The 134010-nt window shown below is 46.2% G+C and overlaps 1 protein-coding gene across 1 annotated transcript; it reads left to right on the top strand.

Moving 5' to 3' along the window:
- The first annotated feature begins 48322 nt into the window (after positions 1-48322).
- Positions 48323-105170, top strand: LOC143956660 (uncharacterized). Its single transcript, XM_077466847.1, has 6 exons — positions 48323-48568; positions 56406-56457; positions 62939-63004; positions 64321-64614; positions 98353-98448; positions 105106-105170. The coding sequence occupies exons 1-6, from the start codon at positions 48323-48325 to the stop codon at positions 105168-105170; spliced, it is 819 nt and encodes a 272-aa protein (XP_077322973.1).
- Positions 105171-134010: the final 28840 nt, after the last annotated feature.

Below are 134010 nucleotides of genomic sequence, written 5' to 3'. Positions count from 1 at the left end.
AAACAAAGAAAGAAGATAGCGGAGGAGTCCGGCGAGAAGACCCCCAAAGACGGAAGAAGACTCCCAGAGCTGTGCAATAAACTATTTTAACCCTTGTGTGTTGTGTTTTTTTTTTTTTTACTTTTTTTCACAGGTGAATGGGTAGGGGTACATTGTACCCCATACTCATTCACATAGGGTGGGGGGCCGGTATCCGGGGGCCCCCTTATTAAAGGGGGCTCCCGGATTCCGATAAGCCCCCCGCCCGCAGACCCCGACAACCAATGGCCAGGGTTGTCGGGAAGAGGCCCTTGTCCTCATCAACATGGGGACAAGGTGCTTTGGGGTGGGGGGGGGCGCGCGGCCTCCCCTTCCCAAGGCACCCCCCATGTTGAGGGCACGCGGCCTGGTACGGCTCAGGAGGGGGGGTGCTCGCTTGTCCACCACCCCCCTTCCTGGCCGGCCGGGTAGCGTGCTTGAATAAGGGTCTGATATGGACCTGGGAGGGGGACCCCCCGCCGATTTTTCGGCGTAAGGTTTCCCCTTTAAGTCCATACCAGGTGACGGGGCAACGATGCCTCCCTTCGCTGGCCTCGGCTACTTGGAGACGCACTCAAAATGAGCGGACATTTCTACGGGCGGGAAAAGTCCGTTCATTTCAAAAGTACGGCAGACTGGGACACACACGGCCGGATTGTCCACCGAAATGCGAGTCCGGCGGACAGATTGGAGTGCAAAAATACTTTCTTAGTCCGCTGGACTTTTGGGTAAAAAAAGTCCGCCAGAGCCCACACACGGCGGGATTGTCTGGCGGACTTGAGTCTGCCGGACTTTTCCACCGGATTCTTTGATCGTGTGTACGAGGCATTAGTGGGAGATACTTTTACTCTAGTCTGTGCAAGCAAAAATTACCAAATAATTCTTACATTACTGACCAACTTCTACATTTCCAAAAAGCATGAGATACTGTACACTGTGTTTGTGGTATGGTCTACATTTTAAAGGAACAGTACAGAAAATGTAACTGCATACTCATGCCAAAAAGTGTCTGCTTGCTTTTTCTCAGTTCTTCCTTATATAAACCCTTATCACTTCTCAGATGGGATTGCAAGAGTGAAGACGAAAAAGGCACACAGGTGACAGTGCACCATCTTTCTTATTAAGCTATTGGGCTGAGCAGTAGTTTACTTATTTATACAGTATGTATTTTTTTATACAGTGGGGCTGATTGACCATTTTAGGTACGCTTTAAGTAAATCACTTTCAATTTAGCAGAATAATAATATACTTATGAGTGGAAAGATGTTAAGAAATAGCTTATTATTCACTCGGTTATGTAGTATTAATTAATAACTTTAGTAAAAATTATATATGAATTGAATATTCTATAGGTGTGGAATATTATTTTAAGACTGTCTATAAAACAACAACAAATGATTGTTAAAAGAGAAGTTTGGGGAAATGTGTTCTTTTTTTTAGCACTTGACCGCTGGAAGGTTTTACCCCCCTTCCTGACTAGAGCACTTTTTGTAATTTGGCACTGTGCTGCTTTAACTGGTAATTGCATGGTCATGCAACGCTGTATAGAAACAACATTTACGTCCTTTTTTTCCTACAAATAGAGCTTTCTTTTGACGGTATTTGATCACCATTGGAATTTTTATTTTTTGCGATATAAATAAAAAAATTACTGAAACTTTTTGAAAAAAAATATTTTCTACTTTTTTTTATAAAAATATCAAATAATAATCCTTTTTGTCATACATTTAGGTCAAAATGTATTCACTACATGTCTTTGTTAAAAAAAAAAATTCAATAAGGGCATATTTATTGGTTTGCGCAAAAGTTATATAAAGGTGATTGCTGTTCCAAACCCGAATTGTCTGAAGCACACGCCCTGTTAGAACACTCAGGTGCAGGCTCTGCAATGAAGCGGAGAGCAAAAACAAGTCCCGGATGGCCGCACACTAATAAGACACCTTTATTGTAGATAAAGTCCAATACAGTCAGTCCATATTAGCAAAGGCAGGGATGAATTATTGACACGTTTCACACCATGTGTTGGTGCTTAGTCATAGCTCAACACATGGTGTGAAATGCGTCAGTTATTCATCCCTGTTTTTGCTAATATGGACTGACTGTATTGGATTGTAACTACAATAAAGGTGTCTTATCGGTGTGCGGCCATCCAGGACTTGTTTCTGCTCTCTGCGCAAAAGTTATAGTGTCTACAAACTATAGTATATTTTCTGGAATTTATGCAGCTTTTACTTTCTGACTGACTATCTCGTTCCTTGAGGTGCTAAAATGGAAGGGCAGTGCGACCCCCCCCCCCCATTACCCCTTTTTGAAAGTAGACACCCCAAGGAATTTGTTGAGAGGCATTTTGAGCCCATTGAATATTTCTAAAATATTTTTATAAATAATAAACAGTGCCTGCTCCACCTATTAATTATACTAAATACCAGTGTACGGTAATAATGCTTTGTATCTATGGCTACACCTTAAAAGTGTCATAAACCAACTTTTAATTGATAGATCAATTGGTAAATTATTAATACAATAGCATTAACATTAAAAAAAGTGCATACAATAATAACTGTGTGAACCAAAGTCCAATTTGTTTTAAATTCATCAAATAAATCAATAAGAATTTATGGACATGTTAAAGTAACAATTATAGTGCATATAGTGATGGCTGTGCAAAACAAATTATTTTCCTTGCGAAAAAGTGCTGTTGTGCTCCATATCCCATTGGTGTCAATGCATCCCCCTTGTGGGGGGCTATGAATATTCCACACTCACCAGATATGTTGGACTCCCTTACCTTATAGCAAGAGGAGTCTACTGTGCTTGTAGGTCATCAATGGGGACCTATCCTCTGGTTGCTCCCGCTGTTGTGGATTACCTATAATGGTGACTCCGGGGCTCCGGGAGAAAAATATGCAGGTGAGTGGTTTATAAAAAGAGAAACTCCTCAGAGTAAAAAAAGTCAGACTGTTTATTGAAAAACAGCATCATACATAATAAAAATCCATTAAATGGTATTGCTAAAACTGATACTTGTGTTCGCCTTTGCGCATGAGCACGGAGGGATGGGGGTACATTCATTTTTATTTATTTAATTTATTCTTTTATTTTTACACTGTCCCTCTCATTTTTTAAAACATTTTTTATCACTTTTATTGTTATCACATGGAATTTAAATATCCTCTATGATAGCAATGGGTAATTTGAAAAATTTGGGGTCTATTGAACTCTAGATCTCTCCTCTGCCCTTAAAGCATCTTACCACACAAAGATCGGTGTGATAAGATGATTTCCCAATTTAAAAATGGTGCTGTTTATATCTTGCAAAACCAAAGGGATGAAATGCTTATAGCTTCCGGTATTTCAGGATATAGAGATAATTGGAGCCATTCTGGTCTCCGATCAGATCTATGGTCAGCTGGCGGAACCACCGGCTGCATTCTCGGGTTCCCCGATGGGACAGGAGAGCCCAGGAAAGCTGTGGAAGGCAGTGGGAGAGGGAGCATCCCCTCCCACTGCTTGTAAAAGCAGTCTAGCAGCTAATTAGCTTCTAAAATTGCTTTTACATGAGGCTGGGTTCACACTTCTGCGGTGTACAAGATCGGATGTGATTCGCACCGCACTGCAGTGCAAATCACATGCGATCTCTGTGCGATGCGATTTCAGCCATACAGATAGTATGACTGAATTTGCATAGCATCCAGCCCAAACTCGTATAGGACCCTTTTTTTGGTCCGCAGCAGAATCGCATCGCATGGGTGTTCACACCAAGCGATCCGATTCATGTCCGAGTTTTCAGATCGCACTGCGATATGCGAACTGATTTGGAGGTGTCATTAACTTTTCACTGACACTCCCAGCAGTTCGCATAGGGCAGTGTGAACTGCCGCCGGGAGGCATGCGATGCGGGAACCCGCAGTAAATTTTGCAGCGTTCTCACATCGTAGCAGTGTGAACCCAACCTGAAAGCTGACCGCTGGCTGAAAAAAAAAACAATACCAAAATGATGCCTAAACCTGAAGGCATCATCCCGGTATAACCTCTCAAAGTCCAGCGACATACCAGTACTTTGCTGGACCTTGTTGGGCATATATTGTAATGTTCTTTTTTCATGCAGCCTATTCACATTGATTGATGTGGTTGAAGAAATCTCTGCCCGAAAAAGTGTGTGGTATGCCCAGCATTAGAATTTTGCCCTGTATCCACCCACTTCTTCTGATGGACATACATGCAACGTTCTTTTTTTTCAATGTGGATGAAGAAATCTCTGCCAAGGAAAGTGAAAAAAAAAATATGCCAAAGCATAGGGACGATCCACCCCCTATCCATCCCAGCCCCTATGCTTTGGCATATATGCTCCCTGCAATGGTGAAGTCACTGATTTATGTATTGTGAGAACAAACCCTGTTGCTGACAGAATAAATAGATCAGAGCTGCAGCTTAATGTTGTACCTGCAAAGCAAACAACGGTTAACAATAAAACACAGTAACAATAAAACATTACAATATAGCAGTAACTATACAGCAGGGCTCAAAATTTCAAGTCCCGAGCCACTAGCCAGGCCTTAAGATTTACTCGCCAACAGTTGCCCCACCCACCCAACATCTCCCATGCCCCACCCCTTAGTCCACCCTTAAACATGTCCTTGTAAATTATTTCATGAAATTACACTGTTAAATGTTTTATACAGAATAAAGTTCTAAAAATATTAACAACAACTTTAACAATATTAACATAAAGCATATCAGTACCCATCAGTGCAGCTTCATTAGTGCAGCCGACGAATGCCCTTAAAATGCAGCTTTATGGTGCCCATGAATGCAGCCTCACTGTGCCCATGAATGCAGCCTCACTGTGCCCATCAATGCAGCCTCACTGTGTCCATCATTGCAGCCTCACTGCCCATGAATGCAGCCTCACTGTGCCCATAAATGTAGCCTCACTGTTCCCAACAATGCAGCTTTACTGTGCCCATGAATGCAGCCTCACTGCCCATGAATGCAGCATCACTGTGTCCATGAATGCAACCTCCCTGCCCATGAATACAGACTCACTCTGCCCATAAATGCAGCCTCACTGTGCCTGTGAATGCAGCCTCACTGCCCATGAATGAAGCCTTTCCTGCCGATGAATGCAGGTCACTGTGACCATAAATGCAGCCTCACTGTGCCCATAAATGCAGCCTCACTGCCCATCAATGCAGCTCACTGTGTCAATCATCAATACAGACTCAACATGGATGATGGATCCCACACACACACAGTGGACATCTCCGGCTGTGTGTCACGAAGCACTGTGACACACCGGGCATCTCCATGATACACAAGAGGAGGAGGAGAGAGGGAGGGAGGGGTGCACTGCGGCTGCAGCTCAAAGTGGCCCCAGGGCAGTCCGGCCCTGCCGCTCAGTGACAGTTTTCTGGCTAATCACTGCAGGCTTTTTTACAGGACATCAAAGCGGCCCGGGGGGCAGGGAAAATCCTCTCCGGGCTGCTCTGATCTGCCAGAAGCGATCTGCATCAGGAAGGATACTATGGGCCAAAAATTCTTGATGGCTTCCGGGACACTACTTGTGCTGGCCACTGCTCCAGCTTGAACTGCACTTATGGGACTCGCCACGTCATCAAGTGTTACTGTGGTGCTGGTTTGTCTATGACCAGGATGTACTAGGCCGCTGGTGCTCGCTAGTTCAACATAAGGTAGATCGGCACTAGTATTGGCACTCTGCTGCATATAAAAATCATGCGATTGTAGCACCTCAGCAACAGGGGAATGGGTTGAGTACGCCTGACCTTAGCAGGGACCTCTACTCTTCATCATCAGTGCTATCTGTCAGGGTGATGCTGCTCTCTACAGGTTCGAATACTGAGCCTGATTCTGACAGTGAGGACCCCTTCGCTCTCATTTGTCATGCTTAGTATCCTGTAGGCCTCTTCACTAGTGTACCTTTCATTTTACATTTTGGCCAATAAATTTAGTGTGACTCACAGTTAAAAAAGCACCTGGTTGTCAAGAACTGATTAAACCGCTACAACTGCTAGTGCTAGCAGAGATTAGGCCTGACTCTGCTAACGCTGCGGTTTCGTTTACTGTGTATTGAAAGTGACAGTGATCTACTGATAATGCACTTGTTTGGGGAGGGGGGGCGGAGGGGCTAAATACAGGTGCTGGCAGGTGTTGGGGCTGACCCTGCTGATGCTGTGTTTTTGGGAACACTATACTATTGGGGAAGCTAGTATAGTTCAGATCTGATCAATGAAATTGATCCGTTTAGACTATACTAGTAATGGAGGTATATAGTGTGTGTGTGTGTGTGTGTGCGTGTGTGCATGTGTATGATAGTGTTACTGGCAATCAAAGGGTTAAAATGTATTGAGTAGGAAACAGAGGGGTGCCAGACTAAGTGCAGCATTTAAAATCAATGATTTATTAAAAAAGACAAGTAGCAACTCATGAGATAGCTAGATAAATAGCGGATATTCCAACGGAAAAAGTCCAATGGAGCCCACACACAGTCGGATTATCCGACAACGCGGTCCGATCGGACATTTTCCGTTGGAATTTCCGAACATGTGTACAAGGGCTAAGGGAGCTGCCGTCAAGCATTCATTGATTTTTTTTTTTTTTAAGTTTCAAAAAGAATTTATTGAATCTTAATACAAGACATCCATCCGACAATGACAAAGATATCTAAGAGCAAAGTTGGTACAAAACATATGTCAAAGATACTAGGCATTGAGACAGACAAAAAATATAAGGAGAAAGAAGGAAGAAGACAAAAACAATTCCGGATATGAGAGTAGACCTCCGGGTAACTGGTGGTCCTCTGGAAGGAATAAGCAAACTCTGGAAACAGATCTAGGTTGGAGGAAGTGGTCACTTAAACATGTAGGGCCCTGTTTCCGGACCCTCCAGGATTAATCCAAGGTCAGAACCCCGCACCCCATACGGATCTTGCTGTGTGGGGGCCAACCGAGGAGTACCTGAGGACCCTCCGGGGGGAACCAAGGAGAGCTCGCTGTCCTTAAACACAAACCCATAAAAGGTAAGAACCGCCAGGAGAAACTGCAGTTAACTGAGGAGGTTCGGCTTAGGTAAGTAACTATGAACTGGGCAGGAGGAGGACAGACCCCCCTGTCCATTATTGAAAAAGGAAACAAAAAAACCCTAACGGTTGGAATGACCAACCGTCACACAGTTCACTCCGGTTCATGTGGTGGGTCACTGGAAAGCCTTGATATTGAGACCTGGGGGAATTGGGAATTGTGGAAGATGTGTGCTAGGGGGTGCCAGGCTGAAATCAGAGAGTGTTTTTTTGTGTAGCGTGTCACATAGGGCCAAAGTATGAGACAACTTTGGGGAAAGGATCGGGGGTCTTTCTTTTTGTGGTCTCCAAGTGAGGAAGTCAAGGGTGTGATTAGGAGTTGCTTGTCTTTCTAAGTCTACCCAGTCTGGTTTTGGGCCTTTAGAATATATCGCCAAGTATTGACAAAGTTGGGCAGCTTGGAAATACCACCATAAGTTAGGCAGACCCAGGTCCCCTTTTTTCCTAGATCTGTAAAGGACCGTCTTAGAGAGGCGATGGCCTTTCCCCCCCAGATAAATCGTATAATCGCTGACTGAAGTTTATCAAGGAGGCGCTTTGTAATGGGTATGGGAAGGGACCAGAAGAGATATAAGATCCTGGGGAGCAGGGTCATCTTGATTGCATTTACATGTCCCAGCCACGACAGTTTACAGAGCGACCATTGAGCAAGATCTTCTGATAACCTCTTAAATAAGGGGGATAGTTATGACGGTATAAAAGATCAATCTTGGGGGTGAGGTGAATACCTAGGTAAGGGAGAGAGGAGGAACTCCAGGAGAAAGGGCAGCGAGCTTTAATTCTATCCACCAGTTCTTGGGGGGTAGATATGTTAAGGGCGATAGACTTGGACATGTTTACCTGAAGTCCTGATACTGCACCGAATTTTTGGAGGAGGAGGAGAATATTAGGAGTGGAGATGAGTGGGGCGGTAATGAACAGCAACACGTCATCTGCAAAAAGAGCACATTTGTGAGTTTTTTGACCGCATTGTACTGCATAAATATCTGGATGTTGTCTAATAGCTAAGGCCAGTGTTTCTATCGCTATGGCGAAGAGAATGGGGGAGAGGGGGCAACCTTGCCTGGTGCCTTTTAGGATTGGGAATTGGTCGGACAGGTGACCTTGCAATTTAACCTGAGCTTTTGGGGAGGAATAGAGGGATGAGAGGGTTGTAAGGAACTTTGGGCCAAAGCCCCATTTCTGGAGAATGGTTAAGAGGTATGGCCAAGTGACCGTGTCAAAGGCCTTTTGGAGGTCTATGGAGAGAATATATCCAGATTGGGGGGGATTCCCATCCCAGGAAGATTGCATGAGGGAAATTAAGTCAATCGCTCTCCTAATCTTTTCTGGCCCCTGTCTCCCCAGGATAAAGCCCACCTGGTCTTTATTTAAATATTTTCCAATAAACGAGGCCATCCTGTTCGCTAAAATTTTGTCATGATTTTTAGATCATTATTAATTAAAGAAATTGGCCTATAGTTGCCTACTTCACTGGGATCTTTGCCTGGTTTAGGAATGACCGAAATGTATGCAAGGTTAGCTGCTGGCTCCATTGGGGAACCCTCCCAGAGGGTGTTAAAGAGCCAGACTAGACGAGGAGAGAGGACCTCAGAGAAAGCTTTATAGTAACGTGACAAGAACCCATCTGGACCGAGGGCTGAATCTGTCTTGAGGCTCTTGATAAGGTCCTGGACTTCCTCGATCTGGGAGGGGGAGTCCATGACGTCACGATGAGAGTCTGTGAGTTTGAGAACTGCGATATCCTCTCGAAATGCGTTAATGGAGTCAGGATTGTTCGGGGTGGAATTAGAGTACAGGTTCGAATAAAAGGTCTGGAAGGCCTCTAGTATTTTACGGGGGTTCTGAGTAAGATTTCCTGCCTGGGATTTGATCTTAGGTAAAGAGTAAACCCTTATTTTAGGGGAGAGTCTTGCTGCTAGCTGTGGGCCTATTTTGCCGGCCTGTAGATAGAACCGGACGCTTAATCAGCCTAAATGTTTGTTTGCATTGGACGTTAGGGCTAAATTAAGGGCGACACGGGAGGATTCCAGATTGGCTAGTGTTTCGGAGGTGGGGCTGTTTTTGTGTGCTTTACTATGAGACTTGAATTCACATTCAAGATTTTCCACATCTATCTTCCTTTCCCGTTTCAGTTTGGACGCTAGTTGAATTATTTTCCCCCTCAGGACCGCCTTGTGTGCTCCCCATAGAGTGCTTGGGGATATATCCCCAGTGTCATTAAGACTGAATTCCCGAATGTCTTTTTCCAGCATGGTGCAATGGACTGGATTGGAAAGAAGGGTTTTACTAAGGCGCCACTGAGGGGGGATGGGGGGGGGAAAGAGAGCTAGTTATTCTCAGGGTCACCAGAGAGTGGTCAGACCAAGGAACTTTGTGAATATCAGCGTGAGTCGCAGTGTGTATTTCTGAGTTGGGTATGAAGATATGATCAATTCTGGGATACGTTTTGTGCGGCGCAGAATAGTGCTTGTAGTCTTTGGCCGTAGGGTTTAATTCTCTCCAAGAATCAATCAGACCTCTGTCATGGAGAAGTCGTGCAATTCTAAGACTCTGTTTAGGGGGTCTTTTCAGTTTGGTCTTGTCTTGGGTTGTTTTGTCAAGCATGTGATCAAATGTGATGTTGGAGTCGCCCCCTAGGATAATTCTGCCTTCTAAATGTGGGGAGAGGGTGGAAAGCATGGAGGCAAAAAAGGGTGATTGTCCCTGGTTAGGGGCATAATAAAAGATGATGGAACTCCCGCGATCTGACCTTTAATGAGTAAGTATCTGCCTTCGGTGTCTTTGATCGTGTGGGAGTGTAAGAATGGGATTCGTTGCGCTAGCAAGATGGCCACCCCCCTTTTTTTGGAGTCGGCATTTGCCAGGTAAAATGTGGGGAAGCTGCTGTAGAGAAAGGAAGGGGTGTAGCTGGTTGGGAAATGGGTCTCCTGGAGAAGCACAATATCAAGGCTTCTGGCGTGGTAACTTTGAAATGCCTTACGGTGTTTGGAGAGCGATTTAAGCCCTTGCATATTATGCAAGGCAATCTTAAGAGAAAGATTGTGGGGGAGAGAGTCAGCCATGGGAGTCAGGGGTGAGCAGCGAGCTTGTGTGAGGGGAGCTTACCTCTGCCCTTGGAGCACTGGACACGGACTTTGGAGGACTGTCCTCCCGGTGGTCCCCTGGGGATGAGATGGGTGAAGGTCTCCGCGAAGGTTCCTGTGGAGAGAGGGGAGGGTAGGGGAGGAGCCAGAGATAAAGCTTGGGGGAGGTGAGAAAAGAGGAGTAAAAGGATGGAGCGAAAAAGGTGAAAAAGAGCATGTTTAGTACAGGAAAAATATGATACATAACAACAAACAACTCTCTTGTGATAGCAAAAAGGACTGGTGAACCAAGTCCTAGACAACCACAAAGGGTTGTTTTCCTGGTGTCACCCGAGGGAGGTGTATCCCTCTGAGTCACAACAGAAAGGGCGGCATGATGGGCCACTCCGGCCGTGGCCCCCTAGTGGGGAGAAGCAAATTTAAGGGACTAGGGAAGTAACAAGTGCCTTAAAGGCTAACCTTAGCACTATCTAGTATCAATAACAAGAACAAAACAAAAGGACCAAACAGGACAAAAAATTGCATAGCGAGAGCACATATTTGTTCGAGAGAGATGAGCTCTCTGGGAAGGGGGTTAGGGGAGGAAGCCTTAGGCTGGAAATTGGGATAGGGGGAGCAATTGAGAACACAACCAAAGGCAGGGAGGTTCAATGAAAAAAAAAAAAAAACATCACAAAATTGTAGAGCCTGCGCGAGGAGGCACAAAAAAGGCCCTTGTGGGGATAATACAGCCCCTACTGGGGTGGTATTTTTTAAAGGCACGGTCGGGTATCCCAGCTAGCCATGGGGGGGCTATTGGGGCCCGATCACATGAGGCAGAGGAGTCCGAAAGGGTGCATGACGAAAGTCAGAGTCAGGGGGGGGGGGGGTTACCCACTAAGTATTCAAGTGGATCCCACCTTCAGTCCCAGGTTAAGAGAAATCCTGATCCAGAAAAGGATCCTGAGGGGTTCACTCATTTTGGGGGGTGCGAGTCTCAGTGCCTCTTTGGAAGCTGTTTGTTCCATAGTGGGGTCAGAGGGCTCCCTGGAGGCGGTCGCTTGGTGGAGCTTGTCTTGGCTGGCTGAAGTAGAGGAGCGAGTTCCTGTGTTATAAGACCAAGTTGCAGTAACAGACGCTCGCCGTCTTGGAAACAGGAAAAGCCATACTGTTTATCTCTTAGGTGAAACTGGAGACGAAAGGGGAATGACCAGCGGTATTTGATGGAATTCTGAGTCAGGATTTCAAGCAGGGGTTTGAGGGCTCTCCACTTTTGAATGGTTGTGGGGGAAATGTCCGCAAAGATTTGGATTTTGTGACCCTGGAAAGAAAGATTGTCCAGATTACAGGTTTTTCTCATCACTTCTTCTTTGATGCCTTAAAAAATGAGGTTTAACGACTATGTCCCTCGGGAGGCCATCTTAGCGGGGGAGCTGTAGTGCTCTGTGGGCTCTGTCGAGCTCTAGCCCTGGATGTCTGGAATGAGTTCTTTAATAAAGAGTTTGACGGTGCTGGGTACATCTGTAACAGATTCGGGTAATCCCCTTATGTGGAAATTGTATCGTCTGCTTCTGTTCTCAAGGTCGTAAATTTTAGCCTGAGCAGCTTCCAATTGATCTTGGAGCGTTTGGATGCAAGTAGAGTTCTGGACAGTATAGGCCACTGTGTTGTCCACTACTTGTTCTATTGTGTCCAAGCAGGCTCCCAGGCTTTGTAAATCTTCCTTAATGGTGGTTGTGATCTGCTTGGCATTTTGGGCTAATCCTGCAGCTAGCATGTCAGAGAAGCTCTGCATTAGTAGATGTACATCAGGGGACTGGGCTGGCTGCATGGGGGATGAATGCAGGGTGCTTGAAAGGCCTGCCAGGCCTATGGGAGTTTGCAATGTGGGAGTCTGGAGAATGCACCCTAATGTTCTGTCAAGACGGGATTCAGTGAAGGCAGGGGAGAAACCCTGGGGAGAAGCTGTACTCACAGGGGTTGCCAGCAGTGAAGACCGGTGCTGGATTGGGGATGGAGGGTCAGCTATGGAGACCTGTTCCTCCGTGCTGCCTCATGCCTGAGATGCGGCTGCCATCTTAGCTGATCCGGGGGCCTCCTGAGTGAAGTCCAGCTGGCGACTAATGTCTTTCTTTTTAGAGCCGATCGGCATGCAATCAGGTGCCTGAGTGGTCCAGGAGGCTTGGGGGTCCGTTTGGGAAATGTCCTGCGAAAGATAGCTGAAAGGGGAGCTGAACAGGTCCGGAGTGGTGCAGAGCTCTCGGTTAGAACGTCTTCCCAGGAGTCCTGCGCATGAGCACCCTCCCATTCGTTGATTTTTTTTATGGACCTCTCTCATGGACTGATAATTTATACTGTGATGTTTTTATAATTTTGTGATTATGTTAAACAGGGTCAGAAAAACTGGGCCTTAGGCACTGGTGCCACGACACTGCAACCCCTCACAGATACTCTATTTTGAGCGCAGGAATGAGCCCTGTTGCAAAGTATTGCATCGAAAATTGTAATAACACACCCCTGTTAAACAGGGGCTGAAAAATTGGGCCTTAGCCACTGGTGAACCAAAAATGTTCTTCCAAGCTATCAGCAGGATCATTGAGGAGGAAGAGGATAGTCAATCAGCATAACAGGATAGTTATTCAACATCAGCATAGGCAGTCTTGAAGGGATGTGACGTTTCAAAAAAAAGTATTCAGTTACATCAGCTTCAGGTGCTTGGTAGCTGGTGGTGATCCAAGACTGATTCATCTTTATGAAGGTCAGTTGATCAACTGAGTCGGTAGACAGGCACACCCTGTGATCGGTTACAAAGCCTCCAGCAGCACTGAATGTGCATTCCGAGAGAACGCTGGATGCAGGACAGGCCACTAGCTCAGTTGCATACTGTGCAAGCTCTGGCCAATGATCCATCCTCAAGACCCAGTAAGCCAGAGGATTTTCTGTGGGAAAGGTGTCCAAGTCTGATCTTGCCCCTAGGTATTCCTGTACCATGTAAATCAGACGCTGGCGATGGTTGCTGGAACCGATCATACCTTGGGGCTGCGGACTAAAAAATTGTCTGAATGCATTGGTCAGATGGCCACCTTCTCCATCGCTCCTTCTGTGACAGACCGAAGTCTTAGCAACACCTTGTCCAGGACCAGGAATTTGTAACCTCCCAGTCTCTGGGAACGCGTTGCACAGACCTTTCTGCAAGGCCTCCCGGAGATGTCTCATCCTCTTCTCCCTCTGCGACAGCAAGATAAGGTCCGCAACCTTACCCTTGTACCGTGGATCAAGGAGAGTTGCCAGCCAGTAATGATCCCTCTCCTTCATCCGCTAAATACGAGGATCCTTCCTCGGGCTTTGCAGGATCAGGGAGGCCATGCAGCGTAGGTTAGCTTTCCTGGCCTGCCTCAGGACATCCTGTAAGCCCTGCCCAACAACCGCTGCCACACCAGGTTAAGGACATGAGCCACACAGGGCACATGGGTCAGTTGTCCCTGTTGGAGTGCGAAGAGGATGTTGGTGCCATTATCGCAAACCACCATTCCTGGCTTAAGCTGGCGTGGCGTCAACCACCTCTCAGCCTGCCCCTGCAGAGCTGACAGAATATCTTCCCCAGTGTGGCTCCTGTCCTGCAAGCACGCCAGCGCAAGCACGGCATGGCATCTTTTTGGCCCCTTGAATGCCTATGGAGCACCGCTGGCTCAGAGGACAAAGCACAGGAAGAGGCCATGAAGGAAGAAGAAGAGGAAGGGGTGGAGGAGAGAGGTGTGTCACAACCAGTAGTAGCATTTTGGAGGCGTGGTGGTGGAACAACCTCCAACACTACTGCACCTTGTCCTGCATCCTTCCCAGCTGCCAGAAGAGTCACTCAATGCGCTGTGAAATATAGGTAACGTTCCTGTCCATGCCTGCTGGACCATGAGTCAGCGGTAATATGCACCTTACCGCTGACCGCCTTGTCCAGCGAGGCATGGACATTGCCTTCTGTGAAAAAAAAAGTGGCATTTGGGAACCTGCCACTGAGGAACCGCACATTGCACAAACTCACAGAAGGGGGCCGAGTCTACCAACTGAAAAGGCAGCAGTTGAAGTGCTAGCAATTTAGCCAAGCTAGCATTCAACCGCTAGGCATGTGGATGGCTGGGAGTGAACTTCTTTTGGCGGTCCAGCAGCTGGGGCAGGGACATTTGCCTGCTATAATCGGACGTGGGTGTACTGCTAGCAGAGTGCCCGGAAGCACTTGGCTGTGACACACCTAATTCTACACCTTCATTCCTCTCAGAGCAGGTTTTAGAGAGGACTGAAGGTCTAGTGGGGTTGGAGATCCCAGCTGATGAGGAGCAAGGAGAGGTCCGCTTTGTTCTTTGGTGTGGGTCTTTAAGGTACGTTTGCCAACGAACTGCATGGTAGGTCAACATATGTCTGGTCAAGCATGTGGTGCCCAAGCGGCTGATGTTTTGGCCACGCGAGATACGCTTGAGGCATATGTTGCAAATAACAGCGGTGCGATCTGATGCACTCGCCTCAAAAAAGGCCCACACCAAAGAACTTTTGTAATAACGCACAGAGGCAGCACCCTGCACAGGCGGAGCTCTGAGGTGTGATTCAGTTGGTGTGCTGCCCTTAAGCTGGCCCCTGGAGGGCATCCTGCCTCGTTGGAGATGTGCCTCCTCCTCCTCCTCTCTCCTATCAGGCACCCACATGGAGTCAGTGACCTCCCTCCTCATCACTGGAGAAAACCTGGCAGTATGCTGCAGCTGGTGGAACATGACTGCCAGATTGCTGTCCTTCTTGGGCATCCCCTCTCTCACGCTACTGCCTTCCTCTAGCTGGGTATCATCATCAGAGCCTTCAAAACGTGGGGCATCCTCCTGGAGCATGTACCCAATACTGTGCTCAAACAGTTCGGGGGACTCAGAAGGACATGGTGGGTCTAGGGAAGGAGTGACTGATGCCGTTGAGGCGAGGAAGAGGCAGCGGAGGCAGCTGTTTGCCAGTACCCTGAGCCTGGGTGAGAGAAAATGTAGAGGATGAGGAGGGCTTGGTCATCCACTCTACCAAGTCTTCGGCATGTTACGGCTCAACATGTCCAGCTGCCAAAAATAAGTACAAGTGTGTTCCATGGCCACGTGCTGATGACGATGCACCGCGTCCACGACCAGCACTGTTGCCTCTAGACACAGAGCCTGCTTGCCCTCTTTTATTGCCTCGTGACTGTCTGCCTCTCCTTGCTGGCCTTCCAGACATACTAATGGCCTGCAGGGAGATGAGAACACCAGCAATTGGGGTAGCTCTAGGTACACACAGAGCAGATGACACAGTACACCGACTGTAATTACTGTAGCTGCCTGCGGTATAGGAACAGCAGAACACCAGCAATTGGGGTAGCTTTAGGTGCACACTGTGCAGATGACACAGTACACCGACTGTAATTACTACAGCTGCCTGCCTGTCGTATAGGATCTGAAGAACACGAGCAATTGGGGTAGCTTCAGGTGTACACTCTGCAGGGGGCACGATACACTGACTGTAACTGCTGCAGCTGCCTGTGGTATAGGAGCAGAACAACACGAGAAGTTGGGGTAGCTTCAGGTGTACACTGTGCAGGGGGCACAATACACCGACTCTAATTACTGCAGCTGCCTGTGGTATAGGACCAGAACAATACCAGCAATTGGGGTAGCTTCAGGTGTACACTGGGCAGGTGGCAAAATACACCGGCTGTAACTGCTACAGCTGCCTGTGGTATAGAACCAGAACAACACCAGCTATTGGGGTAGCTTCGGGTGTACACTGTGCAGATGGCACAATACACTGACTGTAACTGCTACAGCTGCCTGTGGTATAGAACCAGAAGAACACCAGCAATTGGGGTAGCTTCAGGTGTACACTGTGCAGGGGGTACAATACACTGACTGTAACTGCTGCAGCTGCCTGTGGTATAGGACCAGAACAACACCAGCAATTGGGGTAGCTTCAGGTGTACACTGTGCAGGTGGCACAATACACCGACTGTAACTACTACAGGTGCCTGTGGTATAGGTCCAGAACAACACCAGCAATTGGGGTATCTTCAGGTGTATACTGTGCAGGTGGCACAATACACACACGGTAATTAATGCAGCTGCCTGTGGTATAGGACCAGAACACCAGCAATTGGGGTAGCTTCAGGTGTACATTGTGCAGGTGGCACAATACACCGACTGTAACTGCTGCAGCTGCCTGTGGTATAGGACCAGAACAACACAAGCAATTAGGGTAGTTTCAGGTGTACACTGTGCAGGTGGCACAATACACTGACTGTAACTGCTGCAGCTGCCTGTGGTAAAGGACCAGAACAACACCAGCAATTGGGCTAGCTTCAAGTGAACACTGTGTAGGTGGCACAATACACTGACTGTAACTGCTACAGCTGCCTGTGGTATAAGACCTGCCTGTGGCCAATTATGGCTCTCCTCGCTGATGGCGCTGTGATTGACCAAGCATGCGGGTCATAGTGCATGCGTGGCCAATCATCAGCCAGCAATGCACTGCGATGCCACAGTGCATTATGGGCCGCGAGCACCACTCGAATTTGGCGCGAACAGCCCATAAAGTTCTGGTTTTGCTGAAACGGGCGAACGGGCGGTGTTCGAGTCAAACATGCATTCGCCTCGAACACCCAGCTCATTCCTACTGGCGATCTGTGTGTATGTATATATATATAATGTGTATATTAGGGATGAGCTTTATGTTCGACTCGAACATGAGTTCAACTCCAACATTGCCTGTTCGCCCGTTCACCGAGCAGCAAACAAGTTTGGGTGTTCGTGGCAAATTCGTAATCCGCGGAACACCCTTTAAAAGTCTATGGGAGAAATCAAAAGTGCTAATTTTAAAGGCTTATATGCATGGTCACAAAAAAAGTGTTTGGGGACCTGGGTCCTGCCCCAGGGGACATGTATCAATGCAAAAAAAAGTTTTTAAAGCGGCCATTTTTCCCGGGAGCAGTGATTTTAATAATGCTTAAAGTGAAACAATAAAAGTGTAATATTCCTTTAAATTTCATACCTGGGGGGGGGGTGTCTATAGTATGCCTGTAAATGGGCGCATGTGACAGCAAAATGGCATTTCTAAAGGAAAAAAAGTCATTTAAAACTACTCGTGGCTATAAGGTATTGTCAGTCCGACAATACACATAAAAGTTAATTATACCCTTCAGGTCTGGTATGGATTTTAAGGTGAACCCCGCGCCAACATTTTTTCAAAAAATGGCGTGGGGCCCCTCAAAAATCCATACCAGACCCTTATCCAAGCACGCAACCTAGCAGGCTGTAGAAAAAGAGATCGGCCCCCCTCCCTCCTGAACCGTACCAGGCCACATGCCCTCAACATTGGAAGGGTGCTTTGGGGTAGCGCCCCCCCCAAGCACCTTGTCCCCATGTTGATGGGGAGAAGGGCCTCATCCACACAACCCTTGCCCGGTGGTTGTGGGGGTCTGCGGGCAGGGGGCTTATTGGAATCTGAAAGCCCCCTTTAACAAGGGGACCCTCAGATTCCAGCCCACCCTGTGTGAATTGGTAATGGGGTACCCCTACCATTTCACAAAAAAAAAGTGTCAAAAGTGTTAAAAAACACAAGAGACAGTTTTGGACAAGTCCTTTATTAATTTCTTCTTTCCGCTTTTTCTTCCATCTTCTTTCTTCTGATCTTCCTTCTGTGTTCTTCTTCTTCCTCCATCTTCTTCTTCCTCTGCTCTTCTCGTCCCGCACCTTACGCCGGCTTCTTCTCCACTCCGTCTGCATGATCCGCCTCGGTGGGAGTCTTCCACCGTGTCACGCTTCTTCTGACACTTCTTATATAATGGAGGGCGGAGCCACCTGGGACCCCACCCCCCCTCTGATGCATGGGGACTTCCCTATTGCTTTCCCCATGTTGTCAGAGGGACGGGTCACCCGTTTGCGTAAACAGGGTGACCCGCCCCCCTTTAAAGGAATATTATGCTTTTATTGTTTCACTTTAAGCATTATTCAAATCACTGCTCCCGAAAAAAACTCCAGTTTTTAAAACTTTTTTTTTGCATTGATACATGTTCCCTGGGGCAGGACCCAGGTCCCCGAACACTTTTTCTGACAATACCATGCATATAAGCCTTTAAAATTAACACTTTTGATTATTCATGTTCATGTCCCATAGACTTGAATGGAGAATGAGAATGGTGTTCACGTATTCAAACAAATTTTTTGCCTATTCGCATGTTCTGGTTAAGAACCAAACAGGGGGATGTTCGGTTCATCCCTAGTGTATATGTGCATATATATATATATATATATATATATATATATATATATATATATATATATATATATATATATATATATATATACAGTGGTGTGAAAAAGTGTTTGCCCCCTTCCTCATTTCCTGTTCCTTTGCATGATTGTCACACTTAAGTGTTTCGGAACATCAAACCAATTTAAATAATAGTCAAGGACAACACAAGTAAACACAAAATGCAATTTGTAAATGAAGGTGTTTATTATTAAAGGTGAAAAAAAATCCAAACCATCATGGCCCTGTGTGAAAAAGTGATTGCCCCCCTTGTTAAAACATACTATAACTGTGGTTGTCCACACCTGAGTTCAATTTCTCTAGCCACACCCAGGCCTGATTATTGCCACACCTGTTCACAATCAAGGCATCACTTAAATAGGAGCTGCTTGACACAGTAAGGTCCACCAGAAGATCCTTAAAAGCTACACATCATGCCGAGACCCAAAGAAATTCAGGAACAATTGAGAAAGAAAGTAATTGAGATCTATCAGTCTGGAAAGGGTTATAAAGCCATTTCCAAAGCTTTGGGAATCCAGCGAACCACAGTGAGAGCCATTATCCACAAATGGCGAAGACATGGAACAGTGGTGAACCTTCCCAGGAGTGGCCGGCCGCCCAAAATTACCCCAAGAGCGCAGCGACGACTCATCCAAGAGGTCACAAAAGACCCCACAACAACGTCCAAGGAACTGCAGGCCTCACTTACCTCAGTTAAGGTCAGCGTTCATGCCTCCACCATCAGGAAAAGACTGGGCAAAAATGGCCTTCATGGCAGAGTTCCAAGGAGAAAACCACTGCTGAGCAAAAAGAACATCAAAGCTCGTCTCAATTTCTCCACAACACATCTTGATGATCCCCAAGACTTTTGGGACAACATTCTGTGGACCGATGAGACAAAAGTGGAACTCTTTGTAAGGTGTGTGTCCAAGTATATCTGGCGTAGAAGGAACACTACATTTCATAAAAAGAACATTATACCAACAGTAAAATATGGTGGTGGTAGTGTGATGGTCTGGGGCTGTTTTGCTGCTTCAGGACCTGGAAGACTTGCCGTGATAAAAGGAACTATGAATTCTGCTGTCTACCAAGAGATCCTGAAGGAGAATGTCCGACCATCTGTTCGTGTACTCAAGCTGAAACGAACTTGGGTTCTGCAGCAGGACAATGATCCTAAACACACCAGCAAGTCCACCACCGAATGGCTGAAGAAAAACAAAATGAAGACTTTGGAGTGGCCTAGCCAAAGTCCTGACCTGAATCCTATTGAGATGTTGTGGTATGACCTTAAAAAGGCCGTTCATGCTCGAAAACCCTCTAATGTAACTGAATTAGGACAATTCTGCAAAGATGAGTGGGCCAAAATTCCTCCAGGACGCTGTAAAAGCCTCATTGCACGTTATCGCAAACGCTTGGTTGCAGTTGTTGCTGCTAAGGGTGGCCCAACCAGTTATTACGTTTAGGGGGCAATCACTTTTTCACACAGGGCCATGATGGTTTGGATTTTTTTTCACCTTTAATAATAAACACCTTCATTTACAAATTTCATTTTGTGTTTACTTGTGTTGTCCTTGACTATTGTTTAAATTGGTTTGATGTTCCGAAACACTTAAGTGTGACAAACATGCAAAGGAACAGGAAATGAGGAAGGGGGCAAACACTTTTTCACACCACTGTATATATATATATATATATATATATATATATATGTATATAGTGTAGGAGGACTTGTTATTTTTTTAACATTAGCCACGCCGTCTGTCCGTGTCCTGAGCGGTGATAATTTGTCACCGCTTAGTAAACTGACATCTCTGTGTTTCTGTGAGTTTCTGGTACTTTAATCTCTTAAAGGCCCACGAGATTCCAGTATCAAGGGCCGTTCTCCACTGTTGGAAGCATTTGTAGATCGCTTTACTCCTCTGAAGGTGAAGCGATCTACTCTACTTCATAAACAGGCACACAGAGGAGAAAGATCTCTTCTGTGAATGCCGGAGAATGAAGCAGTGAATAGATTTCACTGCTTCATAAACGGACACCTAAGCAGGAGGAAAGTTCAAAACTAATTATAGGAAGTCTTTTTTCCTGAAAGAGCAGATGATGCTTGGAACAGACACAAGCAGAGGTTTTTTGTTAACAGTAAGTGAATTATTGGGATAAACACAGATCTATACACAGAAAAACAAGAACAAAAAACAAAACATAAAGAAAAGTATTTTTCTGCCATCACTGTTCCATGTTTTTGTTAAAATCAGTACAAGCTTGTGAGGAGGCTAGAAGCAAAATGCAAACATAGCCCCCAAGAATTTGAGCACAGGCCCATAGAGCCCATAGTAGTCCTCCAGAGGTGCATGCAAACCCTAATTGGCTTTCCCAAGATTTAGCAGCACAAGTTATCCTCACATTCAGAGCCCAGCCTGTGTTCAGGTGGAAACAGGTAACTTAACAACCCCCCTGTTTACGTTGATTGCGGACAAAACTAATGTTTATGCTCAACAATACATTGCCTCCAACTCAAATTCATACCTTGCTAGACCATTCAAGAAGAACCCTATCACAGTTTCTAGATGTAGCACCCTGGAGTTTAGTCAGGGAGCTCCTCACACATTTTCTTGCCAAGAGTAGTTAACTTGGTTGATTGATCTATTGATTTCACCCTAACTTGGCCTTGTTGCACTTTTCTCTTCTACCACTAGGTGGCCGGGTACTTGGTGGAGCTAGATACGGGAAGAGCAATCCAAGGTCAGGTTATGGGTATGTCCTGCTGGGAGAACCTATATATTCGGGTGAGGTCATGTGATCTGTGTCTGTGCCACTCGAACTGCCGCCTGGGTGAAAGTGGGACGTGTGTCGTCTCCACTAGGCTGATAGGCCAGAGATTGATCCTATCCTGGTGGCATCTGGCTGCCAGGCTGTGAGAGGGCCTATCCAGAAGTAAGAGGGAAACCAAAAGTGATGGTTCTGCCAGCCAGAGAACCTGTCAATGGTCAGAGGTAGAGGGGAAGCTGACACCACAAAGGGACCAATCGCCTTTCCCAGGGAACACAGTGAGTAACTGAAGCAAGTACCAGAATCATATTCTCACTGAAGGGCACGGTGGAGAATCAGGAAACTTCAGGCAGTGATCAAGTCAAGAACCCAGCCAGTGTAGGAGATACTTGCAGAGCAGCCTTGTGTGTCAAGCCAGGGACTGAGCCAGTTAGCAGGGGTGAAGCTTGATAAGTATCTGGAGTGGCAAGCTAGGGACCCAGCAGAGAAGCGGGGGTGACGCTTGAGGGGATACCTCCGCAAACCTTAGAGGAGCTCAAGGGATTCATAGTTAGTGAATCACGCCATCCGGTGTCATAGAAAAGCCTCTCTGCATCCAAAACTAAAGGCTTTATATGGGAGATGTAGACTTTAATGATCAAATGATGAAGCCCGTATTTAGTGTCTCGCAGAGCTAGACCCTGGTGCAAAAGAAGGGACTATATATTTATTTCAATTGGTGCTGTATAATTCTTTTGTATTTTACAAAGCAACTGGAAGAACAGGATCTTTCCTAAACTCATCATAGCCCTTTTTTATCCAAAAGGCACAGTGGCCCAAAGCCCAAATCCAGATGTCCTCCTTGGTACCCCAACACAAAAGTCACCCCAAAAAAGATGTCATGTCTGTAGTAAACATGCTAAAATGAGATATGCCATCCTTTTTTTGTCCCTCCTGTCCTGGTAAACCTGGTCTCTACATCAAGGACTGCTTCCATCGCTACCCCACCTTAGTGGAGTTTTAGTCTAGGGTCTAGTAGTTGCAACAAGAAGGCTTAATTCTTCCATACAAATGGCAGTATGGTAAAAGCAGTGTGTCTGCTTCCACAAGTAATCTGGTGAGGCCAAGTGAGAGTTGTTCTTATCTACTATATTCAGTATTCTACTATTCCCTTCTCCCATCCAAGTTCCACAATAAGTATAAAAAAAACCAAATACCCTGGACTGTTTATTGAGTAACAAGCAGTAAGGAGATGTATGTGAAAAAACCCCAACAACTGTCTGCAGGTAATCAGAGGGAGGCCTAAGAAGTAAACGCACAGCAAGCCCTACGGAGACAGTGCTACATTTGGGGCCATTGTCCAGGATTTTCCAATGAGTTATGGCAGTGGTTGCTACCGGCGACGGCCGGAAAGATACCCAAGAAATGACATGTTTTCTCATGCAAAGTGCTGGAGTGTCAGTGAAGAAAGGATGTGTTGTACTGTGGAAGAAAGTAATGTCTGCTTCACAGTAATCGGTGCAAGTGTGCTTTCAAGTTATGGTCAAGAAAGCAGTGACCGGGGAAGCAGGCATCGCATTGTCAGGGGTTGCGTCAGGACATGTGCCTGTAGAAAAAAATGCCTGCTGTGCAGTCAGTAACAGCAGAATCGTTTCCAGCAGCATTAAGGGAGTCCAGTTAACAAGTGAGCTGAGAAGTGTAACCGGGACTGGGATCGATCCTAGTCGAAGTCACGTGACAGTGACGTAACGCGTAGGATATCAGACGGACACCGGAAGTGACGTACACACACGATCGGACCGCTCGTTGTTGATTCTATGTGCAATATTCTTGGCAATATGTGAGTAGCCTGTATTTTAATAAAATCGCTTCTTTTATAAAATACTACACCATGACTGGCTCAGTTTTTGTCTTTTGAGTACTCCCTCAAAGCCACCATGGATATCAAGTGCCAGGATAGGAGGAGCTGTGTGGTACTGGACCTCTCTCCCTTCTCTCCTCCCTCCCTTCCCAGGAGTCACTGTTTATTAGGGATGAGCCGAACATCCCTCAGTTTGGTTCGCACCAGAACTTTCGAACGGACCGAAAATTCGTACGAACTTTAGAACCCCATTGAAGTCTATGGGACTCGAACGTTCGAAATAAAAAGTGCTAATTTTAATGGCTAATATGCAAGATACTGTCCTAAAAAGGGTTTGGGGACCTGGCTCCAGCCCCAGGGGACATGGGTCAATGCCTAAAATGTTTTTAAAAATGGCTGTTTTGGCGGGAGCACTGATTTTAATGACGATTAAAGTGAAAAAAAAAGTGAAATATTCCTTTAAATATCATGCCTGGGGGGGTGTCTATAGTATGCCTGTGAAGTGTTACATGTTTCCCGTGTTTAGAACAGTCCCTGCACAAAATGACATTTAACGGAAATAACGTCATTTAAAACTGCTTGCGGTTTTAATGTTATATCTGGTTCCGGCAATATGGATGAAAATCATTGAGAGAAATGGCATGGGTAGCCCCCCCTGCCCATTACCAGCCCCTTTGGGTCTTGTACGGATATTAAGGGGAACCCCGTACCCAGGCCCTATATACTCAGAACAGCAGTATACAGGCAGTGCAAACAAGACAGGGACTGTGTAGGTTTGTTGTGTTAAGTAGAATCTGTTTGTAATTTTCAACTGGTACATTTTTAAAGTGTAGCTCCAGTCAAAAAATCTATTTTTAAGCTTTTTGGAAAACATTGGGAAGGGGTATCACCTCTGTATAATTTGTTTTGCCGTCCGTCTTTTTTCATCTCACTTGCTGTTGTCTCCTTCCGTTTGCAAGTAGGAGACGTTTGTAAGTTGGATGTTTGAAAGTAGGGGCCTGCCCTATATGCTCTGCAGAAATGGCGGAACAAGTAGTTGGTGTTGCCACAACATTGTAAGCCCTCAAAGTGACTCATGGTGGGCGCTGGAGTGCCCTGCTGTGAACGATTATATCATATATATCATTGTAATTACATGCCATTGTTGAACAGTGGTATAAAAATTGATCTTTGGTGGTTGTGGTGCTGGTGCCACAACACTATAAGTCCTCACAGTTACTCTGGGTGGGCACAGGAATGGGCCCTCCTATGAACTATTATATCAAGAATTGTAATTACATGCCCCTGTTAAACAGGGGCTGAAAAATTGGGCCTTAGGCCGCGTACACACGCGGGGACTGTTCGCCCAACTTTGTCCGTCAAACAGTTTCGGCAAACAGTCCGCTCAAAATTAGCATGGACGGACATGGCCACACACGACGAACGAACAGTTTGCTGAAACCGTGCGCGATGACGTGAATGGCACGTACGACGGGACGAAAAATACGACGTCCTATACACTGCATTATAACTTTCGGCGTGTAAATCCTTTCTGAGCATGTGCGGAACTTAGTTTGACGAACAAGCCTACACACGAGGGGACTGTTCGCTGAAACTTTGTTTCAGCGGACAGTTTTTCGGAATTTCCGAAAAACCTTGTTCAGCGGACTGTTCGCTGAAACTGTCCGCTGAAAGCCCACACACGAGCGGACTGTTTGCCGAAACACTGTTCAGCGGACAAAGTTGGGCGAACAGTCCCCGCGTGTGTACGCGGCCTTAGGCACTGGTGCTGGTGCCACAACACTGCAACCTCTCCCATATACTCTAGTTGTGGTGCAGGAATGAGACCTGCTGCAAAGCATTGCATCAAAAATTGTAATTAAACGCCCCTGTTAAACAGGGGCAGAAAAATTGGGCCTTAGGCACTGGTGCTGGTGCCATGACACTGCAACCTCTCCCATATACTCTAGTTGTGGTGCAGGAATGAGCCCTGCTGCAAAGCGTTGCATCAAAAATTTTAATTAAACACCCCTGCTAAACAGGGGCAGAAAAATTGGGCCTTAGGCACTGGTGCTGGTGCCACGACACTGCAACCTCTCCCATATACTCTAGTTGTGGTGCAGCCCTGATGCCCTGCTGCAAAGCATTGCATCAAAAATTGTAATTAAACGCCCCTGTTAAACAGGGGCTGAAAAATTGGGCTGGTGGCATCACCCAGAACCAAAAATGTTATTCCAACATATCAGCGGAGGAGGAAGAGGATAGACAATCAACATAACAGGACAGTCACTCAGCATCAGCATAGGCAGTCTTGAAGGGATGTGATATTTCAAAAAAAATTATTCGGTTACATCAGCTTCAGGTGCTTGGTAGCTGTGGGTGATCCAAGACTGATTCATCTTGATGAAGGTCAGTCGATCAACTGAGTCGGTGGACAGGCGCACCCTGTGATCAGTAACAAAGCCACCAGCAGGTGTGTCCTGAAAGAATGCTGGATGCAGGGCAGGCCAGTAGCTCAATTGCATACTGTGCAAGCTCTGGCCAGTGATCCATCCTCAAGACCCAGTAAGCCAGAGGATTTTCGGTGGGAAAGGTGTCCAAGTCTGACCTTGCCCCTAGGTATTCCTGCACCATGTAAATCAGACGCTGGCGATGGTTGCTGGAACCGATCATACCTTGGGGCTGCGGACTAAAAAATTGTCTGAACGCATCGGTCAGACGGCCACCTTCTCCACCGCTCCTTCTGACCGATGCCTCAGCAACACGTTGTCCAGGACCAGGAGTTTGTAACCTCCCAGTCTCTGGGAACGCGTTGCACAGACCTTTCTGCAAGGCCTCCCAGAGATGTCTCATCCTCTGCTCCCTCTGCGACGGCAAGATAAGGTCGGCAACCTTACCCTTGTACCATGGATCAAGGAGAGTGGCCAGCCAGTAATGGTCCCTCTCCTTGATCCGAAGAATACAAGGATCCTTCCGCAGGCTTTGCAGGATCAGGGAGGCCATGCAGCATAGGTTAGCTGAGGCATTCGGTCCGGAGTCCTCTGGGTCACTAAGGACAACATGATCCTCAGCTACCTCCTCCCAGCCACGTACAAGTCCACGGGTTTCTTGGGACTGTAAATCATCCCTACAAGACTGCTGCTGCTGCTGAGTGCCAACCTCCACGCTGACACAATCATCCTCCTCCTCCTCCTCCTCATCCTCTTCCTGTGTGATGGGTGGCACAGCAGGAACACTGTCTGGATAAAGGGGGCCTTGAGAGGCAAGGAAGTCCTCCTCTTCCTGCCTCTGTTCTGCCTCAAGTGCCCTGTCCATTATTCCACGCAGCTCCAACGGGTGGACAAGAGGTACAGTGTCACTGATGCATGCACTGTCAGTGCTCACCATCCTTGTGGCCTCCTCAAACGGTGACAGGACAGTGCATGCATCCCTGATCATGCCCCACTGGCGTGGTGAGAAAAAACCACGCTCCCCTGACCCTGTCCTGGTGCCGTAGTCGCACAGGTACTGATTGATGGCCCTCTGCTGCGTGTGCAGCCGCTGCAGCATGGCCAACGTTGAGTTCCACCTGGTGGGCATGTCACATATAAGGTGGTTCTTGGGCAGGTTCAACTCCTTTTGGAGCTCAACCAGCCGAGCACAGGCATTAAATGATCGGCGAAAATGCACACAGACTTTCCTGGCCTGCTTCAGGACATTCTGTAAGCCCGGGTACCTGCCCAAGAACCGCTGCACCACCAGGTTAAGGACGTGAGCTACACAGGGCACATGGGTCAGTTGTCCCTGTCGGAGGGCGGAGAGGAGGCTGGTGCCATTGTCGCAAACCACCATTCCTGGCTTAAGCTGGCGTGGTGTCAACCACCTCTCGGCCTGCCCCTGCAGAGCTGACAAAACATCTGCCCCAGTGTGGCTCCTGTCCCCCAAACAAACCAGCGCAAGCACGGCATGGCATCGTTTTGCCTGCGTACTTGCGTAGCCCCTGGAACGCCTATGGAGCACCGCTGGTTCTGAGGACAGAGCACTGGAAGAGGCCAAGGAGGAAGAAGAAGAGGAGGGGGTGGAGGAGAGAGGTGTGTCATAACCAATAGTAGCATTTTGGAGGCGTGGTGGCGGAACAACCTCCAACACTACTGCACCTTGTCCTGCACCCTTCCCAGCTGCCAGAAGAGTGACCCAATGGGCCGTGAAAGACAGGTAAGATCCCTGTCCATGGCTGCTGGACCATGAGTCAGCAGTAATATGCACCTTACCGCTGGCTGCCCTGTCCAGCGAGGCATGGACATTGCCTTCCACATGCCGGTAGAGAGCCGGAATCACCTTCCGTGAGAAAAAGTGTCGTTTGGGGACCTGCCACTGAGGAACCGCACATTGTACAAACACACGGAAGGGGGCCGAGTCTACCAACTGAAAAGGCAGCAGTTGAAGTGCTAGCAATTTAGCCAAGCTAGCATTCAACCGCTGGGCATGTGGATGGCTAGGAGTGAACTTCTTTCGGCGGTCCAGCAGCTGGGGCAGGGCCTGCTATAATCGGACGTGGGTGTACTGCTAGCAGAGTGCCCGGAAGCACTTGGCTGTGACACACCTAATTCTATACCTTCATTCCTCTCAGAGCAGGTTTTAGAGAGGACTGAAGGTCTAGTGGGGTTGGAAATCCCAGCTGATGAGGAGCAAGGAGAGGTCCGCTTTATTCTTTGGTGTGGGTCTTTGAGGTACGCTTGCCAATGAGCTGCATGGCAGGTCAACATATGTCTGGTCAAGCATGTGGTGCCCAAGCAGCTGATGTTTTGGCCACGCGAGATACGCTTGAGACTTATGTTGCAAATAGCAGCGGTGCGATCTGATGCACTCGTCTCAAAAAAGGCCCACACCAAAGAACTTTTTGAATAATGCGCAGAGGCAGCGCCCTGCACAGGCGGAGCTCTGCGGTGTGATTCAGTCGGTGTGCTGCCCCTAAGCTGGCCCCCGGAGGGCATCCTGCCTCGTTGGACATGTGCCTTCTCCTCCTCCTCTCAGGCACCCAGTCAGTGCCCTCATCATCCCCTCCCTCTTCATCGCTGGAGCAAACCTGGCAGTATGCTGCAGCTTGTGGAAGATGACTGCCAGATTGCTGTCCTTCTTGAGCATCCCCTCTTTCTGCGCTCACGCTACTGCCTTCCTCTAGCTGAGTATCATCATCAGAGCCTACAAAACACCGGGCATCCTCCTGGAGCATGTACCCAACACTGTGCTCAAAGAGTTCATGAGACTCCTCAGGAGGACGTGGTGGGTCTAGGGAAGAAGTCACTGATGATGACACTGAGAGGAGGGAAGACGATGCATTGGCAGCTTTGCTAGTACCCTGAGCCTGGGTGAGAGAGGATGAGGAGGATGAAGAGGGCTTGGTCATCCACTCTACCAAGTCTTCGGCATGTTGCGGCTCAACATGTCCAGCTGCCGAAAAGAAGGACAAGCGTGTCCCATGGCCACGTGCTGATGATGACGATGCGCCATGTCCACAACCAGCACTGTTGTCTTTAGACACAGAGCCTGCTTGCCCTCTTTTATCAGCTCGTGCCTGTCTGCCTCTCCTTGCTGGCCTTCCAGACATGGTAATGGCCTGAAGGGAGATGGGAAAATCAGAAATTGGGTAGTGTATATTGTGTTGAAGGCACACACAACACCCACTAACTCCTGCAGATGGCAGATGGCTCAATTAGAGAAGAGCTATGTAGGTGGATATAACGGTGTATACTGTGGTCAGGGCTCGCAGACAGCACGCACAATCTCCTACAACTGACTGCAAGCTCTATTTAAAAAGAGCAAGATAGCTAGCTATATAGGTGGATATAACGGTGTATACTGCGGTCAGGGCACGCTGATAGCACGCACAATCTCCTACAACTGACTGCAAGCTCTTTTAAAAAAAAGCAATATAGCTAGCTATATAGGTGGATATAAAGGTGTATACTGTGGTCAGGGCACGCAGACAGCACGCACAATCTCCTACAACTGACTGCAAGCTCTTTTTAAAAAAAGCAATATAGCTAGCTATATAGGTGGATATAAAGGTGTATACTCTGGTCAGGGCACGCAGACAGCACGCACAATCTCCTACAACTGACTGCAAGCTCTTTTTAAAAAGAGCAATATAGTTAGCTATATAGGTGGATATAACGGTGTATACTGTGGTCAGGGCACGCAGACAGCACGCACAATCTCCTGTAACTGACTGCAAGCTCTATTTAAAAAGAGCAATATAGCTAGCTATATAGGTGGATATAACGGTGTATACTGTGGTCAGGGCATGCAGACAGCACGCACAATCTCCTACAACTGACTGCAAGCTCTTTTTAAAAAGAGCAATATAGCTAGCTATATAGGTGGATATAACGGTGTATACTGTGGTCAGGGCACGCAGACAGCACGCACAATCTCCTACAACTGACTGCAAGCTCTATTTAAAAAGAGCAAGATAGCTAGCTATATAGGTGGATATAACGGTGTATACTGTTTTCAGGGCACGCAGACAGCACACACAATCTCCTACAACTGACTGCAAGCTCTTTTTAAAAAGAGCAATATAGCTAGCTATATAGGTGGATATAACGGTGTATACTGCGGTCAGGGCACGCAGACAACAACCACTACCGAAGAGCAAGAACGCAAAATCGCCCGATAACGAATGGTGTATACTGTGTTGAAGGTAAACAGAACACCCACTAACTCCTACAGACGCCAACACACTACACAAGGCCGCCGTGCTGGCAGCCTTATATAGTGTGGGGCGTGAACTACACAGCCTGAGCTATGATTGGCCACAGGCATCCTGCCTGTGGCCAATCATGGCTCTCCTTGCTGCCGGTGCTGTGATTGGCCAAGCATGCGGGGTCACAGTGCATGCTTGGCCAATCATGAGCCAGCAATGCACTGCGATGGCGCAGTGCATTGTGGGCCGTGAGCGCCACACAAATTTATCGCGAATGGCCCATAACGTTCGGTATTCGCCGAACGGGCCAACAGCCGATGTTCGAGTCGAACGTATGTTCGACTCGAACACGAAGTTCATTCCTAGTGTTTATGCTGTTTGACCTTACGGCTGTAAGGTAATTATTTAGCACACTCACTGGTCGGTGGACACTTGGATGATATGCACTGGACACCTTTTGGCACATACCAGTGATGTCTTTCTAGCATTGTTTGGAAGACTTTTAATCCACTATTTTATGTATTTTCACCTTAGTGACACCATTGCACTGTGTATTGGGATATACACAAAGACATTTATTTTTTAAGTTTAATTGATTATCTTAATTTATTCTATTGTTATTGTGTGATTAATTTTCACTATTCATATTTATTATTTTTTATCACTGTGATATTTATTGTTGTTATCACTAGCTCAACATTTTTTGTATTTTCTTATATTGACGATTGATTATTTAGTTATTCTGATTTTTAGATTTATATCACATGAATTTTGGTAATTTTGAGTACGGTATTTATTTCGTATTTGAGTATTTTCACGGCAGGAGCGCAACACCATTTTATTTATCCTGTTCACTATTCCATGAGATTTGTTTGGCTCATACGGTGTGTGCAGCACTTGTTGGACGTGATCTATTCATCCGTTATCCTTAATAGCGCAGGAGCCATACACTTTTTTCATAATACTGAGGAAAAGACATTTTGTCAATATGCATCAATAAGGACACTTTGCGAAGATTCTTTGGGCCAGCGGGCCAGTGTAATGGTGAAGGAGAATTTGTGTGAGTTGCTGCATTGTGAGAAAAAGGTAGTGGCTCATTGTCTCTGCAGAGGAAGGAGCACCAGAGAGAAAGGGCTCCTTTGAAGAGTTTCTACACTCACAAGTAGGCCTATCGCTAAGGCTCATAAACGTAGATTGCTGTCTCTCAACCACCTCCAATTTTGAAAGATAGCCACTGGAGTAGTGTCAGGGGTCACAATGGTGACCCTGCCCCATGCTCCCGGGGGGCCATCCAGCCTCTCTGTTACATTAAGGTTTTACACCTGAAAAGGAGGGGCTGCAGGGGTGGAATATACAGAAACTGATTCCCTCCATTTTCCTCCTGCAGCTGCTGAAAGCCACCTCTCTTCTTCCCCCTCTTTCTGGTTTTCAGCAGCTGCTGGAGGAAAATGGAGGGGATCAGTTTCTGTATATACCGCCACTGCAGCCCTTCCTGCTGGCTTCCCTCCTCACTTACCGACTGTTTCAGGATGGAGAGCAGAGAATTGCTGTTTTGAGTGAAGTGGGGCATACCTTTTGCACTCGTGTGCAGCACTCTTTTATTGGATTTATTTCCATACTTTGCACATTTTTGATGTTATATAGATTGCTTTATTTATTTATGCACTCTATGTTTATTTATTTATTGATTCGTGCGCTTTTCATGATCATTTATTTATTTTTTTGCACTTGTGCTAACAGGGCAGCATTGTGTTTACTAGCCCGGCTTTTGATAGTATAAGGGTGAGAATACATATTGTTTTATTTGAGTGAGGTATTTCTTTGCACTTGTGCTTGGTTCCTTTCGTGGATTTATTTTTGGATTTTTGAAAATCATCTATGTAATTTATATTTTTTATTGATTTATGCACTGTTATATGTATTTATAGCACGTTGGTTATTCAATGCCTACTGTGCTAGCAGGGCACAGCATTGTGTTTATTTTCCCTGTTTTGTAGTAGGTGGCACTGTGTGTATATGTGTTAGTATGAACAAGTAGAGATCAAATTTTTTGCACATCTTTGAAGTCATATTTATTTTAATGAATCTGGATGTGTTAGCAGGGCAGCACTGTTTTTATTTTTGTTTGTTCTGATTTTTTGCCTGTTTTGATGTGGGAACAGATTCTGGTGCTTCCAGCAGCTCGCTATTTAACCACTTGCTTACTGGGCACCTAGACCCTCTCTTGCCCAGACCAATTTTCAGCTTTTAGCGCTGTCACTCTTTGAACGACAATTGCGTGGTCATACAACACTGTACCCAAATTAAATGTTTATAATTTTTCCCACAAATAGAGCTTTCTTTTAGTGGTATTTGATCATCTCTGGGTTTTTTTATTTTTGTAAAAAGACCAAATAAAAAAAAAATGAAAAAATACGAAACCGTTTTATATTTTGTTAATAAATTTTGCAAACAGGTAGTTTTTCTCCTTTATTGATGTACATTGATGATGCTACACTGATGGGCACTGATAGGCTGCACTGATGGGCACTGATAGGATATGCATTGATGGGCACTAATAAGGCGGCACTGATGGGCACTAATAGGCGGCACTGGTGGGCACTGATAGGTGGCATTGGTGGGCACTGAGAGGTGGCACTGATGGGCAGCACTGAAGGGCATTGATAGGTGGCACTGAAGGACACTAATAGGTTGCACTGATAGCTGCCACTGATGGGCACTGATGGGTGGCAGTGATGGGCACCACTGGTGGGCATTGATAGGTGGCACTTGTGGGCACTGATAGGTGGCACTGCTTGCTGGCACTTACGTACAGTAGGCACTGTGGGCACTGATTGGTGGGCACTGTGGCCACTGATTGTGGCACTGGCAGCTGGTAATGGTGGGCACATATGAGGCTCTTCCTCTTCGGGACCAATGTCCCTTCTAACAGAAGCGGGTGTTTGGCTTTTTTTCTCATCATGCTGTCAGCGGGCTCATCCCCAATCCTCAACTTCCTTTTGCTGTCTCAAAAGAGATATCAGGGGTCTGTTTAGATGCCTGATATTTCACCAAAGCCCCCAACACAGCTGCTAAAAAAAAAATGCAAAAAATAATAAAACATACAATTGTGAAAATACATTTTAATAATGGTCAAAAAAGGATTAAAAAAATAAGAGTACTGACACCATCCACTGCTCTATTGACTGACATGGTCTCCGCTGACAGGTCAAATATTTACATCAGGGCCCATAAGTTTCAAGCTATGCCTCTGTCAGTGTGCCTTGCAAGTTGACAGAAGTGAGAGTGGCCTGTTATTATCCCTCAACGGTTCTGGAGTGTCTGCAACATGATTCATCTTTCAAACCTGAGTGGCGGCTGCACAGGATTTGTACTGGACACATCACAGGACTCTGATGCTGAGCTTCCTTACATATGTACCCTCTGTATCCACACTTGCGAGTACAATACTAATGCCATGTACAAACGACCGGTTTTTCCATCAGAATAAACTCTGAAGGGTTTTATGGCAGAGTTCGGACAGAGTTCCGCTAAAAAACTGTCGTGTGTACACATGATCACACCAGAGTCCGATCGTTAAGAACGCGGTGACGTGCAACACATATGATGGGACTAGAAAAAGGAAGTTCAAGACCCAGTGCGCCACCCTTTGGGCTCCTTCTGCTGATCCCGTGTTAGTAGAAGTTTGGTTAGAGATGATTCGCGCTTTTCAGACTCCAGCTTATTCCGATCGTTTTACTGCTGTTCAGTTTGTGCTTGTGGGTTTGTATCTGGTTTTCACTGCGTGTAGTCAATTCGTATCTGTATTTCAGTGCGTTCTTGTCCGCTCATTACTGATCTCCAGCTCGCTCTTCACAGGCCTTGCTGTTCTTCAGTGCGTTTGTTTAGTTCAGACCAGCCGACTGTTTTGAAACAGTGGTGCGGGTACGTACTCGTTGTAGAGTTCATGCTGTGTGGGGGCTTGGTGTTGGGGTTCATACTTTGACCCGAGCCCAATCCATGAATAGGGCGAGGAGGAGTTCATGGACCAAGAATTGGTTACTCCAGCGTGACCAATTCTTGCACATGCCTTTGCTTTGTGAGATCCAAGAGAATAATCCTAATGATTTCAGGAATTATCTCAGGATGACAGACCCCATTTTTCATCATCTGTTGGCTTTGCTCACCCCTTATATCAGCAGGCCACCTTGCGGTACTTGGCGACTGGGAGAAGCCTGCAAGACCTCAAGTTCTCAACAGGCATCTCCCCCCAGTCTCTGGGGATCATTATTCCAGAGACCTATTCAGCTAACATCCAGGTCCTGCAGAAGGACTATATTAGGGTAAGTTTTATCCCTTAACATCACATTATATGTATTTAATGTTTGCTAATGTATTGTATTTATTTCATCATTCACTAATTACCATGATTGGACTATGCCGTGAACGTACCCTTTATCCTCATGCATGCTGGAAGCTTTTTTAATACTCTTTTTTTGGCCTGCATGCATATTTGCCTTCACTAACCTCCCCAGCATGCTATCCTGGGCCCATATACACCTATAGCCTAGTCCCTTTAACAATGTATATTGTCAGCTCCATTGTACTACTTTCCCCCGAAACACCCCCTAAAATGTGTCCAAATGTAATGTGTGTCCTTAAATTAATTTACAACTCTCCCCCACCCCCCAAAATGTGTCCAAAATGTAATGCGTGTCCTTAAAGTAATTTATAACCCCCCCCCCCCCGCCCCTAAAATGCGTCCAAATGTAATGTGTATCCTTAAATTCAGGCAGAGTGCCTGAGGCTTTTTTTTGGGCTCCCACAGTCACCTCAAACCCCATACAATTTTATCAATGAGCCATCAGAGGGGGTGAGGAATCTAATAAGTGGGCCTTATATTTTTATCTTTTTAAATACTCATTCAAATAAATGTCATACTGATGTTGTGCAAGAATGTTTTTGTGTAATCTGCTTGCAATGTTATGTGCAAAAGTACTTATATATTTTTTCTTGTTTGACTCCACAGTTTCCTTCAACGCCACAGGAATGGCAGACTGTGGCCTCCCATTTTGCTGACCATTGGGACTTTCCCAACTGTGGAGGGGCTATAGATGGGAAGCATGTCCACATTGTGCCACCACCCCATTCGGGGTCTTACTATTATGACTATAAGCAGTTTAATAGTGTAGTGTTAATGGCGGTGGTGTCTGCACACTATGAGTTCCTCTATGTGGACGTGGGGAAGAATGGCCGAATGTCAGATGGAGGAGTCTTTGTCCAGACGGAGTTTTACCAACGTTTCCAGACTGGTGGCCTGGCATTGCCACATGATGCAGACAACGTGGAAGGACTCCTCTTTGTCTTTATTGCAGATGAAGCCTTTGGTCTGGGCAAGCACCTGATGAGGCCATTCCCCAAAAGATATTCACCAGGGAGGGGAGTGTTTTTAACTACTGGCTGGCAAGAGCAAGAAGAGTCATTGAAAATACCTTTGGGATAATGGCCAGCCGGTTCCGTCTGTTTCTGACAGCAATCCGTGTGGCGGACTACAAAATCAACCATATCATCCTGTGCTGCTGCATCCTGCACAATTATTTAAGGAAAATTTCCCAGAATTATCTAGCCTCAGTTGGGCATGAGGCTGGACATATTACAGACAATTCCCTGACGGGCCTGGATACTGGCCTTACTGGCTTGGCCCCCCAAAGCACCCGTAAAGTTTGGGAGAAATATGTTAATTATTTTATGGGTAGGGGGGCCATTTCAATACCAGACAATGTATAAACTTTTTAGTTTAAAAAAAAAAATTCATATAAAATCTAGAATTTTCTTTATTGCTTGCTTTTATTTTTGGGTGTCTCCTAGGTTCTCCTAGTGCACTTGCCTGCACTAGGATTTTCCTTTAGTAAACAAGCCCCATTGTCACTGTAAACACAAAATGACTTACTAAACTGGTATTGAGTATTGAAAGAAGCCACACATTTTCGTATTTCAAAATGTTTACTCTGTGCACATTCACACATGTGTGTTTATAAAATGTGTTTTTTTCACAATATTTTTTTTTGTTTATATTTTTTCCTCAATATAATTTTTTTTCACAATTTTTTTTTCCATCGATATATTATATCATTTTTTATTTTTATTTTTTACAAACAGACATGTTTTAAAACATAACATACACAACTGTGGAACTTACAAAATTCAACGTATAAAAACTGAAGGGGTGAAATAAATATGATGGGGTGATGTCACCCATGGTAAAAGCCAAATTTTGAAGATGCACACAAATTGGGAGTTCAAATGGGTAATGTCAACATGTGCTATCTCCCATCATGGGGATCAATGGATGTGTTTTGGGGGTGCAATCCCTTCCTCTCACCTCCTAGCGTTATGAGGAAAGGGTTTCACCCACAAAACGCATATATTGGGATCCCCTGATGGCAGATAGCACATGTTGACACACCGTGTGCATCTTCAAAATTTGGCTTTAAAAATGTGCAAATAATAAAAAAATGTTGTGGTCATCTAAAAAGAAAACGAAGAACATGATCAATTTGTTTGAGGGAAAAGGGGATTATATTCTCCCCAAAACATTGATCATATTCTTCATTTCCTGCTGCATGATGTCAAAGTGATTGCGCATTGCATCTATCTCCCCATAACATGGCATGATTTTCATAATAAGGGTTTGGGCACTGGCCCTAGTAAAAGGTTCTGCCGCTTCCCCTTCCACAACCAGAACATCACCTAAAATTGATGAAAAAACATGTATTTAGAAATATGCAGGCATACATAGATTACCTGAAGCTGGGATGTCAGACAATCACCTGGTGGGATGCCCATGTCGCCCACTTCCTCCACCTCTCCTTCCTCCACATCCTTGGGGGGCTCGGGCTAACTTCCCAATCAGGCTGGCGAGGTCAGAGTCCCTGGGATCCTGTTGTCTGAGTCTTTTCTCCCCTATGAGAATGAAACAAAAGGTATACTTAGCACACAGATATTTGAGTCCAGAAATAGGAATATGAAACATTGCTTTAAAGTGGTGTAAAATTGTCTGTTTGGGAATAGATCCAAGTTGAAGACATGATTAAAATTCCCTTTTTACCAAGCTGCAATACTTACCTTTTTTGGCTAAGTTTCACAGATGGAGACACCCCAAGTATCCACTGGAGCACCTGTGTGGGTTACCCTAAAAATGTTCTCTGGTGTCCCACATTAGTGCTCATGAGTCCAGATGTGTAAACAGCTGCTGAGTGTCCTCTCCTTACATTCCACTGATTTAAGTTTGCAATTCATTCTAGTTTCAAAGACATCTAGACAACCATGTCCTAAACGTCTTTTAATAGGACAAATTAACATGACCAAAATGTAGGTATAACCCTGACTAATGTATTCCCAATATTCTTTTCCCATATTTTACCCTCTATTAGTTCTAACAACCCTTCCCCCCTTTTATTCCATTACTTTACCTTCATATTAAATAAATAGGCAACACAGGAGTTTTGGAGTGTAACTGGCCATAGCAGCCTTTTATTAACCAAATATATATTAAAACCAAAATAAAATTAACCTCATTAACATATGCACAACCTTTTTCCGACAGTAATTTTCCTCCCAGTCTGTTGGTCTTTGACGGCACCCGAATCTCACCTTTCCACTTAAAACACTTTTTTCACCAGTACACTGCGGAACCAACTTTACCATAACAGGCCTCCGGCCGTTTATCAACCTGGACACAACCCCCTTTCCCGCAGTGCAACCATTCCCATATCCCAGCCTACCCTTCCGCTGGGATACACCAAAAAGGGGGGCACATACCACCTATGAGCCCCCCCACCATTCCATCACATCAGTTTCCTTGCCACCATCAAAGACCAAAGACACCGCCACAGCCCGCAAAGGATGACCCCCTTAGCCTTAAGGGCCCCTACACACCCGCAGGGCACGTTCCACCCAATCCTGAACGCCCAAAGCCCATAAATCTATCCCCACAGCTGAAAGGTGCACTCCAACCCCCCCGCAGGTACATCCCAACATCCTTCTCCAACTCCATGTGTCGAATCACCAAACCCCCGTTCCGCTTAAAAAATCGACCCACCACTTTATTCACCTTTATATGCGCTTTATTAATCCTAAAAACCGGGCCATCCACCACGAGGTACGCGCAACTATGTCAGACCAAACCAACAGTATCCCTGGAAAAAGTCTCTGTAGCAGCAAAAAATCGTCCTTCACATCTGCGATGAGGTCCCTAGTTGATCTAGCCCCCATATCATTCCCTCCCGCGTGAAGGACCAACACATCCGGCGGCCGATCAATGTTGGCATAGCGCTGGACTTTTGGCACCACCCTACTGCAACCCATCCCCGGAATGCCCAACCACCTGATGCACGCCTGTCATGGTTATGCAATAGTTTGTCTGCTTACCTGTCTCCATGTTTTCATCAGCCGACCAGCCGACCCTTACCTGACTGCTTTTGTAATACATCCTCTGGCATGGCTCCACCCTAGCTCCTATCAGAGAACTCTATATTAACCTGTGCACTGCAGGCCAACCCTGCTGATCAACCTTTGTGTGTTTGGCTTCCTGTTACCTGCCGTGTGCTCTTCTGTTGTTCTGTTACCGACTTTGGTGTGTCCTCGACTATCCCCGTTTGCCTGTGATCCTGACCTTTTGCCGTGTCCCTGATTATTCCTGTCTCCTTGTGGCCCCGACTTTGGCTTTATCCCTCACTATCCCTATCCTCCTGTTGCCTACTGTGGGTGTGAGCTGGGGGACCCTGGGGGTCGCGACCTGGAGCCAGTTGCAGCCCAGTCCATCCTCACCACTAGAGGTTCTGGTGAACACCTGCTGGCTCTTAGATTCCGCGCCCCAGGGAATCTTACGCTCTAACCCCAGTGGGCTCCGTATTGGTGTTCTGGCAGCCCTGCCTTCCTTATTACCTTGACTCCCATCTGCAGCAGTCAGCCGTAGGGTCCACAACCTTGCGGTGTACTCCTGATCCCTACGGTGTGCATCTGTCACCTGGCCTCAAGGTGACCTGACAACGCCTCCCTCCGGGAAATCCCCAGCTGTCTGCGTCCGGCCTGACATCCACTCTCCTGGCTCCCCAGAAGACATACTAATGCCCTAAAATCCAGATGAGGCGTATGTGACCTCCATCTGTAATGGCATAACACCAACACATTAAAATATGCACACACTATCTCCCCAACCTTCTATACCTACCACCGGTCGCCCGATCTCATGACCCCCCTTTCAAGTAGATTCCTACAGCAAGTGAGGTCACACATACGACCTAAATCTCTGAGACTCCCACCTCCCGATCCTCTTCACAGCTGCCTCATCCAGCCCACACCTGGCGGCCTCTGTAGCCACCCCGATGTGGAAGGAGTGGGAGGCAAACTCTGAACTCTGCAATCCTGCAGCCCCCAGGCATTTACGGAAGACTGCCACAAACTGGAACCTCGATAAATAGGACCCATCCTGATGTATTAACCAAGGCCCGTCACCTTCCATACGGACCCTATTGAACTCCTTCACTACCCTTACTGGACAAACTGGTGACCCTGGTAATGTAAACAACTGTACGTCCACCCCTTTTCTCTTTTGGTCGGTCTTGGACCTCCACAGCCTAAGCACTAGACTGTCCTCCCCCACGGACACGTCCCGCATCATCATGTCCCTGACTGATCAGTTCCCCCACCCGAAACACCCTGAAAAACACGATTGAAAAACCGTTTTAAACAATACCTCATAAACTGAAACGCACACCTCCTCCAACTTATTGCAAATCAGATTAAGGACAGAAAAAGACACCGCCCTCCACGTATCCTGCTGCCGGTGACATTTCCTGTACCCCTTTATTGCCTGACTTACTGTCACGTACCTTAAGGCAGAGCCCGGAGTGCAGGGAGTGGCTTCTCGTAGACCTCTGACTCGAGAGACCCTGGTAGTGATGACAGGGGCTCAAGAGCACAGAGGGGCACAAGTGCCTGACTGGATAGTAGGTGTAAGAAGCAGCAGACCGTTGATGGTGGAGGTGTATTGTAGTCCAGTATCGGAATGCAGGCAAAGGTGAGGTAGGGTTCAGCAGACAGCAGAAGGATTCCTGTAGTCCAGCAACGGGATGCAAGTGATCGCAGGGAACAGCGAACAACGGAGGGGTACTGTAGTCCGACAGCGGATGCAGGTGCAAACGGAATACTGCGGAAGTGGAAGAGTCCAGTAGTCTGCAGCAAGAGGTAGAAGGCTACGAACACAGAGGGAGTAACAGCCGGGTATGGTGGAAGACTGGGAGGTGTCCTGTAGTACAACAGCGGTGAACAAGCAACTTCCAGTTGACGGATGGTGTAACAGTCCAGGTCAGGCACAGGCGGGCAGATCAGGTACAGAAACGGAATCTAGGAGAGTAGTCGGGTACAAAGCCAAAGTCGGGGGGCAGGCAGCAAGCAGCAGAGTCGGGAACAAGCCGGGTTCAATACGGATCAGGATACGGATGCAGGTTCAGGTTCAGATACAGGTTACCAGGAAGCACGGGAACGCTGTTGATCAGGCAGCAAGGCAGTGAAGCATGGATCCAGTTTAAATAGCGCTATTGGCACCAATTTGCGTCAAACGGCCGCGCGCGCTGATCGCGGTAACGCTCCTGAAACTGCGCAAAAGATCTCCTGCGACTTACGCCGCTCGGACGCCTGTGAGAAGGATCTTCCTCACATTGCCCCCCTCCAATGGGCAGCCTCCGGATGCCCAACTGGGACATCTTACAACGGAGGGGTACTGTAGTCCGACAGCGGATGCCGGTGCAAAAGGAATACTGCGGAAGTGGAAGAGTCCAGTAGTCTGCAGCAAGAGGTAGAAGGCTACGAACGCAGAGGGAGTAACAGCCGGGTATGGTGGAAGACTGGGAGGTGTCTTGTAGTACAACAGCGGTGAACAAGCAACTTACAGTTGACGGATGGTGTAACAGTCCAGGTCAGGCACAGGCGGGCAGAGCAGGTACAGAAACGGAATCTAGGAGAGTAGTCGGGTACAAAGCCAAAGTCGGGGGGCAGGCAGCAAGCAGCAGAGTCGGGAACAAGCCGGGTTCAATACGGATCAGGATACGGATGCAGGTTCAGGTTCAGATACAGGTTACCAGGAAGCACGGGAACGCTGTTGATCAGGCAGCAAGGCAGTGAAGCATGGATCCAGTTTAAATAGCGCTATTGGCACCAATTTGCGTCAAACGGCCGCGCGCGCTGATCGCGGTAACGCTCCTGAAACTGCGCAAAAGATCTCCTGCGACTTACGCCGCTCGGACGCCTGTGAGAAGGATCTTCCTCACATTGCCCCCCTCCAATGGGCAGCCTCCGGATGCCTGGGTGAGATCTTTTGAATGCCAGAACCAACCTCTTGGTGTGGATACCAGTCTCTGGTTCCCAGGAGTTCTCTTCTGGACCATACCCCTTCCACTTCACCAGATACTGGACCTGGTTGCGTCTCTTTCTCCAAAAATCCAAAATTGCTTCTACTTCAAATTCCTCCTCACCATTAATAAGCACAGGTTCAGGAGGACCCACGTTCCCATCAGTGAAGGGATCCTGGATTGAAGGTTTTAAAAGGGACACATGAAACACTGGGTGAATACGCAGCGATTCTGGTAATTTTAGTTCATAAGCCACATTATTAATTTTCCTGGTGATTGGGAAGGGACCCACAAATTTTGGGCCCAGTTTTCTAGATGGACATGTTAATTTCAAATTCAGAGTAGATAGCCAAACTAAATCTCCGGGTTTTAGATCGAGCTCCCCTCTCCTCTTTTTGTCAAAAACCGTTTTGTTGCGTTCTTGGGTCCTTGCCATCGTCTCTTGAAGCAACTTGTTATTGGTGCAGAAAAAGTTCAAAGTTTCTTGAGCTGCTGGAACTGTACATTCTGGGATGTTGGCTGATAAGAACTGAGGGTGAAAACCATAGTTCGCGAAGAAGGGAGACTGATTGGTTGCAGAATGAACAGAGTTATTGTAGGCGAACTCGGCAAGTGGTAAAAGGGATACCCAATCGTCTTGTGAAAAAGAAGAATAACAACGCAAATATTGCTCAAGGGTCTGGTTTGTTCGTTCGGTCTGGCCATTGGTCTGGGGATGGTAGGCAGAAGAGAACGAAAGATCAATTTTCAGGGACTTACACAAAGCTCTCCAAAATTTTGATGTAAATTGTACCCCACGATCGGAAACAATGTTCGCAGGTATACCGTGGAGCCTTACAATCTCCTTAATGAAGATCCTTGCGGTCTCAGGGGCAGAAGGTGTACCCTTCATGGGCAGAAAGTGAGCCATTTTGGAAAATCTGTCAACCACCACAAGGATAGTGGTAAAGCCTTCTGACGGTGGTAATTCTACAATAAAGTCTATGGAAATCATTCTCCAAGGTCTTTCCGGAATGGGGAGTGGCTTCAGCAACCCCCAGGCTTTGGCCTTGCTACCCTTGTTCTGGGTACAGGTGATGCAAGATTCTACATAAAGTTTACAGTCTCTTAGCAGCTGAGGCCACCAGAAGGTGCATTGGAGAAGTTCGGCGGTCTTGTGTACCCCAAAATGACCGGCCAGTTTGTGGTCGTGGCACGATTTGAGAACAGCAACCCGTAGTTGTTGGGGCACGTAGATTTTATTTTCATGCCATAACAAATCATTGCTAGAGAGTAAGGTGGTGTTTGATGGATGCGAAGCTGAAGATGAAGCTTGCTTGAGTTGGGATAAAAGATCTTCCTGGAGCATAAGGAAATTTCCGGGTGCAAGGATGGTAGCTGTGGATTGAAGAACTTCGGGTTCGTTGAACATCCGAGATAGCGCGTCGGGTGTGGTGTTTTTCGATCCGGGCCTATAGGTAATGTGGAAGGAAAATCTTGTAAAGAAAAGTGCCCATCTGGCTTGACGCGGCTTCAGCCTCTTAGCAGTCTTCAAATACTCTAAGTTCTTGTGGTCAGTGTATACCAGAATGGGATGAGCTGCTCCCTCCAGGAGATAGCGCCATTCCTCAAGTGCAGCTTTGATAGCGAGTAGCTCCCTGTCCCCGACATCATAATTCCTCTCCGCTTCAGACAACTTACGTGAGAAGAACGCCACCGGATGCAATAAGGCCTTGGGGCCCTGTCTCTGAGAAAGGACTGCCCCCCACTGCAATTTCGGATGCATCCACCTCGAGGATGTAGGGTAGCGCAGAATTAGGGTGCTTCAGGACAGATGCTGACACAAACTGCTCTTTAAGGGAAGAAAATGCAGCCTGTGCCTCCGGAGTCCACTGGAACTTGATACCTTGTCTAGTTAATCTGGTGATCGGGGCGATGATCGTAGAAAACCCCTTGATGAATTTTCGATAAAAATTCGCAAACCCCACAAAACGTTGAATTCCTCTCTTATCAGTAGGGGCTGGCCAGTCCAGGATGGCCGAAACTTTTTGTGGGTCCATCTTGATTCCATCCACCGAAATAATCAGCCCCAAAAACTGAATGCTGCGACGTTCAAACTCGCACTTCTCAGGTTTCGCGTACAAGCCGTGTTGACGAAGCCGAGTGAGAACTTTTTTAACGTGTTCCCTGTGAGCCGGCAGAGAGGGGGAGAAAATCAAAATGTCGTCCAGGTACACTATGACAAACAGGTCGAGATAATCTCTAAAGATATCATTCACAAAATGCTGGAAAGTCGCAGGAGCGTTGCATAGCCCAAAGGGCATTACGAGATATTCAAAGTGTCCGAAGCGGGTGCGGAAGGCAGTCTTCCATTCGTCCCCGCTTCGGATACGGACCAAATTATAGGCTCCGCGAAGATCCAGTTTTGTGAAGATAACGGCTGATCCAAGGCGCTGGAATAATTTGGGTACCAAAGGCAATGGGTACCGGTTTTTGACTGTAACCTTATTTAAGTCCCGATAGACAACACAAGGGCGGAGAGAATGGTCCTTCTTTTCTACAAAAAAGATTCCTGCCCCTGCTGGGGAAGTAGAAGGACGTATGAACCCCTTTTTCAGATTGTCATCAATGTAAGTCCTGAGAGTCTCCAGTTCCACTTCCGTTAAGGGGAATATCCTCCCGAAAGGGATTTCGGCTCCGGGGAGGACCTCAATTGGGCAATCATAGGGTCTATGAGGGGGAAGTGTTTCTGCCCCCTTCTTGCTGAACAAGTCCAAGAAGCCATGGTAGACCTCAGGAACGTACTGGCGAGTCTCAACATCGGTCTCCATACACATTAAATGGGGTGAGACCTTAATTGATTCTTGGAGGCAGTGCTGACGACAATAGGGAGAGAAAAAGCAAATGTTTCCGGTGGACCAGTCAATTTGCGGGTTGTGTGCCCGAAGCCAGGGCATACCCAGTATGATAGGAAAAAGGGGAGATTCAATAATGTCCAGGCAAAGTTGTTCCTGATGGTTACCGGAAATAGTGGCAGTCAAAGGAAGTGTCTCTTGTGTCACCGGCCCTGATTTGATAGCTGACCCATCGGCAAGGTGTACAGACAATCCCTTCGCCCTGGGCCGTAAGGGCACTTGGAACTTTCTGGCAAACGATAAGTCCATAAATCCACTGCATGCTCCAGAATCAACTATCGTGGCGACTTGAATGTTCCCTCCGGGGAGCTGAAGAGAAACGGGAACAGCCAGGTGAGTAGCATTCCTAGGCACAGCAGGTAAAACAGGAGAAGATACAGAAGAATGCTTACAGAATTTGGCAGGACAGGATCTCACGTAGTGTCCGGGTTTCCCACAGTAAAGACACAGATTGTTGAGCTGCCGGCGTTGTCGTTCCTCGGTGGTGAGAGTTGGTCTAAGTAAGCCCAGTTGCATGGGTTCAGGAGTGTCAGCAGCAGGATGTGCAGGGGGGTTTGGGACACGGGGTAACATCCAGACTGGTCGGGACGGCCCGGCAGTGCGTTCTGCTCTCCGTTCTCTCAGGCGTCTGTCTATCTGGATGGAGAGATTGATAAGGGCTTCAAGAGTTGCTGGGACACCAACCCGGGCCAGTTCATCCTTTAAAGGTTCAGAGAGTCCCATGCGAAACTGGTATCGCAGAGCGGCATCGTTCCAGGTAGTATCGGAACTCCAGCGCCGGAATTCGGACGCATAGTCCTCTGCCGCTCTACGGCCTTGCTGAAGAGAATATAAGGCTGCTTCCGCAGTGGCCGCTTGTTGAGGATCCTCATAGAGCAAACTCATTGCTTGGAAAAAGGTATTCAGGTTGTTAAGGCATGTATCCTTTTGCTCCAGAAGACGGTGGGCCCATGCCTGGGGCTCACCCAGTAGGAGGGAGATAACAAAACCCACCTTAGTGGATTCAAGAGAGAAAGTTCTGGGTTGAAGTGCAAAAAATAGTTCACAGGCATTGCGAAAAGCTCTATACTTGCTGCGATTTCCCGAAAACCTCTCCAGAGTTGGAACCTTGGGTTCAGGGGGCATCATAACCACTGAGGGCGCAGAAGAAGTTCCCGGACACGCTCTTCCAAACGAGAATAGCCTTCTTGTAGCGATTTAACAGCCTGGGTAAGTCCAGCAAGATGACGGCATAAATCATCCATGGACGAATCTCCCTGCGTGGGCTCAGACATGGCTGCCTGATACTGTCACGTACCTTAAGGCAGAGCCCCGGAGTGCAGGGAGTGGCTTCTCGTAGACCTCTGACTCGAGAGACCCTGGTAGTGATGACAGGGGCTCAGGAGCACAGAGGGGCACAAGTGCCTGACTGGATAGTAGGTGTAAGAAGCAGCAGACCGTTGATGGTGGAGGTGTATTGTAGTCCAGTATCGGAATGCAGGCAAAGGTGAGGTAGGGTTCAGCAGACAGCAGAAGGATTCCTGTAGTCCAGCAACGGGATGCAAGTGATCGCAGGGAACAGCGAACAACGGAGGGGTACTGTAGTCCGACAGCGGATGCAGGTGCAAACGGAATACTGCGGAAGTGGAAGAGTCCAGTAGTCTGCAGCAAGAGGTAGAAGGCTACGAACACAGAGGGAGTAACAGCCGGGTATGGTGGAAGACTGGGAGGTGTCCTGTAGTACAACAGCGGTGAACAAGCAACTTCCATTTGACGGATGGTGTAACAGTCCAGGTCAGGCACAGGCGGGCAGATCAGGTACAGAAACGGAATCTAGGAGAGTAGTCGGGTACAAAGCCAAAGTCGGGGGGCAGGCAGCAAACAGCAGAGTCGGGAACAAGCCGGGTTCAATACGGATCAGGATACGGATGCAGGTTCAGGTTCAGATACAGGTTACCAGGAAGCACGGGAACGCTGTTGATCAGGCAGCAAGGCAGTGAAGCATGGATCCAGTTTAAATAGCGCTATTGGCACCAATTTGCGTCAAACGGCCGCGCGCGCTGATCGCGGTAACGCTCCTGAAACTGCGCAAAAGATCTCCTGCGACTTACGCCGCTCGGACGCCTGTGAGAAGGATCTTCCTCACATTGCCCCCCTCCAATGGGCAGCCTCCGGATGCCCAACTGGGACATCTTACAACGGAGGGGTACTGTAGTCCGACAGCGGATGCCGGTGCAAAAGGAATACTGCGGAAGTGGAAGAGTCCAGTAGTCTGCAGCAAGAGGTAGAAGGCTACGAACGCAGAGGGAGTAACAGCCGGGTATGGTGGAAGACTGGGAGGTGTCTTGTAGTACAACAGCGGTGAACAAGCAACTTACAGTTGACGGATGGTGTAACAGTCCAGGTCAGGCACAGGCGGGCAGAGCAGGTACAGAAACGGAATCCAGAAGAGTAGTCGGGTACAAAGCCAAAGTCGGGGGGCAGGCAGCAAACAGCAGAGTCGGGAACAAGCCGGGTTCAATACGGATCAGGATACGGATGCAGGTTCAGGTTCAGATACAGGTTACCAGGAAGCACGGGAACTCTGTTGATCAGGCAGCAAGGCAGTGAAGCATGGATCCAGTTTAAATAGCGCTATTGGCGCCAATTTGCGTCAAACGGCCGCGCGCGCACCCGCGTGCGCACACCGCTGATCGCGGTAATGCTCCTGAAACTGTGCAAAAGATCTCCTGCGACTTACGCCGCTCGGACGCCTGTGAGAAGGATCTTCCTGACACTTACCCAGAAATTCTTCGTGAAATCCCCCACACCCTGCAGCTTAAACCAGAACGCCAGGGCCGCTCTTGATGGCGGAAACATGGCAGAAACCGACCCCTTCCTTTCCATCTGCCTGGTGACAAAATACAGCACCAGCAAGCCACAATGAGCCCCCTGCCGCTCGGCTTGCACCAGCCGTGTAAGGACCAACCATTCTCTCCAAACCTTGGCATACGCCGCCCACGTGGCTCTGCTCCCCGACCTCCTGATCCATCCTGCGATGCTCCAAAGCAATCTCCCAAAGCCAAACTGGGCAGGGAATCCCTTCCTCCTCCTCGGCCGGAGCCAGCTCCCTGAATCTCTGCCCCTGAAACCGAGACAAGGCATCCGCTAAATTATGTTCAACACCCGGGATATGTACCGCATACCAGAAAATGTTGTGCTGTAAACATCTTAAAACCAGGTGACGCAGCATCAGAATCACTGGCCGAGATGATGTGGAAATCCGATTAATCGCCTGAACCACCCCCATGTTGTCACAATTCAACTGGATCCGCAAATTTTGACAACCTGTACCCCATAGTTCCATTGCCAATACAACCGGAAATAGTTCCAGGAGTACCAAATTTCGTGTGAAACCTGCACCCACCCAGGATTTCGGCCATGCTTCCACACTCCATCGCCCTTGGAAAAACGCCTCGTAACCAGTCAACCCTGCAGCATCCGTGAATAACTCCAAGTCAAAATTACTCATCGGCTCCTCCACCCAAACCGATCATCCATTGTAAGTTTCCAAAAACGTGGACCATACTCTCAAATCCTCCTTCAATTCTCTGGCGAGTCGCACAAAATGAGTCGGCACTTGTACTCCTGCTGTGGCTGTGAACAGCCATCGGCAAAAAATCCTGCTCATCGGGATAATGCGGCACGCAAAGTTCAACTTACCTAGGACAGATTGCAATTTCCTCAGTTGCACCTTCCGCTGCCCTATCAATTCCCTCACCTCTGCCTTCAGCCCTTCAACCTTGTCCCTCGGCAACCTGCACTCCATGGCGATGGTATCAATCTCGATGCCCAGGAAACTGAGCTTCGTCATTGGGCCCTCCGTCTTCTCTGCCACCAGCGGGACCCCAAACCTATCCGCAATGCGCTGCAACGTGGCCAAGAGGATCGCACACACCTTAGCGGAAGGGGGGCCCACCAACAAGAAGTCGTCCAGATAGTGAATCACCAACTCCAAGCCTGAAACATCCCGAACCACCCATTCCAAGAACAAACTAAATAACTCGAACAAGGCACATGAAATAGAACAGCCCATTGGCAAATATTGATCGACATAAAATTGCTCCTGCCAACAGCAACCCAAGAGGTGAAAGCTCTCCGGGTGCACCGGTAACAAGCGAAATGCCGACTCAATATCAGATTTTGCCATGAGATCCCCATGTCCGTACCGCCTAACCCACCCGACCGCCGCGCCGAAAGAAGTATAAGAAACCGCACAAGCCTTGCGGTCTATGACATCATTCACCAAACCACCCTTCCGAAACGAAAGGTGATGAATCAGCCAGAACTTGTTCGGTTCCTTCTTGGGAACAACCCCCAAAGGAGACACTACCAGATTCGTAGAGGTTTTTCGGAAAAGGGGCCTCCCAATGCGACCCAAAGCCTTACCTCCTTAGCCAATTTCTCCAAAACCACCCCCGGATTCTGTAGTGCCGACTTCAAGTTCCGTGCCATCTGCGGGACTACCATCAAGGAGCATGGAATCTTGAAACTACCAAAACCCTCCCCTAACACCCGGGTTGCCTCCCTGTCCGGATAGCTACAGTACTTAGGAAAGGGTGCATCCTTACCTCCATCACCAGCGTAGTCCCTTTTTGGAGCAGCCTCGCTGGCACGCTTTCCCTTCTTGAAACACCGGGACAGGGGGCGATTCCCTCCACAGCCTGGACATTCATGCTTAAAGCAGCAAGCTCCTCCGAACTTACAGGCCTCCTCATTGAACTGCCAACACCCCCCCCCACTTTTTTCCGGCCGACAGCCCAGAGGAGGGTGTGCCCCCGGCCCCACTCTGAAAAAACTGATTCGGGGCTCTGGCAGGCGACATCAACCGCATACACAGACTGATGTCTTTGTGGTCCCGCCAGAGAGCCAGCCTCACCGCCCTGCACTGCCTAAACTGCTCATCATAGCGCAGCCAAGCGGTCCCACCGTAGACCCAATGTGCCTCCCCTATAGCGTCGGGGTAGAACAATGCTCCGGAGTTTTTTCCCCTATCACGCTGACCATGATCGCGAATGCCTGCAACCAGTTGGTGAATGTCTGCGGTATCAGCCAATACCTCCTCTTCTCCTCATCCTCCTTTTTGGAATTGTCCGGCTTGACCTTGTCCATGTTAAACTTTTCCAGCGGGAGCAAAGAAAAAATTTCCACATACTCACCTTTCACTATCTTGTCCCTGACCTCCTGTTTCAGATGCGCACCCAGTGGTCCCTCGTAGCACACGTATACCTCGCATTTTATCGTGTTCGCCAACCGGACCACATCCGCTTTTGCCATAGATGCCGGTTTCGGCACCATCTCCACCCCCGCCGTTTTTGCAGGTACGTCCCCCGCAGTTGACACCAGGGGATTCACTTACATCCCCGGATGCTCCACACTCCCCTCCTTCCCCAGCTGCCCCCCAACCCACGGGGCCACCTGGGGGATTCCCCCTTGCGTCTTTGAAAAACGTCTGACTAGGTCCTGCAACCCCCCAACAGTTCCTTAAAGGTTCCCGAATGCTGGCGGCACCGGGCGCCCCACACGACCCCTGCGGGGCAACAGACCCTCCAAATTTTCCTGCCCCCCCAGTCATTGACCCGGAGTCACCCCTACTCCCCACATCCAATAAATCATGCAAAGCAGAGTGTAAATCAGTGGAAAATAAGTTAAGAGTCTTACCTGGCTGCCTGGGCATGGTCCCTTCAGCCGCTGCACCGGTCTCTCCCGCCGTCGCCAGCATCTGCTGGTCCTCCTCCTCCAATCCCGTCAACTCCTCATCCGACAGCACATCTAGTCACACATCTGCGGTGGGCCGCATAGGTGTGACCAGCCTGCTAGGCGACTGTGTACGTGTGGGCGCGTCCTCCCTCCAGCTTGCCCCGTGGTGGCTCTGCAATGGCTGACCTGAGCGCATCCCGGTCTGCGACACCGCTTGGACTGTACTCCTGATGGGTCGGACGGGCCCTCTTCTGACTTGCCTGATGATGTTGGACCCACTCTGCTCATCATCCCTGCCAGCAGTGTCTGAAAGCTGCCCTGCAGGTGTCATCCTCCTCCTCCCCTGCGGGATCTCCCCCCTGGCTGCTTCAGTGGCGGAGGGGGGATCGATCTCACACTCCTACTTGGCCACGAGGAAGGGGAGCGGGCACCATGCTGTCTGGAGGCCTTACCCCCCAAGCTCCACCGCTGACTAGGATTCCGACCGGTCCCCCGGCTTTTAGATGCAGCTGGGGGCACCTAGGGGGCACTGAGCTCTTCCACTGTTGTCTGGGGAAAAGCGCTCCGGAGGCCTGGACCTCCAAGCGCGTGGGGTCTGTTCCTCCCCCCCCCGCTGCATCTGCGGCGATCGAAGCTACCTGTGCTTGAAGCCATTCGGGTCCCTTCCTGGCCGCTGCTGTCCGCAATCTGGCCAGTATTAAATCAATGTCCGCCATGGTGACTATGACCAATAAAAGCAACTGAACTGGCCGCCGTCTGGAAAGCTACTCTCCCCTGTAAACTCGCCTCTGTCCCCATTATCTTTCCTCTGCTTCCCCGCCAGAGCCCCGCCTCCCTTATATACTTCTCCTCCCCTCTACACACCGCCCTTGCCAGCCCCTCCTCCACACTTCTTTCTCCTGACCTTAACCCCTTATCCGTCCCCGGAAACTTTCATCATGCTCGGCCCTCCATCATTCTTTTCTGTCCCTATTCCGGGCCTCCCTTGTACCAGCTAAATATATCGTATTTATTGGCAAACGAACAATGTTTCCTACGATTGATGTTTTCTATGAACAATGTTTTCTATGAACGTTACTGTGCCCACGAACATGAAAGTAGCCATTTCAAACTGTACAACGGTAAAGAAAAGCACATGGAGCAGCATATTAATTATCATAATAGGAACACATGACAAGTACTTACTTTTTTGAAGCTCCTTCTTTATTTTGCGATACTGATCAGGCTCCCTCAGTTTTATGTCGGACCATCGTTTCCTTAACTGCTCTTTTGACCGCATACCCCAAACTTCTGCTCCAGGGTGTTGACAACAGTCGTCATGATGTCGTCCTTTCTTAGATTCAGATGGCTCTATGGACCATGTTTCCCATCCAGGGGCGTAACTATAGGGGGTGCAGCAGTCGCGACCGCAACTGGGCCCTGTGATGCAGGGGGCCCATGCAGCCCCCTCTACATATGGCCGGCAGCAGCATAGGCAGCTAGGGGTACCAGTGCACCATGCACACGGGTGGCTGGAGGTGGAGGGTGACTAGCAGAGCTCCATGCTCAGCGATCGCACTGGCTGCTATTTAGTTGTGCATTCCTTGCATGACCTGTGTCCTCGGCCGACTCCTCAGAGTACCCCTCTCCTGCTCCATACATTGCCGCTCAGTCCGATGTCTGTTCTCCCCAGCCAGAGTCCCCCCCCTAAGTCCGGCCCACACTGCACTGCATACTTCTCCCGGGTAAACAAACTTTAAGCACACAGATGCAGTGCAGCCCTATGAGAGCCAGCTCCCCGGAGGACACTGCAGGCTTGTCTGCCAGCCCCCCTCCTCCCCTGTCATACACAGATGATGAAAGGTCTTTCTGGGAGATATGCTGATCGCCCGTCCATCACACTGGATGGAGCCCAGGCCAACATGGATGAGTGCGTGGCCTACAGCTTGGTCATGGTGAGTGAGAGGACCCCATCCCCCACACACCATTACATACCCCCTCCATCTCCCCCTGGGGACAGGGACCCCTTCTCACATGGGGACAGGGACCCAGACCCCCCCTGGGGACAGTAACCCCTTCTCACCTGGGGGCAGTAACTTCATCTGCCCTGGAGAAAGGGACCGCATCTCTTCTGGGGACAAGGACCTCATCCTGCCTAGGGACAGTCCCCCAATGGGGCACCTAAAAATAATAAAAAGAAACTACTGATACCAGTGGTGGAACTACAGGGCTTACAAAGGTCATACCTGTGACCACGCCCTGGAGTTCCACCGCCGGACTCGGAGGGAAGGGCCCTGGCTGGGGTTCAGGGGGGCCCTTCATGGTTTCTTGCATCGGGGCCCTGAAGGTTCTAGTTACGCCACTGTTCCCATCATAATCCTCCCTCCTTAAAATCCCTACTATCTCGACCATTTCATCAAAAGCCATGTTGGTGGCCTTCAATCTCCTCCTCCTGGATCCAGCTGTTGGTGTCTCCGGGCTTTCCTCTTCGCTAGTTAGACAGTGTGTCTCCGCCATTTTTCTCCTACTACTCCTACTGCGCACAGAAGAGAGAAGGGGCGGGGAATAATTATGAAAAAGAACATCCTGGGCGGGTCATGCGGGCGGAGTTTGACACATGCGCAGTGTATATGGGACGAACGAACGGAATTGGCGAGTAAAGGTAAACAGAGGTAAAATTTGAACTTGGCCCATCACAGTGGCCTATACTGCTTCAAGATTGAGGCCTATATTGGGATAATATAATGAGAGTTTAGACTGACATTGGTGTTTTTATCTTATCATGCTAACACGCGTCTTACGTCTGATCTGTGTGGGGGGGGGGGGAGGACGAACATTAGTGGCGAACGTCCTAAAGGAAGGTAAAAATTTGAACTTGGCCCATCACAGTGGCCTATATTACGTCAAGTTGGAGGCCTATATTTGGATAAGATTATGAGAGTTTAGACTGACATTAGTGTTTTTGTCTTGTGTATTGTCTTACAGAAAATATTAATCAGTTTAAGGACCCAGAATTTCTGTCCAGTTTTATTGAAAAGTACAGGGACATGAGGAATCTGTGGGAGGTCAAACACAGTTTATATTACAATAAACAGGTAAGGAAGGCAACGCTGGAGAGACTTCTGGTATTTGTCAAGACTCGGGTCCTCGAAGCAAACATGACGTTTTTGGAAAATAAAATTGGGATATTGAGGAACATGCATAAGAAGGCGCACAATAAGATTCAGGCTTCACTCAGATCAGGAGCATCAGCAGAGAATGTCCCAAGGCTGTGGTACTTCAACAACCTGAGATTTCTGGACAACCAGACTAAAGCCAGGGAATCTCTTTTGACCCTTCCCTGCAGCCTTCCCTCCACCCCAGCAAAGGCTTCCCAGGAACAACCTGGGCCTTCCATCCTGGAAGAAGTGGATGCGCCCAGCTGGAGCCAGGTATATTAGTTTTTAAACATATTTATTGTTCTAATATTAACAATGTTAACTAGATGTTATAATTACTTACAAATCAATGATTTTATACCAAAAATGTTGTATATATATATCATTAGACAGTAGGGGCCAAAAATGTTGGTGACCAGCTTGAAAAATGCTGGGATCAGAATGATAGCTTTTTCTATTTATTAACATTCAATTTGCAAGTCATGAGCTGAAAATTGTGTGTGATTGATGAAGCAAAAACTACAACTATGTCCCTTTTTTATACACAGGATGAGCCTAGCCAGGAGGAGAGTCTGGAAAGTGTCAGCCAGAAGGAGGCCATGCCAAGCGTCAGCCAGGAGGAGGGTATGGAAAGTGTCAGCCAGGAGGAGGCCGTGCCAAGCGTCAGCCAGCAGGAGGCTGTGTCCAGTACCAGCCAGGAGGAGGCCATGCCCAGTGTCAGCCAGGAGGTGGCTGGGCCCAGTAGGAGCCTCATCCAATCCCAGGTGCCTCCCCTCTGCCTAACCACCAAAAGGCCCAGGAAGGGGACAATGACGGAGGACGCAGCACTGGGCCTCATTAAGGAAGCCAGCCATTTCCTCAGGAGCCCCCCCAACGTTAAAGAGGCCTATGGCTGCTATCTAGCCACCAGGTTGCTGGAATTGGAGAAGGACCAACGCCTCCTCTGTGAGGCATTTTTTTATGATTCCCTTCAGAAGGGGTAGAAGGGCCAGCTGACTGAGAACAGCCACATATGTGAACGTGCCCATCCTCCTCCTCCTCCTACCACAAGTCCACCACCAGAGCCACAGCCTCCAAGGAAGGCTGCGGGGAAGGCTGCAGGAAAGTCTGCAGGGAAGAGAAGAAAGTGATGGCCTGGGTTCAGGCTGATCTGAAAGAAGACGCAGGCTGTTGTAGTACCACAAACTAGGGACAGATATGTCATCTGCTGCTGGTCCTGATCTCTGGGATTCCTGGACCAGATTTTGCTCCCTATTATATGGACTCCTCAAGCTACCAATTTTCTTTTCCACAGACTTGTTGATGTTTACCATGGGGGCCAAAAGGTTTCGCAAATTATAAAAGTTTGTCCAGCGTTGACTTCCTCTTTATTTTGTAACCCAGAATAAATGGATATTTTATTTGCACAAAATACTTCCCTATGTGTTTTTCTTCAAAAAGGACAGTTTGTTTGTGAGTAGGCAGGTACATTTCAAAAAGACAATGCCAAATTAACAAAGGACACCAACCTCATTGAGGGTAATAAAGAAATATAAGATAATAATGTTATTGTGGTAACTTGAAACTCAAAAAAACAAATTATATGGAGATCATTAGAAAATAATTTTTAAGTAATCGTAAAATAAATCTTAATGCAATCAAAAATTATAAAAGATGAGTATAAAAAATAATTGTAAATATTATTATGGAGATCAGGCTTTTAAAAAATAGAATATTGGTCATGAGATGAGGATAAATAATGAAGAAAGAAGTTTGTGAGAACTCTGTGTGAATATGAGCAGCAAAACAACTTCATTCTTCTAGCATTCTAAAGAAGAAAAGAATGTGCTGCATTAAAAGATCACAGAATTAGCAGCGTGAGGAATGTGTTAGATCCTATACGAACGGTAGTTTTACCACACCAAGCGCTTCCGTCTCATACTTGCTTCAGAGCATGCGTCGTTTTTGGTCCGTCGGAACAACATACAGACGAGCATTTTTCCCAATAGGATTTGATTCCATCAGAAAGATTTAAAACATGTTCTAATTCTATGTCCGTCAGAATTTTCTAAAGAAAAAGTCTGATGAAGCCCACACATGATTGGAATAGCCGATTAAATGATTCCATTTGCTGATCTTTTCTGCTGGAAATTACTGTCTGTTTTTATGTGTAATAATAAAGCTATCACTGCCCTATGTATAGTGCCTTGAAAAAGTATACATACCCCTTGAAATTTCCAAATTTTTTCATGCTACAACCAAAAACATGAATGTATTTTATTGGGATTTTATGTGATAGACCAACACAAAGTGGCACATAATTGTAAAGTGGAAGGAAATGAATGATAAATGGTTTTCACAATTTTTTACAAATTAATATGGGAAAAGTGTGCCGTGCATTTATATTCAACCCCCTTTACTCTGATAAACCTAACTAAAATCTAGTAAGATCAATTGCTTTCAGAGGTCGCCTAATTAGTAAATAGAGTCCACCTGTGTGTAATTTAATCTTAGTATAAATACAGCTGTTCTGTGAAGCCCTCAGACGTTTGTTAGAGAACCTTAGTGAACAAAACAGCATCATGAAGGCCAAGGAACACATCTGACAGGTCAGGGATAAAATTGTAGAGAACTTTTAAGCAGGTTATGCCGCGTACACACGATCAAACTATCCGGCGGAAAAGTCCGGCGGACTTTCCGCCGGACAATCCGCTCATGTGTGGGCTCCGGTGGACTTTTTTCACCCAAAAGTCCAGCGGACTTAGAAAGTCACAAACTGATAATACGCCTGTGTGTGTGCTAGTCCGCTGTACTTTTGAAATGAATGGACTTTCTCGCACGGAGGAAAGTCCGTTCATTTTGAACATGGCTCCAGGTCGCAAGATAGACAGAGCCCCCGGGAAGGGCCGCAGAGCCCCCCTTCCCCAAAGCACCCCCCCATGTTGAGGGCATGCAGCCTAGTAAGGCTCAGGAGGAGGGCGCTTGCTCGTTCCCACCCCTTTCCTGACCGGCCAGGCTACGTGCTCAAATAAGGGTCTGATATGTACTTTGGAGGGACCCCTGCGCCGTTTTTTTCGGCGTAGGGTTTCCCCTTTAAGTCCATGCCAGGTGACGGGGCTAGTGACGTGTCAATCTCGCCGATGGAAGCGGCGACACTGACTTCCTTCGCTAGTCCTGTCTACCTGGAGCCGCGTTCAAAATGAACAGACTTTTCTCCGTGTATTGTTTCAAAAGTCCCATGACTACCGGACAATTTTGAGTCAAAACTTCTTTCTAAGTCCGCCAGACTTTTGGGGAAAAAAAGTCCGCCAGAGGCCACACACAGGCGGATTGTCCGGTGGATAGTCTGATTGTGTGTACGGGGCATAACCCAAACAAATAACACATATCACATACTGGCACCATGGTGACTAGATAATATGCTGAGCATACCTGTGCCAATATGCCAAGAGTGCCAGTAAGGTACCCAAAGTTTATTTTATAGCACACAATATGTTTCAGTACTGCTTACTAACTACCTTACCATGTCATTTTTTTCAGCAGGAAATGTTCAAAATGTCCAGCCTGCTGTTACATTTCCTATTATGTATTGGTGAGTAGCATTGTGTATGAAAAAATAACATGTTTTTTCACATTTTGCACTGAATAATTTAACTTTTAAGCTTACATTACACATTATTTCAAGGAAATATTTTATGGTTAGAGTAGGCAGCCCAATGATCACAATGTACAGTAATTTGTCATGGACAGCCTAAAAGCTCTTCAGGGCACAACCTTATAAATGGCAGAACAGAGCTGGGAACCAAGAAAAACAAATAAAGAAAAATCTATGATGACCAGCTGCTGAAAAGTCATGGTACTTGTAACGGATCCCCGTCGCACTCTGCTTGAGTGCTTCTGTAGGTATACAGCCTTCTCCAGTCTGCATGTCAGATATCAGATATAACAGCCATATATATTGTAACTTAATACCAGACGAGACTAGCTCAGTTACAAAGCTAGAACATGGAACTGTTTATTAGAGCAAGAATACAGTCTTATATACACAATTCAGAAGGAGGTTGCCCTACTCTCTACCAATACAACTGTTACCAGAAACATAAATTAACATGAGCTAATTAACTAGTCATTTACCCAGCCTAGGTGACTCAGATGTATGACCTTTCAGGTCAGACTTTGCCTGTCTTTTAGCTCAGAAGACACAATACACATTATCATAAATATAAACACAGGACACCTTCACACAATAGCAGGGGCTTCCAGTAGTAGATGGACCGTCTCTTACATTGTACAAAGGCCAATGTGATCAGCTCTTTCAATTAACATTTCAAGTTCAGATTTAAACAAACCAGGAATAGTCTTTATATATATCCTGGGAGATATTGTGGATAAATATTACTGTTCCATTTTAAGTTATCCAAGCCACATTTTCTCAGTCACCCTGTGCTCCTAATGGATATAGGGTAACTTAGACATAGGGGGTGCATGGGGAGCTGAAACAAGGGTTTCCCAACCACTCCAAGGGATTCTGGGTTCCACGTGGCCTCCTGTCACAGTACGATAGTCTTAATTTATTAAAAAGTAATTAGAATTCCCAGAGCAAATGCAGTGAGGAATGCAGAAAATGTCATCATATGCTGCCCTGCCATGTCCCCTTACCACAGATGGCCTTTGGTCTGTTTATTGGGAGAAAACATCTGCATTAACATATTCTTGAACATCTGTCCACCTGCCATTGACCCAGAGGGCATAGCCAGTGCAAGGATGGAGCAGTCGCAAGTTAGCTGAGCTCATCCTAAGATCTGGGGAAAACTTTCCTCTTCTCCCAACTAGCTCTACCTTCCCCAATCTACATGGGTCATAAAAGCTGCAGCCCACCTGCCACTGCTTTCACATCTTCCCTCCATGGCATTCAGCAGTTTTTCACCCCAGGAGATCAGACCCACTCAACTCGCTCTTCCACCAAGATGGTGACCAGATCCTTTGCTTCTGGTGGCGCTGCTTCATGTTGCGTCCATTTTCCTTCTCTGATTCTGAACCCGACTCTGCCAGTGTTGAGTACAGCTTGGGGACTGCCCTCTCTGTCACCACATACATTTCTTTCCATGGGCAAGAAGACTGGGACATGTGGGAATACCAAACAGCACTAACTACCAGAACAGAGATGGAAGGCTTATTAAGTTGCCTGGAGCAGGAGTACCATTCTGAGCTCCATTTCCTGTTTTTCTCTGACAGTGTTACATCACAGAAGCAGTGCCTGGATTCCCACGAGGCCCACATGCATACCCTCTTTTTGCCCCATTATAATTTTTAATAACTGCCGTTGGCAGAATAATATCACGTGTAGGGGCTTGCTTGCCTGAGGTGACTGGGTCTGAGGACTTGACACCAACAGTGATGGGCATATTCGCTAAATTGCTGGGAACATTTAAATCTGTAGACCTGGAAATCAATAGAGTCCATAAAGCCATCAATTTTGAAGCCCTGATCCTGCCAGATCACTGGGACATTATTCCCCAGACAATTATTCCAGACCAAGAAGGACATGTTGAAGGAAAGAGAGGTGGTTCCCTTGGATTTTGATGGGGCTTCTATTACCATCGGATCTATCCTGACAAATACTGGAGAAGCAGAGAGCCCTGATGCAATTACACACCCTGCTGAGAGATCAGGACATTTCTTACCAATGGGGTTTCCAAGTCCAATTGATAATCAAGAAGGGCGGTAAACTTCTCATTGCTCGCTGACCATTGGATATTCCACCTCTTCTGTCTGCTCTTAACCTCCCTGATTTGCCTCCAATAGACTGGCCCTTGACATGCTCCACACCAATTGATTCTGGGTGCCAACTCCTTGGTCTGCCTCTCCCATCTCAAAATGCTAGACCCTGATCTGCTCCTGCTGAGTGTTCTTTTTTCAGTTTACTCTGCTGTACTCTCTCATGGGGGTTTGGGAATATTTGTCCATGTCACTCTTTATGTATTCTGTTAATATGTTTTCTTTATATGTTATCTGACAGTGCATCTCTGCATCTCTCTTGTTATGGACCTTAGTAGTTGTTTTGTACAGTAAATATACATGCAATGGCATGTTTTTAAATTATTGCCTGCACCATAACTGTGTAAAATATTACTGTTATTATATCATATGTTTCCAGGCAGGATGGGTAGTGGGGCTTCTAATAATCTATAGCCTATTAGCCTTGTTGGCTCTGGGCTAGACTTCAAATTGCTCTATATTGCATTTCTGACAATTCTTGTCAGTATTTTTGATGTATTATGGAGAGTCTCGAAATATGCTGTACATACCTTTTATATCTCAAGCCCCTGTTTGTGACTTCATAGTCTTTCGGATACACCATTAATCTGCATATAACCAGGGCTGTATAACTGTAGCTACCTGTTCTACCTACTGTATTTCACTTTATTGATACTGATGGGAGTGTGTTGTAGAGCAACATTTCCTATCCTATGGTTGTTGGTAGAGATGATGGGTTCCTCCTTCTGCTTATGGTGACAATATAGCAGGAAGGGTCCCTAGCAAAAATTTGGATTATTAAGGTGTTCTCCACTGCACGGCCTTTTCTTATTACCAGATGTTTTTGGTGTTTTCTTAATGCTCCTAATTTATAATGATAATTCATAACCTGCATTGCTATGTCACTGCATTTTATTCAGTGCCTTCTTGCCCCCTTCGTTCCCCTGTGGGACTTCCTTAGTACATGTCCAATTACCCCTGATAAGGTTTTCAGCCCTCTGGCAGAGTTTGGTAAATTGTTGATAGTTTTCTTCTTTTCCAATTTTTACCCGCCTCCTTTTTTTAGGACCTAGAACGGCTCTTGATAATCTCTTGTCTCTCCCCCTCTCTTTTCTTTTTTTAATATTCCCAGCCTCCCCTCTCTTCTTTTCTAACCCCTTTCCGCTTCTTATCATCTGGGGATGGCATCCAGGAGGTCTTTGCCACCATCCTTTAGGATCTGCTAATACAATGTAAATGGGCTCAATACCAATCAAAACAGGGACAGATCTTCATAAATCCAAGGTTGACATACTTTTCCAAGAGACCCACTTTCGTACTGATTGCACCCCCCTGTGTTCATATGACTACTATGCAGATACATGAGGATACATCCATATCTCAGAATCATGAAAATGTCATCCAAATTTTGATTCGTAATGAAAGGAATTTCATTCTCATTTTCGGTTTGGAATAAACTCTGGCATCTTCGGTTACTGCAGATTCTACATAGAAGGTCCCTTTCTTCAATTGTGACTACTGGTCATTTGACCAACAGTTGTTCTCCTTTTTACAATCACTCCTGAACAAGGATATTTTGAATAGGGACCTTTAGCCTATAGAAGCTCTGTTCCTGTACGATTCCCAAACCTGAACATGCCCTCTCTGCTGTGTATAGTGTTCTCTTATCTTGCACTCTTCCTGACCTTTCCTGATGATACTACTTAATGGGCATCTGACCACATTGTGCTTATTTCTCAGGAGGATTGGGATAAATATTTTACACTCACCCATCATTGTTTAGTTTAAAGCCTGGTACACACCATTTTTTGGGGGTTGAACGAAACAAAACTGGCAGCTCTGGTCGGAGTCACTGTCCGATGTTATTAATTTTTATTGAACCGACCAATGTCATCCGACATTTGGCTTGTGTCTACTAGGCTTAAAACTATTGAGACTTCAGCTGTTTTATACTTTTCCTTTTATGTTTATAGCATAAGGCTTGTGTGGAATTCCTGTAATTTTAAAATCTTAATTTAAAGCCCCACCACAGATCTATGCATATCAGTAAAATTGCAAACTTGAAATAAAAACCTATGTTAGCTCAACCAACCGTATGGTAGCACATATCTGTAGAACTTCACTCATAAAAACGTGATTAGCAAAAAAGATTTATTGATATCAAAGGTAAGAAAAATACATTAAAAAACATCATACATACATTAGCATCAAAGCTATAAAAACAAAAGGAACATCTCGGGACAGGCGGTGCAAATCCACCCAAGTTGTAGAAGCACTGAGGATGCTATAATACAGCTGGGATAAACGACCTATAAAAAGTGACCCAAATGTTGAATCAAGGTAAAACTGTTATACCAAAAAGGGAGGATAGATGTAATCATACCATGAAGTAAAAGATATGAGATGATATCAATAGTTCTCCTGAACTGCACTGAAGAACTGTGGACAAGTGGATGATTGCATTACTGTAGAAGGTGGCTGTAATTAAGTGAGGGAGCGTTTCTGGGTAACAGTGGTCCAGAGGAGGTATGCAAATTGAATAATGATAACTTTGGGTGACCGATATGGTACTGTGTGGTTTGCTGGAACCAAAGAAGCATAGTCCTCCTTGGCCTCCCTCTCGATGTACCAAAGTCCCTATACAGACTCGCTCTCAAACCCCAAATGGCACTGCAATATGAAGAGGTAATCCTTCCCAAAGAGTAGTAAATATATTGATACTTATCAGCTTGTGATTCAATCCACAGTCCAAAAGTCCAGGGTTCGGGGTAGATTTCTCCCTTGTCTTTGAAAGCAGCAACTTTGCAAGGTATGTAGAACCATGTATGGGTCAAAAACAAGTAGTCCAGAGATGGGCCGTACTGGTTTACAGATCCCTGTCGGCTGCGTCAAAGGCTGGTTGCTAATGCAGTCCCTATCAGTAGGGCCCCTTTCACACTGGGGAGTTATTTTTAGCGCCGCTTTACCGTCGTTTTAGCAGCACTATTCGGCCACTAGCAGGGCAGTTTTAACCCCCGCTAGTGGCCGAAAAAGGGTTAAAACCGACCAAAAAGCGCTACTGCAGTGGCTCTTTGCCAGCGGTATAGCCGCGCTGCCCCATTGATATCAATGGGCAGGAGCCGTGAAGGAGCGGTGTATATGCCGCTCCTTCACCACTCCAAAGATGCTGCTTGTAGGAGTTTTTATAACGTCCTGCAAGCGCATCACTCCAGTGTAAAAGCAGCTGTTTGTTTTCCTGTTGTATATTTACATATTTTCTTTCACGTCCTGTATGTAGAGATGCATGTCACCATGACAGTAAGTTAGGAAAAATCTTTCTATGGACTTGTATCAATGGACTTTGGGCTTGTATTGATGGCATCAGTATGAGACCATTTAGAGATCACTGTCCATTAACAAGTGCATTTGACCTTTGACCAATTATTTTTTTGGCACCAGGGGAGGAGGTTATTGGAGGTCTGAGCTACCAGGATGGGTCCCTATTTGACTGTTAATTAATTTCTGTCTTAATTAGATATTTAATGAAATAAATGCAAAATCTAATGGCATCCCTACTTATAGCATTGAAAAAAAACACCAGTCTATTAACTGTTGACAGTTTGGTATTTTTTATATCCTTTATATTATGTGATTTTGATATGAATTCATAGTTGATCATTTTTAGGCGCTAGCGTTTCTATTGGCTATCATGAAAGCTATGCTAGGTGTCCTAGATGTTCCTAGATACCCACCCTGGTAGCTCTTGGGGTCCCCCTTTCACTGTACTTACTTGTTGGTAGTGCAGATACCAGGCTTCAACACACATCATAAATTAACACTCTTAAAATTCTTCCCAAAGAATTGGAATTGTCCATAAAATGCTTTGAGGGATCATGAGTCAAATACATTCTGATATACATTTACTTCAAAACGCATAATAATGTCCTTTTTACTATAGCAGATTTACCTATATTGGGTTCTTGACGTATGTTTTACATATATAATTTTTAGGTGTTTTTTACCTTTTTAAAGAATTCTTTTGTACTGAATAAAATGAATTGTTAACATTTGCCCAATGATGTAGACTACTTGCTTACCTTAAAAGTATCATTTATTCTCAACAGTTGTTGGTTTTAAGTGCATTTGACCTGAATCTGACTTCCTTCTGACCTGCATTTGAACTGCTTCAAGCAGGGTTTACATCCCCATAGACTTATATGGTAATGCAAACCCCCTTGAAATGACCAGAAACTCATGGACACAGGCCTTAAGGGAGCCTAGTGGAACCAGGTAATCATAACATCTTGCATATGAATATATTTTATTCTTATTTCCAGCCAGCAAGTGGTGCTTCAGGCCCCTTAATGGACTTACAAGTTCCTCCTTATCTCCTGTTATGACAAGTAAGTTGTTTACAGTTCTCAGTAGCTCAAGCTAAAATGTACACACACAAGACTCCTTTCCCTCCCTCTTTATTGTCCCATCCAAGGATTTACTGACATGTTGCTGGTGTGCTCTCTCTCTCTCTCTCTCTCTCTGGAAGATTCCTTATTTTTGGGTATTCACACAACTTGTAAAACCATGCTGGCTCCAATACATGGGTTAACTGTATTTAACTGTATGTTATAGGCAGTGTATGTTATGCCCATTGCAACTCATTTTAAAAATACACATACTACAGGTTTGGTTGCATTGAGCTGCAGCTTTCTCTGAACAGAAACTTTCGACAATGCATCAAAACACATATCAAATGCATTTCAGTAAGTTTTACAGTGAGCATGATAATGCTTGCATTTGGAATTGCAACTTGTGTAAACAATGCCTGGTGGATATGGTCAACAAGCAATTTTTTAGCAGAGATCAGTAGCAGATCACCTAAGGCTGGCTACTGTGTTGTTGTGGTAGCTAACTACAATAGAGATGATACAAACTGCTTGTGTGCCGTAATCGCTATCAGCTGCACTATTGAAGCTACCGAATAGATACTGAAGCTGGTGTTTTTTGTGTTTAGCTCAGTCATTCAACAAATGAGCTACAATTTGCTGGAGTCAGAGACCTTTCATTGATTGCAATTACATTTTTTAATGCCTCTCCCACCGCTTCCTCTACAGTATATAGCAAAATTATTTTCAGTAATATTTATTAAACAAAATAAACAAAAATAAGTGTAAAAAAACTGCAGATGTTAAAATCTTGGTGTCCTGTTATATTGGTTCTGATTTACAGTTCATGTTTTTTTGTGGACTATGGAGCATTAAACAAGACAATGGTTTAAATACTGTGTTACACTCCTTTTAGTATGCTAGTATTTTTCTATTAGATTTTTCAAAGCTAAAACTTGGGCTAGTATAAAAATTACCCATGCAGTGCAACAGTTAGATGATTATTTTGCCTAGGGAGATAAGAATATGCACAATATATAGCTTTTTTTCCTCAAGCAGCCCATGTTTTTCTACCCTCTCCAGTGCTCCTGGGATGTGAGCGTTCACACATACAGTGCGGGATCATTGGTCCTGTATTGTACGGGATGACGTCAGAAAGCTTGTGAGAGCGGGCAGTTATAGATAATATGCCACAATGGTAGGTCAATCCAAAACAAATAACATTTCTACTTTTTTTTTTTACTTTACAACTGCTTTGATCATGATGTTTGTTACATCCTATTATGCTTCCCTTTTCTCTTTGATAAAATCTATAACACTGTCCATCTATATTTTAGATTATCCTCCATCTCCCTCATTCTCTGTGAGCCCATCGAGGCCCCTATATGAGACAGGTGATACGATTACTATGACATGTTCTCCACCAAATAAGAATAGAGTAAATTATATACGATATTTCAAGGATAACATTGAAATACACAAAGAAGAAACTTCCACAGGAAAAGAACAGCATACAGTTGTGCTTAAAACCAAGACGGATGAGGGCAGTTATTCCTGTGGATATGTGAAAATTATAGATAAAAGTGAAGTTCTATCATATGGAAGTGAGCTGATTGATATCAGGATATCAGGTAATTTTATATGAACGTATATTACTATGTAAACTTTATTTTTTTGTTCTTTTAATTATTTATTTTCATTATGTTAAAATTCAAACTTTTTCAAAAGTCAAAAAATAATAACATTCATAAATAGATTTAATTTCCTCCTTCTCCACCCTCTCCCCCCTGCCTTCAATCTATCCTAACTCCATTCCCACCCTCTCTCTTTATTCTTTTTAGTTACCTATCATCTCCCGTTTCTCCCTATTTCTCCTCTCCTACTACTTACATAAAGTGTATGGCAGAATTTCCAGCCCATCCATTGACACCTATATTTTATAGATCTGGGATATACTATTTCTTGTGTTCTTGTGTTCATTGCTATACACAAGTGCTACAAAAGCAATAAATCCTCTCCTGATCTTATTGGTTGTGGTAATGTTGTAACGAAAAGCTTCAACTGGAAATAACGCCATTCAATCACCATCAAATCTGTTTTGTGCCTTAATTCCCTTTTTCATTATATCCTTTAATTGTGCATTTTCATCTTTTATCCAATCCCTGAATAATTTCCCTTTTCCCAGTGTGAAATAATTCGTTTCCTTAAGTGGAATTAATGGTGAGTTGTATTTCCATTTCCTTGTTTGTGTATTAAATCCCAAATTTGACGTTCTGAATTGTGGTGGTATCCATATAATCTTCCCCAACCGTGCATTGCTCATTGTGTTAGTTTCTTGTTAATAATCTTCACAGACATTATTGTAGCAAGGAGATCCAAAAACATATCTATGTGAATGTATTGACATATGAAGTTCCTCTGCTACAGTATATTTAACACCAGTGTCAGAGAGGTCCAGAATTAAAAGGTCGCTGGAAGCAAAGAAGGTACTTCTAGGTATGGAGGCGCATATTGCTCCTCAGCCATATTTAAGCTTCCACTCAGGTGACTCAGGACTTGCACAGAGCTGTTTTTCTTTACTCCCAGTGGCAAAATAGAGTGGCAGGCAAGTGAAAAAAATGTGCAGCACAGATTCACTTTAAGAGCGCTAGATATACTCACAGACCTCACCAAAGCAAAAGAGGGAGAAGATTGTTGCATAGATTTAAACACTTCAATAGTGGGCGCTTTCACCCCCTTCCTTCCCAGGCCAATTTTCAGCTTTCAGCGCTCTCGCACTTTTTAATAAGAATTGCACGGTCAAATAGCTCATACTCACGGATCACCGGCTGGCTGCAGTGATCCCCTCTCCTCCTCACTGACAACTTCCGTGTGAGGAGAGGAGAGCCAATAGCCTAGCAACCTACTTTCTGTTTACATCGCATGACGGCTGTGATTGGACACAGTCGTCATGTGATCAGGAGGGCCAATCACAGAGTCCTCTTGCCGATCGGAGATGCGCGGGTGACACGAGTGCATCAGGATTGCACCTATGCGAGGGCACACGCAATCCCCCTCCTTCTGAGGGATGTTCTTGAATGTCCACTCAGAAGGAGGAAGCTCCCACCCAGCCATATATGTGCAGTGGCCGGGTGGAAGGTGGTTAAAAATTTGTTCTAACCAAGCTTGCAGTTAAATTTTACAGAAAGGTTCGATGGTATTGGGTACCTGCCCGCACAGCTCGGGCATTCCCTGGGAGTACTGACAGATGCTTCCGCAACTGTGGACAGCGAGGTGATGTTATGCACACATGGTGGGCTTGCCCACGGTTGGTGGGGTTCTGGTCTAGGGTTTTTGGCTTGCTGCAGACACTCTTTCACCTAACGATCCGCAGGGATGCTAAGCTAGCTCTCCTACATTGCCCGGTTCCTGGCTTGCGAGGCCCTTAACAGAAGCTGGCTACCTATCTATTTATAGCGGCCAAGCGGACCATTGCCCAAGCCTGGAAGTCACAACAGGTAGATTTTCAAGGGGTTAAGACCCGTATGACTGCTATGTTACTTCAGGAACGTATGTCCAGTATTGTCCATGATTCTCATGCTAAATTTCTAAAAATCTAGGAGCCGTGGATCTCCTATGAGTTCCCCGCGCTCCAAGCGGCATGCCTGGGCTTGGTCTAATTTCTCCTGGCGGGGCGTCCACGCCCGAGCTTCCCCCCCTCCTTTCCCCCCCCTCTCTTCTCTTTACCCTTCCTTCTTCTGTTCCCTATCTCTCTTTACTCTCCTTTGTAATCTCTCCCATTGTTAATAAATACTGCTACCACCCGTGAACGGGGGTAGTAGGAAAATGGCTCACCTTCCGGAAACAACAAGGGAACAAGTTGTTTGGTACTGGAACTGGATATCGTCTCCTACTCATTTCCCTTCGTTATCTTATGTTTATTAGAAGTATAATGTGATGGTTTGCCCTTTGGTTTTGTATTCATGTTTTGTGACCCCTGTGAGGGCACTCAAGGAGCAGATTGTAATCTCTTGTTTATTTCTACTTATTCAAATTTTCAATAAACATATTGAAACAGAAAATCTACAGAAAGGAGAAAAGATGAGAGCCACACTAACAATAATCATTCCCAAATACTGGTTGTATTCCTATACTCTTTGCTGTCAGGTGACAGCACAGCAAAATATTCATTACTAGAGATTCTGTATATAGCCTGTAACAGAACCATCCAGCACCCAACTCGGGTGCTTCTGTCAGTATACAGCTTCCTTCAGTCTGGACAAAGGAACCAGACATTCAACATAAACATAATGCTAATCCACCTCTGACAACTAATAGCTGGCAGTGATTGAATTAACCTGTAAGCTAATCAACATAAACATAAAACATCTCACAAAAATTAAATAACACGGTTAAGTGGACACAATACTAGCAGACAGACAGAAACATAGGAGAATAGGAGAACCAATTAACAATAGGAGAGACACAAACTTAGCAGAATCATGTTACTTTAAGCGGATGATATTAACATCTGCTCTGAGTATCACAATCTAAAGCAGTAAATGCTGGTTATGGGCATAGGGACCCTAAATATGGACCCCAGGCCTAGATTCCCAGAGTCTGTGTGTTTCAGTGAGACTATCCCAAATTCAAACTAAGACCACTCCAAGGGTCCCCCAGACACACACCTCCCAAAGAGTAGTGCTCCCTTAACCAGTTCCCGGCCAGCGCACGACGATGTACGTCGGCAGAATGGCATGGGCAGGCAAACTGACGTACAGGTACGTCCAGTTGAAATTACCACCCTGCCATCACGTGCGTGCGCGTGCCGTGAGTCTGGTCATGGGTCCCGCGGACTCGATCGCCGTGGGGATACCCACGATCGTCTCATGGGGAGGCTGAAAGGGGAGATGCCGATGTAAACAGAATCTCCCCATTCTGCCTAGCAACAAGTGACAATTATCTTTGCTCCCAGTGATTGGAGCAGAGATCAGTGTTCACTAACACACAGCCCAGCCCCCCACAGTTAGTAACACGCCCCTAGGACACACTTAACCCCTACACTGCCACCCCCTGGTTAACCCCTTCACTGCCAGTGTTATTTACACAGGAATCAGTGCATTTGTATAGCACTGATTGCTGTATAAATGACAATGGTCTCAAAAATGTGTCAGAAATGTCCGATGTGTCCACCATAATGTCGCAGTCACAATAAAAAATGCTGATCGCCGCCATTACTAGTAAAAAATGTTTTAAATAAAAATGCCATAAAACTATCCCCTATTTTGTAAATGCTATAAATGTGGCGCAAACCAATCAATCACTTATTGGGATTTTTTTTTAGCAAAAATATGTACAAGAATACATATCAGCCTAAACTGAGGAAAAAAATTTTTTTTAGATATTTTTGGGGGATATTTATTATAGCAAAAAGTAAAAAATAATGCTTTTTTTTCAAAATTGGCGCTCTTTTTTTGTTTATAGCGCAAAAAATAAAAACCACAGGGATGATCAAATACCACCAAAAGAAAGCTCTATTTGTGGGAAAAAAAGGACGTCAATTTTATTTGGGAGCCACGTGCAATTGTCAGTTAAAGTGACGCAGTTTTGAATTGCCGAATTGAAAAAATTGGTCTGGTCTTAAGCCAGCAAAATGGTCCGGTCTGAAAGTGGTTAAAAGCCAGGGCCCATAGTCAGTATGCAAGAGTCCACTGCAGTCCCCTCCAAAAGCCCCCTTTCTGCCTGGGTTTGTCACAGAGCCCTACAAAACAAACAGCACACAGTCCACATGTGTTATTCTGCTGATTCTTTGCTAACAGGAAACTGTATTCAGAGAAAAGACAGAGTTTACAATAGGGCAAATACACACTTATGAACACTGCCATCTACTGGTTGAAGAATATATCTCTCCTAAATATTGATATAGTTGTGGCATAAAATACATGAATACTGTATTCCAACACCCCCACCCAAATACACAAATACACACTTATGAACACTGCCATCTACTGGTTGAAGAATATATCTCTGCTAAATATTGATATAGTTGTGGCATAAAATACATGAATACTGTATTCCAACACCCCCACCCAACAACAACTCCTTATATTAGTCCCATGTCAGGTCTCAGGTCTATAAATCTGTTTCTTGTAAGCTGTTTTGTCAAAGAAACTGCAGTCTTCATCAGCAGCTCTGATCCACTTTCTTCTCATGGGTTGGAAGTCTATGCACCTCATCCCATGGATCTGGCTCTGGTTTTAATGTTATACAGGCAACATAGGACAGACATTTGGTTGGGATGCCTTTATTTCTTCTGATGGATTTCCCGATTGAAGCCTCTTCGGATTGTCTGCATTAATTACTCTTTCTGTGTATTTTTGTGACTTCATATGACACTAATGTTGAATTTTCCTCAGTTTGAAGTGTTTGTGTTAGTTCATGAAGTTTTGAACACACTGAAATTTCATCGACAATTACACTTCTACTGATGGTTACCTTGTTTGTGTCTTGGTGTAGTGTATTCTTTTTGAGATTCACAGTACCCAACAAGTACACCTCCTTTTGCACAAGCATCCCATTTTGTACGTTTTACTCAGAGGATGTGCACATAAGCTTTGCTTCCAAAAATGTTTAGATGGTTAAAATTTGGGGCTGTTCCATTCCACAGTTCATATGGAGTTTTCTCAGTTGATTTTTCCTGGTAGTCGATTTTAGAGATAGCATGCGGTCATAATTGCCTCCCTCCAGTATGTGGTTGGTATATCTGCATCAAACAGCATGGTTCTCTTATAGTATGGTTCATTCTTTCTGCAAGCACATTTTGTTTTGGGTTGTATGGTACAGTAGTTTGAAATTCTGTATGCCGTGCTTTCTGAAAATCGCCTGTGTGTTATCACCTGTACTATCAGTTCCATTGTTATATAGTTACATATAGTTACATAGTTAGTCAGGTTGAAAAAAAAGACACCATCCATCTAGTTAAACCAAAAAAATAATAATAATAATAATAATACAATAATAATAATACAATCCCATATACACAATCCTTAACCTGTTGCTACAGCGGGGAAAAAATTCCTTCCAGATCCCCCTAAGAGGCAATTTTTTTCCCTGGATCAACTGTACTTATATATGTACCTAGTCATATTCTGTACATTTAGGAAATAATACAGGCCTTTTTTTAAAGCAACCTACTGAACTTGCCAGAACCACCTCTGGGGGGAGTCTATTCCACATTTTCACAGCTCTTACTGTGAAGAAACCTTTCAGTATTTGGACATTAAACCATTTTTCCTCTAGAAGTAAAGAGTGTCCCCTTGTCCTCTATGATGACCTTAAAGTGAATAACTCAACATCAAGTTCACTATATGGATCACTTATGTATCTGTACATGTTGATCACATCCCCCCTTGATCTCCTCTTCTCAAGAGAGAATAGATTAAGTTGCTCTAAACTTTCCTCATAACTGAGCTCCTCCATGCCTTTTGTCTGTGCGCAATATACTCAACATTTTGCCAAATTTGTTGCCTTCTTGAGCCAAATATTTTTCATGTTTCTCTGGTACTTCACTTTGGTTGTGTAACAGATACAGTGTAGTATACCTTGTGTAATCATCTATAAAAAATAGAAAATACTTCTTCTTTCTTGGAGTCAATGTTTCCATTGGACCACAAAAATCTGAATGAATTGAGTGCAGAGGTTTTTTAGCTCTGCTGTTACTCTGTCTTGGAAAGGCTTTTTTTTTTTTAAATGTTTGCTTTATACAGCTGGTGCATTTCATTGTTTGATCTCATGGACTATTCCACTTGCATAGTCTTTCTCAGTTAATTTCTGTGTCAGGACTACTAAGTCCAAATCATCTGTGCCATATGTGAATGCAGTTTTGAATGTTTTTCCTCCTTGACAGTATTAAAAACCTCATTAAAATTCAGCTGATACAGTTTATCTCTAATTTTAGCCTTTGCAAGTATGATATCCCTTTTTGTGATGGCACAACTGTCATCTTGGAAGATCACTACATTGGCTTTTTTCATGAGCTTCTTCATTAGCAAAAGATTAGATTCAAGAGAAGGGACCTACAAGACATTTTTCACAGGTATCTTTTTGATGAAACTCTGGGAAATAAGATAGTAAACAAAAACGGTTTCCTATTCTTTCTGATTCCATAGTTTGCCCATTAGCTGTGGTGTTTTTTTTTCTGTTCTACTTTGGACAAGGTGAATAAAGATATTTCTGTCATCTGTCATGAGACGCATAGCTCCTGAATGAACACACCATGCCTGCAAAGATAAGGTGCAAATTTTGGATTGAAAAACATATTCATTATCTGAATAAAAAAATGTTTTTTCCTTCACACTTTTGGCCTTTTGTGGTTTAGTTTGTTTTTGCATTCTAGCTTTCCAGATTCTGCAATCTGCTTTTAAATCACCTTGTTTCTTGCACACTAAACATTCACATGTTTCTTGTTGCATGTTACTGTTTTTATCTGGACATGCGTCAAGTGTTGTGACAAGTGTTTTATAGCTTTCTGATAAACCACTATGTAATAGTGCTGTGACATTTAAATCTTTTATTTATTTTCCTATACCGCTGAGGCGTTAAACAATTCCAAGGTGTGCCTAATGTCATCCTGCAAATCCTGGCCTTTCATCAGCTTGGTTAGGTATAGCTTTCTAATTAAATACAGTTTATTGCGGGGTGGTGGGGCGTGGTCAGGAGATGAACGAGGAGTGAGGACACGTGATATCAGAGCTCCTTATGCCCTCCAGCAAACTAGCAAACTAGCCGGTAAAATAAAAGCCCTCCCTGTATGAGTACCGCAAGAAGGGGGAAGCAAAAACAAAAGCGTACAGCAGCAGCGACACTTCAGCCAGAGATACAGAGCTACTTCTCAGGGACAAGATCCGCCAGCCTACAGAACCACACGACAGGGGCTCAGTCTGCCTCCTATTCAGAAGCTGTAATGGCTGCTCTACTAGCGTCAATTCCTGTAGTGGCTACAGAAACTATCTGTGCTTCTATCATAGAGCAGACTACACAGGAGCAAAGACAGCAAGTTGATGTACTGTTACCTACCATGGAGGGAGAAATCAAGGCCCTTAAAGCTCTCCTTCAGGCATTACCTACCTGTGCTGATATGGAGATGCTGATCCTGTACGTGGATGAGAAGCATTATAAAGATTTTCAAGCTATCCAGGCAGAAGTACAATCATTGTCAGAAAGGGTCTCTACTGGAGAAACAGCAGTGGCTCAGCTGGAGCAGACAGAGGATCAGCAAGCTGCACAGGTTCTGGCATTACAGCTGCACCTGGAACAGCTTGAGGACTGGAGCCATCGTAACAATCTACAGCTGAGGGGGGTCCCAGAAGATACAGGGAGGAGACCTTACAATCCATAGTATTGAACATATGCCAGCAAATGGTGCTATCGGTGGCCCCCCAAGATCTCAAGTTTGAGAGGGTTCATAGAGCGCTGGGTCCCCGCTCCACAGATTTAAAAAGACCTAGAGACATTGTATGCTTCACTATACACACGGAGAGATTATTCTTTGTAAGGGGTGGGAGATGGGAGAGATTATTTTCAATGGATCTCCTCTAAAAATATTAGCAGATATATTGAGGAATACATTGCAAAGGAGAGCGTTGTTACGTCCACTACTAGACAAGATTAGGCAACTGGGGGGGACATATCGGTGGGGGTACCCCATCTCGTTAGCCATAAGGAAAGGCCCCTCATCTTTTTTATTGTCTAGCCCAACAGACTTACTTGGATTTTTATCCTTTTTGGAGACAGAGGCAATTCCCATTCCCAATTGTCCAAAAGCAATCCCGGGACAAATACGGGTGAAGGCATCTCAAGGATTAAAAGAGCAAAGAAATTAACAAGAGACTCTGGCAGAAAGTTAAAAATGGAAGAGGAATATGGAAGGACTGTGATGAAACCATAGAAATGGAGGAGTAGATTATTAGGAAATATGGATAAAAGTGGTTCCTATTTTTCTTTTTCACTATGGTTGACCAAGGACCAAGGAAACAATGCAGCAGATGAAAGACACATCATGCTTACTTCCCTTTCAACATCAAAAGATGTCCAGCAGTGCCATCAGCACAGAACTGGTGGAAACCAATGGGACCCAGGTACACCAATCTACTGTCTGGAGAAGTCCGGCCAGAAGAATTGTGGTCAAAACGCTATACCTCCAACATAGAAAGAAGGCCAAGACTCAAATATGCAGGAAAATATAAGAACTGGGGTGTACAAAAATGGCAGCAGGTGCTTTGGACCGATGAGTCAAATTTTTAAATATTTGGCTGTAGCAGGAGGCAGTTTGTTCTCGAAGTGCTGGAGAGCAGTACAATAGTGAGTATCTGCAGGCAATAATGAATCATGGTGGAGGTTCCTTTCAAGTTGGGGGCTGCATTTCTGCAAACAGAGTTGGAGATTTGCTCAGGTTCAATGCTGAGAAATACAGACAGATACTTATCCATTATGCCATACCATCAGGGACGTGTGTGATTGGCCAAAAATATATTCTGCAGCAGAACAATGACCACAAACATACAGTCAAAGTCATTAAGAACAATCTTCAGCATAAATAAGAGCAAGGAGTCCTGGCTGTAATGATTTGGCCCCCACAGAGCCCTGGTCTCAAAATCATCCAGTCTGTCTGGGACTATTTGAAGAGACAGAAGGATTTGAGGAAGCCTACATCCACAGAAGATCTGTGGTCAGTTCTCCAAAATGTTTGGAATAACCTACCTGCTGAGTTCATTTAAAAACTGTGTGAAAGCGTACCTAGAAGAATTGAATTGTTTTGACTGCAAAGAGTGGCCACAAAAATATTAATTTGATTTGATTTGATTCGATTTGGATTTCTCTTCTGTTCATTTTCTTAGCATTTTGTTCATTTATAAAAAATAACTATTAACACTTCTATTTCTGAACGCATTCATAATTTACAGCATTTTTCACACTTGGCTAAAACTTTTGCACATTAGTGTACATGACTGGTTTGGCATTGTACGTGATGATGTCAGACAGCTGGCGAGAGAGAGCAGGGGAGGAACAGATTGGACAAGTCACAGCCTTATGCCCCGTACACACGATCGGACTATCCGGTTTACTTAGTCCGACAGACAATCCACCGGACTTTGCAGTGGAGGTCCGCCGGACTTTCCGAAGGAGCGGACTTGCACACACACGACCACACATAAACTGACTTTTCCGGCAGACTAGGTCCGGCAGACATTCCGTCGGACTTTTGGCGGAGGTCAGCCAGACTTTCCAAATGAACGTACTTACTCACACACGGACTAAAGTCTGTTAATTTTGAACGTGACTTCAGGTAAGATGGGACTAGAGAAGGAAGTCAATCTCAATCGGTGAGATAGACACATTGCAAGCCCTGTCGCCTGGTATGGGTTTTAAGGTAACCCATACATCGAAAAACGGAACCCCCCCCCCCCAAAGTCCATACAAGACCCATATCCGAGCACGCAGCCTGGCCGGTCAGGAAAGGGGGCGGGGGACGAGCGAGCACCCCCCCCCTCCTTAACCGTACCTGGACGCATGCCCTCAACATGGGGGGTGGGTGCTTTGGAGAAGGTTGGTATCCCCAGCATTACAGTGGGAGAGAGCGTTGTGTCAACATCAGAAGAAGGAAGAAGAAGAAGACTGAGCCAACCAGTAAAATAGCTGGAAGAAGATAGCGAAGGAGCCCGGCAGAAGAACTGTAGAGCGGGAGAAGATCCCGAAGTTTGGAAGAAGACCCCCGAAAATGGAAGGAGACACGCGGACGGTGACGATGACGAAGGAGAAAGCCAAGTTCCTCTGCAAAAGAGCAGCAAAAGAGCAGAAGATAGCGGAGGAGCCCGGCGAGAAGACCGTGGAAGTCGGAAGAAGACCCCTGGAGCTGCCTAATAAACTACTTTAAAAACCTGTTTTGTGTTTTTTTTATTGACACTTTTTCCCCCAGGTGAAGGGGTAGGGGTACGATGTACTGCATACTTATTCGCATAGGGTGGGCCCCCTTATTAAAGGGGGCTTCTGGATTCCGATAAGCCCCCCGCCCGCAGACCCTGACAACCAACAGCCAGGGTTGTCGGGAAGAGGCCCTTGTCCTTATCAACATGGGGACAAGGTGCTTTGGGGTGGGGGGACCTCAGGGCCCCCCTTCCCCAAAGCACCCACCCCCCCCATGTTGAGGGCACACGGCCTGGTATGGTTCAGGAGGGGGGCACTCGCTCATCCCTACCCCCCTTCCTGACCGGCTGGGCTGTGTGCTCAGATAAGGGTCTGGTATGGACTTTGGGGGGACCACCACGCTGTTTTGCAGTGTAGGGGTTACCCTTAAAACCCATACCAGGCGACGGGGCTCACAAGGTGTCAATGAAAATGGCGACATTACTTCCTTCTCTAGTCCCGTCGTAACTGAAGTCACATTCAAAATGAACGGACTTTATTCTGTGTGTGGGCTAGTCCGTTCATTTGGAAAGTCCAGCAGACAAGCACACAGACGAGCGGATTGTCACCGGAAAGTCGAGTCCCGCGGACAATTTTGAGTCCAGTCTTCTTTCAAAGTCCGCCGGATTTTTGGGAAGAAAAAGTCCGCTGGAGCCCACACATGGTCGAATTGGACGAATTGTCCAGCGGACTCTGGTCTAGTTCAGTGGTAGAACAGTCCAATGTGAATGGATTATTAACATAGCATAATGAGAAAACAAACTATGCTTCTCTTTAAACATAACTTTACAACTGATTTCATCATGATGTTGGCATTAGCACTATGCCACAAGCTGTACAAACAGTAGCAGTATCCTATAGATACACTATATTTTCAAAAGTATTGGAATGCCAATTTTAATGTCCATAGGGTTCAATATTGAGTAGACTCACCCTTTGCAGCTATGATAGCTTCAACTCTTCTGGGAAAGCTGTCCACAAGGTTTAGGATTGTGTCTATGGGAATGTTTGACCATTCTTCCAGAAGCGTATTTGTGAGGTTAGGCACTGATGTTAGACAAGAAGACCTTGTCTAACATCAGCTAGGGTCTTATCATTAGCTGGCTCTTCCAGAACATCTTCCAGGGCCTGTCCACACAAAGTGACCCCCTCCCGATCTCCAGCCAGGCCACAGGCTTCCCCAGCATTACCTCGGGGAGTTGGCTCTGAAAGTTGTGAGATGGACGATGCAGGAGACATCTCTCTCACTGCAGGGGTGGGCAACACATGACCCTATTCCTTCCTGGTCACCTGTGTCTGAGGAGTGCATAGTCCAGTAGATAGTTGGAGGTTTTAGTACTGTGCCTCTCTGTGTACTGATCAGGGGACTCACTAGGCCGCACTAGGCCCAGGCATGAATCCACAGTGGGTCGGCGACATTCTGGAAATAGCATGCACATTTTCTCCACCCCAGCAATCACTCCCAGCGCCAGTCCTCTGGTTACCTCCAAACGGATGCACCAACACCCAGTCCTGCAATTCAGTGGTCTGCTGCATGGCTGATGCACTCTGAATACAGTCAGCCATCTTCATCCGCCTCGTGGTTGGGCGTTGCACGTTGAAAGTAACTTTTCCTTCTCTGGAGCGTAACTCCACCCCCTTCACTCGTTGACCCAGTGTGCGAGAAACTGCAATGCTACATTTTCTCCATGCACCCCAGCGACACCTGGCGGTAGACACTAAGGCATCCCAGGCTAGTTAGCAGCCGTCACTGAACACACAGCAAAATATCCCTCTTATGATGTCCCAACTGGGACCAAATTCTCCGTAGTCCCCGGCCACGCCACCCCCTGTGCCCCTGTTTCCAAGGGCAACAGCGTCATCCACAAGCCCCATCCACATTCTTACTGTGATAGCAGGACAAGTTATTGCAAACAGTGAGTGGTAGTCAGCGTTGTACCCACGCCGGACACCTGTAATTGAATGGCACGATGCCGCTGTGATTGCCACATATGACAACACATGTTACAGTCACTGAATGCTGGACTTTCTTTATATTAAATCCAGTAGATGGTTGCTATGGGCTGCGGCTAGCGGACTGACAGTAAAGGCAAATCTCGGTGGGACCTCCATGTAGTGCACTACCTCCTTCTTGGCTGCTGATTTTGCTCCTTTACCTTTTGCCAGCCTGCTCCGATTCCAATCGTCCCATGCGATTCCATACAAGCAGCACTTCACACTCTGAACTTTTCAAGTTGCTTTATTTGGGAATAAATCAATAGGGTGGTATAATGAAGCATATGAGATGCCCCATTAAATCTCAAATTTGGAATAAAAGGCAATATTAAATCATAGCCGTAACTTGGTGGATTCGATTTCCCTGTCAGCGATCCCTCTCTGGTTTCTCTCTTTCTTTAACGCATTCTCACTATAGGCAGATGAGCATCACTCTGAATAATGCTGTGGATGTTGAAACTCAAAGTCCTAGGCTTCACCACATATTTCCGTGACTTGCAGTGTCCAACCTCCTTCACTAGCCCCGAGAAGCATGAAGCATATACACAGCATAGTTTCTGAATAGATCCACTGGGTTTGCACTCCCTTTGCACTCTCCTAAGAACAGTCCATGTTCTACTCACAGAAGGTTGTTTTCCAGTCTTCTTCATCCTCTTAGTTCCTACTTCCTCCTCCCGCTCAGTCTGATACATCCCCACCTGGGACGCCACGGTGTTCCTCCAGCACTACATGATGACTCCTGCTCCAGGGACCCAACTTCGGCCTCCCTGGAGTCACCTCCGGCTATGTGGCTCCGGGCCTCAGCCTGAACCCGAACTCCAACCTTGAATCTCATTTTTTTTGTTTCCCCCAAGGACATGTGACCCCCCCCCCCCCCCTTTTATGAGAGACATCCTTCTGTGACCACTCAAATTAACCATTGGTCAGTTCTCTAATATGGGGTTTCCTGCCACTCAGGTCCCAGCCCATCTTCTCTGTCCAGCACACCCACCGTCCAGCAGAGGAGGCATCCCTGAGCCCAAGTGTAGGCGGCCACACCCCCTCTATGTCCTGACACTCCCAACCTTGAATCCACAACCAGGCCCAGCAAAAAGACATGGGCCTGGCCAAATGTACCTGTCTCTACACCCTATGCTATCAAAAACACCACTAAGCACCTATCAAAAAGGTAGGGGGAGCTACATCTACATATACAGTGCCTTGCAAAAGTATTCACCCCCTTGGCATTTTCGTGTTTTGTTGCCCCACAACCTGCAATTAACATGGATTGTTTGAGGATTTGCATCATTTAATTTATAGAACATGCCCCCGCAACTTTGAAGATTTTTTTTTTCATTGTGAAGCAGACAAAAAATAGGACAAAACAGAAAAAGTCAATGTGCAGAACTATTCACCCCCCTAAAGTCAATACTTTGTAGAGCCACCTTTTGCGGCTATCACAGCTTCAAGTCGCATTGGATAAGTCTCTATGAGCTTGCCACTGGGATTTTTGGGACATTCTTCCTTGCAAAACTGCCCCAGCTCCTTCAAGTTGGATGGTTTGCACTTGTGAACAGCAATCTTTAAGACTGTCCACAGATTTTCTTATTGGATTGAGGCCTGGGCTTTGACTAGGCCATTCCAACACATTTAAACCACTCAAGTGTTGCTTTAGCAGTGTGTTTGGAGTCAAACATCCCCACAGCATGATGCTGCCACCATGTTTCACTGTGGGGATGGGTGTTCTTTGGGTGATGTGATGTGTTGGGTTTGCGCCAGACATAGCGTTTTTTTTGATGGCCAAAAAGGTTGATTTTAGTCAATCAGGCCAGAGCACCTTCCCCCATACATTTTGGGAGTCTCCCACATGCCTTTTCGCAAACTCAAAACGTGCCATTTTGTTTTATGCTGAAAGTAATGGCTTTCTTCTGGCCACTCTGCCGTAAAGCCCAACTCTATGGAGCGTACGGCTTATTGTCGTCCTATGTACAGATACTCCACTCTCTGCTGTGGAAATCTGCAGCTCCTCCAGGATTAGCTTAGGTCACTGTGCTGCCTCTCTGATTAATTCCCTCCTGGTCCGTGAGTTTTGGTGTGCGTCTTTCTCTTGGTGGGTTTGCTGTTGTGCTATGTTCTTTCCATTTGGTTATGATAGATTTGATGGTGCTCCTAGGGATCATCAAAGAATTTGATATTTTTTGTTATAACCTAACCCTGACTTGTACTTCTCAACAACATTGGTCCTTACTTGTTTGGAGAGCTCCTTGGTCTTCATGGCAGTGTTTGGTTAGTGGTGCCTCCAGGGGCGGACTGACAACTATGTGGCTCCGGGCCTCAGCCTGAACCCGAACTCCAACCTTGAATCTCATTTTTTTTGTTTCCCCCAAGGACATGTGACCCCCCCCCCCTTTTATGAGAGACATCCTTCTGTGACCACTCAAATTAACCATTGGTCAGTTCTCTAATATGGGGTTTCCTGCCACTCAGGTCTCAGCCCATCTTCTCTGTCCAGCACACCCACCGTCCAGCAGAGGAGGCATCCCTGAGCCCAAGTGTAGGCGGCCACACCCCCTCTATGTCCTGACACTCCCAACCTTGAATCCACAACCAGGCCCAGCAAAAAGACATGGGCCTGGCCAAATGTACCTGTCTCTACACCCTATGCTATCAAAAACACCACTAAGCACCTATCAAAAAGGTAGGGGGAGCTACATCTACATATACAGTGCCTTGCAAAAGTACTGGGGGGGGCAATAGGAGATTATGGGGCCGCAGGCAATCAGAGATTATGGGGCCACACAGTATACACACACAGAATACAATCACACAGTATACACATAGATGTACACACAGTGTACACAGTGTACACACAGTATACACAGACATGTTTCTAGTGGCTGAAAAGGTACTGGAGAGGTGGGGCAGCTATAATCTCAGGATTTTTAGACCAAAAGGATGTCGGTAAGGGACATTTCAGAGACAGATGTAAAAAAAAAAAAAAAAAACACTGATTTTTACATATTGTCCCTGGTTTTACTGAGGCTGGCAACCCTGATGGGGTCCCCTAGTGGCCCAGGGCCCTCGGGTAGTGCCCGAGTGGCCAAATGGCCAGTCCGCCCCTGGGTGCCTCTTGCTTAGGTGTTGCAGCCTCTGGGGCCTTTCAAAAAGGTGTGTATATGTAATGACAGCTCATGTGACACTTAGATTGCACACAGGTGGACATCATTTTACGAATTATGTGACTTCTGACGGTAATTGGTTGCACCAGAGCTTTTTATGGATTTTATAACAAAGGGGGTAAATACATGCACACATGCTAAATATCTGCCTCTGGCCCCTCCCCAGACCTCGCCTTGAAACAAAGGGGCAATAAATGTACATACCTAACCCAGAAAGGCTGGATGACGTACACATATGTGATCCAGCCTGCACGTGTCACCCTACCACAGTAAATGTACTGAAAGTGGGTGGCAAGCAGTTAAAGGGAAACGGTTGGGTATAGGTTCACACAACAGGTCTGATCAGGTCCACCTGTCCATTTTTCAGGTGGACCTGATCTGACCCTCCATTCACTACTATAGAGCAATTGATCCAAACAGACTTGTGTCCATTTACACTAAATTCAATCCGATCCGCTAAACAAAATGGAAAGGGATCCATTTCCCTCCATCTAGTAGATCGGATTGGGGGGCAGTTAGCTGTAAATGGACAATCGTTTATTTTTTTTTACACCAGCCACCCTTAGAGCAGAGTGGGCTGTGTCCATGTTCACTCTGCATAAGCTGAGTGGACACGGATCTGTCGTCTGGCCACTCCGCTCAGCGGGAGATTAGCAGACAGATCCCCTGCTGAACAAATGGATTTTGCCCCATGTGAAAGAAGCCTTGATAACAAGCAGCAACACAGGCAGGCCCCTTGCCCTCTGGAAGATTTACCCTCTTCAGGACCAGCCCATTTTTTGTAATATGGTACTGCGTTAATTTAACGGACAATTGCGCAGTCATGCAATGTTGTACCAAAATAAAATGGACGTCCTTTTTTCCCCACAAATAGAGCTTTCTTTTCGTGCTATTTGGTTACCGCTGCGTTTTTTACTTTTTTAGTTATAAACAAAAAATGACCGACAATTTTGAAAAAAGTTATAAAATGTTTTACTTTATGCTATACAACATATCCAAGAAAAAATAAATAAATAAAATGTCTTCATCAATTTAGGCCAATATGTATTCTGCTACGTTTTCGGTAAAAAAAATCCCTATAAGTGTATAATGATTGGTTTGCACAAAAGTTAAAGCGTCTTGGACTATGGGATATATTTATTGAATGTTTATTCATTTATTTACTAGTAATGGTGGTGATCAGTGACTTATAGCAGAACTATGACATTGCGGTGGACAAATCGGACACTAATGACACTTTTTGGGGACCAGTGACACTAATACAGTGGTGAGTGCTAAAAATATGCACTGTCACTGTACTATTGACACTGGCTGGGAAGGAGTTAAATATGTGCCTAACAAGTGTTTTCTTACTGTGGGGGAGGTTCTTTTACTAATGGAAGACAGATTCTTGCCCCTGCTTAGCAGGAATACAGAATGGATGTCTTCTATACTGACAGAACGTTAATCTGCCTTGTTTATATAAGCAGACTGCTAATAAGCAGACTTCTAAAAAGTTAACAAAATCAGCACCCAGCAGCCATGTTATGTGACACACTGTGACAGAGCACTGAAGAAATAAAAGTGCAGCGCTTGGCCTCTAAATATGAATGTGACTTAATAGAAAAAACATGTGAAATCAAAATATAAATGTTGTGAAAAACCTAAATAATGTGAAAATCATTAATAAAAAATGCTTTCAAAGCTCAAATGTCCAATAAAGTCAAAAGACGTTTTTCTGAAACTTAAGTGTCCAATAGAGTGAAAAACAAACTATAAATCCAAATAATCATAGAAAAATTGATGCAGCACAATATAAATAATGTCCCATGTGAATATGAAACAAAAAGTGGCTAATCTTGTTTGTTCAAACAACGATAATAATACTTGACCACGTGGACCCTTCACCTCTGTAAACCAATAATGAATGGAGGCTTACCAGATCCCCAGTGACCCCCTGTTATGGGAGGTCAATCTGCGCAGATACGATCACATAGACGTTTCGATACAGGAAGCCGGAAAACGTCCCAATCATTCGGATATCACGTAATCTTCAAATCCGCTCGGATCCTCTCATAGGCCTCAAAGCGACATATCACCAAAAAAAAAACAAAAATGCGCCAAATCGTGTAATATGGTTTGAACAGGTTTTAATTCAACCGAATAATTTGAGCGCTAAAAAAATGACTCCACCGAGTCACACGAAGATACAAATAACGTTTAAAAATGAACAGATTGCTAGCAAAATAAAAAACTCATCAACATGAGTAAAGTGCGAACGCTGATGCACAATGGGTGTGAGCATGGCTACCCGACGATCGTTTCGTCAAAGGTCTGACGTCATCAGGGGTACGCCCACACCATTGTGCCAAACCCTTTTATAGCCTACTGGTAAGGAAAGGAGCCATGCCATAGCTTAAAACGAACGCCCTATCACGGGCTTAGTAAGCTAACCACCAGAAGTCTTAAACATTCGAACGGGGTCAAAATCCCAAATTACTCCCGTTAACAAAACGGTCGTATAACAATACAGGCCGATCGGGATATTTGAGTAACAATGTCTCCAATAGTAGAGAAACTTTATTGAAAAATTTAATAAAAAAATTAATAATAAAAAATATATATAAAAATACAAACAAATATAAGTACCGCCATCTAATGTTTAAAAAAAATATATGAATACTGCCATCTAGTGTTTGAAAAAAATGATTACATGCCAGCATCAGCTGCCAAACATTACCAATAGTCTATTTACAAAATAGCCTTGTAATAAAATGGAAAATAAAAAATAAAAAGAAAACTTGAGTTTTTTTCAATAATGAGATACAAATGACATTCCAAAAGGTATAGTGCCAGATTCCATATAGCTTAACCATCAAAGTACAGGCATTCTATGTATCCAATCAGCACTTGATAAATATGACCACTGGGACGGGCCAAGGAGAGGGACATCAACCATTATTGATAAAACAGTTGATGTCACACTCAACATTAAGTCCCCCAGGAATATGCGTACCCAATTTGTATATCCAATTAGTTTCAGCTCTTGAGATGGTACGCTTAGCATTACTGCCACGCCAATGAGGCACATATTTCTCAATTGCTAAAAAAGTGGTGCCCCTTGGGTCACGATTATGTTTCAAATCATAATGTTTACTCACATTGTGCTTATCAAAACTCTTGCAAATATTGGTTATGTGCTCACCCAGACGTATATGTAGTAGACATGTGCAGAGTAAAATATTTCGTTTCGGAATTTCGTTTTCGTCCGAAAACTTAATTTATTTAGTTACTCCCGAAATTCGTTTTCATTTATTTCGTTTTTCGTTCAAAAATTGCATTCGTCCGAAAATCCACATGAATTACGGTCGAATCTGTCTTTGAAGGCTTATGGTGTCTGTCGAATGTATAAAGAAGATTCGACGGAGCTAGTATATAGCATACTTTAGAACCCTATTAAAGTCTATGGGACTCCAACGTTCAAAATCTAAAGTGCTAATTTTAAAGGCTAATTTGCAAGTTACTGTCCTAAAAAGTGTTTGGGGACCCGGGTCCTGCCCCAGGGGACATGTATCAATGCAAAAAAAAGTTTTAAAAACGGCCGTTTTTTCGGGAGCAGTTATTTTAATAATGATTAAAGTGAAACAATAAAAGCGTAATATTCCTTAAAATTTTGTAGGGGGGGGTTGTCTATAGTATGCCTGTGAAGGGGCGCATGTTTCCCGTGCTTAGAACTGTCCCTGCACAAAGTGTAATTTATGCAGGAAAAAAAGTCCTTTAAAATCACTCGCAGCTATTATGAATTGTCGGCTCCCGTAATACAGAGAACACTCATCCGTATCTTATATACGGAGGGCGGGGCCACCCGTCGCCTGACCCCGCCCCCCTCTGACGCAAGGGGAAACCCGGGGTTCCCGTGACGTATGGGTGACCCCGCCCCCCTCTGATGTAATGGAAACCTGCCTGTGTTACATCAGAGGGGTGCGGGGTCACCCATACGTCACAGGGAACCCCGGGTTTCCCCTTGCGTCAGAGGGGGGCGGGGTCAGGTGACGGGTGGCCCCGCCCTCCGTACATAAGAAACGTCAGCCGCCGGAATGCCTGCAGTGTCTCCTTCACGGAGACAGAAGAAGGATGGAGGATTCGCTGCGCTGGATGAGATGAGACATCGCTGGAGAGATGACCGTCCGTCGCTGGATAGCAAGAGTGGATTACCGCCGCTGGAATCTTTTTTTTATTTTTTTATTTTTAATAAAGGAATTTTTCAAAAGTGTGTTTGTTTTATTTAACCATTTTTACACTTTCTTTGTGAAATGGTAGGGGTACTTTTGTACCCCCTTACCATTTCAAACAGGGGGGGGGGGGCGGGATCTGGGGGTCCCCTTGTTAAAGGGGGCTTCCAGATTCTGATAAGCCCCCCGCCCGCAGACCTCCACAACCACCGGCCAGGGTTGTGGGGATGAGGCCCTTGTCCTCATCAACATGGGGACAAGGTGCTTTGAGGGGTCACAGACCCCCAAAGCATCCTCCCAATGTTGAGGGCATGTGGCCTGGTACGGTTCAGGAGGGAGGGGGGGGCGCTCTCTCGTCCCCCCCTCTTTTCCTGCGGCCTGCCAGGTTGCGCGCTCGGATAAATGGTCTGGTATGGATTTTTAGGGGGAACCCCACGTCAATTTTTTTTTTAATTTGACGCGGGGTTCCCCTTAATATCCATACCAGACCTGAAGGGTCTGGTTATGGATATTTAGGGGGAACCCCACGTCAAATTTTTTCTTAAATTTGAGGCAGGGTTCCCCTTAATATCCATACCAGACCTGAAGGGCCTGGTAATTGAATTTGGGGGACCCCCACGCTTTTTTATTTATTTATTTTTTTATTTTTTTATCAATGACTTTCAATGAGTGTTCTCTGTATTATGGAGCCGACAATTCATAATAGCTGCGAGTGATTTTAAAGGACTTTTTTTCCTGCATAAATGACACTTTGTGCAGGGACAGTTCTAAGCACGGGAAACATGCGCCCCTTCACAGGCATACTATAGACAACCCCCCCCCCCCCCTACGAAATTTAAAGGAATATTACACTTTTATTGTTTTACTTCAATCATTATTAAAATAACTGCTCCCGAAAAAACGGCCGTTTTTAAAACTTTTTTTTGCATTGATACATGTCCCCTGGGGCAGGACCCGGGTCCCCAAACACTTTTTAGGACAGTAACTTGCAGAATCTTTTCTCTCTGTCAAATCTTTTTTCTCTGTCGGATATTTTCTCTATATAATCTTGGACTAATAGAGGTAAGGTTAGGCACATTCGACCACAGGTTCTATAGACAGATTGTTATTGTCAGAGTCATGTCGAATCTCCTATTCTATATCGAACTGTTGTAACAATGAAAACGAAAATAAAGCATTTATTTATGTCGGATCTTTCGTTTTTCGGATTTTGTGCTTTCGTTATCGTTTGCCAAAACGAAAACGAAAATAGCTGAAATTCGGACGAAAATGCATTCGGACGAAAACGAATGCACATGTCTAATATGTAGCATACGAACTGTGCGTCCCACATATTCTAAGCCGCATGGACACCTAAGAAGGTACACAACACACTTGGTGGAGCATGTAATAAAAGTTTGAATGGGATATGTAAGCCCCGTAACATGCGAGGTGAATTCCGTGAATCTTCTCCCCCGTAATATGTTCAACTTACAGGCTCTGCACTTTCCACACGGAAAAAAACCTTTTAAATCGCCAAAAAAGGTAGGTCTCTTAGGGGGGTCTGGGACATTAGGAGCAATCATGTTCCTCAGACTGGTGGCACCCCTGAATATAACATTTGGTCTATCTGATAACAAGGGGCCTAGGACACGATCATTCTTTATGACTGGCCAATGTTTCTTTATAATCCTTTTAATGGCCCAGTGCTGACTGTAAAAAGTTGTAAAAAAAGCTAGGCCATAATTGTCTACACCTTCAGTCTTAGGTTGCTTATCAGCTAATAAAGATTGACGATCCCTATTCCCGACCTCCACAATAATAGAATCAAGAGAATCGCTATCATAACCCTTGGCCACAAATCTCTTTTTAAGGATTAATGCCTCCCTAAAGAAATCATCAGGAATGGTGCAATTGCGCTTTAGGCGCAAAAATTGTCCCTTCGGAACGGCTGACAACCATGATTTATGATGGCAAGAATCTAAAGGAATGTAGCTATTCCTGTCGGTCTTTTTGAAAAACGTGGTGGTGATTATTTTATTTTCCAGAATAGAAATGTTTAAATCCAAAAATTGGATATTATTAGGACTCAATACATGACTGAGGACTATGCCTCGATCATTAATGTTCAGATGGGATAGAAAAAGTTCCGCAGATGCACTGTCACCATCCCAAATAAACAGGATATCATCAATGAATCTTTTCCAGGCCAGCAGCTCTGGAGGCCTATTCCCTAAAACAGTATCCTCCTCCCATTTTACCATAAAGAGGTTGGCCATGCTGGGAGAAAATTTGGCTCCCATGGCCACCCCCCTTACCTGCAAAAAATGGGCTCCCTCATGCCAGAAATGATTATGTGTCATGGCAAAGAGAAGCAATTCTAAAATAAAATTACGCTGGGTAACTGAGATGGTATTATCCTGAACTAAAAAATGTTGTACTGCATCGTAGCCCAGTTGATGGGAAATAGCCATATACAACGAGGCTACATCAGCAGTAACCAACAGGTAAGTGGATTTCCATTCCACAGATTGTAAAATATTAATGACATGTTTTGTATCCCTCAAAAAAGACGGGGTGCCCATCACCAGTGGTTGTAGATAACCATCTATATATTTCCCTATATGGGAGGTTACAGAATCAATACCACTGATGATGGGCCGCCCTGGTGGATTGTTCAAAGACTTATGAATCTTTGGCAATGAATAGATGACTGGCAAACGTGGCGCCAGGGGAACCAAAAAATCTCTCCTTTTTATTTAGGATGCCCATATAAAATCCTTTATTTATGAGCTCTTTTAATTCACGATTAAACTTTATGGTGGGGTCCATAGATAATGGGGAATAAGTATCAGGGTCAGATAAAATCCTAGTCATCTCATTGATATACATTTATTTGTCGAGGATTACTATTCGGCGACCCCTTTGTCCGCCGAACGAACCACTATATCCTTTCTCATAATGAGTCCAATCCTGCCTTAAAATCCTGTGCAGGTTGGACTGGTTTCAGCTTCAAATCATTTAAGTCTTTCACTACCAAATCACGAAAGACATATTATTTTTCTTGTGACAGAGCACTGCCAGCCAGAGCCATGATTGAGTGCCTGCTGCCTGTGTGTTATGATACGATTACCATCCATGCCATAATGTGCTGCCTGCAGACAATGCACTGTAGTGTATATCCACCCTAAACACACCCGCCTCACAGCCTCTCTAGTCTGCTCTCCTCTCGGACGCCACTACGGAATGGGGAGTGGAGGAAGCTAGATCACTCCGCCAGGGAAGGCAAGCCCGGGCCACCATGCGGATCGGCCGCAGAATGCGCCCGACACTGAAAAAATAGTCCCTCCACTCCCAGTCTCCCACCAGCACACATCATAGAGGAGGGTCACAGAAAATTTAAAAATACACCCCCTAAGGTAATAGGAGCAGCGGAGCAGCGGGGTGGTGTGTAATTCAGAAAGGATTTTTTTTTCTTTTTTATGCTGCACTCTTTGAGATTGCCTGGGCCCCTCCTGCTAAGCTGAGGATGCCAGGCATGGTACATCAGGGCCGGTTGTACTGGCCTATCAGCGGCCCTGGGCGTGGGCTACTCTTTCATTATTTATTCATCAATTAAGCAGGTAAAAGATCTGGAGTTGATTCTAAGTGTGGTATTTACATTTGGAATCTATTGCTGCAAATCTACATCATGCTTTTAAAGGAGCTGTCCATGCAAGTGAAACAGACCATTATAAGGCTTCAAAAACAAAACAAATTCATCAGAAAGATAGCAGCAGAGATAGGCCCCTTTCACACATGCGGACAGCATGTCCGTATTTCATCCATCCGTTTTAGCCTGATCAGGCTAAATTAATGGGCACTGGTGTGACTGCGCTGATGGGCACTAATCAAGCTGCATTAATAGGCACTGCTGTAGCTGCATTAATGGGCACTGGTGTGGCTGCACTGATGGGCACAGGTGTGGCTGCGCTGATGGGCACTGATGTGGCTGCATTAATGGGCACTGATGTGGCTGCATTAATGGGCACTGGTGAGGCTGAATTAATAGGCACTGGTGAGGCTATGCCCTCTCCTATACACAATAGTGGAATGTTTTTACAATTTTTTTTGTGCAATTGCATATAGCTTATATACAGTTTTTGTGCATTTTTGCTGAATTAAAGTGGGCCAGTCTGGATGAAGTGCAGGACCAAATTTATGTCCCAGTCTAGCCCTGGTCATTAGTGTGTATGGATGATGTGACAGAAGACAGAAGCAGCCATATGAATTCTGCAATGTTTAGAAATATATCATCAGCCCAGATTCAGACAAATGCAGCAAAGTTGATTGGACGGCGCTTCACCGTACAGATGGACAATGATCCAAAACACATTCCAAAAGCAACCCAGGAGCTTTTGAAGGAAAAGAAGTGGAATATTCTGCAATGGCCTAGTCAATCACCTCATCTCAACCCATTTGAACATGCATTTTACTTGCTGAAGGCAAAACTAAAGGCAGAAAGACCCACAAAGAACAAGTAAAGACAGCTATAGTTAGGGCCTGGAAAGGAGGAAAGACAGATTTTGGTAATGTTCAAGGGTTCCATACTTCAGCCAGTCATTGCCAGTAAAGGATTCTCAACAAATTATTAAAAATTAACATTTTATTTATGATTATATTCATTTGTCCAATTACATTTGAGCCCCTGAAAATAGGGGGGCTGTGTATAAAAATGGTTGAAGTTCCTAAACTTTGTACTTGGTATTTATGTTTAATCCCTTGAATTAAAGCTGAAAATCTGCACTTCAAATTAATTTGGATTGTTTCGTTTTAATTTTATTCTGGTGGCATACAGACCAAAAAGTATGAAAATGATGCCTGTGTACAAATATATATGGACCTAACTGTATGTCCATAGGATGATGTGCTGCTTGTTCTTCCTGTGGGGTGGCACTAATGCCCCCTAGTTGTTCCAGTTGTCTGCTTGGGAGGAGGAGTGGCACAACTCATGGGGTACCTTAGGGAACTCTTGGGAGATATGTGAAGTGGACGAAAAAGGGGGAGTGCAACCTTTCTTTTTTTTGTGCACTTCACGTGTTTCTGCAGCAGTGGCAGGGCGTGTACCCCATCTGACCAGTTGATTCACGTTTTGTAGCCTGTTTGGATCACCTGGAGCAACTATAGTTTGGTTACTCCATTCAGATACTTAATAATTGTGATAAGAAGTTATCAACGTTAGCACATATTGATTGCTGTGTATCAAAACTTAGATCTATGTTGGTTGTAGACCTCCTTGTACAGCCATGGGCGTCCGCAGCAGGGGGCAAGGGGGGTCAAGTGCCCCCCCTGGAATCCCCAAGGTGTTGCCACTGCCGCCGCCGCTGCCATGCTGCATTATTTTTTTTTCTGAGTCCGCTCTCTCCTGTGTATCACAGCGCTGGATGGCTGGGTTCGGCGGCCGCTCTGTAACACAGTCCCGCCCCCCCAGACCATCTCGTGTGATAGTAGAGAGAATCAACGCTCCGCCTATCACATGAGCCGGTCTGGGGAGGGCGGGACTGTGTTACATCCAGCGCTGTGATACACGGGAGTAGATGCCCATGATCCGTGCTACAGTGCCTGGATAGGAGGATCGAGGGGGGGGGGGGGCTGCAGTGCTCTCCTCCACCACCGCACTCTCCTGCCCCCCCCCCCTGCTCCTCTCTTCCACCACCGCACTCTCCTGCCCCCCCCCCGCTCTTCTCTTCCACCACCGCACTCTCCTGCCCCCCGTGCTCTCCTCCACCACCACACTCTCCTGACCCCCCAGTCCTCCTCTCATCCACCACCGCACTCTCCTGCCCCCCCAGTGCTCCTCTCCTCCACCACCGCACTCTCCTGCCCCCCGTGCTCTCCTCCACCACCACACTCTCCTGACCCCCCCCCCCAGTGCTCTCTTCCACCACTGCACTCTCCTGCCCCCCCCCAGTGCTCCTCTCCTCCACCACCGCACTCTCCTGCCCCCCGTGCTCTCCTCCACCACCACACTCTCCTGCCCCCCCCCTGCTCTCTTCCACCACCGCACTCTCCTGCCCCCCCCCGCACTTCTCTTCCACCACCGCACTCTCCTGACCCCCCCAGTGCTCCTCTCCTCCACTACCGCACTCTCCTGCCCCCCCAGTCCTCCTCTCCTCCACCACCACACTCTCCTGACCCCCCCCCCCAGTGCTCTCCTCTACCATCGCACTCTCCTGCCCCCCCCTGCTCTTCTCTTCCACCACCGCACTCTCCTGACCCCCGTGCTCTCCTCCACCACCACACTCTCCTGACCCCCCCCCCCCAGTGCTCTCTTCCACCACTGCACTCTCCTGCCCCCCCTCAGTGCGCTCCTCCACCACCGCACTCTCCTGCCCCCCCCCCAGTGCTCCTCTCCTCCACCACCGCACTCTCCTGCCCCCGTGCTCTCCTCCACCACCGCACTCTCCTGCCCCCCGTGCTCTCCTCCACCACCACACTCTCCTGCCCCCCCGTGCTCTCTTCCACCACCGCACTCTCCTGCCCCCCCCCGCTCTTCTCTTCCACCACCGCACTCTCCTGACCCCCTCAGTGCTCCTCTCTTCCACCACCGCACTCTCCTGCCCCCCCAGTCCTCCTCTCATCCACCACCGCACTCTCCTGCCCCCCCAGTGCTCCTCTCCTCCACCACCGCACTCTCCTGCCCCCCGTGCTCTCCTCCACCACCACACTCTCCTGCCCCCCCCGCGCTCTCTCCTGTGTATCACAGCGCTGGATGGCTGGGTTCGGCGGCCGCTCTGTAACACAGTCCCGCCCCCCCAGACCATCTCGTGTGATAATAGAGAGAATCAACGCTCCGCCTATCACATGAGCCGGTCTGGGGAGGGCGGGACTGTGTTACAGAGCGGCCGCCGAACACAGCCATCCAGCGCTGTGATACACAGGAGTAGATGGCCATGATCCGTGCTACAGTGCCTGGATAGGAGGATCGAGGGGGGGGGGGGGGGGGGCTGCAGTGCTCTCCTCCACCACCGCACTCTCCTGCCCCCCCCTGCTCCTCTCTTCCACCACCGCACTCTCCTGCCCCCCCCCTGCTCTTCTCTTCCACCACCGCACTCTCCTGCCCCCCGTGCTCTCCTCCACCACCACACTCTCCTGACCCCCCAGTCCTCCTCTCATCCACCACCGCACTCTCCTGCCCCCCCAGTGCTCCTCTCCTCCACCACCGCACTCTCCTGCCCCCCGTGCTCTCCTCCACCACCACACTCTCCTGACCCCCCCCAGTGCTCTCTTCCACCACTGCACTCTCCTGCCCCCCCCCCAGTGCTCCTCTCCTCCACCACCGCACTCTCCTGCCCCCCGTGCTCTCCTCCACCACCACACTCTCCTGCCCCCCCCCTGCTCTCTTCCACCACCGCACTCTCCTGCCCCCCCCCCCGCTCTTCTCTTCCACCACCGCACTCTCCTGACCCCCCCAGTGCTCCTCTCCTCCACTACCGCACTCTCCTGCCCCCCCAGTCCTCCTCTCCTCCACCACCACACTCTCCTGACCCCCCCCAGTGCTCTCCTCCACCACAGCACTCTCCTGCCCCCCCCCTGCTCTTCTCTTCCACCACCGCACTCTCCTGACCCCCGTGCTCTCCTCCACCACCACACTCTCCTGACCCCCCCCCCAGTGCTCTCTTCCACCACTGCACTCTCCTGCCCCCCCCCCCAGTGCGCTCCTCCACCATCGCACTCTCCTGCCCCCCCCCCCCCCCCAGTGCTCCTCTCCTCCACCACCGCACTCTCCTGCCCCCCGTGCTCTCCTCCACCACCGCACTCTCCTGCCCCCCGTGCTCTCCTCCACCACCACACTCTCCTGCCCCCCCGTGCTCTCTTCCACCACCGCACTCTCCTGCCCCCCCCGCTCTTCTCTTCCACCACCGCACTCTCCTGACCCCCTCAGTGCTCCTCTCTTCCACCTCCGCACTCTCCTGCCCCCCCAGTCCTCCTCTCATCCACCACCGCACTCTCCTGCCCCCCCAGTGCTCCTCTCCTCCACCACCGCACTCTCCTGCCCCCCGTGCTCTCCTCCACCACCACACTCTCCTGCTCCCCCGTGCTCTCTTCCACCACCGCACTCTCCTGCCCCCCCCAGTGCTCTTCTCTTCCACCACCGCACTCTCCTGCCCCCCCAGTGCTCTCCTCCACCACCGCACTCTCCTGCCCCCCCAGTGCTCTCCTCCACCACTGCACTCTCCTGCCCCCCCCCCCCAGTGCTCTCCTCCACCACCGCACTCTCCTGCCCCCCCCAGTGCTCTTCTCTTCCACCACTGCACTCTCCTGCCCCCCCGGTGCTCTCCTCCACCACCGCACTCTCCTGACCCCCCCAGTGCTCTCCTCCACCACTGCACTCTCCTGCCCCCCGTGCTCTCCTCCACCACCACACTCTCCTGCCCCCCCAGTGCTCTCCTCCACCACCGCACTCTCCTGCCCCCCGTGCTCTCCTCCACCACCACACTCTCCTGCCCCTCCAGTGCTCTCTTCCACCACCGCACTCTCCTGCCCCCCCAGTGCTTTCCTCCACCACCGCACTCTCCTGCCCCCCCCAGTGCTCTTCTCTTCCACCACCGCACTCTCCTGCCCCCCCAGTGCTCTCCTCCACCACTGCACTCTCCTGCCCCCCCATGCTCTCCTCCACTACCGCACTCTCCTGCCCCCCCCAGTGCTCTTCTCTTCCACCACCGCACTCTCCTGCCCCCCCAGTGCTCTCCTCCACCACCACACTCTCCTGCCCCCCATGCTCTCTTCCACCACTGTGCTCTCTTCCACCACGCACTCTCCTGCCCCTGCCCCCAGTGCTCTCCTCCACCACCGCACTCTCCTTCCCCCCCCAGTGGTCTCCTCTACCACCACACTCTCCTGCCACCCCCTCCAGTGCTCTCCTCCACCACCACACTCTCCTGCCACCCCCTCCAGTGCTCTCCTCCACCACCACACTCTCCTGCCTCCCCCCAGTGCTCTTCTCCACCGCCACGCTCTCCTGCCCCCCCCAGTGGTCTCCATCACCACCACACTCTCCTGCCACCCCCTCCAGTGCTCTCCTCCACCACCACACTTTCCTGCCCCCCCCCCCCCGCAGTGCTCTCCTCCACCACCACCACACTCTCCTGCCCCCCCCAGTTTTCTCCTCCCCTGTTCTTGCTGCTCTCCAGCTCTCCCCATCCTTCTCTAGCCACCATCCCCAGTGCTCTCCGCCCCTGTTCCCCCCAGTGCTCTCCCCCCCCGTGCCCTCCACTCCCCCCAGTGCTCTCCCCCAGTGCTCTCCTCTCTCCCCCTGTTCTTTCCCCTCCAGTGCTCTCCCCTCAGTGCTCTCCCCTCCCCCCAATGCTCCCCCCCTGTTCTTCCCCCCCCCCCAGTGCTCTTCAGCTCTCTCCATCACTCTCTAGCCCCCACCCCAGTGCTCTCCAGCCCTCCTTACTCCCCACCCCTGTTCTATCTGCCCCCTGGTGCTCTCCAGCCCCCCCCCCCCAGTGCTCTCTACCCTCCGTGCTCTCCAGTCCCCTGTCCTTTTTGGCTCCCCCTTAGCCCCCTTCACTCCCCACCCCTGTACTCTCCTCTCCCCCTGCATTTTGCGCACACCCATGTGCTCTCCACCCCCCATAGTGCTCTCCAGTCCCCCATGCTTTCCACCCCTGTTCTTTCTGGCCCCCACTGGTGCTCTCAAGCTCCCCCCCATTGCTCTCCACTCACCCCTGCTCTTTGTTCACCCCCCCCAGTGCTCTTCACCACCCCACACTCTTAGCCCCCCCAGTGCTCTCAGCCTACCGTGCTCTCTACCCCTGTTCTTGTTGGCCCCCCCAGTGCTCTCAAGTTCCCCCCCAAGCGCTCTCCGCTCCCCACCCCTGTGATCTCCACTCCCCCTCACTCTTTGCCCCCACCCATGTGTTCTCCAACCCCGCCAGTACTCTTTGCTCCCCCTTCTCTCCAACTCTTTGCTCCCCCTTCTCTCCAACTCCCACTCAGTGCTCTCCACTTCACTCCACTTCCCCAGGACCAGAGGGCAGGCAGACTGGGGCCAGAAAATGAGGACGGCTGAAGGTGCAGGTGGCCAGGGACCACTCCATCTCACAGCAGACAGATCCTCTGGAAGGAGCACCGTCCCCATCCAAAACGAGAACAGACCCTGCCTGCTGCTGGCCGTCATGGATATCCTGCTGGCATGCAAGGTACTGTACCGAGCATAAACAACACACCTTCCCACAGACAGGGACTGCAGACTGGGACATGGGGCACAGGAGGGGCTGCAATGATGTGCACAGTGAGACTGCATTCACGGCACAGTAAAGCTGCATTTTATAGACACGGTGAGGCTGCATTTGATGGACACAGTGAGGCTGCATTTGGTGGGCACAGTGAGGCTGCATTTGATGGGCACAGTGAGGCTGCATTTGATGGGCACAGTGAGACTGCATTTGGTGGGCACAGTGAGGCTGCATTTGGTGGGCACAGTGAGGCTGAATTTGATGGGCACTGGTGAGGCTGCATTGAGCTCTTGCATCAAGTCTGCAGTCTCTGTCCATCTCCTGTAGCATGTCTGAAGTCTCTGAGGGAGTCTGGAGAGGAGTCAAAAGTGGGAGCACCGCCGGGATGGGGGTCATGGGAGAAGTCAGATTTGTGTGGACTGTGGATAGGAGACTATAGGATAAGACCTCCAAGCTGGAGCCGACTGACTGAGCCCTGCACATTGCACCTGAGAGGAGGTCAGTGAAAGCACCGCCAGGCCAGTCGGGGGTCACTGATGTAAGGGGGGAGTGAATACGATAATGTAAGGGGCACTGATATAAAGGGTTTCCTCCTTATATTAGTAACCCACCCCCCTTACCTTAGAGTATTCTTTCTGCAGAAGGTGGTTCCCCCCCCCCCCCACGTTCAGAGTTTCTGGGGTCCCCCTTGATGATTGATCACTTACCACTATTAACTGGAATTTGAATATATATATATATATATATATATATATATATATATATATATATATATATATATATATATATATATATATAAAGCCCTATGTGATTTCATATCTATATCTAATACTCTCTTCATCAAATGTGCTTTAAAATGCATGGTTTTTCCCTTTCATGAACCAGAAAATAATGACGTTATGCTGTTGGGCTGGTATAATAATGCTGTTGGGCTGGTATAATAATGCTGTGAGGCTGGTATGAAATTTTTTCCAGGGCTGGTTTTTGAAAGCATGGGTGTCCGCAAGGTTACTCAGGTGGCTGTGTACCATGCCCATATAGCCTAGAGAATGTACATCTTTTTACATTGCAATACATCTGTTGTGGCCATATTTTTATCTTGATGAAAACAGCCTATACAGTGACAGTATGAGATCAAAATATGGCCACAACAGATGTATTGCAATGTAAAAAGATGTACATTCTCTAGGCTATATGGGCATGGAACACAGCTGCCAGAGTCACTTCCAATACAAAGTGAAGATGAATTATCTGTTATATAACACATATGTATTACCAGTGTAAAGATTTTCATGAGATTGTCGAAAAGGGGCGGAGCATGAGTGGCCTTGAAATGATGCCCCCCCTTGGAAAAAGTTCTGCGGACGCCCATGTGTACAGCACTCTTGATGAAGAGGCACTGTTTTCTGGAAAACATGTTGATTCAACATTGTTTCTAGCCACTGTAGATCCAGCATCTGAGGATTTTTGCCTCATGCATTTACACTTGCTAGTACTGACTTTTGTAATATTGGTTAGACATTGACACTGGCCTGAGGCAGTAAGAAGTATTGTTAAACTTTGAAATAGTTTGTTATGAGACTTGTTCTTTTATGGTTTTTAATGTGTGTAGTGCCCCCTTGACCCCCGGCATTAGGAAGGGCTGACATTTCACCTCAGGGTGCTGGATCTTCAGCATGGTGGGTGTGAACAGTTGCAGAAAACATGGGCGCTAGTCACTTTTAGGATGAACAAAAGTGAGTTCATTGCTCACAACAGTAAAAATTTAAGGGAAGAGGGTTCAGCTACAGGACACCCTAGTACAGTAGGCAGACAGATTAGCAGACTCCAAAAACAAAACATCCAGGTAGACAGCAATGCAGGACAAGGGCCTTGGGCTTGCACTCAATGTGTTGTGCTTACTTAGCAACAGCTATCTCCTATAGCAACCAAAAACTCACAACACAGTGCAGGGTTTCCATGGATAAGTCCCTCTTGACACTTTCCCAGCCTCTCTAAAGTCCCCCGCTCATGGAAGAGTAACCTTTGGTACTTCATCTCAGAACTTCATCCTTTTCCTCATGCCTCCAGGCAACAGCAGGCTCACTCTCTCTGGCAGAGCCTCCCCCATGCCTCCAGGCAGCAAACAGGTTCTCCTACATCCTAGGTAGGAGGACCCTGATCACTTGACCTCCCCAAATATCTATACCATTTCCCAGCATGCTCAGCAGCCTGAGAAACTCTTATGGATTGGCTGAGAGAAATATCCATATTCATAACCTAGCTCCACTGTAGCTCATCATACTAATGTTAAAGGTAACAGTTCCACCTACTGACAGAAGGGAGGAACCACAGCTACACCATACTTTGGAGAAAACCTAAGGCTCGGGTCACACAGTAGGCGGCACGACTTGCAGCGCCGCGACCTGCCGCGACCTCAGCGGCGACTTGCAAAACGACTTCTGTATAGAAGTCAATGCAAGTCGCCCGAAGTCGCCGCAAAAGTAGTACAGGAACCTTTTTTCTAAGTCGGAGCGACTTGAGTCGCTCCTATTAGAACGGTTCCGTAGTACAGAACGGGGCGCGACTTGTCAGGCAGCGAAGTCGTCTGGACAAGTCGCCCCTGTGTGAACCGAGCCTTAATGCACACAAAAACTACAACTCAGCCAGGTTAGTTATGACCTAGCACAGCTAAATTTACTAGTAGTCCCTGTTTAAGACAAGGGTGCTACATGTGTATTCATTATTTTGATAATGATTCAAAGACACTATCGTGAATGACAAGTTCTAAAGAGATTTTGTGCTGCCTTAAAAATTCCACGATTGACTTTCTTTGTGTTGGTTAAAAATGTACCAAATATTCTTGCTAATTAAATAATCTTAGCGCTTGTGTAGCCCCCTGGTCCTAAACTGGGGCTACACAATGTAAATTTAGTTTTTGGCTGGGTGTAGGCAGCTCAGACTGATTGTACAGTTTATCTTTCCCTAATCTCAATTGGGTTGTGCATTCCTCACTGTCCACAGTAGGTGTCACTGGTACCACAGGCCATGAGAAAGTACAACTAGACTGAGTTATGAATATTTATTCTGCTTCCAGCCAGCCCTGTAGGAGGTTCTTGGCTGCTGGTGCAAGGAAAGGATTATATATTTGGGTGGGGCCATGTGTTCAGTCTCTCTTACCCAAGGCCCTCCTGGCCTGAGGACATGCTGCTAAAATGATCTCTGCAAGTAGGCCCAGAAGTCTATCCAGGGCCTACAAAATTCTGAGGGGGTCCTTAGGTTGTCTTGCCCACTGTGGAAGAAGCCAAGCCAAGGTGAGAAGACCCAGGGGAGGACCCATGCTAGAGAAAGCCAGGATGAAGGCTGGTCTCTCAGGAGGGCCTGGGGACTCGTTTGGAGGAAGCACCTACATCTAAAATGTGCTTACAGTGTTGCCGGGTCGACTTAAAGGTCCTGACACTGTAAAGCTGGATCTTGTTCTACATCTGAAAATGTGTTTGCAGTATCGCCGGGTCAGCTTAAAGGTTCTGATACTGTGAAACTATACTTTTCTGGATCCAGGGAGTCTGTAAGTGATCTGCTACTGGTATCTGAGACCCCTAACCCTCTCTCCTACTACCTCTTTTCAAGTTCTGCATCAAGGCTTTGAAAAGATCAAAAGTGACTGAGGCCCAATTTCTGTTCCAAACTCCCCATGATAGCCATGGACTTAGCCCTGGGGTAAATGCTAGCTGCCTTCAGTAAACCCAGGGGGGCGCTACATTTGCCACAGATTTCATAGGCCATTTAAATGTGTTTCATAGCACATGCCTTGATTGTTGATGTTATAAACCCGTGCAAGTAAAAAAAATGTTCAGTGTATGTTTTTATGTACTTTTGTTTAGATTCCACAATATCCTGGATATATTATCTAACAGGAGGCAGCATCATCCTCATAACTTTTATGATAGCATTTCTGTTGTTCAAACACAAAAGGAAAAGTAAGTATGATTTGTGATTAGTTACACCTCACGACAAAAAGCACTCTTTAACCACTTCCCGACCAGCGCACGACGATGTACGTCGACAGAATGGCACGGGCAGGCATATTGGCGTACAGGTACGTCCAATATTCAATGCCGCCCTGCCATCGGGAGCGTGCCACCAGCGGCGCGCTCCTGCGCTGGTCGGGACCCCTGTGAGTCCGGTCGCGGGACCCACGGACTCGATCGCCGCGGGCATCCCCGCAATCGTCTCACGGAGCGGCCGAATGGAGGAAATGCTGTGTAAACAGCATTTTTCCATTCTGCCTAGCAACTAGTGAAGCTGATCTCTGCTCCATGTGATTGAAGCAGAGATCAGTGTTCACTAAATGAAAGCCCAACCCCCCCCCCCCACAGTTAGTAACACACCCCTAGGAACACTTAACCCCTACACTGCCACCCACTGGTTAACCCCTTCACTGCCAGTGTCATTTACACAGGAATCACTGCATTTATATAGCAGTGATTATTGTAAAAATGACAATGGTCCCAAAAATGTGTCAAAAATGTCCGATGTGTCCGCTACAATGTCACAGTCACAATAAAAATTGCTGATCGCCGCCATTACTAGTAAAAAAAAAAAATAATAAAAAATTCTTAATAAAAATGCTATAAAACTATCCCTATTTTGTAAACGCTATAACTTTTGCGCAAACCAATCAATAATCGCTTATTGTGATTTTTTTTTACCAAAAATATGTAGAAGAATACGTATCGGCCTAAACTGAGGGAAAAAAATGTTTTTTTATATATTTTTGGGGGATATTTATTATAACAAAAAGTAAAAAAATAATGCGTTTTTTTTGTTTATAGCGCAAAAAAAAAAACGCAGGGGTAATCAAATACCACTAAAAGAAAGCTCTATTTGTGGGAAAAAAAGGACGTCAATTTTGTTTGGGAGCCACGTCGCACGACCGCGCAATTGTCAGTTAAAGCGATGCAGTGCCGAATCGCAAAAAGTGGTCTGGTCTTTGACCAGCAAAATGGTCCGGTCTGCAAGTGGTTAAGGATATCTAAATCCAAGAACAAAAATGTTATATTATGCAACATACTAGTCCTTTGATGTGGTGGTTGCATTAGTTTACATTTTTCAGATTAAGAACACTTACAGCAAGTACAGAAATCCAGCAGCCTTGTAACTTCCTTAAAGCGGTTCTTCACCCTAAAGGGGAAGTTCCGCTAGTATTATCCCTCCCCCCCTCCGGTGCCACAATCGGCACCTTTCGGGGGGGGAGGGGGGTGCAGTTACCTGGATAATCCAGGTAACTGCACCCACTTCCGGCCAGACCGCCGCATGGCTCCGCCCACCGCCGCATGGCTCCGCCCCCCCCCCCCGTTGTGTTCTGGGAAACACACAGTTCCCAGAGACACAGCGGGGAACCAGCGCAGCGCGACTCGCGCATGCGCAGTAGGGAACCGGGCAGTGAAGCCCTCTTGCTTCACTTCCCGATTCCCTGACAGAGGATGGCGGCGGTGGCTGCAGCGAGACGAGCGATCGCTCGTCATCTGCCGCCGACATCGCTGGAACCTGGGACAGGTAAGTGTGATATTATTAAAAGTCAGCAGCTGCAATATTAGTAGCTGCTGGCTTTTAATATTTTTTTTTTTTGTGCAGCTCCTCTTTAACTTATATACAAAACAATGTTATCTTACCTCTGTAAACTACTAGTCCCAGTCCAGACTGGGTGACAATAATGGTTCACTTTGTAAATACAATGGAGTGAAGCCACCATAGGACAGGAAGTATGTTATTCACAATAATACAAGGTGAAAATAAAGAAAAAAAATCAGGATAATTAAAATTAATGCAGCTATCTCATCTAAAGATCTGCATTTTTTGTTTATAATGCGCAAATAATGCGTTTTTTTTGTTTATAGCGCAAAAAAAAAACGCAGGGGTAATCAAATACCACTAAAAGAAAGCTCTATTTGTGGGAAAAAAAGGACGTCAATTTTGTTTGGGAGCCACGTCGCACGACCGCGCAATTGTCAGTTAAAGCGATGCAGTGCCGAATCGCAAAAAGTGGTCTGGTCTTTGACCAGCAAAATGGTCCGGTCTGCAAGTGGTTAAGGATATCTAAATCCAAGAACAAAAATGTTATATTATGCAACATACTAGTCCTTTGATGTGGTGGTTGCATTAGTTTACATTTTTCAGATTAAGAACACTTACAGCAAGTACAGAAATCCAGCAGCCTTGTAACTTCCTTAAAGCGGTTCTTCACCCTAAAGGGGAAGTTCCGCTAGTATTATCCCTCCCCCCCTCCGGTGCCACAATCGGCACCTTTCGGGGGGGGAGGGGGGTGCAGTTACCTGGATAATCCAGGTAACTGCACCCACTTCCGGCCAGACCGCCGCATGGCTCCGCCCACCGCCGCATGGCTCCGCCCCCCCCCCCCCCCGTTGTGTTCTGGGAAACACACAGTTCCCAGAGACACAGCGGGGAACCAGCGCAGCGCGACTCGCGCATGCGCAGTAGGGAACCGGGCAGTGAAGCCCTCTTGCTTCACTTCCCGATTCCCTGACAGAGGATGGCGGCGGTGGCTGCAGCGAGACGAGCGATCGCTCGTCATCTGCCGCCGACATCGCTGGAACCTGGGACAGGTAAGTGTGATATTATTAAAAGTCAGCAGCTGCAATATTAGTAGCTGCTGGCTTTTAATATTTTTTTTTTTTGTGCAGCTCCTCTTTAACTTATATACAAAACAATGTTATCTTACCTCTGTAAACTACTAGTCTCAGTCCAGACTGGGTGACAATAATGGTTCACTTTGTAAATACAATGGAGTGAAGCCACCATAGGACAGGAAGTATGTTATTCACAATAATACAAGGTGAAAATAAAGAAAAAAAATCAGGATAATTAAAATTAATGCAGCTATCTCATCTAAAGATCTGCATTTTTTGTTTTTAGGTTTATATACGTGTTAATATAAAGTATAATTAAACTGCAAACTTTTTTTTTAATCTTGGATAGATGGGAGAGGGATTATAACCCCATTTTTATGCCATCCATTGGTCAAGGCTTTGAGAAAAGCCTAAGCTTTGGCCAGTGATAAACAGAGAAATAAAATTTCTACTGAAGTTTGAACAATAACACACGTAGCACCGTGGAGTTTAGCTCCTCACACATTTACTTGCCAGGAGTAGTTATCCTGGTCAATTGTTAGAGATCTATTGATTTTTTCCCTAAGCTTGGCCCTGTTGCACTTTTCTCTTCTACCACTAGGTGGCCGGGTACTTGGTGGTACTAGATATGAGAAGGGCAACTCAAGGTCAGGTTATGGGTATATGGGGTATCCCAGCCTATGGGCTGGGGTTTTCTTAAATCCTTTGGCCTTCTGGGAGAACCTATATATTTGGGTGGAGTCAGGTGAGTTCTGTGCCACCTGGACGGTCGTCTGGGTTGACGTGTGCCGTGTTGCCCCGGGCTGCTAGGCCGGAGATTGGGCCTTCTCTCTGGGGGCATCTGGCTGCTAGGCTGTCTGAGGGCCTATCCAGAAGCAAGAGAGCAGCACAGGGTTGGGATTGCGGCTTTCAGTCCAACCTGAAGTGATGGTTCTTCCGGCCGGAGAACCTGTCATGTTCGAAGGGAGAGGGGAAGCTGTCGCCACAAAGAGACCATCCGTCTTATTACCAGGGACCACAGGGAGTAACTGAAGCAACAGTATTCTCACTGAATGGGCACGGTGGAGAATCAAGTCCAGGACTCAGCCAGCAGAGGTGGCTCTTGCAGAGCAGCCTTTGTGTAAAGCCATAGACCGAGCAGACCAGCAAGCGTGAAGCTTGATAAATATTAGGAATGCCAAGCTAGGGACCCAGCATAGAGGCACGGGGTGCCGCTTGCGTAAGATACCACGGTGAAGATTGGAGGAGCTCAAGGGATTCAGAGTCAGTGAATCAGTGGGTCTAGTGAGAGACCGGGAGCTCAGTGGGCTGAAGCACTACAAGGAGAAGTTGTAATGAAGCTGAAAGAACTGTTATGTTTGTGTTAGGAACTGTTAAAGACTGGTACAATAGGAGGCAGAATTCCTGCACATGCAGATGTGGCTTCTTGCTGGAGGCCTTTCCTTGCATGGCTGTTCTCCTATTGAAGACTTGGAGTCTGCTAATTGAACTTGCAACTACTCAAGGGAGTCCTGGCATTAGCCCTCTTTCCCCCATTATAGTTTGTAAGAGAAATAAACATCTCTTTTGCATTCAAGAAGTGTCTGGCACCCACTAACTTCCACTTTGAACCCACTATGCCTCACAACCCACTACATACAGAAGGATGTCAGCTATCTTTGGCCATGGAGGTTCTCATTAGACTGAAGGAGGCCAGAGACCTTGCGACACACATAAATCAGCACATTGGTCCTTGTGCATTAAACATTTTTCTAATGTGTCAAATAATAGACCTATTTAGAATTCAGATAGTTAAGGCATGTTACTTTGAAAGTTTACATATCTCACAAAAGTGAGTATACCCCTAACATTTTTGTAAATATTTCATTATACCTTTTTATGTGACAACACTGAAGACATTACACTTTACTACAATGTAAAGTAGCGAGTGTACAGCTTGTATAATAGTGTAAATTTGCTGTCCCCTCAAAATAACTCAACACAGCCATTAATGTCTAAACCACTGGCAACAAAAGTGAGTACACCCCTAAGTCAAAATTTCCAAATTGGGCCCAAGGTATCAATATTTTGTGTGGCCACCATTATTTTCCAGCACTGCCTTAACTCTCTTGGGTATGGAGTTCACCAGAGCTTCACAGGTTGCCACTGGAATCCTCTACCACTCCTCTATGACGACATCATGGAGCTGGTAGATGTTAGAGACCTTGTGCTCCTCCATCTTCCTTTGAGGATGCCCCACAGATGCTCAATAATGTTTAGCTCTGGAGATATGCTTGGGCAGTCCATCACCTTTACCCTTAGCTTCTTTAGCAAGGCAGTGGTCATCTTGGAGGTGTGTTTGGTGGTCATGTTGGAATACTGTAAAAAAATAGATAATTGCTGTGCTTATATCAATAACTATAATGATGTACAGTTTAACTGAATAAAAAGCAGCTAGCACAGTATTGGTGAACAGGAATACTGCCCTGCAGCCCAGTCTCGGAAGGGAGGGGATCATGCTCTGCTTCAGTATGTCACAGTACATGTTGGCATTCATGGTTTCCTCAGTGAACTGTAGCTCCCCAGTGCTGACAGCACTCATGCAGCCCCAGACCATGACACTCCCACCACCATACTTGAGTAGGCTGTAGGCTAGACACACTTGTCTTTATACTTTTCACCTGGTTGCCGCCACACACGCTTGACAGTAATCCATGTCGTTAGTCTGCTTGTCTTCATCTTCAGCAAACTGTTTGCGGGCTTTCTTGTGCATGATCTTTAGAAAAGGCTTTCTTCTGAGACAATAGCCATGCAGACCAATTTGATGCAGTGTGCGACTTATGGTCTGAGCAATGACAAGTTGACTTCCCACCCCTTCAACCTCTGCAGCAATGCTGGCAGCACTCATACGTCTATTTCCCAAAGACAACCTCTGGATATAATGCTGACCACATGCACTCAACTTCTTTGGTCGCCCATGGCAAGGCCTGTTCTGAGTGGAACCTGTCCTGTTAAACCGCTGTATGGTCTTGGCCACCATGCTGCAGATCAGTTTCAGGGCCTTGGCAATATTGTTATAGCCTTGGCCATCTTGAGAGAGTGAGAGCGATAACACCAAATTTAACACAACTACACCCTATTCACACATGAGACCTTTGTAACACTAACAATTCACATGTCATCGGGGAGGGAAAATGGCTAAATTGGGCAACATTTAAATATTTTCACTTAGGGGTGTACTCACTTTTGTTGCCAGCTGTTTAGACATTAATGGCTGTGGGTTAAGCTATTTTGAGGGGATATCCAATTAATTTTTTTTTTATACAAACTGTTCATTCACTACTTTACATTGTAGCAGAGTGTAATTTAATTTCTTCAGTTTTGTCATATGAAAAGATATAATAAAATACTTGCAAAAATGTGAGGGGTGTACTCACTTTTGTGAGATACTGTATGTGTTATTATATTTTGCTACTGTAATAGATACTGTATATACAAACACATCTGATGCATAGTTGTAATTGCCAATCAATCTGAAATAACTTTTCTTGCACTGTTATATGCCACTGTACCTGCCCCTCCACTTTTATGTGAAAGCGACACTGTCAGGGGGGCAACAAAATTGCAACAGCAATTACCTGTGAATAAAACAATTTTATACATACCTGTTCATTATCCATTTTAATAAAAATTCACTCTGTGGTACTGATTCGACTCATCAGGTTTGTCCCTCCTTTAGCCACTTTGATCCAACACGATTACGATTATCACTGCAGGAAACAGTAGTGATTAACCACAACAGCCATTTACTGATTTTGTAATTTAATTTCAGTTTCTAGTACTTAATCCACCTTATACAAATCATAATTACAAATATACTCAGTTCAAGTTTGGAAGATGGAATTGTTACACGTCTTTAATAGGAAAATTACGGTACTTTAAATGTGTCTAATGCAACACAATAGTTTATTTAATGCAACGGAATACTTAATTCAGTTTTTTCTTTAGGAAACAACTTAAAAGAAGCCCCAGAATCCCGTGGACATGTAAGTCAGCAGTCCAGCTGTGCATAGCTCTTTTTACTCTAAGGCAGGCCATAGACAAGTCGAAATTCCCAAAAGTTCTGTCAAGCAAAAAACAAAAATAGCTCATACGATTGTGCTATCTATTGTTTTGTTTTTCTAATAAAAATCCATTATGTTGGATCAGGCGCTTTCCATTGTGCCACGAAAATCGTGCGTCACAGCCCACGCACTAATGATATGAAAAACAAATGTTTTAAAATGTTTTTGTGGGCTCCTTGAGGGTAGGGACTGATGTAAGTGTGCAATGTACAGGGATAAGGACAATTGTAGACACTCACTCAGGTTGAACTAGATGGACTGGTGTCTTTATTCAACCTTACTAACTATGAAACTATGAAACTATAAAATGTTCAGGTTTTGCATTGTCTATGGCCTTCTTACCTCTGGTTCCATTAATATAACTGTATGCAGGGCTTTTTTTCAGCAGTAACGCGGAGGAATGCAGTTCTGGCACCTCCAGCTCTGAATGTATGTAATGGCAAGGGGCACTGGGGTTTACTGGAGGGTCTATTGATGCTGGCTGCTGGGGGATCTATTGTTGCTGGAGGGGATCTATTTTTACAGGGGGAGAGTATATTTTTGCTGGGGGGGTCAGTTGTCCCTGGTGGTGGATCTATTGTGGCTGGGGGGCTCTTATGCTACTGGAAGACATCTACTGTTGATGAAGAGGTCTATTGTTGCTAGCTGTTCAGAGTCTATTGTTGCTGCGGGTGAATCATTGTTGCTGGCTGCAGGGGGTCTATTTTACTTCCTATCATTAACAAATTACATACAAATTACTTAGCACCACAAATTGATACTTGGTTCTGTATCCATTACTGAGAGATGGGTAGGGGGTGGAACCAAGGAACGGTGCTCAGAGGTGGGTAGAGAGTGGCAACAAGGAATGGTTCTAGGAGGTGGGTAGAGAGTAGAACCAAGGAATGGTGCTTGGAGGTGGGTAGGGGTGGAACCAAGGAACGGTTCTCAGAGGTTTGTAGGGGGTGGAACCAAGGAATGACTCTCGGAGGTGGGTAGGGAGTGGAACCAAGGAATGGTGCTCGGAGGTAGGTAGGGGGTGGAACCAAAGAATGGTGCTCAGAGGTGGGTAGGGGGTGGAACCAAGGAATGGTGCTCAGAGGTGGGTAGGGGGTGGAACCAAGAAATGGTGCTTGGAGGTGGGTAGGGGGTGGAACCAAGGAACGGTGCTCGGAGGTAGGTAGGGGGTGGAACCAAAGAATGGTGCTCGGAGGATGGTAGGGGGTGGAACCAAGGAATGGTGCTCAGAGGTGGAACCAAGGAATGGTGCTCGGAGGTGAGTAGGGAGTGGAACCAAGGAATGATGCTCGGAGGTGAGTAGGGAGTGGAACCAAGGAATGGTGCTCAGAGGTGGGTAGGGAGTGGAACCAAGGAATGGTGCTTGGAGGTGGGTAGGGGGTGGAACCAAGGAATGGTGCTCGGAGGTGGGTAGGAGGTGGAACCAAGGAACGGTGCTCGAAGGTGGGTAGGGAGTGGAACCAAGGAATGGTGCTCGGAGGTGGGTAGGGAGTGGAACCAAGAAATGGTGCGTGGAGGTGGGTAGGGGGTGGAACCAAGAAACGGTGCTTGGAGGTAGGTAGGAGGTGGAACCAAATAATGGTGCTCGGAGGTGGGTAGGGGTGGAACCAAGGAATGGTGCTCAGAGGTGGGTAGGGGGTGGAACCAAGGAATAGTGCTCGGAGGTGGAACCAAGGAATGGTGCTCGGAGGTGGGTAGGGAGTGGAACCAAGGAATGGTGCTCGGAGATGGGTAGGGAGTGGAACCAAAGAATGGGGCTCGGAGGTGGGTAGGGAGTGGAACCAAAGAATGGTGCTCAGAGGTGGGTAGGGGGTGGAACCAAGGAATGGTGCTCGGAGGTGGAACCAAGGAATGGCGCTCGGAGGTGGGTAGGAACCAAGGAATGGTGCTCGGAGCTGGGTAGAGAGTGGAACCAAGAAATGGTGCTTGGAGGTGGGTAGGGGGTGGAACCAAAGAATGGTGCTCGGAGGTGGGTAGGGGGTGGAACCAAGGAATGGTGCTCAGAGGTGGGTAGGGGGTGGAACCAAGGAATAGTGCACGGGGGTGGAACCAGGGAATGGTGCTCGGAGGTGGGTAGGGAGTGGAACCAAGGAATGGTGCTCGGAGATGGGTAGGGAGTGGAACCAAAGAATGGTGCTCAGAGGTGGGTAGGGAGTGGAACCAAGGAATGGTGCTCGGCGGTGGGTAGGGAGTGGGACCAAGGAATGGTGCTTGGAGGTGGGTAGGGGGTGGAACCAAGGAATGGTGCTCGGCGGTGGGTAGGGAGTGGGACCAAGGAATGGTGCTTGGAGGTGGGTAGGGGGTGGAACCAAGGAATGGTGCTCGGAGGTGGACACAAGAGGTGACTCAAAAGGAGGGAGTTCCTGCACCTATTCTCTGAGAAAAAAAGCCCTAACTGTATGACTATTCAGAATTATAACTCTTTATCATGAGGATATTTTATTTACTAGGGGATAAGATATAAACCTGGAAGCCATATCTCTGAAGATGCAACAACAGCTTTTCCTTTATCAAGCATGTTTATCCAACAGGAACATCGATCGTATTCAGAAATGTATTCTCCTTCAGTGGCTCGCAAAGACATTGAAGAACAGCACCTGTACTCTGAAATAACTATTTGTCCTCGCCAAGAAGATGAACAACATCCACCACTTCAGCACTCTGCCAATCACTTTGTTAATGGACACAGTTCAGTGTACTGCACTGCCAAGGCAATTGATTCGTTACCGGTCGTTTATTATACTTTTCTCACACAAACTACAGAAGGAAACTAAAAGTTACTTTATGAACTTCAGCTACTGCCTTATGAACTGAGCCCTTGACATATGGCAAATTATTATAATTCTCGATTTAAAAAAAAGGCCTCACATTCCTGTAGCCACATGGCACCCAGTCCTCTTCAGTCTCTTACATGTGACACCTAGACCTCATCTATTTTACACATCATCTGGGAAAACTTAAAGTGTAAGTTCACCTGTAGCAACATTTTACAAAACCCCCCTATGCAATTCCAGATCAACTGAATAGTACATACCAATGCTCCTCATTTTCAAATGCTGCTCCTGCTTGCCATTATATATATATATATATATATATATATATATATATATATATATATATAGCCATATGGAGTCTTTCTACAGAAACTCTTGGCCCGTGGATCTTCCTCTGTCTTGCAAGACAGGCTGGATGCTGCACATGTGCCCCACTTAGTGCATTTTCTGGACTGTTCAAACTGCACGTATGTTCAGTGCGCTCTCCCCTTCACTAGATTAGCAAACTGTGGGACGGAAAGAGGGATTGAGAACCAGGTTTCTAAGGAGAGGCCTCCCTCCATGATTGCAAATATAGGTGAATTTATACTTTAAATATGTGGCACTAGATGATTCTATGATTACACCCCCGGATTCTGCAGTGCGGACTGCAAATTCCACGCCATAGGCGGTAGTTGAGCAAAGATAAATAATTAAAGATAAAGATGAGTAATTAAACATACACTGAATTAAAAAATAGGAAAAAAATATGTTAAAAGGAAAAGCCCTTTAGTGAGGAAAGACAGAAAGGACAAAAGTAATGAAGGGGTGGCCGTGACGAGGTGGAGAAGAGAGACAACTAAAGGGGTTAACAATGGGAAGGTCTAAAGTGGAGGAGGCAGGATGAAATGAACTGGAGGGGAGGAGCAATATATATGAGGAACGCGGGGACTTCCAATAGAAGTGTGGGAGAAAGCAGAGGAGAGGTTTTTTATGCGCTTCTCCTTCAACGGCTGACATTGACATTATCCTGGCCTGCTTGCGGGCAATGGCGACGATGAGGGGGCCCGAATGGCTGCAATCACAGGTGGCTGCTCTCATGCAGGATAAGGTGGTGGGTCATTCACCAGAGGTGAGGAGACACTACGCGCCTGGAGGTCCACTGAGAGGGGGCAAGTTGCAGTGCGGCCAGAACCGGTGGCCTCCAGGCCGTCTTCACCTGGGGGGCTCCTAACGCCTATGATTCCAGCCATTGAAGTGCGGTTAGAGGGGGAAATCTTGGGCTCGGAAGAGGAGGATCATCAGGAGCTTGTGCCACCAGGAGACACAGGAACAGCGGCTGTGGGGAACATGCCCAGTCAGCCTGGTAAGTCTACTACTATATCTCCGGTTGATGTGGCATTGTGCAGGTTGTTAGGCGTGGGGGGCCTACAAGCATAGGCGGGATTACGACGGATGCCACTGTGGTTGTGGAGTCTGGCCCGCGGGCATCAAGCAGTTCGCCTGTCACCCCTGGGACAGGGGGGGGGGCAACGCAGGAGTTATTGGGGGGCTGAAGGAAATGATTCAGTACATCACGATCAGACAAGGAAGGGGTGCCACCACAGGTAGCACCATGGGAGTGGGGGGGACCATCACGGCCCTTGCGGAGCCCTCTGCCACGCCAGTGGGAGGAGGGTCATGAGTACAGCGGTCAGGGAAAAAGATGGGGAACTGGCAGCTACGGCCAGGGTGGATGTAGTTAGGACAGCTGATACGGCAAAATGTTAAGCTTATCTTTGCTATGAGGGGCCGTTGGAAGCTCACCTGAAACAAGAGGTCAGGGACAAGATTGGCAAGGGTGAGTACGTGGAAATCTTCCCATTGTTGCCCCTTGAAAAGTTAAATTTGGATAGGGTCAAACCAGATGATTCCAAAAAATAGGATGAGGAGAAGAGGAGGTAACATTTGATCCCCAGGACATTCGTGAATTCGCTGCAGGTATTCGCTATCATGGCCAGTGTAATAGGTGAGAAAAACACAGAACATTGCTCTGCGTTGTTCTGCTATATGGACTCCATAGGTGAGGCTTATAGAGTGTACGGGGGGGAACGCGTGGCTGCATTATGACTAGCAGTTTAGGCAGTGTAGGGCAGTTCCTAAAGATATAAAGATATCAGCCTCTGGATGCGCTTGATGTCTTCGGCCCATGCCCCGAATCAGTTTCTGGACTACCGGCCAGAAAAAAATGGAGGGTATGCTGGCAATTTAACAAGGGCTCCTGTAAGTTCAGAGGTTCCTGTTGTTTTAAGCAAGTGCTCCGGATGCGGGGGGGAATCACCCCTTCTCCCGTTGCTTCAAAAAAGGTAAGTGTGTCGGGGACTTTGCTCACAAGAGGGATGACTCCGGTGAAGGAGGAAAGGATGCGGCCTTTCCTAAATAGGTACTCGGATAGGGAGGCAGCCAGGCTGTTGACTGAGGGGTTTTCTGAGGGTTTTAATATACCGTGCTCCCTTGAGGTAGTACCGCCTACTTGCCCGGATTGGCTTTGGAAGGTTGCCTTGGAGTCCCTGCGGGATGGATCAGGAGGTCAGTAAGTGGGTCGACATGAGCGCCCTACACCAAGGTATGAAAGGAGTGGTTGGCTTTTGTACGGCTGGCGGGAGCTGACTTCGGGGGGTTCGAGATGAGGTTACTAGTGGTGTATTTTGTTTCCAGGCATATGGAAAGGGGGGTCAGTTTCTGCCATCCATAAGGGGTGCCAAACTGGCGGCCCTCCAGCTGTTGCAGAACTACAAGTCCCATCATGCCTCTGCCCGTGGGAGTCAGGGCCGGTGTAACCACTAGGCGGATTAGGCGGCCGCCTAGGGCGCACTGCCACCTAGGGGCGCTGCTGACCCTTGCCTCATCTCTTCCTCCTTGTCGCTCCCCAGGCTCCCAGCAGGGCTGTTGATAGAGGGGCCCCGGACATCAAGGCGCTCAGTGCGGCGGGCGGGTGTTATTAATCGCAGAGCGGTGTTCAGCTTCCCCCTCTCCATCCCACAGCTTTTACATGATGGAGGGAGAGGGACAGATCAGTGTGTCAGGCAGCCAATAGCGCTGCTCTTCTGAGTGGGAGGGCATGGCTTCTACATTGCTCCGCCTCCTACCACCCCCTTAGCCAATCAGATTGCCCAGCCCGCCCGGGATGCAGAGGATCCGACATACCTGAGAAAGAAGAAGGTGTGATCATGTCACACACTCACTTTTAATGCAGAAGTCTAATAATTGATGTGTTCTCCTGTCCTGTGTGTAGATTAGACAATGATGGGGATGACTTCACCTCCATCTTCTCACACTGCTTTTTATCTGTGTTTGTATTTGCACAGCACAGTGACTGATGATTAGACTTCTGCAAGACCTTCAAACTTAAGCTGTTTCTATAGTTATTTGTGCCTGAGTTGGTGTCAGCCATCCCTGATTTATCTAACTTTCCTTGCTATCTTTGAAGGAATTAGCTGGTCAAGCTGGGAGCTTCACAGACATGTTAACTATTTACTGTCCTCCTGTGCTTGAGAAATGACTGTTAAAAATATGTTTTTTTTTGCCACTTATAGTTATATCTTGTAAACCCCTGTTTGCAGTGATCAATGTTTTTCCACACTGGTCACTGCTAGGACTCAATTGTACTATGTCTGCAGTCTTTAACCCTCTCCTGTACTATGTCTGCAGTCTCTGATCATCTCCTGTACCCTGTCTGCAGTCTGTGACCATCTTCTGTACTATGTCTGCAGTCTTTGATCATCTCCTGTACCATGTCTGCAGTCTCTGACCATGTCCTGTACCATGTCTGCAGTCTCTGACCATCTCCTGTACCATGTCTGCAGTCTCTGACCATCTCCTGTACCATGTCTGCAGTCTCTGATCATCTCCCGTATTATGTCTGCAGTCTCTGACCATCTCCTGTAGTATGTCTGCAGTCTCTGACCATCTCCTGTACCATGTCTGCAGTCTCTGACCATCTCCTGTACTATGTCTGCAGTCTCTGATCATCTCCCGTATTATGTCTGCAGTCTCTGATCATCTCTTGTACTATGTCTGCAGTCTCTGACCCTCTCCTGTAGTATGTTTTGCAGTCTCTGACCATCTCCTGTAGTATTTCTGCAATAAAGGGGGCTACAGGCACAGTAGGTGGTGAGGGAAGGTGTACCTAGGCATGGTGGATAGTGAGGGATGGGGGGCCCAGGCATGTTGGGTGGTTAGGGAAGAGGGCTGTAGGTGCAGTGGGTGGTCAGGCAAGGGAGGCTACAGGCATAGTAGATAATGAGGTAAGGGATCCCAGGTGCAGTGGGTGGTAATGGAAAGAATGCCTAGGCACAAGTGGTGGATAAGGCAGAGCTGTAGAGAAAATTTGAATGTAGCATACAGGGCAAGGGGCTTCATAATCCAGGGCCCACCAAAATCCTCAGCACCAGGCCTATGATGTTCCTAATCCAGGCCGAACGATCAGGCCACCGCAGGTCACCCTTGCAATCGGGCCCTGGGGTTCCGCCGCTAATAAATTTTTTATAATGGCACACAGTGAAGTAATTAAAAAGTGCCATTATAAAAAAAACATTGTGACAGATTTCACACAATACACACTGGGATCTGTGATAAAAGAGTGTATTGTGCTATTATTTAATGACACTGCACAAAGCCATTCCATTTTTCTTTTTGCATTTTTTTTTTGAGGGGGGGGGGCAAGTAGCTGGTCTTGCCTAGGGTGCAAAATAGTCTAGCACCGGCCCTGGTGGGAGTCATGCTTTGAACTGTGAGCCTTGCAATGCCTCATGGGACTTGTGGTTCTGCAAAAGCTGAGCGGAAGCTGGCGGGTTTGGCCTTTTTGTTTAAGCTTCAGGGCCTGATGGATTTCACAAAAGATTTCTGGGTGAGACAAGTGATAAAAGGGTATCGTAAGAGTCACTCTCAGAAAGATGCTAGGAGGCCGGTCTCTTTCAGTTTTATAGGTCATTTGCGAGAAATTGGGTGGTGTGTATTCCTCAGGTTATCAGGTAATTTTGTTTAGCACATCGTTTTCTATCGCGTTTTTTTGAGCATTTTGAGTAGGAGAACCGGTGAGCGCGGCGAAACGGATAGAAGAGGGTCTAATGATGCAGGATGTGGGTGTCAGGGAAGACAGGGTGCTGTTAAAGTTGTGCAGGTCAAAAACGGATCAGAGGGGTGAATGTGAATGTGCTGTACACTACCTGGTACCAGGATTTGCCCAGTGAGAGTGGTAAGTGAATTCCTAGGGGTTCGTTCTGTAGGGAGTGGGCAATTCTTATTGCATGAGGATGGGTCCTTTTCATCTAGGTTTCAGTTTGTTGCAGTTTTTCAAAAATCCCTTCGATCGGCGGGGCTGGACTGCACCCAATTCGCCTCAGTGGCGGTAAAAAGGATTGGGAGGTGGGAATCCAGGAGGTTTCGTTCTTACGTGCGCCCTCAATTGTTAGTTGATGGGGTTTAAAAAAGAGGGGTGAGGGTTAAGGGGTGTGTTTTTTACTTGTCAGTTTTCATGCTCTGTGGGAAGTTTCATGTGGTCGTGTTTATGCTACCTCTCGTTGCTGTTATGTCATTTCAGATGGAGGTCACATATGCCTCATCTGGATCCTAGGGCATTCATATGACTTTTGGGGGGTCAGAAGAGCAGACGTTAGGTCAGACGGCAGGCAGGTGGGGATCTCGCAAAGGGAAGCGTGCATTCGGTGGTTAGGAATTCTTGACATGGGATGGAGCAGGGTTGTGCCGAAAGTGCAACGGTACGCTTGGCTAGATGGGCCACCGGATGTGTTGGTCTTATATGTAGGAGGGTATGATTTGGGGTCAGATCCACTAGGGAACTGATCTCAGCCGTAAAGTTGGATTTTTTGACACTTGGCTTTCCCAGGGATGGTGTTGGTGTGGTCCGACATAATTGCGTGGACCACATGGCGCACGGCAAGATCGGTGGCCAGGATTAAAAAGGCACGAATCAAAGTGAAACATGTGGTAGGGAGATTTGTTTCCCATAACGGGGGACTGGTAATAAGGCACATGGAGTTGGAGATTAATGTGGGCATGTACCTGCGAGGAGACGGAGTGCACCTTTCAGCTGTTTGCATTGATCTGTGGGCGCTGGGTCTTCAAGGCGGGATTCGGCGGGCCCTGCTGGTGTGGAGGGGCCCTTAAGAGTAAGGGGTCATCCTTGCAGGCTGTGGCGGTGTCTTTGGTCTTTGATGGTGGCAAAAAACAGATGTGATGGAACTGGTGGGGGGCTCATCGGTGGTATGTGCCCCTCTGGTGTATTCCAGTGGAACGGTATGCTGCAATACGGTAATGGTTGCACTGCGAGAAGGGGGTTGTCTCCGAGCTGTTGATAAGGCTGCAGGCCTGGTATGGTGAAATAAGGTCCCGCAGTGTAGTGGTGGAAAATGTTAAGTTTGGGGTGCCATCAAAGACCAACAGACTGAGAGTTAAAATTGTCGTTACAAAATGTATATACGTATGTTAATTGGAAAGTTATATAATATTGGATTTAATATTTGTTTAATAAAAGGCTGCTATGGCCAGTTATACTCCAAACTCCTATGTGGTCTATTATTGTTAAAAGGGGGTAAGAAAAAGGGATATGTGGAAGGGGGTTTTAAAGGGTATGGGGTGGTCTGAAAGAGTTGGGGATAGCTTGAATACACTGGTCAAGGTCTCACTATTCTGAAACAACAGTATTCAGTTGTGCTCAAATGTCTGTATAACTGGGCAGAAACTGTGACATTTTGGCATTGATATTGAAAATATGACTGATCATGACAAAAAATTTATTTTATTTAAGGATAGTGATCATATGAAGCCATTTATTATCACATAATGATAACAGAAATGCCCCAAATGGTCCTGATTAAAAGTTTACATACCCTGGAATATCTGGCCTTGGTACAGACACACAAGGTGAAACACAAATATTACAATGGCAATTAAAGGTTAATTTCCCACATCCGTGGCTTTGTAAATTGCTGTTATTGCCTGTCTATAAATACTCAATGAGTTTCTTAGCTCACACATGGATACACTGAGCCGGCTAGATACTGAGCCATGGGAGGCAGAAAATAACTGTCAAAAGACCTGCAGGACAGGGTAATGTAACTTTATAAGGATGGAAAAGGATATAAAAAGATATCCAAAGCCTTAAATATGCCAGTCAGTACTGTTCAATCACTTATTAAGAAGTGGAAACTTTGGGAATTTCTCAACATGCCAAGGCCAGGTAGACCAAGAGAGATTGCAGAAAAATTGTTCAGCATTCAAAGACAAACACACAGGTAACCTCAGGAGAAATACAGGCTGCTCTGGAAAAAGACCTGTGGTAGTTTCAAGGAGCACAATATGACAATACCTGAACAAAAATTAGATTCACGGTCGAGTTGCCAGAAAGTAGCCTTTACTGTACCAATGCCACAAAAAAGCCTGGTTATTATATGCCCAACAACACCTTGACACACTTCACTGATGTGGCTGTACTAAGGCCAAACATTCCATGATTTTAAAAGGTGCCATACAACAATGTGATAATAAATGGCTTCATATGGTCACTATCCTTAATCACTTCAATACAGGGCACTTTTACCCCCTTCCTGTCCCAGCCAATTTTCAGCTTTCACACTGTCACACTTTAAATTGCACAGTCATGCAACACCGTGCCCAAATTACATTTTTATTATTCTGTTAACACAAATAGAGCTTTACAAATTAAAAAAGACCAAAAATGCTGAAAAAAATGAAATGTTTTTCTTATTTCAGTTATAAAATGTAAATAAGTACGTTTTCTCCTTTGATGGGCACTGATAGACGGCACTGAGTGGTACTGATGTTGCGGCATTGATTGGCAGCACTGATGGGCACTGATAGATGGCAGTGATAGGCAGCACTGATGAGGAGGCACTGACAGGTATTACTGATGGGAACTGATTGACATCCCGGTGGGCATAGGTGGACACTGATTGCCATCACAGGTGGGCACTGCTGAGCATCACTGGTGGGGCACTGCTGGGCATCACTGGTGGGCATCCCTTAAGGGCCTGCACTGATAATCAACAGCGATCTCTGTGCTGTGTGCCCCGGGGGTGCACGAGTGGCTTACCCTGCTGGACATCATATGACGCCTATAGCCCGAGCGGGAAGGAATTAAATAAAAGACAGTTTTTTGGTATGGTATTTTCAATATCATTGCCAAAATTTCAAGATTTCTGCCAGAGCATGCAAACTTGAGTGCAACTGTAACTTTCTTTAGTTTGTTCAGTTTTTTCACTTGATCTAAATATTTATCAATATGTGGGAAACCTTGTCTCTCTGTATAGTTTGTAGTTTCATACAGTATATAGATTGGGCAGACATATGTAGCACTGACCCCCGTAAGGAGCTGCTGAATTTGGTTGGGCCTGTACTCTACTACTGAACCCCCACTGACTTGGCTCAGTCCCCTTGACACAGCTGTGGTGCAGTGTTGGTGTGGAGCTAATGGTGAAGGACAACCCCACAATATAATAACAGTATACCTCTGTTTTTACCTGGGTATCCAATGGCTCCACCTGCTGGAGAAAAATGAACAACACTCCACACCAAAGTACTTAACCAGAAACGTATATTTACTGGAACTTGTATTGAGTAAAGTAAAATGGTAAGTACAATATTTGCACTGTCACATAAACATAATGTAACAGCACAGTAGGTATACACAACAGATTATACCTGTACAGTTGTTTTGAATAACCCCTTAGAATGCGGCTCCAATTGGGACTAGTGCTCAGAGGGACTACACCTTACTCTGGGCACCTTCCCACTTCCAGCACACCCTAGTAGCTATAGAAATGCAGGATCAATAATGAATTACAACACAATGCCTAGGGAGCACCCCCTGCTTTAATAAGATGCAAGGCCTTGCAATAAAAGATGCAGTCTTTGATCTTCTTTTCTTTTGCTAGCTATAGTTGTTGTAACAATTCTAATCCAACAGTAATCTGGAAGTGGAACAACAAGGGTTAATGTGAGATGAATATCAGAACTGTTCTTGTAGCATGATACACTTGTAATTGCCTCTGGTGGAGCACAGTGCTAATAATATTGTGATGAATAGGCTTGAGGCCTGCTTAAACTCAGTCTGTCTATTAGATTCTCCTCTGTGGGACTACAAGTCCCAGCAGCACTGTGTTAAAGTCTAGGTGTATGCAAGTGCATAAGAAACTGTGGGCAACAGCCCTCTCACCAAACTGGGTCTGAAGAATAAGTCAACTCCACTCTGCTGGTCTCAGTCCATTTGCTGCGGCCACACCGTCACACTGTTCAGCTTCACAAGGTCACCAGGAGCTCTCAGTTACCTCTGTCAGGGTGCCTCTGGATCCTTCCCGATCCGACCACACTGCTGTCCCAGCACGCTGTGGTGTAAAGTCCTCCTCGGGCTTTAGATTGCTGCCCCGTAGGCTGCAGTTCTCTGGAGACCTCCTCACAGGTCCTCACAGGCAGGCCATGTGTCCAGAAGAGAAAGAAAATGGCCACGTGGGCCCTTTTATAGCCTACCCAGCATGCAGTTCTCTAGAGGGTGATCATGGGTAGGTCACCTGGTATTCTGGGTAGATAAGGTCAAATAACAAATGTAAACACAGTCACTTCATGTTATCTTTCCAACACCATGAAAAGCAAAATAACTAATGTCCATTTCCAATTTTGGTCACTAGATGGTGCCAAATACTAACAAATAACATTGTCCATAGGTTTACATTGTATTCACATTAACATTGCATTCAATGGCAAAAATGTCAGTGCTACATACTCCCCTACTTTGACTGTTTGGTCCCCAAAGATATTCAAAATCTTAGCTCTATTCTGTATTTTTGCCTCTGTGTGGTTGCATAACACAGACAGAGGAGCTTTCCACCAGTTGTCATGTGATGGGGAGCTGTCCTGTGCATTCACAGCTGGCACTACAGTGTCTGGTACAGATGTGTCAAGGGGTGAGATGGGGTTATCTTTCTCCAAATCTGTGGTGAGAAGGTCAGGCTCTCTTGACAACCCTTGAGGGGTGAGAATAACTTATTTGGAACTCTCATCCAGCACATCACAAGTTGGTCTCTTGAATCTGAAAAGGACTCTTCGTTTCCTCTGATTCACTGACTTGAACACGGTAGGCTCAACAGCCTTCTCTTTCTGTGCAACTACTTCTACCTCTTGTGGGTCGGTTTCTTCCACTTCTGTTTTGGATACTTCTCCATTCAATGTGGGAAAAAGAGGTACTTCCGACCCTTCTTCTGGCAGTAAGGGTAGAGAGTCACATCTGGGGACAACAGGGGCTAACAGCCACTTCATCAGATCTGTGTTGGTCCCAATGATCAACAAACTTCTTGAGGACCCTGGCAGCCAGGGGCAAACAATGGCCAGGGTTTCAAAGTTTTGGGGCTCCCCAGTCCTCAACGGATCACACGACAACTTGACCCGTAGATATCCATCACAAGGGTAGTTCTCTGCTGGATCTCTATGTGTTCCAGTTGCTTCAAGGGCAAGTATGACAGGTACCTCTGGTAAAAGTCTCTTCTCAGCAGGGTAACTTGAGCACCTGAGTCAAGGATGGCTCTGGTGTAGATCCCTTCAACCAGAACAGGCACAATAGGGATGGGATCTACCAATTGGGTGAGAAGTCTGTTAAGCCCCGTACACACTATCAGATTGTCTGCTGAGTTTTTCCTTCAGATTTACCAAAACCATGTAGTAGAAGGGCCTGCCTGATTGCATACACATTGAAACTCCTAAGGTTTGACCTCATATTATATGGTTTTGGTAAATCTGAAGGAAAAACTCAGCAGACAATCTGATATTGTGTACGGGGCTTTAGAAACATCTATAACAGCAGATCGATATATTTGGATTCGTGCTCTGTTCAGCTTCTGACGCCAGGCACACCACTTCCGTCATCGGCTTAGAGACTGATAGGCATTTCCCGCTGAAACAGTATAAACAGCAGGTGTTCTCCATGATTCCCGTTTGGACTCAGGGAAAGTTTCCCTTGAAGGCCCGGATCTTCTCCTCATCCTTGGGTCACTTCTTTGAAGTCTCCGCCAATCTTCTGTTTTTATTCGTGGACTAGGACATACTTGCTGGCGGAGACCTATACCTCCACAGTTTAAGCAGATGCCTTGAATCATCTCCTTCATCTGAGACACTTGCAACTTCAATGCATCTATCTCAGACCTGAGATTCAGTGATCTGGTCAACGTCTCCATCATCTTGGACATCTCTTTTTGTAGCTGGAGCGCCAGCTCTTCCACCTCAGGATTGCTGCTCCTGCTTTGTTGGATGGGTGGGAACCAAGATATTGTGTCAGTGGTCTCTCTCATGATCCTGGACTGACACTCCTCCTGCCGAGCCTCTTCAGGGAGCTCAGCGGTCATACTCGCTTTCCTGCGGGCAATTTCTTCATCCCACCACTGAAGTATGGCGGCACGGTCCATACTGGCATCAAGGGGTGGGGCTTGCTTGCAGAGTCAGGATCCTGGACGAGCCTCCATGTGTAGCACTGACCCCCGAAGGAGCTGCTGAATTTGTTTGGGCCTGTACTCTGCTAGTGAACCCCCACTGACTTGGCTCAGTCCCCTTGACACAGCTGTGGTGCAATGTTGGTGTGGAGCTAATGGTGAAAGACAACCCAACAATATACAATATAGTAACAGTATACCTCTGTTTTCACCTGGGTATCCAATGGCTCCACCTGCTGGAGAAAAAGGAACAACACTCCATACCAAAGTACTTAACCAAAAACGTATATTTACTGGAACTTGTATTGAGTAAAGTAAAATGGTAAGTACAATATTTGCACTGTCACATAAACATAATGTAACAACACAGTAGGTATACACAGCAGATTACACCTGTACAGTTGTCTTGAATGACCCCTTAGAATGCGGCTCCAATTGGTACTAGTGCTCAGAGGGAATATACCTTACTCTGGGCACCTTCCCACTTCCAGCACACCCTAGTAGCTATAGAAATGTAGGATCAATAATGAATTACAACATAATCCCTAGGGAGCTCCCTCTGCTTTAATAAAATGCAAGGCCTTGCAATAAAGGATGCAGTCTTTAATCTTCTTTTCTTCTGCTAGCTATAGTTGTTGTAACAACCGTAATCCAACAGTAATCCGGCAGTGGAACAACAAGGTTTAATGTGAGATGAATGTAGAACTGTTCCTGTAGCGTGATACACTTGTAATTGCCTCTGGTGTAACACAGTGGTAATAATATTGAGATGAATAGGCTTGAGGCCTGCTTGAACTCAGTCTGTCTATTAGATTTGCTTCCGTGAGACTACAAGTCCCAGCAAAACTGTGTTAAAGTCTAGGTGTATGCAAGTGTGTAAGAAACTGTGGGCAACAGCCCTCTCACCAAACTGGGTCTGAAGAATAAGTCAGCTCCACTCCACTGGTCTTAGTCCATTTGCTGCGGCCACACTGTCACGCTGTTCAGCTTGACAAGGTCACCAGGAGCTCTCAGTTACCTCTGTCAGGGTGCCTCTGGATCCTTCCCGATCCGACCACACTGCTGTCTCAGCACGCTGTGGTGTGAAGTCGTCCTCTGGCTTCAGATTGCTGCCCCGTAGGCTGCAGTTCTCTGGAGATCTCCTCACAGGTAGGCCATGTGTCCAGAAGAGAAAGAAAATGGCCACGCGGTCCCTTTTATAGCCTACCCAGCATGCAGTTCTCTAGAGGGTGATAATGGGTAGGTCACCTGGCATTCTGGGTAGATAAGGTCAAATAACAAAAGTAAACACAGAGGCGATTCAGTTCGCATTGTGCGCTATACAAGTATTTCATTCATTCATTCACAGTCACTTTCTGTTATCTTTCCAACACCATGAAAAGGAAAATAACTAAAGTCCATTTCCAGTTTTGGTCACTAGATGGCGCCAAATACTAACGAATAACATTGTCCATAGGTTTACATTGTATTCACATTAACATTGATGGCAAAATGTCAGTGCTACATATATGCGCTCATTACATGTGCAGACAACAAGTTAGCCAGGTCATTGAAAACAATGCAGTCGGGGGGAGGAGGCAGAGTCACCGGCGGCAGACATGTCCAGCTGAAGCTCCATATCTCTCGGGCTCCTCGGCTGTTAAAGACACCTGCAAGGCATGGTAAAGTGAAAATAATCTTACCATAAGCCTCCTCAGTGACCCTGGGATATATAAAATTGTCTTTGGTGGTGCCCGACATAAAAATAACCTAAAGAGTGCCAAGGATACACAGTCAAGAGGCTCCTGTAAAATGGCACAGCCTCCTTCCACACACACAGGCACATCTCATGTTGCTAAGTAACTACAGTTACCTCAGGATGCCTATAATGACTCTGACTGTGAATACAGCGCCACCTCACAAGAAAAACAGATTCCTTACATCCAAATATTTTGAGGCAAATAGAAAAAATGTTACAGAAAGCCTTAAAGCAGACCTCAGACTGTATAACTGAAAATCTTACACAAAAAAATCCCTGAGTTAGGACAACGAACTTCTGACCTAGAAATCAGAGGGAATGACATGGAAACGAATGTACTGTCCCATGATAATGAATTAGAGACTCTTCTGCCCGTCGATCAAATCTTCATATATGAGGAATACCTGAGACTATTGTTGACCTTCATTCTACTATGACCTCACTTTTCCAAGAACTACTATCGTCAATTCCAGTAGATCGTTTGGAGATGGATAGGATATTATTGCGAAATTCCCCTTCTATCGCACAAAAGAACAACTCATGGCTGCAGCAAGAGGAAAAGATTCTGTCATCTTTAAAAATCATCCTTATCAGCTTTTTGCTGACTTTTCCCCAATTACTGTAGCTAAACAACATGCATTGACTTCATAATCTACAGCAACGCCAGATCCCTTATCAATGGGGATTCCCATTTTCTATCTGCTTTACCTATCAAGGTGTCAAACATTCCTGTAGATCCTCAGATGAACTACAAAACACTCTACAAGAACTACATATTATCGAAAGATCTTCAACTAGTCCTGGTCACCCCACAACATCCAAGTCCCCTCAAGAATCCTCCAAATCTGAAAAAGATAGAGGCCGACAAAATTCCTCTAAGCCCTTGTACACACGGTCGGAGATTCCGACAACCAAATCCGTCAGAGTAATTCCGACGGATTAATTCCGGAAGAGGTCTGGAAGTGATGTTGCATACACACGGTCGGACTAAGTTGTCGGAAAATCCGATTGTACATAACGTGATGAGATTATTTCGTTACGACGGGACTATGTTCAGGCTAGTAGCCAATAGCTTTGGTCTAGGAATTTGATCTGAGCATGCGTGGCACTTTGTCCGTCGGAGTAGACTACACATGATCAGAGTATGTCCGATAGGAGCATTTTGTCGGAAAATTTTACCGGCAAGTTGGAAAACTTGGTCCGTCGGATATTCCGACGGAAACAGTTCGATGCAGACCACACATAGTCGGAATATCCGACAAAACAGTCCGATAGGAAACATTCCATCGGAATCTCCGACCGTGTGTACAAGGGCTAAGAGAAGTCGATTTAATTCTCCTGATATAGACCCTGTAGACACAATGGACTAAATCACTCCTCATCTTGAAGCATATTCAATCTTAAGACTTTGCCTTTCTTTGGTCACTTATGCCGCGTACACATGACCGGATTTTCCGGCAGACTAGGTCCTACGGAATCAGTCCGTTGAACATTCCGATTGTGTGTGGGATAATCCGATCTTCTTTCTAAAAAAAAAAAATCCGACCTAGAAATAAAACATGTTTCAAATCTGTCCGATGGTCTCAATTCCTTTCGGGAACACCATTCATCTGTATGCTGGTCCGACGGAACAAATATGACGCAAGGGAAGCTATTGAAGGACTGGGAGGGCAGTCAAATTTCGAGGGGGCGTGGTTTGAATATGGCGGTGCGAGGATCCGCTCTCCCTGAATGCTGATCTCCCTCCGTTGTATGCAGGGACTCTGTGACCTACAGGCATAGCCAGAGACTGGCATGAACCCAGCCAAGCAGAAGAAAGCCCAGGCACTCACGACAAATCCAGTGACTCAAGGGCGGGCAGACATTAGAGATTACATTCCGGGAGTTCAGTCCAGTAGCTCCCAGATGGCTAAAGCCAACTCACATGGGGCGGAGACCACACCATCGGTGGAAACGATGGAACACACGGGTCTGCCTGACTCGAGTGAATCAAGCCCCTTACATCCGGATATCCGTGACCCTAAACTGGACACACAATCGGGGCGACTGGCCTCTAAGAGGGAGGATGCTGAGATCGGAGAGATAAGGGAGATAAGGGAGCTGCTGCGGGCATTACCCACAAGGGCGGACATAGAGGCTATGATCCTTTGGATGTCCGAGAAACATGAGCAGGACCTACAGGAGGTCCGTACTTAGGTACAGCAGTTGGCGGTGCGGACCACAGGAGGGGACGCTGAAAAGGCGTTCGACCAAGTTAATTGGTCCTTTATGTTTGCTGTCCTATGTTATGTGGGTGTGGGGGAGAGGATGGTTCAAGACCTGAAGCACAAATTAAAGTAAACACATTTTTGACTGAACATTTCTCTATCTCTAATGGCACCCTTTATCACCTCTTCTTTTTTCTCTCTCATTGGAGCCACTTCTTAGTAAGGTCAGGCAAAATCCAGATTGCAGTTGGAGACCAAAACTATAAGGTATCGGCATATGCCGATGACCTTTTATTTTCTATCACAAAGCCAGCTGTATCTATGCCGAATCTGGTAAGAGAATTGGACCAATATTGGGCACTATTAGTAATAATAGATTATCCTCGCGCTACAATGGTAAATTCAAGAAGACTGGTATGGTTGCAGCAAAAACACCGGCAGAGGTACAAACCCTCCACTCAAGTGATAGTAAGTAAATAGTAGATGGTGTTGCGCTCCACACAAAATTAATTAAATCTAATAATTGATAAATAATCGCATAAAATCTTAAAGACGCACTCATGCGATTAAAATTACTTTAAATTATAACTACAAACTTTTATGCTAAAATTTATACCAAGTGATTGATAGAGCGTTCAGAATATAACTTATTCCTAGTGATGTTCATAAAACAGAGATCTAAATGATCTATACAATCATAATAAAGTGCAAGTGAAATAATATAGATAAAAACGCAAATCCTGATAATAACACTTCAAAAGAATCGTGACATCAAACAAAAGTGTGACAGTCCATGAAAGTGCATCCAAGTGCCAACGTGCGTACAGAGAACTTGTGTAGGAGAAGAATGAATACACAATCACAGAGTATATATAAAAAAAATGTATATATATATATAAAAAATATATATCAAAAAGTAAAAAGACAATAAATCCAAAAAAGAAAAAAAGAAAAAAGGAGGGGTTCCTAAAAGTGTCTCTTAAATTCGCATAAAAGACTAATAATTCAGTTCATGCAAAAAAGTAAAGTGAATCCACGCTGTGCTATGTGAAGGGTTAATCCTGTGAACAACCCCGGGATAGTTCCACCGGTGATCTTGCAGCTCCTCAAACGTGGGTGCTCACATACTGAGTGCAGTGGGTACCTTACCTCACTGCTGTCAGTTAGACAGCAATATGATCCAATATAGCAGGTGTATCCTCAATTAAGATGTATGTCCTCAGTAGGTGTAGGAACACTCCAATGATTTGCGGTGTCCAGCTGGCTGTATGAAAAAACTTCTTCATTACTTCCTGAAAGGACCTTCCCTCATGTCTTCAGACTAAGAAAAGTTTTCTTAGTCTGAAGACATGAGGGAAGGTCCTTCCAGGAAGCAATGAAGAAGTTTTTTCATACAGCCAGCTGGACACCAAGGAGGAAAAGTTTTGGAGGCGCCCACATTGTATTTGGGATATACACCGCAAATCATTGGAGTGTTCCTACACCTACTGAGGACATACATCTTAATTGAGGAGACACCTGCTATATTGGAGCATATTGCTGTCTAACTGACAGCAGTGAGGTAAGGTACCCACTGCACTCAGTGTGTGAGCATCCACGTTTGAAGAGCTGCAAGATCACTGGTGGAACTATCCCAGGGTTGTTCACAGGATTAACCCTTCACATAGCACAGCGTGGATTCACTTTACTCTTTTGCATGAACTGAATTATTAGTCTTTTATGCGAATTTAAGAGACACTTTTTAGGAACCCCTCCTTTTTTTTTTTTTTTGGATTTATTGTCTTTTTACTTTTTAATATATATTTTTTATATATATACATTTTTTTTATATATACTCTGTGATTGTGTATTCATTCTTCTCCTACACAAGTTCTCTGTACGCACGTTGGCACTTGGATGCACTTTCATGGACTGTCACACTTTTGTTTGATGTCACGATTCTTTTGAAGTGTTATTATCAGGATTTGCGTTTTTATCTATATTATTTCACTTGCACTTTATTATGATTGTATAGATCATTTAGATCTCTGTTTTATGAACATCACTAGGAATAAGTTATATTCTGAACACTCTATCAATCACTTGGTATAAATTTTAGCATAAAAGTTTGTAGTTATAATTTAAAGTAATTTTAATCGCATGAGTGCGTCTTTAAGATTTTATGCGATTATTTATCAATTATTAGATTTAATTAATTTTGTGTGGAGCGCAACACCATCTACTATTTACAATATTGGGCACTGTCCAATCATGAACATGCATAACAGTATGGTGGGGTTGCGGCACCAGATATCCAGAAATATTATGAGGCAGCGCATATGGGGAGATTAATAAATTGGTGTAGGCACTCAGGCTTCAAAATATGGCCAAATATTGAGCAATCACAATGTGAGGTCCCATTGCGGCGAGCAGTTTGGTGCTTTGGTGCTTTGGGGATCTCAGTTTGGATCTCAAAAGTCACCCAACCTTGGGCCCCACGATGCGTATGCTCCACTACATTATTATCATCAGCTAACTCCCCTCTGTATCTATTTTGGGGAACCCACGTTTCCCGCCGGGATTACAGAAGGGACCATTTAAAAAACTGTTAGACTCACAGTGTTATCAGGCCTCATGCTTTTTACAAACAACGACTGGAACGTGGCCCTCACTGACTGAATTGACTTCAGTGAATGATCGGTTTCGACTTGACTTTTGGAGTGGAGCTCACTTGAGACAGTTGGTCCTTGCTCCCAGACGCTTTCTCAAATGTACGCATTACTGGTCACCCCTCTCCATGACTATGTCCCTCCCTACATAAGAAAGTGGGAAATTACATTACATTAAATAGGACGTTCTCTCAGGCACAACATACTCAGATTATAAATTTAGTGCTAAAATCCTCAATATCCACTAGGGCCCAAGAAACTAATTTTAAAATCATGATAAGCTGGTATTGTACACCTTCCATACGTAAAGCGGTTGTATACTATTTATATTTATATTATATATTACTATTTTATTTATATTTATATTTGCCTCCTATCATCCCCAATCAATTGCCATTAACAATTTTTTTCCTACCTGCTTCCTTCCAGGACAGTCGCTATATTTGTGAGTAGTGACGTGAACGTGCATGCGCCGTAATATTTCTGAAATCCGTCAGCCCGAGCCCCGGCCGGAAAGTTTCTTGTGTATGTCGGGGCTGCGCCATTTCCTGTTGTAGACGTCAGCCCCGACATCCCGCGATCGTTCCTCATCTTTTCCTTCCCCCAGAGGATCATGATTACCATGTGACTCCCACGTCACAGGTAGAAGGAGACGGACAGCGCAAATTTTAAAGCAGAAGAGAGAGCAGCCTGCCAAGACATATATATTTATATATATATATATATATATATATATATATATATATATTTGTGTGTGTATATATGTGTGTATTTATGTATGTGTGTGTTTCTTTTTTTTTTTCTTTCCTTTTTTCTTTCCTTTTTCCTTTTTCCTCTTTTTTTTATGTTTTTTTTTTTATATATATTCTTTATTTTTCGTTTTTTTTAAAAAGCATGTATTAAATACAGATATCTTTTATATCAATAAGTCATTATCACACTTTACAATTGTATTTCACACCCCTCTACTTAACCTTACCCCCCCCCCCCATAGAAAGAAAAAAAAAAGGAAACCCCCCCCCTTGCCTCTCCCTTCTATTCCTCTCCCTCTCCCTCCCCATTCTCCTCACGCCTTTTAAGGCAATCCTCGTTCAAAAAAGTTCTCCATTGTTGCCATTTCCCTTGGTATTTTTGCCCTGTTTCCTCCAGTTTCTGTATAGACTCCTCTATTACCCTTTTGTATTCTACTTTCCGCACCCATTCTGATATTGTCGGGACCTGTACGGTTTTCCAGTGAGTTGGAATCAAGGATTTTGCTGCGTTCAACAGATCTGGAATCAATGTGTTTCTATATTGTATGATCCCTTTCTCTGTATCGTGGAACAAACATTTCCATGGGGATTTTCCAATTCTTTCCCCTGTGACTACAAATATCATTTCTATTATCTTCTCCCAGAAAGGGACTATTTTGGGGCAGTCCCACCATATGTGCTTAAAAGTCCCTGGTGCATTGCATTCCCTCCAACAAAAAACCCGGATGTCTTCTCCAAACCTCTGTACTCTTTGGGGGGTCAAATATCACCTCGCTAATAATTTGAAGGACATTTCAGCCGTTTGAACGTCTCTTGGAAGTGAGTGGGTCATTTTAATTATTTTTCCCCTGTGCTCGTCATTTCTTAATGGACCAATCTCCTCCTCCCATTTCCCTAAATAAGCTGGGAACTCGGAGTCTGCCTCTTGCCTTAATATTTTGTAGACTTTAGAAACCCTTTTCTCTAAACATTGTGCTTCTTTAACCTCCTCGCGCCCGCCCTATGGCCGAATGACGGCCGTAGAGCAGGCGCCTTCGTCCGGGCGGTCGTCCCTGGACGGCTTGATGTTTACTTCCGCAATGCGCGCCGCCGCTGGCGCGCATCGCGGAAGTTCTGTGTTCGCCGTGTCCCCCGGGGACAGGCAAACACAGATCGCTGTAAACGGCCAATCACAGCGCCCGTTTACAGCGTGATCGGCGTGTCCAATGGGAGATGATCTCATATGTAAACATATGAGATCATCTCTCAGCGCCGCTCTCCCTCCTCGCACAGACAGTGTGAGAGGGGAGAGATGAACGGCTGCCTGTAGAAGAAAAAAAAAAAAAAAAAGTTAAAAAATAAAATAAAAGGTGCCATCCTCCCCCAGCAGTGCCATCCGCCCCCAGCAGTGCCATCTGCCCCAGTGCCATCTGCCCCAGTGCCATCCGCCCCAGTGCCATCCACCCCAGTGCCATCCACCCCAGTGCTACCTGCCCCCAGTGCCATCCACCCCAGTGCTACCTGCCCCAGTGCCATCCACCCCAGTGCTACCTGCCCCCAGTGCCACCTGCCTCCAGTGCCACCTGTCGTCAGTTCCACCTGTCGCCAGTGCCACCTGTCGCCAGTGCCACCTGTCATCAGTGCCACATAGTGCCATCTGTCATCAGTGCCACGTATCAGTGCCATTTGTCATCAGTGCCACCTGTCAGTGTCACGTGCCATCTGTTGTCAGTGTCACGTGTCATCAATGCCACTTATCAGTGCCATCTGTCATCAGTGTCACGCGTCATCGGTGCCATGTATTAGTGCCATCTGTCATCGGTGGCACGTATTAGTGCCACGTATTAGTGCCATCTGTCATCAGTGCCACGTTTCAGTGCCACGTGTCTTCAGTGCCACGTATTAGTGCCACGTGTCATCAGTGCCACGTATAAGTGCCACGTGTCATCAGTGCCACGTATAAGTGCCACGTGTCATCAGTGCCACATATTAGTGCCATCTGTCATCAGTGCCACATATTAGTGCCATCTGTCATCAGTGCCACCTGTCATCAGTGCCACGTATAAGTGTCATCATTGCCACGTATCAGTGCCATCTGTCATCAGTGTCACGTGTCATTGTCCTGGTGCTTCAAAAGTGTAATAAATAGTCAATAAGTTAGATGTGTAATTTATGTTCCTAGAACACACGATGGCGCTACCTGCATGTTGGGCCTCTCTATGTGGCCAGGCTGTGAAAAAGTCCCACACATGTGGTATTGTAATACTCAGGAGGAGTAGCAGAATTTTTTGGGGGGTGTCATTTGTGGTATACACATGCCACGTTTTGCAAAGAATTGTGGGAAAAAAATGACAACATCAAAAAGCTCACTATGCCTCTTACTAAATACCTTGGAATGTCTACTTTCCAAAAAGGGGTCATTTGGGGGGTATTTGTACTTTCCTGGCTTGTTCGGGTCACAAGAAGCGAGATAGGCCACCAGTACATCAGATGTGATCAATTTTGTGCGATTCGCACCACAGCTTGTAGACTCTCTAACTTTCACAAAGACCAAATAATATCCACTAATTTGGGTTATTTTTACCAAAGATATGTAGCAGTATAAATTGTGGCTAAAATTTATGAAGAAAAATTAATAATTTGCATAATTCTGTCACAGAAACAAAGAAATATGCGTTTTTTTTTTTAATTTTCGGTCTTTTTTTCATTTATAGCGCAAAAAATAAAAACCCCAGAGGTGATCAAATACCACCAAAAGAAAGCTCTATTTGTGGGAAAAAAAGGACAAAAAATTCATTTGGGTACAGTGTTGCATGACTGAGTAATTGTCATTCAAAGTGTGAGAGCACCGAAAGCTGAAAATTGGTCTGGGCAGGAAGGGTGTTTAAGTGCCCAGTAAGCAAGTGGTTAAATAATTTTTCTAATGGTCTAAGTAGTGTATTTCCTCTCAACGGCTGTGGAAGCCCTTGAATAAAATGTGCGATTTGCGTGTATCTCCATCTATCTAATGGCTTCTGTCCCCATTCTTGTATAATTTCCCTAAAAGTGCTTATCCTGTTTCCTTTCATTACTTCCGCTATTGTTATTTCCTCTCTCTTTGCCCACCTACTAAAATATAAACGCTCCTCTTTCCCTGGAAGAAAATAATTTGTGTCTAAAAGTGACATTAAAGGGGAATTATAGTGCCAATTGTGCCTCTTATTAATTTTATCCCAAATTTTTAAAGTGTGTCTTGTTAAAGTGCTCGTGCTAACCCCTAAATCCCTATGTTGGGGAGGTATCCATATCATCTTTACCAACTCCGTGCTGCTTAGTGTACCTTCCAACTCTACCCAACTCTTCTCTTGCTTATTATGGTTCCAATCAGCTATCCTTGAAATGACTATGGCTTCGTAATATTTTTTGAAGTCTGGCAGTGCTACACCTCCTTTATCTTTCTCCTTCACTAGGACGTTATAGGCTATTCGCGGGTTTTTACGTGCCCATATGAAGGCTGTTATCATAGATTTTAACTTTCTGAGGTAACTTGGGGGTAGGGGGACTGGGATCATTTGAAACGTATAAATTACTAATGGCAATATGAATATTTTAATTGCGTTTATCCTCCCCATCCAAGTAAGTCTTTTATATCTCATTTTATTTAAATTGCCTTTAATTTTATTCAGCAGGGGTAGGTAGTTAGCAGCATATAGATTGGATACTTGTGCCGTCAATTTTATGCCTAAGTAAGTCAGTTCTCCTTTGCACCACTTAAATGGAAGGTGGGTGGCTAGTGCTGTCTGATTTTCCTCTGTTAAATTCAGGTTTAAAATCTCCGACTTGGTCATATTTATTTTGAAGTTAGACAATAGCCCGTACTGCTTAAACTCTTTTAGGAGGGTTGGAATTGTTATTCTTGGGTTGACTATATATAGCAAAACGTCATCTGCAAATGCAGAGACTTTGTATTCCTTCTTGCCCACCCGGATACCCCTGACATCCTGGTTCCTCCGGATTGCCACCAGGAGAGGTTCCAAGGCAATCACAAATAGAATCGGCGAGAGGGGGCATCCCTGCCTCGTCCCATTAAACAACTCCAGGGGGCGAGACAGGGACCCATTCACTCGGACTCTAGCTGTCGGGTGTGAATATAGCGATTTGAGCCATCTCATCATCTTCTCTCCTAGTCCCATATATTTTAACGTCTCATATATAAACTCCCAATCCACTCTATCGAAGGCCTTTTCGGCATCTACCGATAACAGTACTGTGGGGATCTCTCTCCTGATAACTTCCTGGATCAAAACTATGGACTTCAAAGAGTTATCCCTCTCCTCTCGCCCCTGAACAAACTCTACCTGATCTGGGTGGATCCATCTCGGGAGGAGGGTTTTTATTCTATCCGCTATTATTTTCGCGAAGATCTTTATGTCTGTATTTAATAGGGAGATCGGACGGTAACTCTCTAGAGCTGCTGGGTCCTTATCCTCTTTTAAAATCAATGATATGTGGGCACAGAGGGCCTCCTCCCGAAACTTCTCATCTACTCCTACTGCATTAAAATAATCGCAAAGTTTCGGCGCTAATTGTCTCTGGAATTTTTTGTAATATAAAATAGAGTATCCGTCGGGACCCGGACTTCCCCCGAGAGGAGTATTTTTAATTATTCTCTCCACTTCCTCTATTGTTATGGGGGCCTCTAAGGCCTCCATTTCCTCCAACTCCCCTCTTGGGAACTCCAAGCCTCGCAGATAGTCCTCTACTACTCCTTTCCTTTTTCCCTTGTCGCCCCCTTTCCCCCTTATATTATACAGCTCACAATAATAGGCGTGGAAGTTCTCTGCAATTTTTGGGGTGGAGAACTGCTTCTCCCCCCCTCTGTCTTTAATCATTGGGATGTGAGTCCTATTTTTGTATTCTTTCGCTCTATTTGAAATCCATTTGCCGGACCTATTTCCCCATTGGTATCTTTCTTTATTTATTTTATGGAATGCTGACTCTCTTTCTTGTTCTAGGGTATCTTCCAGTTCTCTCTTTTTCTCTATTAACTCCTGTCTATCACATACTCCCATTGGTCTAGTTTTCTGCTCTAGTTCATTAATCTCTCTATATAGTTGGACTTTTTGTTTCTCCCTCTCCTTCTTTTTCCCGGATCCGATACTGATCAGGAGCCCTCTTATGACTACCTTATGTGTTTCCCATAGGGTGGCTCGAGAAATGTCTGGTGTGTCGTTTAACTCGAAAAAGCAAGACAATTCTTGTTCAATCTTGCAGATAACTTCCTGGTCCTGTATTAGTGAATCATTTAGTTTCCATATTCTCTCTGACCCCCTTTCTCCCTATACCTCGAGTTGTATTGCTACTGGGGCATGATCTGATAGTGTGATTGGTTTTATTTCTGCTTTTTTAAGGTTCGTCACTAGTTGATGCTCTACTAAAATATAGTCCAATCTTGCAAAGGAGTTATGGGGTGCTGAAAAGTGAGTGTAATCCCTCTCTTTTAAATGGCATATTCTCCATGTATCCATTAACTGCATATTGACCAAAGTTTTCCTCAAAGCTCTATATCTCCGCTCTGACGCCCGGATGCAGCCCCCTGAATTATCCAGTTTGGGGTTTAGGGTCCAGTTCAAATCCCCTGCTATAATCAATTTTCCTGCTCTAAATCCCTCTACCTTTTCTAGTACCTTCTTTAGGACCTTATCCGGGTTTCTATTGGGGTCATATATATTCACTATTGTACATTTCATGCCAAACAATTTACCCTTTAAAAATAGGTACCTACCTTCCGGGTCAGCCAAACGCTCCTCTATTTCGAATCTAGTAGTTCTGTCAAACCCCGTGGCCACACCTCTTGAGTGGGCTGATGGCGTGTCCCCATAAATCCAAAGTGGGAATTGAAATGATGTCAATTTTGACATTGATACATTAGTAATGTATGTCTCCTGGAGGCAGACCATATTACCATTACAATTACAATTAGGAATTGGAGTTCTTTATTTATTTTATACCTTTTTTCTTTTGTGTTTAATCCCCTTACGTTATACGATATTACGTTAACTACCACCATCAATCACTGTTACCGGGGATCGGAGCTTCACGTAGGCTGACCCAGAGGCACGCACCTTTGGGGGTTGAGAGGGAGGGAGAGAGAGGCAAGAAGAAAAAAAAAGGAAAAAAACCCCAATCCCCCCACCCTCGTAACCCCAGCCCTTCAACCCTTTCCCACCCCCACTCCGCAACAATACCCCTAAAAAGGATGGTCGGAGTCCTCCCTTATCCTTGTTGCTCTTATGGGTTTGACACATATCTCGTTGGTGTCCTCTCATCCCCATATTTGCCCGGGGTCTCACACCGGTGACTCTCCAAGGACCTCCTCCCTCCCCCCGCGTCTCCATTCTCTTTAACAATCCTCTTCCCCATGTCTCTTTCCTTCCTCCTTTCGTTCTCTGGGCCTATCTTTACATTATCTTAGGGCTTCCCCCTCTGGGTTAAGCTCGGCTCCTCTCCTTCTCCTCCATCTTGATTCCCTTTGTGTGGGCCTAGTGTCCTTCTCTTCTTCCCCCCACCCTGGTAACTGGGGGGGTAATATGTCCAACCTTTCACAAAACCCTTTCAGGTCCTCGGGGAATCGCAGAATTGCAGAGCGGCCCTCTTTTTTTCCCTTTCAGGCAGGCTGGGAAGCCCCATTGATAGGATACTCCTGCTGCCAACATCCGTTGTGTGAGGGGTTTTAGTAATCTCCTTCTCATCAGCGTTTCTGTTGCAAGGTCCGGGAACACCTGCAATTCTGCGCCTTCAAAGGTCACCCCTGCCCTTGTCCTCAGTTTTTCCATTATTAACCCTCTCTCTTCCATGTAGTGAAACCTTACTATCATGTCTCTAGGGGATTCCTCCCTTGCTACCCTCTGCCTTGTAATTCTGTGGACTCTATCTATCTTTAGGGTGTCAGTAAGCTCTCTTTCCAGTAACGGGTTAAATATCTGCTGTACTATACCCCCAAGTTCCCCAGTACTATATTTCTCTGGGAGGCCTTTAATGCGTACGTTCTTCCTTCTGCCTCGGTTCTCTTGGTCCTCTAATTTATACTGGAGGTTTCTATTCACTATCTGGAGAGATGAAATTTGTTCTGTTATCTCATTCAGCCTTAGCTCCTGATTGTCTAATCTTTCCTCTATCTCCTCCACCCTCCCGAGGACCAGACCTATATCTGCCCTTACTCCTGCTATTTCCACTTTTAA

Source organism: Lithobates pipiens, unplaced genomic scaffold (assembly GCF_037356315.1).
Source record: "Lithobates pipiens isolate NorthernLeopardFrog02 unplaced genomic scaffold, aLitPip1_a1.2 Scaffold_4, whole genome shotgun sequence".
NCBI lineage: Eukaryota > Metazoa > Chordata > Amphibia > Anura > Ranidae > Lithobates > Lithobates pipiens.
The sequence above is the reverse complement of the archived record's forward strand: the minus strand, read 5'-3'. Positions and strand labels throughout refer to the sequence as shown.

What these genes read in the sequence shown, in the direction of transcription:
- LOC143956660 (XM_077466847.1), top strand. Translation starts at nt 48,323, where the DNA reads ATGAATCAGCCAGAACTTGTTCGGTTCCTTCTTGGGAACAACCCCCAA. An exon ending in GATTGATATCAGGATATCAG is followed by an intron (nt 64,615 to 98,352) that starts GTAATTTTATAT and finishes ACTTTTGTTTAG; the next exon opens with ATTCCACAATATCCTGGATA. An exon ending in GTTCAAACACAAAAGGAAAA is followed by an intron (nt 98,449 to 105,105) that starts GTAAGTATGATT and finishes TTTTTTCTTTAG; the next exon opens with GAAACAACTTAAAAGAAGCC.